This window comes from Larimichthys crocea, chromosome XV (assembly GCF_000972845.2).
Source record: "Larimichthys crocea isolate SSNF chromosome XV, L_crocea_2.0, whole genome shotgun sequence".
Taxonomy (NCBI): domain Eukaryota; kingdom Metazoa; phylum Chordata; class Actinopteri; family Sciaenidae; genus Larimichthys; species Larimichthys crocea.
Window position 1 is genome coordinate 24,018,788 of NC_040025.1, and position 105,573 is coordinate 24,124,360.

Sequence of the window (105,573 nt, forward strand, 5' to 3'; positions counted from 1 at the left end):
GACACAGTCGTAACACCCCCTCAGAGACAAAAACAACCTCAACAGAGGGCAAGCTCTGCTGAAAATGATGGGGTACCAGACACTGACGATGAGGATGAATGAACAGGAGGTTATTGGTTGAGAACACCTGTAGTCAGGAGGGAAAATGATCAATCTGGACGTGGCAGTCAAACAGCCTCAGAGGGAGGGCAAAGGTCGGTGTCCAAGCAGTTTCCTCCTGCAACAGTGCCTGTTCAGGCTCCAAGGGAATCAACTGGGATCCACAGAGAACATTCAGAGACATTATCAAGAAGAGGAACCGAACCTATGGATGCATACTTAACGGATGGACGAGAGATACCTGAAAGAGACAATATACACATGGATGAGACAAACTTACCGAAAGGAGAGCACAAACAAAACATCCCTGTAAAAGGAGGAGAAGTAGAATTGGTGGGTGATGAATCAGAGACAAATGAACAACATGATGTTGTATGCCCACCTCAGCCTGAAGAGGATGACCAAAATGATCAGGTTGAACAAGTACAGGTGGAAAGACCAAGTGCTCCCCTTCGAAGGACTTTGCCTGCAGAAGATGAACACAGAGAGGTCAGGAGGTCAGCCAGAGAGAGGAGACCAAGGCCAGTGTTCACTTATGAGTCACTGGGTCAGCCTTCAGTACAAACCCATGTAGACTCCGTCTCCCCACAGAACACCGCAGCCTCCCTGCCTTTCATGCAACACATGATCAGGCAGTTTATCTTACCTGCCCCTTACACGCCACACATGTACATGCCTTGCACATGCTACATGCCAGTCACAACACATGTTTATTAAGAGAAAAAAAAGAGGTTTTTTTTGGTTGTAACAAATGTCGGGAGCCATTTTTGTTTGTCGGGGTGGATGTGGTACCCACAAAATAAGTGTTTTTGTTGAGATATTATTGTTTCATTTCATTTCATCACTGAGAGTCACTTTTTAGTTTATTGCTATTGTATTATTTATTTTATTCCAGTCTGTCTGTCTAATTTAGAAGAAATGACATGCTGTTGCATGGAGTGGACACTGGGGCGGCTGTGGCTCACAGGCAGAGCGGGTCGTCCACTAATCAGATGATCGGCGGTTCGATCCCCCGGCTCCCCGGTCTGCATGTCGAAGTGTCCTTGGGCAAGATACTGAACCCCAAGTTGCTCCCGAAGGCTGTGCCATCGGTGTATGAATGCGTATGAATGCTTAAATCCTTAAACTGATGAGCAGTTGGCACCTTGCACGGTAGCCAATGCCATCAGTGTATGAATGTGTGTGAATGGGGTGAATGAGATATGTAGTGTAGAGCGCTTTGAGTGGTCGGAAGACTAGAAAGGCGCTATATAAGTACAGTCCATTTACACTGGGCGGCAGCACTTACTAGCAGCGTCACCGGGGGGGGGGTTCTTAGCGAAGCAGCGCGAAAGCGGGCTCATAATCCGGTTGAATGGAGAATGAGCAACAGTTGTCCTGCTTTGCTGATTTCTGTTTTATAATTCCAGGTTGGTTACTCACTTGTTCTGTGATTTCAGATGTTAATAAGCTAATATGAATCCCCGGTGATGTGTGGTCCGTAAGCTAAAAGCTCGTTAAGTGTGTAAATAAAGTAAAATGTTACAGTACATGATGATTGTAGTGGAGAAAATGGCGTCCGATGTCGTAGCCAAATGTTTACTTTCATTTGTTTCTTTCGGCTCCTGGGCATTTGTGAGTTATTACTGTATGAGTAAAATCAGTTGTGTGTGTGTGTAGTGCATGGCTCGAAATGTTGAAGCTAAAGCTAATGTACAGTTTAAGATCAGCTATGGCTGCGGCCTTGGTAAAGGGCACACACATAAATTGTAAACAGTGATATGGTTCAAGTTCATGGGTTAAGGCGGCAAGCTATGGGTTAGCTATGTTTATTATTATTTCAGTTTGTATTCATATAGTGTAAACGTGAGATAGGTTAACTGCAAGAGAGAATTATTCTGTTATATTAAGTGAGAACTTAATGTACTTAACGTACTTTATGTACAGTTATATAAAGAAAATACTTTTTGAATGGATGAAGAGGATGTGTGTAAGGGCTAAATGCATACATGATTGATGATAGACCGATGACATGATTAAAGGGAAAATGTTTATTTTTGGTTTAATACAAATTGTGATAAGTTGATTTTTTTTGGAAATATGTTTAAAATACACATTTAATGTGAATGTGACCTAAAATGTTTAATACTAGTGCTTTAATGCAGACAAAATAACGAATAATTCATGATTGCAGTGAAAAGGTTCAAATGAATGTGAGAATAAAAATAATCCGGTTGAATGGAGAATGAGCAACAGTTGTCCTGCTTTGCTGATTTCTGTTTTATAATTCCAGAAACCTCCAATCAGAGGGTTATATATATATCTGCCTGCGGGGACCAAGCCGGGACCCGCTACACTGACAAAGTCAGAGAAAATAATAGACCCACCGTGATCTGTTTGTGTGAGATCTATGCCCTCAAACTCTTCAGGAGTCACTTCAAGAAATGAAAAAGACATTCAATGTAGACAAAATGCTGGATACAACAACAACAACAACCCAAAAAGCACCAAAAATATCTTATAACACAGAAAAACATGTTAACATTACTGGCTAGTTTCTAAAATGTGTGTAGTAAAATATCGGCTTGAAGAAAGCTATTTGCAGAACGCTATATTAATAGCAATAATATAGTAGTACAGCAATGAACTCGTATCTTTCAAAAGTTACTCAAACTCGTCAGAAGTCACTTCATGAAATGAAAAAGACGATTGATGCAAAACAGGATTAAAAAAATGTTAAATCACTTACCGGGAAATAGGAATTGTTGGTCAGAAGGAGAAGTAGGAGGCTGAACCTCGGATGAAATGTTATTTTCTAAAATAAAATGAATACTATAGTTCACTTTTTGGTAGAAAGACAAAAAATAAAGTTAAAGAAGTAGTTAAAGTTGTCCTCATACGCGTCCAATGCCCGAACGGCATCGGCAAAACTTTCTTTTGTGTTCACTGACTGCTGTCTGACTGAACCAGCTCTAAGTTGCAGTTTTATACCCAGAAAACGAATGCTGAAGACAATTTATTAGTTTACGGTGTTTCAACCATTTGAGGTGTTAGCTTGCATCTCTACAACACCAGATGTTGGCTGAGGTTGTTTTCACAACTAAGTTTCCTGCCATTACTAGATTATTCTTACAATTGGGGGTCTTATCTGCGTGTGTGTGTGCGTGTTTGTGTGTGTGTGTGTATGTGGTGTGTGTGTGTGTGTGTGTGTGTGTGTGTGTGTGTGTGTGTGTGAGAGAGAGAGGAGTGTAAGATACACTTTTATACCCAGAAAACGAATGCCAGACACCCGTTTACGTTTATGACTTTATTTCAGCCATTTGAGGATTAGCCTTCCACCTCTCTAACCCAGGATGTCCGCTGAGGTTGTTTTCACATCTGTGTTCCGGTCATTTCCAGAATATTGTTACACTTACACAGTCTCATCAGCGTGTGTTTGTCGGCTGAGGTTGTTTCCACAACTGAGTTTCCTGCCATCCAGAACATTCCTTTTAACTTTAACTCTAAAACTCCATGACTTCATGAGAGAAATGAAGTGTTTTCCACACCTCCTTTCTCTCATTGCTTGTTTTTACAAATTTTATTATTAATTCTAAAACTCCATTTAATGCAATGTCATGCCATGTGTGTGTGTGAGTTTGTGTGCGTGCGTGCGTGTGTGGCTGCTATTGGCTGTCAGCACAGCCAATAGCAGTACAGGGGGGCGGGCTGGGGTTTTGCGCATGTGTACTACCCCCTTCAGCATAGCCAATAGCCATGCCGGGGTGGGCCGGGACCCCCCTTTCCGGGTCAAAGGTCAAAGTCGTAAAACTGTCAAAGCGGGGTCAACCAGAGTTTGACGAAAGGTGTGAAGTATATCTCTCTTAGATAGATAGATAGATAGATAGATAGATAGATAGATAGATAGATACACCCACAAGCAACCATTAACTTTTATTACGGATACAATTTTAAAACAAAACAAAGCAAAAGACACTTTTTACATCAATTATTATTTCCCTTCAGTCACACCAGCTCTGATCATTCCTAAGCATTTTGAGAGGAGTTGCATCAATTTCATTTTCCATGAAACATTCAGCCATTTTCAATGGCCAAAAGACACATAATCATATTCTGGATTATTCAATAATGAATTGACAATCAGAAGGACAATAAACACAGATGCAAATAATGATTAGAAAATTGCATTCTGCCAGTAGAAATGATACTGAGAACTTTTTTTTCATGAAGACTTAGTTCAGAATTCTTACATTGATGCAAGCCTGTCAGATCTTGGATGCAACTTTAATATTATTATTTATATAATAATTTAATATTGCTAATATTACCTTACTTTTCGGTTATATTTTTCATGCTATGACTTCTATGTTCAGCCTAATTTTTGTGACAAACAACATGACTAGAAAATTTGTTATGTGTGCTTTTCCCCACTGAATTAAAATGTAGGCTATTGGTGAGTTAATCTCAGTCATACCTGATTAATTATTGGAAATAAATTCTTGATTACCTATTCTGTCCTTTACTTTTCCAAGTAAATGAGAAAGGCAAATTAATAAATGACATTCTTAAAATGAATAAATGAAAAACAGTTTAATTGATATTCCACTAAGTGCAGAATATCTTTAAAAAAGCCATGATTTATCCATTCGTCATCTGTAACCTTTTGTCCTCAGGGTCATGGTGGGAGAAGGGACGGACTGGCAATCGGGCATACCGTGCATTTGCCCGGTGGTCCAAAAATGCCAGGGCCGATTTTTTTTCCCAGTCCGCCCATGGGTGGGACTGGTGCCTATCCCAGCTGACTTTGAGTGAGAGGCAGGGTATTACCTGACAAACAACCATTCACACTCACATACAGCCCTAAAGGCAATTTAGAGTCACAAATTAACCTGTTCAGGTTCGTGTCTTTGGAATGTGGGAGGAAGCCAGAGTACCTGGAGAGAACCCATGCAGACACAGGGAGAACATGCAAACTCCACACAGAAAGGAACCAGCATTCAAGCCAAAAACCTTCTTGTTGTGAGGCACAGTGCTGATCATTGAACCACGATGCGGCCCAAAACACAATTTATGAAAATTTTAAAAATGTATCTTATCATAACAACCCCAGTTTGATTGATATTCCTTGGTGTGGTCTCAATAATATCTCATAATCATTAGAAATAAATGAACCCTTTGGAAAAGCTTTTTGGGAAAGAAAGAAAGAAGAACTCTGTTTCATGGACTTTGGATTTTGCCAGCTCCCTGTCAGTTTGTTGTTTGTTTGGACTGTTTTCTGGTTTTGACCTGTGTCTTGCTGACCATTCAATAAGCCTTTTTGTATATTGACTTTGTCATTAAAACATTGTACTACACCAGTTCTCCCTCCAAGGCTAATCTCTTGTATTCCTGTTATCCTGCTATCGATGTCATCTTATGTGATGTTTGATAGGTGGGCATTTAATACATCCAAGTATTTTCTGAGGGGACCTGAGGGGTGTACTACAAAGCAAGTAAGACATAGCCACAAAACATAAAGCCCCAGTCAACATTCTTTGTTAAAACAGGTTTTCTTGTGATGCATTCTTTTCATTATGACATGTTGATATGTTGTATGTTTTGCCTAAAAAATAATTAGGCAACATTTTGCTGGCAGAAAATTGCTAATCAACTCAATGTACTCTCAATAAACTTTACAGCATATTTAATAATGAAGGATACACTTTAATAGACAAGTTTACTTAGTGGATAAAAAAAGTAATTTCTCATTTGCTCTCTGTCTCTTTCTTTACCATCCTCTTTGGTCTTTTCAACTCTGTCAATGTGTCTATAAAGGTTGCTGAGCCTGGTTACATTCTGTCACAACACTGACTCTATTTGCTGTCTGAAAACCTAGTGGTTGTGTTGGTCACTCGAACAGCATGCCTCTCCACTCCCAAATTCTGGAGGTAGTTTCTGATAAACCTCGCTCTGTGAGGGCATGCGTTGTCATCTTGGAGGATAGAGTTTGGTCCCAGACTGTGAAGATATAAGATTTCCACTTGTTTTTTTCAGAATTTCATCTCGATATCTCTCTGCATTAAAATTGCCTCCAATGATGGCAAGCCTTAATTTTCCAGTGAGGGAGATGGCACCCCACACCATCCAACCCGTTCTCACTCCCAACGCGTAAAACACAGACGATTTGTCACGCCCCTTGACGTCTGATATCGACGTAAAAGGTACCCTTCTACGTCTGTATGAAACGCTCTGGGTTGTCAATTGACTCCAGTATAATCCATTTGCGCTGGTAAGAGACGCTCAGAGCAGAGCTCCAGCCGTCCATTCACTCCAATAATAACCCGACCACAGCGATACATGACGCTGCAAGCTACAATCTGATTGGACAACCGAGAACCCTCTGCCTGGAACTGTTTTTCTCACTATGTTAAAGATTTCTTTTATTGATATCAACGTTTCTCAGCACAATCAGGCCAAAGTGTCACTGATAATTCAACAATAAGATAGCTTCATGTTGTGGCCCTCAGTATGTTTTTTTTCTCCTTCTAGCCTGAGAAATAAACTTTTATTCGTATGTTTTGGATGGCGGAAACGCCTACACTACCCATAAGGCTTGACCACCGACGATTTGTCACGCCCCTTCACCTCTGATACGCAAAAGGTACCTTCCCAGGTCTGTATAAAACGGAGCACGAGCACGAGCAGAAAATGAAGATGAAGATGAAGATGGTGATGGTGATGGTGAAGAAGAAATTGATTCTAGCGCAGGTATGTAAAAAAAAAGAGTACTTTGAGAAAGTGAAAGTGTATGTTTTAGAAAGAGATTACCTTGATTCACTAGTCTCACAAAGTAACAGTTTAAGGCATTTAAAAATGGCTACCGTCAGTGTGCTCGGTAGAGTAAGCTTACGACTGTACGTGGCTACTGTAGCATTAGCTCTTTAGTCCACCGATGATGGTGGATTAAAGAGTTGCACGTTGCTAATATTGTATGCCTTGGCGCAAATAGCATCGCAGGTGTGTAATGTTAAAAAGCAGTTTTCTACTTCTGCTAGCTCTGTACAAACCCATAATGCTATCGTTAATTGCTAACATTGTTGAACTGAGCGCAAACACTGAAAATCATTTGGATTGCTTTATTTATGTGTTTTATGTATTTCTTTGTGTCATTGAGTTCTATCAAAATCTCGCGCTTCAGGGTGCCAACAAACTCCTTCAGGATATGGAGGTAACATTATTATTTTTAAAAGTGATGTAGTTAAACACTACTTCAAGAGGGAACACTCTTGTCTAATTTATTGTAGAGAGTAAAAGTTGACTTTGGTACCCCCATTAGCACATTTCTACAGCATGTCCAACATATTACTTTTTTTCTGTGAAATTGGCTCCATTAACATTTGATGTTAATAACATTTACTGTTTAATATTTACTGTTTAACATAACTTACTATATCCCTTAAAATTCTGCTTAAAAGACTGATTGCTGAATGTAAGTGAGTGATAAGTTTTATGTACTATACTCATACTGTACTCTTAATGTTACTCTCACATAGAAATGGATCAGACTGATGGCAGCCTTGAAGCACTGCAGGCACGAATAGAGGAGCTTGTCGTCGTCATCATCAGAGTGCGAAAACAAAATCTTTACAGGCAAACTGGTACGTCAGTTTCTTAATATAGACAGTTTGATGTACAGCAGCTTTGTAAAACGAATAAAATCGGATCCTTGTTTGTTTTAAGCTGGATGTGATGCATGTTCCTGCAAACAAATTGAACAGTGTGGATTTTAGTCTAAACATACATTATATGACAAGTGTGCCCTTTTTTTATGATTATTTACAGATAGCAACAAGAGGCGACATAGAATTCGCAAGGTCATCTTGGATGAGAAATAACGCTTGGTGCTGCTGTCGACGATTACAACAAGCTGGCTGAACCGTCAAAGCAAATTATGTCCAGTGATGCCCTCATCCAGACCGACGTATGGCCCTGGCAGAACACAAGTAAACGTAAGCTCTTCATTTTTAAAACATTTCAAATGTATCCTGTTTAACCAAATACCCAGTATCTGAGCAGTAGGTGGAAGTTCTGATCTTGAATCATAATCTATGTTTTCCCTTCTGATGTTGATAAACTGTAGCTGCTGCAGACCCTAAGACAAAAAAAGAGGTCGTTGAGAAGGTGATGGCTGTGAGGCGCCTTTAAAGAGGAGGAGATGATCCTTTGCAGGGCCAGCCCAGGACAGGACAGCGCTGAAAGCACGAACTCTGGAGTTCTTTTTACAGCCTCTCTTGTTGGCATGTTGGAGGATGCAAAGAAGGGACTCCATTGCCTGCTCCTAAAAAAACAAACTGAACTGAAAGCTGAAATGCTAAAAGTCAAGGACTATTACCAGAGAATCCTCAGCCACCAACCACTCCTGGAAACAGACGAGGAGGAGGAGGAAAATTCAGAGGATGCTGCTGAGAGTGACTTCAGCACTTCTGATGAAGATTGAGAGTTTGTGTGTGTGTGTGTGTCACCATTGATATTATGACTGATAAAATAAAAAGTTAATCACTTCTCTGTTTAATGTGCTTTTTATAATGTCTGTTTTTAGACAGAGCTTGTTATCAACAGACCTTTTGAGAAGCAAAAATGAAATTTCCTGTGTGCAGTTTACGCTGGAGCTGTACTGTGTATATATTCATATACAGTAACAATTTTATTCATGGAAAGCTTTCTGGGCTGCTCAAAGGATCACAAAAGCACCATGCAGCACACTCACCATGTGAGTTTTGTTCAGTGTTTTATCGAAGAAATCATCAAAGTCGAATTGACATATTTGCTAGGGTGTGTTTTATTAAAAAGCATGCCGTCACACTGGTGAATTGACAGTCACAGAACATATCTAAGCCACCTCACGGTGACCCAATAACGACCCACCCGCACTATTAGGTTGAAGCAAAGCTTACCCCATTCTGACCTCCTCCTTTAGAGGTCGCCCAAAAAAGGCTTCCAAAGAAGCCTCCCAAAATGAACATGTCAAGCTGACCCCAAGGTCAAAGCCATATCCCCTGATAACTCATCAACGCTTTGAGGTAGGGGCCTGAAATCCACACCCGCGCATTGAGACAGCATGGTCGACCATGGTGTCGAGTTTCAGACCCGTGCGCCCTTCGGGAGGGTCAGAGGTCAGCCATTCTGTACTTAACGAGACCTAGTAGTTCAGGCTTAAAAACACCTGTTTGGTTTGTGAATAACTCATCAGCGCTTTGAGGCAGGAGGCTGAAATCTGAGTATGTGTATCAGGACGTAGGGTCTGATCAGGGTCCTGATCAGGTTTTCACCCCCGTACCCACTTTGGAAAGGTCAGAGTTCACCCGTTCTGGACACCTTTTTGGGAATAACTCAACAACGCTTTGAGGCAGGAGGCTGAAATTCGACTATGTCGTACGCCGTAGAGCCTTCTGCTGGGATCTTTTGGTTCCGTCACAATCCCATCACTGTAGAGCTAGTTAGCTTTCTAAAAGGCCTACAGAGTCGGGACTTTGGGAGCCTGACCCAGACCTCCATTTAGAATAGCACAGTGAGTTTCATGCAGTTCGGTGCATTTTTGTGGCAGCGACGAGGGCGCAAATTCGTGTAACGGCGTCCTTTCTCGGCCCCGCCCATTGAAAAGTACTGGGCCGACGGACTAACGTCTATCCGCTCGTCTCATGCCCCTGAACAACATACTAAAATTTCAGACCCATGCGACTTGTAGAAACACATGTCCTCCAAAACCTCCACGGAGGTCAGAGGGTATAAGACTGCATGATTCTGACAGGACCCCAATGCTCAAGAATCCAGACGGGGCAAAAAAAATTCTATTGGACTTGTGTTTTTTTTTCACCGGTTCATTATTCAGGGCCCCCGGGGGATCCTCTGTTCCGAATCTGGGGTCAAAGGCTGCCATGCGGCGGCCAAAAAGACACGTTTTTTTTAGTGAGTCCCCCAAATCAACCCTCTTCTTTTCCAGTCACTATCTCCTGATAACTCATGAAAGCTTTGAGGCAGGGGGCTGAAATTAGAGTATGCGTATAGGGACGTGGGCCACAATCACTGTGCCGAGGTTCGAACCCGTGGCCCCTTGGGAAGGGTCAGCTGTTCTGTACTCAATAAGGCCTACTAGTTAAGGCTTTAACACCTTTTTGGGATTAACTCATCAATGCTTTAAGGCAGGGGTCTGAAATTTGAGTATATGTATCGGGACGTGGGCCACAATCACTGTGCCGAGTTTCAGACCCGTGGCCCCTTGGGAAGGGTCAGAGGTCAGCCGTTCTGTACTCAATGAGGCCTACTAGTTAAGGCTTTAACACCTTTTTGGGATTAACTCATCAGCGCTTTGAGGCAGGGGTCTGAAATTTGAGTATACGTATCAGGAGCCATGCTGTATTGCCTTAAGGTAGGGTCTGAAATTTGAGTATATGTATCGGGACATGGGCCACAATCACTGTGCCGAGTTTCAGACCCGTGGCCCCTTGGGAAGGGTCAGAGGTCAGCCGTTCTGTACTCAATGAGGCCTACTAGTTAAGGCTTTAACACCTTTTTGGGATTAACTCATCAGCGCTTTGAGGCAGGGGTCTGAAATTTGAGTATACGTATCAGGAGGCATGCAGTATTGCCTTAAGGCAGGGTCTGAAATTTGAGTATATGTATCGGGACGTGGGCCACAATCACTGTGCCAAGTTTCGGACCCGTGGCCCCTTGGGAAGGGTCAGAGGTCAGCCGTTCTGTACTCAATGAGGCCTACTAGTTAAGGCTTTAACACCTTTTTGGGATTAACTCATCAGCGCTTTGAGGCAGGGGTCTGAAATTTGAGTATACGTATCAGGAGGCATGCTGTATTGCCAGGCCTAAACAAACCTTGTTTAACCTTAATCAAATTATTGTCACAGATATGAAACTATTGATCAAGCTAAACAAATGATCCATTCAAGCCTTCATCAGCACACAAGATGTTAAACTATTCAGATGATGTTATCTCTATGTTCCTCTATAATTTTTCTAAGATCAACATTTGATCAATAGACTTCCTAAACTGATATTTTACTACCCTACTTATACTGTGTACTTACACAGCCAAATATTTAATTGTCCTATTTTGATTCTATTATTTTTTTTCTGTGTGTGTGTGTATGTGTGTAATGAGAAGTAGACCACAAATGTGAGCTATCGAGAGCTGTGAACACATTACGTGAGATATTATTGATCTATTGGATTCATAGATGTTTTATGTACTTAAGCCAGTTACAGAGTGAAACAGAGACTGACACTGACTGAAATGTGTATTCAATATATATGCAGAAATATATATATATTGAACTTTTATGATGAACTTTAACTTTATTTCTATTGTGAATTTCAACATGTTGAACTTTGAACTGGGAACTTGTGGTGCCAACTCTGCAACCTGTGGTGGGCTGTTTTACAGATAAGCTTGCGCAGGTTCCCATGTGTCATCCCACACTTTGCCACTGTCAGGAAAAGAAAACAACAACAACACCAACACCAACAACACACACACACACACACAATATAGGTTAAAAGGATAAGTTAGGTTGTGACATATAAGAATATCTAGGTTGAATATCTTCTATATTCATGCCATGTGTGTTGCCTCAAAGGCATTTCTAGTGTTCATTGTAATGAATGCTTTAAGATAAGTCATTCATACGTGTTGTAGTTAAATAATAAGAGCAAAAGGGTTAAAAAAGTTTATTAAGAAGATTTTATTTTGATAGTCGCGTCACCGCTGACATCACTTCCTGACAGGTCAAGTGTGTTGGTTGATTTCCTGTTTATTTCTTTTCTCCTTGCACTGAGAGTGAGGCAGACATGCTCTGAAGCTATCCTAGCCATCCGCTGAGAAATATTGTACAGGCAACGCCGTAAGTGCATACATTTCAATACAATACATTGCAATATTTGTTGTATTTACAGTTTTCACCGAATGTCATTGAAGACTGCTGAGTAAACGGTCAACTCCACCACGGCTCATATTTTCATTGGACTCGGTTTAACTTGGTGTTGAAACAGAGTTGCTACACTCTGAGTGAGAACACTACACCATGCTTTATACAATTTCATTTTAATCCAAATTAGTCAAATCAAATCAAATTTTATTTGTATAGCCCAAATTCACAAAACACATTTTGCCTCGGAGGGCTTTACAATCTGTATAGGGAGTGACACCCTCTGTCCTTGGACCCTCGGTTCCAGTGAGGAAAAACTTGCCCACAAAAAACCTTTAACAGGGAAAAAAGGTGGAAGAAACCTCAGGAAGAGCCACAGAGGAGGGATCCCTCTCCCAGGACGGACAGACGTGCAATAGATGTCACGTGTACAGGACAGATCAACACAAACATATTGTACAATTACAATGACAATGAATTACAATGACTGATAAAATAACAATGAATTACAATGACTGATAAAATGACAATGAATCACAATGAATGATAAAATGATTACAGTAGCAGTGGAACCTGTGATAGAGATAGAGAGACACAGATGCGCAGCAGCAGCAAATCATAAACTAACTATAAACTGTAATGGAGATATGGTAGCAATAATGACAGTAGTAGTATGTGTAGTTGACGTCATGCAGGACCACAGCAGCAGCCACGATCCACAAGAACCTGCTGGACGAGAGAGCACAGAAACTCCAGGGAAGAAGTTTAGTTAGTGACATGCATTAATGAGACGTGTATGTTTATAGATGGAGAGAGAGAGAGGGAGAGAGAGAGAGAGAGAGAGAGAGAGAGAGAGATTAAGAAAGAAAGAAAGAAAGAAAGAAAGAAAGAAAGAAAGAAAGAAAGAAAGAAAGAAAGAAAGAAAGAAAGAAGGCAGTCTAGTCCTATAGCAGCATAACTACTACTCTTAAAGTTGTTGACCGTGTCTGCCTCCTGAACCCTGAATGGTAGTTTGTTCCACAGAAAAGAAGCTTGATAGCTGAAGGCTCTGGCTCCCAATCTACTTTAGTCCAAATACATGAATTCAAATTGATGTGATGTTTGACTATTTTCAACAATATAAACGTCTGTTTCCAGTCCAACACAGTGGTTACTCTCTACCATGTTGCGCAGGGCTTCCACTTCACTTTAACGTCTTCGTTTCCCTGAAAGACATGATATAACAATTAATTCAGAAAGACATACAAGTTGCATTGTAGTGGCTAAGTCCCATTTTCAGCCGCTACTGCTACTGGTGCTAATTTGTTGATAGTTAGACGTGTGAACTGGAGAAACCGATGCCGAAACTTTGCTGACGTTAACTGAAATTCCATTTATTGCACACTTTGCTATTTTCCATGAGCTTTACAAATAAAAAGTGTCATTTTAAACAAAAACCACCTACATCCTCCAAGTCCACAGTCAAAAACTTTTTGCCCACAAATTAGACGCACCTGTGGCTGATGATCTGCACTAAATAACATATGGTTGGCCTCGGCCTATACCATACCACCTCCTAGCGTTCAGAAGGGATAAAATACAAAATAAATACAACATAATATATGGCTCCTACACGCCGGCCCCTAATTGCGTATGGCAGAAGACAGAGCAATTTTCAACAAATATTTAAAAGGAGCCACAAAATGCAAGACAAAAACAACAAACAAAATAAAACAAACTCGTAACATTCATAAACATAGGCAATAATACCTTTTTGATTGCATTAGCAATCCTCAACACGTGAATTTGAACTTAATCCTCAATCTGTAGCTTCACATAAGAGGCAGATTTTTGTTACAGGTCTTTCGATTACACTTGTTTTAGTCTTGAGACAAACAGACCGTACCAGACCCCTCCTATCGGGAAAGGTTTTCGCTATTCTTCCAAGCAACCAGGATCCTGGTAGTGCTGTAGAATCCACGACTACAACAACATCTCCAGGCATGAAACTTCTTTTTTCCTTTGTCCATCTTTGTCGTTCTTGTAACAGTGGCAGATACTCAGCAATCCATCTTTTCCAGAAGAGATTTGCAATAGATTGAACTTATTTCCATCTTCTTTTTGTATATAGATCTTTCTTTTCAAAAAGTCCTGGTGGCAGAAATGGTTTACCTTTCATCAGAAGCAGGTGATTTGGGGTCAGTGCCTCGAGGTCATTTGAATCTTCAGACAGTGTTGTGATAGGTCGATCATTCAATATTGCTTCAATTTCACAGCACGGTTTGAAACTCTTCATCATCCAAACTTTGTTGACGTAGGACTGAGCTCAAAATCTTTCTGACCATCCGTATGATGCGCTCCCAAGCGCCCCCATGATGTGAACCAGCCGGTGGGTTAAAGCTCCACTTTATTCCCCTTTGTGACAAAGATTTTTCAATGTGGTGCTGGTTTAGAGAAGCTAAGGCTTCTCTTAGCTCTCTTTCGGCTCCCACAAAGTTTGTCCCATTAACCGACCTCATATGAGAAACTTGTCCTCTTCGACAGATGAATCTTCGCAAAGCGTTGATGCATGAGTTTGTGTCGAGAGAGTAAGCGACCTCCAGGTGCACAGCTCTACTTGCCATACAAGTGAAGATTACTCCATATCGCTTCACAATGCTACGTCCTCTTTTCACATCGACTGGGCCGAAGTAATCTACACCTACATTAGTGAATGGAGGGAGATCAGGAATGATTCTCTCGATCGGCAAGTCTGCCATTTTCTGTTGTTCAGTCTTTCCTCTGTACCGCCTGCAAAATCTGCACTTTGCGATGATCTTTCTTACTGCAGCATTGGCATTTGTGATCCAATATTTTTTCCTTACAGAAGAAAGCACATGATTTCTTCCCCCGTGGCCAAGCTGTTCATGAAAATAACGAAGAATAAGGCTTGAGATGTGTTGGTCTTTAGATTAGATGAGAGGATGTTTTCTGTCCTCTGGCATTGCGGCCCTATTCAGCCGTCCTCCTACTCTTAAAAGTCCAGCTTCCAAAATTGGATCTAGTTTGTAGATGGTGCTGCCCTTCGTTATTTCTGATTTCCCAGATGCAGCAAATTCATTTGCGAATCTCTCTCGCTGGCAAAAGGAAATTATTGAAGTCTCAGCCTCCAAGAGATCATCCAGCAACAAGTTCTGATTTCCAAGCGAAGCTCTAAAGGCTCGCATTTCTTTATCAAATGATGACGATTCATCAACATGAGTATTTCTAAGCTGCAACTGTTTTCTTTTCTCACTCAGTTTTAACAGCATTGCTTTCAATTTGAGGATCCATGCCACTGCAACCTTTAGCTTCTGCCAGTCAGAAAAATAAGCTATCAGTTGGTTTGTTGCATCCAAGGTACTGACAATAGTTCTATTTACCATGAGGTTTCGTTTAACCTCTGGATCATCGGGGGTGACACTGAAATCCACAGGAAATGCTGGCCACTTTTCTTCGGGCTCCCACAGGAACTTTGGGCTTTCTATCCATCTTTGCTTGAACAGATTTTCATCCTTCAGTCCTCTTGAAGCATCATCGGCAGGGTTTTGTGATGTAGGAACGTATCTCCACTGTGAAACATCTGAATGGTCTCTTATAGTAGATATTCTGTCAGCAATGAAGGTTTGGAACCTTTTGTCTTAATTTGTTACGTACTTCAGAACTGATGTGCTGTCAGTCCAAAATTTTCAAACTTTTCCAAGGGAAGCTGCAGCTCTGTTTGAAGCATTTTGTCAATTCTAACAGAAACAACTGCAGCTGTGAGTTCCAGACGAGGTATGGTAACAGGCTTTAGTGGAGCCACTCTGGCTTTACCAAACAAGAAAGCAACGTGAATGATTTTCTCAACATTCTGCATTCTGAGGTAAGTAACTGTACCATATCCATTCTCGCTAGCGTCGGAAAAATTATGCAATTGGGCACTCATGATCCTTCCAAATCCTTTGGGCTTGCTACATCTGTTGACCTTGAAACCTGCTACCTTTTCAAGATTTGCCAGCCACTTGATCCATTTCTGCTGGAAGGTCTGAGGCATCAGATCATCCCAATCACACTTTTTTCTGCATAACTCCTGCGACAACAGTTTAGCTGGGAGTATGACGGGTGCAATGAATCCCAGCGGATCATAGATGGAATTGATGACAGACAACATGCCGCGTTTGGTGTGGGGCTGCTCCTTGATTTTCAGTTTAAATTTGAAAGTATCTGTCTCTATGCACCAATGCAGACCTAAAGCTCTATCCACAGGTAACTTGTCTCTGTCCAGATCAAGCTCAAACAGGTTCTTTAATTTGTGTTCTTCTGGAATGCTTTGAAGCACTTCCTGACTGTTACTGATCCATTTTGTGGGATTGAAACCTCCTCTACTGCAAAGAGCTATGAGGTTCTCAACCATGATGATGGCATTCTCTTCAGAGGGCAGACTCTTTAGAACAGGGGTGCCCAACCTTTTTTTAACCAAGATCTACTTTTGATGTTGATGGCATGCCGAGATCTACCAAGTCAAGATCAAGGGCCGGGCAATAATTCAAACATGGAGCCGCAATCGCAGATGACACGTAGTTGAGTTTTTATTTGTACAGGAGGAGAATAGGCAGTATAAATGCACAAAAAATTAGCTGATCAACATGTCACAAATAGGTTGTCCAAAACAGAACTTCAGAGGCACATCGTCTCTCTCTCTCTCTCAACCACACACACACACACACACACACACACACACACACACACACACACACCTACAGAAAAGAACACTCCAAAAAGGAGGAAGGAGGAGAAGAGAAGTCCAATATTTCAAAATGAAAATTTCACTGGAGAGTGGCAATGGGAAACCAGCAGTTGGATTTAAATGAATCTGTAAAACAGATAAAATACTCCTCTAAGTGTATGGATATGATATGAATATGTCATTCAAGATACTACTACTACTACTACTACTAAAACTACTACTAATAATAATAATAATAATAATAGCATAATAATAACAATAATAATAATAATAATAAACACTTTTCTACCTTAGTGGGACTTCTGGCACTGGGAGGAGGCAGCTAGCTTCTCGTAATCCGGACAGTAGGAGTTGAGTGCCAGCCTTAAGCAGGCCGCGAGGTGGTCATCAGTCAGTGTGGTTCTGTACTTGGACTTGATTATTTTCATGTGTGAAAAGGCAGACTCACACAAATATGTTGATCCAAAAAGGGAAGTCATATTCAGTGCGCATTGTCTGAGGTTTGGATACTTCTCTTCCAGCAGCAGGTTCCAGAATTCGCCAGTTATCCCAGGTGTTGCTCTGCATTTGATCTCAATGTCATTTTGCAGTGTGAGAATTTCATTCTCGACAGCACTGGAGTCCAGGCTGAAGAGTGTGGCTACTTTGGGCGCAATGCAATCCACATCAACATTTTCACCAAATGGAAAGCACAGAAACTGAGCAACAGGCTCGATGGACGCAAAGTCAGTAAACCGGCGCTCAAACTCCAAAAGAATGTTTTGGATCTGTTGCTCATAACGAGCAAGTTCCACACTGTCTTTGCCCTCACGGCGGAGCTCAGCCTCCAAGTGTGGAAAGTTCCTGACGTCACACTGTTGCAACCTGCGTAACAGCAGGCGCAACTTCGTTTTAAAGGTGTTCACCGAACTGATCATGTTGGTGATGTGCTTTCCTTTCCCCTGCAGCTCGAGATTCAAGTCATTGATCTTATTGGTGACATCTGTGAGAAAAGCCAAATCAGCGAGCCACTGACCGTCCTCCAGCTGAGTATAAGCAGCAGCAGCATGGGTAGTTGTGTGCTTCAGGAACTCTTTAATTTCGGGCAAAAGTTCCAAAAATCTTTCGAGAAATTTGCCTCGGCTCAACCACCTGACGTCGGTGTGCAGCAGCAGATCGGTGTGGTCTGCACCTGCCTCCTCGAGCTGGGCACGGAATAAGCGCCTCTGTAAACTCCTGGCCCGAAAAGAGCACGCGATTTTTATAGCTATGTCCATGACGTCCTTCATGTTCAAAATCTTCCCGCACAGCCCTTGTTGGTGAATGATACAGTGATAGTTTAAAAAATCAGGGAAAGATTCCGACTGCTTGCACAAAGCAACGAACCCAGCAGTATGCCCAACCATAGATGGAGCCCCATCAGTTGTGATTGACGTAAGTTTGAAGAGAGGTAAATGCGACTTACTGACAAACTCCATAAACGTGTCAAAAACATCCGACCCTCTTGTGTGCCCTTTCAAAGGCGAAATTGTCAGAAGCTCTTCTTTTGCCGTCATGTCATGAAAAACCATCCGAATGAAAACACATAACTGCGCCACATCCACAGCATCAGTTGATTCGTCAAATTGCAGCGAAAAACAAAGACAGCTCCCAATGTCATTTCTAAGCTGTCGTTCAATGTCCTCTGACATGGTCTCGCACCGCCTTGTAATGGTGTTCCTGGATAGCTGGGTTTCTTGAACAGCCGACATGATCTCCTTCTTGTTCTTGAAGTCAGCAAAAAGTGCATCTGCGGCCTCTACAAAGGCTTCTTTGAAAACTTCGCCGTCTTTAAAACATTTCTTGTGCTTTGCCAGAACACGACTCACACGGTAAGACGCTATCGTGGCAGTTTTACTCTTTTTCCCGGGTTGCGTAAACACTGCCTGCTTTGCGGCTAGCTGTCTCCTCAGGTTGTTTACCTTTTCAGTTCGTATAGCTGAGTTCGCCGGGAAGTCTTTAGCATAGCTCTTGTGAACTGTCATGAAATGTCGCTCCAAATTTCCCTTCTTTGGAATGGCCACGGTAGCATTACAGATCAAACACACTGGCTTTGAATTCGAAAAAACAAAAAAGTAATCTTCTTCCCACTCAGGATGAAAGTGATAATTTTTAGATTTTTTGGTTTCCGCCATTATCTTCTCAGCTTCTTCGCGCTTTAGAGTCCCTAGTTACAACCTAGCAACTATGGCAAACCATACCCAGCATGCAACAGAATAGGATTCAGAATTATCTATATATTTAAGAATTACTTATATATTTCTTAATGTTATTAATATGAAAATATATTCTGGTCACTCATGAACGATGGTTTTATTAGTGTGCTGTGTGTGTGAACAAGTTTTTTTTTTTTTTTTTTTTTTTTTTTTTTTTTGTCATTCGCGATCGACTGAAACTCCGCCTGCGATCGACTGGTAGACCGCGATCGACTGGTTGGGCACCCCTGCTTTAGAAGGTCATCCATATAAAAGTTTCTCTTGACTGTGTCAATCACCTCTGCTGGAAAGCTGGTTTGGTTATCCTCAGAAGTCCTCCTCAGAGCAAAGCATGCACAGCTGGGTGAAGATACTGCCCCAAATAAATGGACGGTCATGCGATGTTCTACTAGACCATGTTCAAGTTTACCTTTAGGCCACCACAGGAATCTTAAAAGGTCCATGTGTTCATCCGCCACCTTTACTTGATGGAACATGGCTTGTATGTCTGCCATTGTTGCCACAGGATCCTGCCTGAACCGCATAAGAACTCCTACCAATGAGCTGGTCAGGTTAGGGCCCTGTAGAAGTTGACTGTTAAGTGAGACACCTTTAAATTCTGCTCCACAATCAAACACGACCCTTAATGTTTCCTTCCTTGGGTGGTGAACTCCATGGTGAGGTATATACCACACCCTACCCTCACGTGGTTCTAGCTGATGTTGTGGCACTGGTTCGGCATATCCTTTGCTAATGACGTCAGTAAGAAAGTTTGTGTACTCACTATGAAAATGTGCATCTTTCTGAAGTTTCCTTTTCAGACCGTGAATACGTAGCTTGGCTACACAGAGGTTGTTTGGCATGGTGACATTTTCTCTTTTGAAAGGTAAATTCACTTTATAATGACCTTTCTGAAGATGAACAGAGCTTTCCATGATTCCAATAAACCTTTTCTCATCTCTTGACATCTTCTCTTGGTCTTTAGGAGTCATTTCAGTCAGTCAGTTTTTATTTGTCAATTTCTTCACATGTACTTGACATACAAAGGAATCGAAATTACGTTTCTCACTTTCCTATGCGTTTACATAGACAACAACAACAGCAGTAAAGTGCAAGTGCACAAGACAAGACAAGACCTAAGCTAAGTTACTGTAAATAAATAAGTAAAGTGCAGTGGCTTAAGGCTACTGTTACCTAGTGTTGCTAAAACTAAACCAGGTATGACAAGACAAGATGACAAGACGAGATAAGACAAGACAACACTGAATGTGTGCATTTCAATGTGTGCATTTAGAGGTAGTTGTTGTAAAAGTGATGGCTAGTGCAATAAAAATATAAATATACAGCAGCTTGTGAGTGCAATTTTTCATATGCAGAGTCTCAGTTTAGGTAAGGTGGTGGTGGTGGGGGGGGGGGGGGGAGAGTCCAATGTCCCTACCTAGACTTCTCCTGCCAGCCTGGGGTTCCTTCTGGCTGGGGCTGAGGGGGAGGGTGCGGAGGGGGGGGGAGTTCAGCAGTCTCACGGGTGGGGAGGGGAGAGAGTTAAGCAGTCTCACGGCCTGGTGGACGAAGCTGTTCGTGAGTCTGGTGGTGCGGGAGCGGAGACTCCTGTACCTCTTCCTGGAGGGCAGGAGGCTGAACAGACTGTGTGCAGGGTGACTTGTATCCTTGACGATTGTGATGGCTTTGCGGGTGAGGCGAGTGGTGTAGAGGTCTTGCAGGGATGGGAGTGGTACACCAATTATCCTCTCAGCTGTTCTCACGATGCGTTGTAGAGCCTTCCTGTTGTATTCAGTGCAGCTCCCGCCCCACACGGTGATGCAGCTGGTGAGGATGCTTTCAATGGTTCCTCTGTAAAACGTGGTCATGATGGGTGGTTGAGCACTTGCCCGCTTCAGTTTGCGCAGGAAGTAGAGACGCTGATGTGCTTTCTTGGCCAGTGATGCAGTGTTGGTGGTCCAGGAGAGGTCATCACTGATGTGCACCCCCAGGAACTTGGTGCTGCTCACCCTCTCCACTGCAGCACCGTCGATGGTCAGTGGGGGGTGTTGGGTGTGGCCCTTCTGGAAGCTGACAACAATCTCTTTGGTCTTGCTGATGTTTAGCAGGAGGTTGTTGTCTTTGCACCATCTGGTCAGAAGCTCCACCTCTTTCCTGTAGTGGGTCTCGTCGCCGTTGGTGATGAGGCCCACCAGTGTCGTATCATCTGCAAACTTCACGAGGTGGTTGGAGCTGTGGGTTGGTGTGCAGTCATGTGTGAGCAGGGTGAAGAGGAGGGGACTGAGAACACAGCCTTGTGGGGCCCCTGTGCTCAGGGTGATGCTGCCTGAGATGTTGTTGCCAACACGCACCGCTTGGGGCCTCTGGCTGAGGAAATCCAGCAGCCAGTTGCAGAGGGAGGTGCTGAGGCCCAGTTTGTCCAGTTTGCAGATGAGTTGTTGTGGTATTATGGTGTTGAACGCTGAGCTGAAGTCTATGAACAGCATTCTCACATATGAGTCTTTCTTGTCCAGGTGGGTGAGCGCTGGGTGGAGGGCAGAGCAAATTGCATCGTCTGTGGATCGTTTTGCCCTGTATGCGAACTGGTACGGGTCCAGGCTGGGGGGCAGGGTGGATTTTATGTGTGACAGGACTAGTCGTTCAAAGCACTTCATGATAATGGGTGTCAGTGCCACAGGACGGTAGTCATTGAAGCAGGATGGGGATGATTTCTTTGGCACAGGTATGATGGTGGCAGTTTTGAAGCCTGATGGCACAGTGGCTTGCCTCAGGGAGGTATTAAAGATGTCTGTAAAAACATCTTTCAGCTCCTCTGCACAGTCTTTCAGCACCCTACCAGGGATGTTGTCTGGGCCCGCTGCTTTCCGGGTGTTGATGGCGGAGAGTGTCCTCTTCACGCTGGCAGCAGACAGGCACAGAGGCTGGTCGTGCGAAGGTGGTGGTGTTTTCTGTGGGCGAGTGGTGTTCTGTTCCTCAAAGCGTGCAAAGAATCTGTTTAAGTTGTTGAGCAGAGTGATGTCGCTCTCACAGCTTTGTGATGCAGGTTTGTAGTCTGTAATGGCCTGAATGCCCTGCCATAGGCTCTGTGCATTCTTGCTGTCCTTAAAGAGGGAAGTTATCTTGTTTGTGTACTCCTGTTTTGCTTTCCTGATGCCACTGGACAGGTTGGCTCGCGCTTTTCTCAGAGCTGATTCATCCCCAGCTTTGAAGGCCTTGTCTCGGGCCTTCAGCAGCCTATGGACGTCTCCTGTTAGCCATGGCTTCTGGTTGGCTCGGGTGGTGATGCTCTTGACGTGGGTCACGTCGTCGATGCACTTGGTGATGTAGGAGGTCACAGTGTCTGTGTATTCTTCAACATCTATGAGGCAGTTGTAGGTGGCTGCTTCCTTGAACATTTCCCAGTCCGTTGTCTCAAAGCAGTCCTGTAGGGCTGAGGTCGCCTCCTGTGGCCACACTCTTACTTCTTTCAGAACAGGTTTGATGGCTTTCACTCTCTGTCTGTATGCAGGCATTAGCATAATGGTGAGGTGATCAGAGGCGCCGATGTGGGGGAGGGGGGTGGCTTTGTATGCTCCTTTGTGCTGAGTGTAAACACAGTCCAAAGTGTTGTGTCCTCTTGTTGGAAAGTGGATTTGTTGATGAAATTTGGGAAGAACAGTTTTGAGATCAGCATGGTTGAAATCTCCAGCAAGGATGACGAAACCGTCTGGTTGTGCTGTTTGTTGTTCACTGATGGCCTGGTACAGTTCATTCAGCGCCGCACTTCTGTTGCTGTTGTTAGTTGGGGGGATATAAGTAGCAACCAGCAGGATCGAACTTATCTCCCTTGGCAAATAGAAAGGGCGACACTTCACGATCATGAACTCCGCCAGAGGTGAGCAGTGTTTGTATACCACAGTGACATCTCGGCACCACTCTTCGCGGATGTAAACACACACGCCGCCACCGTGCGTCTTCCCTCCTTCTACGAGAGCCCTGTCGGCTCTGTAGCAAGTTAGCTGCTCCAGTTGTATCGCGGAGTCGGGGATGTTGTTATTAAGCCATGTTTCAGTGAAAACTAGCACACAACAGTCACTCCCTTTTCGGTTTGCTGATCTCAGAAGTCGAATGTCATCCATTTTATATATTTCATTAAAATCGTGGTTGTATTGGTTGATTTCTTCAATTCTGTCAACAACAGTCCTGTTAACAATAACTGCAGGGCAGCCACTCAAACTCTGCTTGTCATTGTTTCCTTGCAGTGGACCATTAATCACCCACCCCAGTAAGGTTCTGACAGCATATGGTCCATCTCCATGGCTGTTAATCATCTCCCACGGTTCCATCAATTTGGAGGCATTGTTACCAATTAATAAGTCATCAGCTGCTATCCGAGGAATCTGAATATCCTTGAGATAAGGCCACTTAACCAATTCCTTATCACTGATAATGTTGTCTGTTGACACCGGCATCTCCTTTTGGGTAAACACATCAGGAAGCTCATAGAAGTGTTTGCCAGAAAATTCAGAGATTTCCAGGCCGTTAACAATACAGCTTGATACTTAACTAGTAGCCATGGTGCGCAGATTAATCTTAGCTCTTCGTCCTTCGATGTTCAACTTGTCTGCCAGTTTTTCAGAACAGAAGGTGCCTGTGCTTCCTGGGTCCAGAAAAGTGTATGTCTCAACCACCTTATTTCCCTTTGTGCACTTCACTTGTACAGGCAAGATAGGAAGAATGCCATTGCCAGCCCCTGTATGACCACAAGTTGAAGTGGTGGTGAAACTTTCAACTCTTTTCTTTGGCATTTCAGTATCCCCATCGATAACCCTTTCTTTTTTTTCAATATGCAAAATGTTGGGATGACTTTGGTTGCAACGTCTGCAAGTAATGCGCCTGTCGCACTTCTTGCATAAATACCCTGTGCACAAGCAACCGAAACAAAGACCTTTTTCCTTTAGAAAGTTTAGCTTTTCCCTGTGCTCCTTTTTTCCCAGTTGTGGACACTGCTCAAATGCATGACCACGAAAACAATATAGACAGGTATTAGGACTTGTCTTTGTACAGGAGAAAACTTCCTTCTGAACTTTATCAGTGGGAGCATCCGTTTTAAATTCATCAGTGATTGACACATGAGTTGCGAAACTATTTCTTTTGAACTGTGATTTCGTTTGAGGCTTGCCTTTGGTTCCTCCTTTAACAAGCGGAGTATCCTGTATGTCGCCAAAGACTGGGTCTGAAGCTATTCTGACTTGATGCTCAATGAACTTGACAATGTCAGTGAAGCAAGCTCTTCGATCCTAGCGGTCCAAAATGTCACATGCTCTTGCTCTCCATTTTTCTCTTTTATATGGGAGTTTCTGAATCAGTTTTCATACTTGCTGGCATGTTTAGCTCTTCCAAGTATTGTAGTTCCTCCATAGCGTTGGAACATTCGCGCAGGTAAAGTGCATATGCTTGTAGTCCTTTAATGTCCTCAGATTTTACATTTGGCCATCCAGTGATTTTTTCCATATAAGCTGCTGTTATCTTTAATCCATTTCCGAAATGCTCTTTAAGCAACTGCTTAGCAACGGCATAACCTCTATCTGGAGTTAAATGAAGGCAGCTGCGTACCAGATCCCGTGGCTGCCCCCTGCTCGAGATAATACAGACAGTCTCCTCTACTGTTAGTCTTTGCTTCCACACAATATTCGAACGCCCTTATAAATGGTTTGAAGTGCAGAGGATCTCCATCAAAAATAGGAATTTCCCTGCGGGGTAGAAACTGAGAACTTTGCATTTGAACAAGGAGTGTTTTATTTTGTCGCTGCAGCAAACTGTAGAGGTTTCCTGGTGTTTGATTATTACCTTGAGAAGGTAAAGAGATTTGGAACATTTCTGGCCTCGTTTGCCTCTCCGGAGGATCTAAAGTTGACTGGTGCACTGAATGTTCATGCTGAGGCATATGCTGTTGCCTGGACTGCTTGTGCTGAAGCTCATATTTATTGCCATGTAGAGTAAGAGATATAGGCCTGTCTTTAAGTTGAGATCCCTTTTTAAAATAAGACTCCATTCCATCAGATTGTCCATCTGAAACACTGTCGCTGGTCTGCAGCACTGCTAGCTTAGCAGTAGAGGCTGCAATTTCAGTGTCCAGCTCAAGCTGCTCCTTTTTCCTCCTTAAAATCTCTGTCTGCTCCTTTAAAGCATGCTTGTCCTTTAAAGCAACAGCACGAGCCATTAGTGTGGCCTTTCCTGCTTCTGCTTTGATGCGTGCAGATGAAGTATGAGATTACCACTCTTTGAGCTTTTGTGACTTGACCGTTTACTGGGTGTGTTTGATTCGACATTTGAAATGCTGTCGTGAGGCTCAACACAAATCTCCCCTTTATCATTGCCACCGGCCTCGTCAGCAGAGCAACTTTGAGTTTTAGACAACCACTTACTCACATCAGCAATAAAATCATTCACATTCAACATTTTTGCTTTATACCATGTTTCATGTTTTGTTGCTTCATCTTCAGGTAATAATCCTGTAACGATGAGCTCGCCGTTACCCCCATATGCATGCACATATTGTAAGAAGGACGCATAGGAGATGTGTAGAAAGAACATTTATTGGATAATCATATTCAGGTGTGCATTTCCAGCGGGGGCGGAGACACATGGCACGAGACGCGGGGCCAGTCCGCCTCGTAGTCCGCTTGCTAACCGCCGCTGCTCAACCGCCTGAACACACAAAACACAGACACACAGACTAAATACACGAGTATGAAGACTCGTTAAAAGTATATTGTGGATTGAGCTAGGGCGTAACAACGCAAAGGTAAACTTACCACAACCTGCTGCTCTGTCTTCACATGGGGTCACGTCAAAACAGGTCCCCGGGGAACGTGGCCCTTATGTATGGTTCTGGAGGACAGCAGTAAGTGGGAAGTGGGAGTAGGGGAGTTTGTGTGGGGTTATGTAAATAGGTTCATGTTCATATATTCATGTGTATGTATTTGTTGGTGTTTATTAATGGTATATGGGTTTGTAAATAGGTGTTTATATTGTATATATTGTATTTAGGTATTTATGTAAATATTTATGGTTTATTAATATATGTGTAAATATGTAAAAACACCTATCAATGGTTTGAACTAATTAGTCATGTGATTAAGGGGAAATGGATAAAAGGGACGGAGAGATGTTTGTTGGGGTAGCGAGTTGTGGAGTGTGTATTGGAAGGAGATTGGAGTATTGGATTGTGAGGATTATTATCATTATTATCATTATTGTTGTAAAGTGTTTGAGTTTTATGTGTGGAATAAACACACATACATTACCACCTGGAGAATCATTCTGTGTTTTGCCTCCGGACCGCTCGGGCAAGTTGACAAATCCCAATAAAGTCAAGGCAAGGCAATGTGCTTGTTCACACACAACCTTATACTTGCAAAATGTACATTTCACCTCATTTACACAAGTTTTATCACACATCAAGTTAACAATTGTTTCTTTTAATGTAGACAATTTATTCAGTTTAGTTTTTCTTTCTTTTTGAAAATTGTCTACCTTTTCCATAAATGCTTTGGGTGTAAAATGTCTAATGTGCTTTTTCACAGCGTCCGTTTCTCGCTCTTTTGCATGCGCATCAAGTTGAGTCTCGTTCACCGACAGTTTATCGTTAATAAGTGAGCCACAAGGTTGCGCAATTTCCTCTTCCATTTGATGACGTCAGTGGTAAATAAACACACTGAGCATTAGTTTACAGTACGTCTTAACGTGCGCGGTTAGTCTAAGACGGTCGCGACCAATGCATTGGATAAACTGGAAGCATATACAAAACATTTGCAGTTTACAGTTTCGTATAGTGCTGGGAAGCTGTTACCATCCAGTAGCTGATGGTTATGCGGCATTTATGGATGCCACCCGCTTAAAACTTAACAAAAGAAGGAGAAGACATCGATGTCAGGGCCATAGACATATATACGTAGACGCCGCATTGAGCACTGAATCGTACATCGACGTTGCCGCCATTTTGGATGTGGCAAAGTAGAGCGCAGCCCTGAAGTTGCAGAGTGGCAACAAATGGAAAAAGCTGTGCAAGAGTATTCTTTACCAAGGTTTTTAACTTGGAAACACACACACAGCGCCGGTCCTGGCCACATTTGCGCCCTGGGCGAACCCCCCCCCCCCCCGAGGCGAACATTTTCTCGTGCGCCCCTGGATGCGTGCGCCCCTGGATGCGTGCGCCCCCATCGGTCTGTCCGACGCCCCCCTCTGCCTTGTCAACACCCCGCTCCCGGGGCGCCCGCTCCGCTAACTTAATGAGCGGATTCGAAAATTACCGAGGTTTTTTGCTTTTTCGGGCGTTCGTGCGCCCCCCACGGAGAATGCGCCCTGGGCGGCCGCCCACATTGCCCATAGCTAGGACCGGCCCTGGCTGTATAGACATATATGTTCATCAATGCCCCCCGTGTATATATGTTCATCAATGTGCACCCCCCTCCATGTGTATTTTTGATATATTCACACTGTTTATACTGCTATATCTACACTGTGAATCTTTTTATTTTTGTCATATTTATACTGTTTATATTTGCTATATTTTCTTTTAGATCTGTTTAAACTTGTGTATATATATATTTTATATTTCATGTTTAGTGAAACATCAGGGATACAGCAGGGATATATATATATATATATATATTCTATATATATGATATATATAATATATATATATTATATATATATATTATATATATAGTGTGTGTGTGTGTGTGTGTGTGTGTGGTGTGTGTTCATCAATGTGAATATAAAAACGATTAATTAAAATCAGTTAAATGTAAACGCTAGTGTTCTTTATTCAGAAACCCTCATGTCACATCTACATTTCAGGATCTGGTTATTATAGACACAGATTAAATGTAAATATAAATATTTCATATTTTCATCACAGTACAGTATACAGTGTTACCACATTAGTAGCTGTAAACACTCAGCATTAGAAAATACATATGTTGGTTTGGTGCTTAATAAGGAGTAAACATTTATAATCATCACTTTAAAGTTACATACGCTGTTTTTGGTGCTGTTTGTTTCCCAGATTATTAGTGTGTGTGTGAATGGGTGTATAAGAGACATTAACTTAAAGCCATTTGTAGAAAGGCGTTTATGAAGTTCAGTCCATTTCCTTTTATTACTTAGGCAAGGCAAGGCAAGGCAAGGCAAGTTTATTTGTATGCACAATTCGTACACAAGGCAATTCATGTGCTTTACAAAGGCAAGGAAAACATGACATTAAGACAAGCAATAGCAATAGAAATAAAAAAATTAAAAAAGAGAGAAATTTGAATTAAAAACATCAGAATGTCATTTAAAATCATTAAAATAGCAAATTGAAAACAATTTAAACAATAAACGATCACTGGATTATGATTAAAAATTCTTTAAAAGTTCTTTAAAGAGCTCAGCCATAAGCCAGTGAAAATAGAAAGTTTTTAACCTGGATTTAAAAGTGCTAAGAGTTGGGGCTGATTTCAGTCCTGCTGGTAGTTTGTTCCAGTTGTGAGCAGCTAACTGCTAAATGCTGCTTCACCGTGTCTGGTTTTGAACTCTGTGCTCCACTACTGACCTGAGTCAGTGATACTCAGAGCCCTACGGGTCTATATTCTACTAGCATGTCATTTATATTGTGGGCCTAAACCATTCAGTGATTTGAAACTAGTAGCAGAACTTTAAAATCTTTCTGTGGCTACTGGGAGCCAGTGTAAGACTTAAGAACTGGAGTGATGTGTTCTGATCTCTTTGTTCTGGTCAAAACTCGAGCTGCTGCGTTCTGAATGAGCTGCAGCTGTTTGATACTTTTTTGGGGGAGTCCAGTCAAAGACCATTACAGTAGTCAAGTCTACTGGAGATGAAAGCATGGATCAGCTTCTCCTGACTGTTTGGGACATAAAGCCCTTAACTCGGATATGTTCTCTAAGTTGGTAGAAGGCTGTTTTGGTGACTGATTTTATGTGACTGTTGAAGGTCAGTCTGGTCTATCAACACGCCAAGGTTTCGGACTTGGTCTTTAGTTTCTAGAGACAGTAATCAAGGTGTTTACTGACGCAACCCTCTTCTCTTTATTGCCAAAAACAATTACCTCAGTTTTTTCTTGATTAACTGAAGAAAATTTTGGTTCATCAATTTTGACTGCTCTAGACAGTACACAATGACTATGGACTGCAGTCATCTGGGGACAGCGCAAGATATATCTGGTGTCATCTGCAACTATGATAGTTGACATTAGAATTCGCAGAATTTGACCAAAGGCAGCATATATGGCTGAACAAAAGGTCCAGATGACCCTGAGGAACCCACTGTCATAGCCACTCGATCTGATGTTACTTCCAATGGCACAAAAATAATCCGCTCCTCCAAGTAGGACCTGAACCATTCTGGACTGTTCCACGGAGTCCTGCCCATGTTTCCAACCTGTTCAGCAGTGTGCTGTGATCCACAGTGTCAAACGCAGCACTGAGATCCAGCAGGACCAGAACTGATACTTTGCCTGAGTCAGTGTTCAACCTTATGTCATTTAACACTCTAATAAGAGCTGTCTCTGTACTGTGGTGAGCTCGAAAACCTGATTGAAATTTGTCAAAAAGTCCACTGGAGTTCAAGTAATTACTGAGTTGATTAAAAACCACTTTCTCAACAATCTTGGCTATAAAAGGAAGATTTGGGACAGGTCTGTAGTTGGTTAACTTGAAAGTATCCAGCGTTCGCTTTTTTAAGAGTGGCTTGATGGCAGCTACTTTTGGGTTTAGGAAACGTGCCTGATTGAAGGGAGCAATTTATATTTGCTGCAGATCTGTTTGACAGATTTTACAATAGCTTTAAAAAGTCAGATGGCATTGTGTCAAGACAGCATGTCGATGATTTAAGATGCTGAACTGTTTCTTCTAGTTTTTTGATCAACTGTATTAAATTCTGACATCACAGTTGATTCATTCCTAGCGGTTTTAGGGATTGCGTCACTTTATCATTTTGTAGATTTGTGTTGATATTTAACCTTATGATTTGATTTTTTCATCGAAAAAGTGAGCAAATTCATTGCATTTTTCTTTTGAAGAGAGTTCTGAAACTATCTCTTTTGGGGGGTTTGTAAGCTTATCAAATATAGCAAACAGAGTGCGAGTGTTGTTGATGTTTTTATTAATCATTTTAGAGAAGTGTTGCTGTCTAGCCTTGATTAACTCATGGTTGAAATTACTGAGACTTTGTTTGTAGAGGTCGTGGTGAATTTGGAGTTTAGTTTTTCTCCCATTTACGCTCTGCTTTCCGGCATTCTGTTTTCAATGCCTTTACCATCATAGTGTTCCTCCTGGTGATCTCTGTCTACTCAAGGTCATCTTAGTTTTAATAGGTGCAACAGCTCCATGACATTTGAGATTTTCCAGTTGAAATTATCCAGGAGTTCATCAAACTGTCTCTGCACTCACAGTTGGTGACATTGCTATAGCCTCCATAAACTTAGCACTAGTATTCTCGTTTATGTACCTTTTCTAACAGACACAGAGGTTATCTGATGTTTGAATTATCTGTAAGTCAAAGAACACACAGAAATGATCAGAAAGAGCCAAGTCCTTAACAACAACAGAAGAAATGTCAACACCTTTAGAGATAACCAGATCTGAGTGTGTCCCCGAGTGTGTGTGGGCCCTTTGACGTGTTGGACAAGGCCAAAGGTGTCAGTAGAGAACAGAAGTCTTTGCATTAGTATCCATGTTGTTGTCTATGTGAATGTTAAAATCCCCAGTTACGATAAAAAAGTTGTAGTCAGTGCAGATAACTGACACCGATCAGCAAACTCATCAATAAATTTTCCTGAGTACCTTGGTGGTCTATAAATGATTAGAAAAAGGACTTTTGGATCACCCTTCATTAAAACAGAGATATTCAAAAGAACTAAAATCACCAAATGTAGTGTCCTTGCACTGAAATACTGATTTGAAAATGGCAGCAACACCCCCGCCCTTCTTGCCATTTCGACTCTTACTCATAAAACTGTAATTTGTTGGCGCGCCTCATTAAGAATGGTAGCACAACTACATTCAGTCAGCCATGTTTCACTAAGAAGTAAAAAGTCTAGATATAGGTCATAATCATGTCATTTACTATCAGTGGTTTGTTGGCTAGTGATCTGATATTGAGTAGGGCTATCCTTGTGTGGAAACACTGGTAAGTTTCGTGGTTGACATGCTATACTCAGTAGATTGGCAGATTTAAATGAACCCTTTTTATTTCTCATCAGTTTAACCACTTTTCTGTTACCTGTAATCACAGGGATTGAGAAGGGTATCTGAACTCCATAGGGCCCTGACTTTTCCTGGTGAAGATTATTTATAGTAGTATTGCAGCCTGGACCCGGCACATATCAGTCAGACTCACAGATATGATGATTCAAAGGAGGTGGGGGGGCTCTGTGACTTTTAGTCGAGGGTTGTTTCCGAGGTGGAATAGGTGGGGCTGGACGGTGTGGTAGCTTAAGGGGAGAAAATAGGGGATTTTGGCGTGGTGTTAATTGGATTCCCATATTGACAAGACTCTTCATCCTGTCGGTGAAATCCAGAAGTGGGGAGTCGTCCAGACTGAATGGAGACTGAACTTAGGCGGACGCGTTAACGTAACGCAGCAACGGAACAACCTGCTCAATGAGGCGTCTATGTATATATGTCTATGTATATATGTCTATGTATATGTCTATGTATATATGTCTATGTATATGTCTATGTATATATGTCTATGGTCAGGGCAACACCACCACCCGCAGGAGCGGGAGGTAGCTAAGTCCAGAAGATGGCGGTAATGCAACAGCTAGAATTCCAACTGCCATAGAAACTGAAAGACGAAGAAGAAGAAGCAGAAACACTACCGAAAGCTAGCTATAAGGACGAGTTGCTAACCGTTTTATGAGACTTGACAAAACATACGAGTGAAAAGTAACCTTAGAGGAGAGCCCAGGTTACCGCTGCCAGCGGGTCATGCAGCTCTCCACAAGGTAATGAGCCGTAAAGCCTCGGGGTCTCGGCTCAGCGGCGCCCACAAACTGCAGCCACACTGGAATGACTGGCAGCCCAGGTTGGTGTTCTGCTCCGAGGAGGTTCGTTTAAATAAACCAGGGAGTCTTTGGGCCTGCACTGTGCTGCTTTAATTAGTTGTGGCCACATCGGGGGGGGGGGGGCTTTATGTCCCTTTAACTATGACGTGAAATGTTTCTAATACTTTAAATACTTCTAAACCATGATATTGCCATAGCATGTCACGCAGTATACACAAAGCCAAAGCCCGTCTTATCAGTCCACTGTCCCGCCGCGCAGACTGAGCCCGGCGCTAACGCTAGCTCAGGTTAGCTCAGTTTGTTGTCAGCTAACTCTGTTACCGCTAATGGCTAATTGACAGCAATCGATACAGAACACGTTAGCAAAACGACAATAGCCCCATGGCTTGCAGTGATACATTGTGTGTGATTTATTTATTTATTTTTTTGACCTGACGTTAAACACAAGCTAACACATCCTCAGAGAGCTGTGTTAGGTTAGCAGGTTAGCAGGTTAGCATTACCACGATACTGTTCGCGCTGGCTAACGATAGCCAGCTAGCATGGAGAAGACGCCATCCTGCTGTAACGATACGTTATCAACTTCCAAAAGAACGCGTGTGTGTGTGTTCTTTATTTTTTATTTTAAACCTAAACCTGAATGACAGTGTTCGTACTCTACTTTTGGAGCTGATAATGAATACCCGCATAAGTGGACACAGCCGTTGTAGCCGTTCTGAAGCGACAGACTGAGTTAGCATCACATGTGTTAACGTACCTCACTTTCATGAAGTCATGATCTGTAACGGCAGGTGTGAAGTTCCTCTTCAGGGGAACTGCGCTAGCCGATCAGGGCCCATTGAAGGGCGTCACTGTGTGCCAGTTAGTGTATGGAAACTGAATGAACTGTATCATTGAATTTCCATAACTAATTTCTCTACCTTGACCCACAATATAAACAGAATGACCTTAAGGTGGTCCCTGCATCTATATGAACTCTTAAACCCCTGTATCAAAGTCTAGTAATAATACATTTTTAGTACTGAGTTGACCCTGTGCTGCATAATTCAAAATAAACTGGAGTGTCATTTAACTGTCACACATTATCACAAACTAAATTGGGGGTGCGTGGTGGGCCCTATGCTGGGTTCATTGGTCTCCGTCCAAACTGTTCATCTGACCATCCAGCAGTTCACGTGTCAATCTTAAGCAATATTACAACTAATTGATACTTGACTGGCAGCTATTTTAGTTCTCATGTGTGAGTGTGTCCAGTCCAAAGGAGGCGGGCACACAGAAAGATCCCAGGCATGAAACAAACCTAGCTTTGTTAACAGACAGACAATGATGTGATCTGACATGGATCTCCAACCAAAATAACTTCATCACATTTAGTGAGCTGCAGTAACATTTACACACAGGATGAGAAAGGACTGTCTTAGCAGTCGAGGCATCAGTCTGCTGATCCAGGACAACAACAACAAAAATCTCTTGTCATTCTACAGACCTTGAATACATAACATAAGAAGAAATCCTATCCATAATGGCAGTGTTTCAGTGCGCTGTGTGTTATGGTTGAGGTCATGCGCTTGCTCTTGATCATGTATTTTTCATGATCAAGTATTATTGTGTCTTTTGAGGGAAAGACGTTCAACCACTGAAGTTATTTGTGCTACCACTGATTTTACAGACTGCAATACAAATAGTTTTCTTACTATTTCTTTAGCACTTTTGTTCATTCTTCCTGTTAGTTCTAATGACTTCTGTAGTTTCGAAACATGACAAGCAACAGAAATTAGCACCCAGACAGTCTGGGCAACATCTGGACTATGGTCAACACACATACATACATACACACACACACACACACACACACACACACACGGCTCATCTAATATGTCCTCAGTGTATGAAAGTGTTTGGTATTTTTGGATTTTATAATCTCTGAAGGTTCAGCATGTTTTTAGAGTGCTAACACTGATTAGTTGAAGACAATAACTCGGCTCGCTCTCTTTCATTTCAAAAGCACTGCCTAGTGTTTGAGGATATTTCCCACTGCTGTAGACAGGTTGTTAGTTTATTTTATTTAATCAGGCAAGACATTAAAAACAAATTGTGATGGCGGCCTGTGGGGATGTAACGATACACTCAACTCACGACTCGATTCGAGTCACAATTTTTGGTTCACGATACGATTTTTTTTCACGATTTTTTTTAAATCAAAATGAGCTACAGACAAATTCTGACCAAATAAAATTATCTTTTTATTTATAGGAAAAAAATCTCTCTTTACAGAAACTCTCAAACAGTTTGTGTTCTTATTAGGGCTGCCAGCATGCAGCTGATCTGACCATTACCTTTCAGCTTGAAGTATAAGCTAACTGAAAATAAAAACAATTAAGATGATAGCTCATTAACCGGTCGCGGCGCACCGCCGCGGAGGAAATGCGCCCGGCGGGGGCCAGCCAGTGTCGGAGAGAGGTCCCACGAGGGGATCCTCCTGCACCGTGCGGCCGTTCCTGACCCGAGTTTAATCCCCTGTGCAGACTGCGCGGAAGTTGCGGTGATTGGTTAAAATTGCAACACCGCCCTGAATTCACGGGGATTGACTGAAGTTGCGTTGAAGTTGCAAATCGCAACATCGTGAATTCCTGGAGAGTCTGTGTTATGGTATCATTTACGGTACAGTCAGGCCTGACGCCGATTACCACTATTGCGCATGTGTGTAGGGGGGTGTGTGTGTGTGTGTGTGTGTGACACAGAAAGGCAGACGCGGCAGTGGAAGCTGCAGCCACAACATAACCTATTTCTAATTTTTTTAAAAAGACGAAAAAGAACATATCCTACTTCTCTCGCATTCGCCAAGAATCGCGATTAATTTTTTCTGTCAACCGATGCGAGTCGTCACGCATTTGTACCGATTTTTAATCGTGTCACGATGCATCGTTACATCCCTAGCGGCCTGGCAAAGTTACAGCACAGCAGAAGTCACTGATTCTTAGACAAAAGTACAAAGATTTTCAGTCGCTTCTTCTTCTGCAGGCTGAATCCTGGAACAAGCTTACAACATTTTGCAGTTACTTTGTCAAATTTAATAAGCTGCAGCACACATTTTATTTTCTTGCAAATCATTTAGCTTAACTGCCTCTTTTTACTGCATCCTGTGACTATTGAATCCATTCTGAATTGAGCCACAAAGAATCATCATCAAATTTAGATTGTCAAAGATCCTACTTCTTTAAGTTGTGGAGTAAAATATTCACAAACACCAAATGCAGTGTCTCTCTACTTACTCCAGTTACAAGATGTGTCTGTTTCTGTGTATCCACATATTCAGAGTTGACAGTGTGTCATCCAGCCAGGACGGAGTGAAGTCCAGAGAGCTTGGTTCAGCAGTGTTGTACGACGTGTTGCCCTCCAGCTGCCCTGACCAGCCAGTGGTACCCAGTGATGCCTACGCTGCTGCAGATACACACCAGGAAGAGGGTGAGGCTTCAAACAGGATTTTCATATGAAATGTGTTTGTTACACTGTACACGAAAGAGATTCTGTGTTTGTCTGTTTGTTTAAATCCCTAGTTGCTCCTCTTATACAGAGATGATGGTAACATTAGCAAGCCTGATGAGCTTTCACCAGATATCTTGTATATTTGGTTTACTGCAACAATCTGATCCAAACGGATCCTCTGCACTTCATCATAAATAAATGACATGAAACCTTGTCTATATATTTAGTTTTATTTCATGATTTTAACTAAAATGTGTGTATATGTTCTGTGTGTAGCATGAAGGGGCTACAACATACATTTCACTGTGCAGCCTGTGCTGTAAAATGACAAATAAATGAACCATGATGACTTAATTAACAGCTTGACTATGCTAGTACTAACCCTCCCCCATAGAGAGAACCTCTTGTAGTAGAGCTGCTAGCCGAGCTGCATCACTGGTACCACAGGAACTCTGAGGGCCACACAGGTGTTTCTACAAAACTCTGTTTGTTATTCCAGCAGAGAACTGAAGAGTCTGACTTCTCATGGTTGTTAAGCTCTGACTACCAGCTCTGTATTTCTGTGCTAGCCATGCTACACAAAGCGGGGATCAGTCAATGACCCCTGACCCGTCACATTTTTTTTTTTTTTTGTTGCTTGTCCAGTTTGTGTTAATTAAATCAATTTATGAGGATTTACTGTTATTTACTGCAGGGAAGAGAGGTGATCAGATTATTGTTAAGGTTGTAGGTTTATTTTCCCGGGCAAAAACATTTTCTATAAACTGATCTAACATGAAATCTCAATTTGGCTCATTCAGTGTTTCCTGGTTTATTAAATTAATTTGACTTTCTTTGTGCATGAGAGATGAAATTTTTGTACTTTTTAAGAAGGCAGAACAAGGTGCATGTATTTATTGGTAAGCAACATTAGTGGTTGAATAAGAACTGTTATGTCTTATGTTATATCATTAGATGCAGTTTTTAAAAATTTTTTAAATTTTATTTTGTAACATGAAAATCCCAAAAATTCAGACCTGTATGAATCAAATATTGCTCTTTGTGGTGTCAGACATGCTACTGTGTGTCTTTGCTAAAATCCTCCCAGGTCTGTGTTCCTCAGGTGGATATGAAGCTGGTCATGGTGTCTGGGATAATACATTTGGTTGGAAGCCGGTGGGGCAAGAGTTGAGGCCCAATGACGTGACAACGGATTTGACTCCTTTTCAGCATGGAAACCGTGCTTTAGCTTCAAAGGACATGAAGAAATCGCAGGGTAAGCTCTGACAAACAATATACTAAGGTATGATTTAGTGAAAACAGCAATGGCTGCAGTGTTCATAGGATTTAACTAGAAAAGCTTATCTACTCTCGCATATGCAGGCTGTCCTTACTGACAGACTGCAGTCATTTGTCATCTTGGGGTTGGGCTGTAGCTCTTCTCTTCCTTCACAACATGTACCAAAAAGGTCCTTAAACCTCACGGTGGACTTTGTTTCATATCTCAGCTTGCCATGTTGGCAAACCACCAGGCTGCCATGTTCTTGGAAGGTCTTGGTTGTGTACTCCTAACCACTCGGTTACAGTCCTGGAAGTTACGGCAACAACCCCATTTGAGCTTCTACAAGATGTGGGACAAAGGCTTTTATTGATAGTTTCAGTGAAGCTGGTGAGAAGATTGGTGAGAAAGTAGGAGAGGTTTGTACGCCAGCCTGGCGTTTCAACCTAACCTAAGCCAGGTTCAAGTCTACTGCCTTGATTTTTTTGTATTTCTATTAAGAACTGTTCTATAGGAGAAGCGTTTAAGAGTTTCCCCCATGAGTCTTGTGCGTTGTCAGAAATGTTCTAAACTGCAGGTATCAAAAGAAATCTCTCCTGGGAAGACCATAACCATTTCTCAACTGTTCAAATGTTCTTAAATTGAATAACTGGTGCAGATAAACCAGGCAATACTTTGACGACCTTCTGAAAAAACACTGGTACCACACAATTGTCCCAGTCAAGTTTTTTTTAGCTCAATCAGAAAGTGTGTTCAGTCACCTGACTTTTGTTCCCAATATGTCGGCACATCTGTCAGGTATGAATTGTTCTGATAGGCAGTCCCCGTTACAAACATTGAACAAACATGCAGCAGTTGATGAGGACAGTGTTTGGTTTTCTTCCTGATGTGGTGCTGTCCTTGCAGACAGAGGGATGGCACACTCAGATGAGTCTCGGCTGGCCAACCTCCTGCGCAGAGTCTCCAGGGAAGATGATCGCGATCGCAGGCTTGCCACCCTCAAACTGCTGAAGGAATTCATCAGCCACAGCGAGAGCAAAGTGGTAATTCAGATTGTTTCTTCATTATGTTTCAGCATGTAAATGTCACACATTATAATTATTATGATTTATTTCCAGTGATTCTGGACGAACAATATTGATCATAGTAATGGAATATAGGGAGGTATATGGAGGGTAGGGAGGGGGGGATATCGACGAGAGAGTAGATATAGATTATATGTATATGTTAGATATCTGAGAGATAGGCTTGAGAGACGAGGGAAGATCATATATATATATTCTATAATATATAATAGATACTTATATATATTATATATATTATATTATAATTGTATATATGTTAATATAAAAATGTATATATATATTAATATATGTATATGTGTGGTGGTTTTTTTTTATATAAATCTATATATATAATATCTCTTATATATATATATATTATATATATATATCTTATTATTGTATGTTCTATATGTATGTATACCTATCTGTATGTCTTATATCATATATATATATATAATATGTGTATATATATATATATATTATATATTATGTCTATATATGTATGTGTCTATATATGTATGCTATATATCTCTATGTATATGTATATATTATTGTCTATGTATGTGATCATATATATGTATATCTATATGTATGTGTCTTATATATTCTATTCTTATGTCTGTGTATAAGAGGTAGATGTATGGTGGGATATTGAGAGATGTAGAGGGCGAGTATCTAGTATGTTAGAGATATATAGAGGATATGTATCGATTATAGATATGTCGAACGTGCATTATCTGATATGTATGGCTCCATCGATGGATTGTATAGATATAGGTAGGTGTAGACTATATCTATATATTATGATGAGGGAGATATATAGGAGGGATAGAGACGATTGGTTGTGTATTATATATAGACTAAGATTATATATGTACATCTATGTAGGTATAGCTAACTGTATATGTGTAGAGGTATCGATATCGCCATATATATTCTATCTATTAGATAGTCTCCTGTCTATATACTGAGTATATATCTATGTATGTATTAATATATATGTATTAGGTTAGATAGATAGAGGTGATCTGCTGGATGTGTATAGAGAGAGGGAGAGCGAGAGGGAGGGGGGAGTCGATATGCTATATGAGTATGTATGGGTAGAGAGGATGGGAGAGGGAGGGGTATATATAGATGGATAGGGAGATATAGAGGGATGGCTGTATCGCGAGAATATGTTAGAGGTATAGATATCAGATGGATTAGAACATAGAGATAGATGGAGTAGAGATAGAGTAGAGGGAGAGAGTGATATTATAGGGCTCTAGATAGATGGATAGAGCGGATATAGCGGATAGGTAGAGAGAGAGGGAGATCGATCAGACTGTAGAGATGATCGATGGGATATATAGACTATAGATAGTGTCTAGGTGAGATAGATGTAGGGAAGATATAGAGTATATATTATCGATCGATAGGTTCTAGCTGTAGATATCGGTATGTATATCGAGAGGGGCTTAGAGATATATATATATGTATATGTCTAATATGTATTAATATATATGTATATGTGTTATTATTATATATATTAAGATATTATATATGTTTATATATGTATGTAGTCTATATTATTATATGTATATGTGTCTTATATATATATTAGAGCTTATATAATGGATTTATAATGTACGATATATATATCGTATCTGTGTCTATATATATAAGATATATATATATATAATATATATATAGATAGTATATGATAGTAGTATTCTTATATATGTATAATGGTTATTTATGTATATATATGTTATGTATATAGATATGCTATATGTGTATATATATATATAAATATACTATATTCTATATATATATCTATATCTATCTACATATATACCTAGATATAAATCTATATATATATAACTATACTATACTATACATATATAATATATATATTATATTATATATTGGTATATATATATATATGTTATATATATATATTATATCTATGTATATATGTATATATATATATTATATGTATATGTGTATAATATCTATATATATATATATATGTATGATGGGTATTACTTCTGTTTAGCCCTGTGGACTTGACACAGACATGCCCAGTGAGGTTTCACAGTTACAGGGGATATGCTTTGTATCACAGGCATAACTATACAAACAGTTGGTGACAGTTACCTTAGCAACTGTAAATGTTACATAGAAATGCTTCATGATAACATTCCAGATGAAGTCATTGTACTTGAACAGACTGTGTTTGATGCTGGTTCAACTTGTTGTCAAGTTGTGCTGTCCCTAAGATGAGTGGAGGTGGACAGTGTTTCCCAGATGTCAACCTGTTAATGTTAAAATTCTAGCTGGATTTGTTGCTGTATGTCAAGAGGCAGAGTGTCAGTGGCTCAGATGGTAGGATTGTATCCGGTTGAAGTGTCCTTGAGCAAGATGGTGAGCCCCAAATAGTTTGTGTGTTTGTTCCACATCCCAGCCAGCCTGGGCCTGGTCACTTACAGTCTGCATTCAGAACCATCTGATGATTTAGCAGTCTGGGCTTGAGCACCACACTCTGGATAGCTGGATATTGGACTTGTACAGATGGTTCATATTGGCGGTCACACCTACTCGACTCCTTGAGCATCAAAGCCCCCCAGGGCTGTGCTCAGCCCCCTCCTGTTAATGCTGTATACCTGCAATGACAACAACATGGAGAGAACTTTATTGTGAACTAGGGATGTAACAGTATGGAAAATTTGATATCTCGATTATAGTGACCAAATTATCACGGTAAACAATATTTTTAATTGCTGTACAAATGTCCAAAAAACACATGCATTGAAATAATTTCATAATTTTTTTCTTCTTATATAGAAACATTAGAAGCCAAAATTTTAAAAAATCAAAATTAAACTTTCACATTAAAGGGGCAAATTATTGGCACAGAAAGTTTACTTTAAATGAACAAAATATGTAAACAAAATTTGTTTACATATTGTTTGTGTCTGTGAGTGAGAGGAGTGCCTGTATGAGAAAATGAGTGTTCATGTCATGTTTACATTATTTTACATCGCCTTACATTGTGTCGGCTCCGCTCAGTGGAGTAGCTCCTGTCTCAAAACAAAACGTTGTTGAGATTAATTTATACAAACAGTAATTTTTATCGTGTAAAGTTTTACAGCGATTTACCATAATACCGGTAACTGCTACATCCCTATTGCGAAGTTTGTCGACAACACCATCATCACCAGCTGGATTACAGCCAATGATCGGGATTCATATATCCGTAATATGATTCATGTACATAAGCTTTTTAAAAGCAGAATTAATGGCTTGTAGTTGTTGTATTTGATCATATTGTGTTGTAGCTAATGAAGTGATGCAAAGACCATCAGACTCTCTGTGAGGCTGGTCTCTACTCCAGCCAGCTTCACTACTTGTTTGTTATGAAGTGTCAGAGCTTTTCACAGTTTGGTCTTGTCTGAGTTGTTGTTTCATTTCTAATGAAATGTGTGCTAACAAACACATCACTGTGTGTTTCTCTCACACAGACCCTGGTCAAACAGTTGGACACCATCCTCAGCACCTTGAATGACATTTTGAATGAGAGGTAAGTGGAAGTTGTGTGCTCGACATGCACAGGTGGGAACATGTCAGTCTCACTAGGCCAAAAGTCCAAGTGTGTCATTTATGAAACGGTGCGTAGAATCCACACCAAGTCTTGAGTGTACAAAAAGCCCAAAATGGTGTGCACCCAAAATTTACAGTAGTAGCACCTCAAAAGTTCCCGTTCAAGCTGAAAGCCAGCTGAATGGCAGCTGACTTCCAGCCAACTGCCTGCCGAGTTCCATGGCCAGAGTGACCCCCCTCCTTCTCCTGGGCGTGTCTATTTTTTACTGTAACTCCACTCCACTCCATTCATGTAATTACAGGGTATGACCAGGAGAGGGCGCTTCTCTCACAGAACTTTTTTACAGTTGTTCTACCTGGAGATGACGTAGCTTACACACCTCATTAGCATTCTCATTGCTCAACCTTTCGTTTTTTGCTTACAGTAATGGACTTTTTGGTCTCCCAGTGTCACAGATCACAGAGCAGAAAATACAGCTGGTTTGACTACTGCATACTATACAGTAGCCTTATGATTTGAGCGTGTTCATGAATTGAAATTAAATTTAAGGTGTTTATATCTAACATGTCACCATTTACCAAATCAACAACATCTAGGCTGTTCTGTCTTTACTAGTGGTGGGCCGTTATCGGCGTTAACGTGCTGCGTTAACGTGAGACTCTTATCGGGTGATAAAAAACAATATCACCATTAATCTATTTACAAAGCTGTTCCAGCCTCTCAGGTCGCTTTTTTACTTTTTGACTTTTTTCTCTTTTGTTTGTTTTTGTTTTCTTCACTGTAACTCTGTGGAGTCCTGGTCTCTCTAGCAATTTAGAGAGTTTTGTGCTTTTGTCGTGTTTTTCTCGTGGTTTTTCTTGGTGTTGTTTTTTAAATGCCGCTTCCACCTGGACAGCTGCCTTTTGTTTACTCAGGGGAACAGCTGATCGCCCTAATGCCGGCCGGCATTGGCGCAATCAGCTGTTCGATTGGCGCGATTAATCTATGGCCACCACTAGTATAATTACTGGAGCGTCTCTTCTCTTGTGCTCGCGCACTCGCTCTCGCTCATCTGCATGTAAACAACAAACTAACCCTTAAAAAAGTTACAAAAAACGGTTTGGACGTCACGGGGCTGCCAGGCCTGTGTGTCAGACCTGCCGATACAAGCGAGAGGTTTTTTTTTAATTAACAGTTTATTTGGAGGGGAGGGCTCGTTGTTGTTGTGCGCGAGATAGAGCTGCAGAGACGAGCGTTTTGGAAGCCCTTTGTTATGCAGGTATTTACTGTAGTGCACGCTTTAGACCAGGTAAACCATACAAACACCTCATTAGCATTCTCATTGTTTGCACTTGATGAGCTTTTTGGTCTCCCAGTGTCACAAATCACAGAGTGGAAATTGCAGCTGGTTTGAGTACTGTATACTATACAGTAGCCTTGTGATTTGAGTGTACTCATGAACATGAATGACTCCTTTTCATTTTCGTCCATTCCATAGGCTAAATGGCGTAAATGGAAATTGTAGTGACCCGGAACAATGAAGCTACGAAGCAACTGGTTTTGCTGGACTTTATTACTAATCTGGAACACAAGCTACTGTGGGCCGTAGCCAACACCAAAAAAACAATAAAAACAGGAAAGCACAGCAGCATATAACATTAACACATTAGCTCTCTCCCGGCTCTCTTCTACACACACACCTGAACACCCCCCCCATGGGTCCTCAGCCAATCCCAGGTGGCTACTTCGTGCTCCTCAACGCCATGGCAACTGCCATGACTGACAGGCTTCACAGCCTCTAACAACGCCACCCCCCCAGGCGTCACCCTATACACTGCAGCCTAACTTAGTTGAACACAACTCAACAGCCACAGTGTATACACAGTCCGTTACAATATGTATGAAATAAGTGAAGTATGTTTGGTTTTAATAAAGTTTGCAGTATATATGTTATGTTTTTATTCTACATGGACACCACTGTTTATTTTCCACTATGCCCCCCTCCATTATAATAATACACGGCACAGCTTTTTAAAGTCCAGAGAGAAGTCTGTTGCAAAAGTCCACGGTGACTCTCCTTTGCCAAAACGTCTGTATGTCCTCGACGAGCTCCTGTTTTGTGCCTGGCTTAGCCTCCTTGCGAATAAAGTCTTTCATGGAATGCCTAAATATATGTTTGATGGTTTCGTAAGCTTATACTGCAAACTTTATTAAAACCAAAAATACTTGACTTATTTCATACTTGATTCGCCCGTAATTCTTTCCATTTACGCTTTACGCCATTTAGCCTATGGTCACTGTTTACCAAATCAACAACATCTAGGCTATGTTACGGATGTTACGAGCGGAGTTTTCTTTAATAACAAGTTTATGTTGGCATGTTGTTGTTGTGCGTGACAGAGTTGCAGATACGAGCGGCTGCCGTGCTGCCTCAGTGTTATCTTATCGCAACTTTTTTTTTTTCCCATCAACTGATCCGCTCACCCGCTCACCCCAGCGTATCTGTTCAAATGTGTCTTTAGACAGTCTACGGTGAGAGCGGAACATCACTGCTCCTCCCCGTGGACAAATGAGGCATTGCAGCTGGTTTTCACACAGACTGCTTAGGGGCCTTTCAAGTCGGGGCCTCACTGACGACGTCATCGCGGGGGATTACATTACGGTCACGGACCAGCGAAGGACCGTTTAAGGACCAGTGAAGGACCAGTCACGGCCCTGTCACGGAAACACGGGAACTTTTAAGTTGCTACATCTGTAGAATACTGCCTGCACACCTGTATTTCCTTTTTTTTTAAAATTCACAGTCCACCTGTTTGGAGGTTTAGTTAGACTTTAATAAATCTCACATTGAGAACAAGATCTCAGTCTAATTACTATCAATATCAGCAGCCTAATAACATGGATGTGCATACTGTGAGTGAAAAAGGTAAATGCTCTGAAGTTGTAACAGAGATGCATCTTTCCAAGACATGACAACATGTTCCTCAAAAGCATGACATGACTCCCATATTGAACACCCTGTTATTGCAACAATGATGTCCCACATGCCGTGTGTTCTCTGACACGTGGTCCCCTTGCGTGTGTAGCAGTAAGCTGCTGTGGGAGTTGCGTCAGGATGCGGCAGCCTGTCTGGGTCTCCTCTGCACAGTGCTCAGCTACGAGGCTGAGCGGATCTTCAAGTGGCTCTTTCTCAAGTTAACTTCGAGCAGCCGTGATGAGGTGAAGCTGTTGTACCTGGCGGCAGCACAGCGTGCTTTGGAGGCTGCTGGAGAAAGGAAGGCCTTCTCTCACGTCATGCAGGTAACCCCTCATAGAGGCTTCAGTTAATGTTCTGGGAACAAAGCCCAGTCCACAGCTACACAGAAATGAAGTGGATACATATTAAAGATAAACCTTAGACTCAACTTAGACTTTCATGTCTGTTTCCATAGACAGAGATGTCACAACAACAGCCTTGTATGTAGTAAGTTGTGTTGAGTGTTTTTTGTGTTTCAGCTGGTGATGAGCAACCTGCAGTCAATTCTGGAGAATGTGGACACACCAGAGCTGCTCTGCCAAAGTGTCAAGTGCATTCTTCAGGTGGCACGCTGCTACCCACATGTCTTCAGTACCAACTTCAGGGTGAGTGTTCTTGCTGTGATTGGTCTTTTAACCTCTCAAACTCTGACACCTAAAGGCAGTATTCAGACCAACTCAGGCGTTGCAGGGATTAGCTGCCATGCCACGGTGTGTTTTATTTATTTATATATTTTTATATATTGTTTGTGATGAACATTACCACCCGGGAAACAATAAGAAAATAAGAAAACAACTTTATTTTCCCGATTTGTCGGATTTCATCTGAATCGCCTTTTAGGGGGTTGATCTGAGCTTACACACTGGGCAGGTGAGTTCAAATCCACCAACCAGCCTCTGCACCACTGTGCCGGCTTTAATGATTTGTATCTTTGCATATGTTGACAAATGGATTAAAGTTCTCTGAACTCTAAATGACGCAAGTCCGTCGAAACAACAGAGGCCACTTATGAGACCAATGTAGATCGGAGGAGAAAAAAGTGTTGCCTGATGGTTGATTTTATTTAAAAAAAAATTTTTTTAATTGACAGATTGTCACTCTGTAGAGCCAGTAGGATTGTTCACAGCCTGTGTGCGTGTGACCATTGACAGTATAATGATCCACACTAGGGTTGGATCTAAACACAGCGCTAAAGTTAAACTGCTTAGCTAGCAGGGACCGCCATGGTCCACCTGTCACACTGACGTTATCAATTCGTTTTTTTACTGCGTCACAGAGCTGTGATGTCATAGACAGAGTCTCTCCTGTTGTTGCTACATGTGTGAAATAACTATAGTGTGGACTTATCTGGAGTATATTTGTGTAACCGGCTTCATTCAGAGTCTCTCCCTCCCCTCTGGCACTGAGTTACTATGGTTATGGGGATGCCCTTGAATCATTCTCAATAAGTTTTTAGTATGATTGTACAAAACTATGAATGTAGCCTGATTGTACCTCAATGCTGAAATCTTGTATTATAACATATAGAACAAATCTGAAGCCTCAGAGCTTCCCTTTTGATTATTAACAGTATGTAGTGATGGCAGAAAGGTGAGAGCTCATCATCACACTGAAACTTGTCACAAGGCTGCAAATGTTTGACTTAATGTTATTAGTCCTGGTGCTGTTTGATATGATTAGAGGCTCACTTGAAACATTATAAATAATAATTAATGATGATGATGATGATGATAAGTGGAAAAATAATGTACTGAAAAGTTCTGTAGATGGTTAATTATTTGAAAGAGTAAAACTTGAGACAAGCTTGCCAAAAAAGTGTCACTTTGATTTCATAGATTTTAAAAATTACATTAAAGACAAATGGTGTCAATAGAACAGCTGTTCAAAACATCAGTACCTGTAAAACATGGTTGGTCAAGTATTTATTTACCGTATTTTTCCTGCTATAAGGTGCACCGGATTATAAGGCGCAATAAGCGAAACAAAACGTGTAATTCACAATAACTCAACGTTGTTCAGTTGTAGGCGAACACAAAAATACAAAACCGTTCAGTTGTAACACAAAAATACAAAACAATGCATTCATTTTTTTTTCAGCTTATTCCACTTCCACAAATCCTTCAAATTCTTCATCTTCAGTGTCTGAGTTAAACAGGTGGGTGATTTCGGCATCAGGCATGCCTGGATCCCTTTCGTCATTATCCGAGTCAGTCTTGTTGCTGTCACCGGTGCTGTTCAGTGATGATTCCAGCCTTCGTAAAAGCTCGGACGACACTTGAGACTGATACCTTAGCCCAGGCATCTACGATCCATTGGCAGATAGTGGCGTAACTCCCTGTCTTTGTGAATGTGTGTTCGCCTTCTGTCATCCAACGCTCCCATGCAGCTCGCATTTTAACTTTGAATGACCTGTTGACACCAATGTCTAGCGGGTTTTGACAGTATCGGTGAGATGGGCAAGCATGGAGTCGTAGATCAAGGGAAGGGACAGAGATTTGTGGAAAAAGCCATCCGGTCTCTTGACGTAAACTTCTCAGCCACTCAGTCTTCCTCTTGACCATGGGTGGTAGTTTCTGGCCATTAGACTGGCAAGCGAGAATTACAGTGAAGGATGACTTCTCATTCCCTGTGGTGCGTATAGACACCGTACTGGCCCCCGTTTTCTCGATAGTGCGGTTCACGGGGATGTCAAAGGTGAAAGGGACCTCGTCCATGTTGGTGATGTGTTATGGTCGGATCTTCATTTCAGTGATCTTGTTTTTGCAGTAGGTGCGGAAAATGGCCAGCTTTTCTTCGTAATCCTTTGGCAGTTGCTGCGACATGGTGGTTCTCGTGTGGATGGAGAGATTACACCTTTTCATAAAACGAAAGCACCAAGAAGGACTTCCTTGAAAGTTGTTGATCTTCATGTCACAAGACTGTAGAGCCGCTTCTACCTGCTGTTCTCTGTTCAATAACCCACTGTTCAATTTTGTCCTTTAACTGTGGCCATCTCGCTTTGTTCCCTCAGAAACTCTTTTTGGTCTTCTTTACTTGACGCAGGTCATCTTCTTGCTTCCTCCACTTCCGTACCATTGATTCATTAATGTTGAATTCTCTCGCAGCTGCTCTATTCCATGTTCTAATGGGTCACTGATAGCCTTGAGTTTGAAATTCGCTTCATAAGCATGTCTCTTAACAGGTGGCATTTGGGGTCCTTATACATGTACACCACAGTATTACCGGTATGTTGAAGCACAGTAGGTCTATCTGTAGGCTGTACGTATTACTCTGCCATGCTCCTGACATTAGCCGTAATGTGTACCACATAAAATCGGTTCGAGGTTAGTAAACACAACCAGAATTAATACATAAGGCGCACTGGTTATAAGGCGCTCTGTTGATTTTGAAGAAAATTTAATGATTTAAAATGTGCCTTATAGCCCGAAAAAAACGGTAAACGTGTTAGCTGCATCAGAGAACATGGTTATGTGTGGAGTGGGGCTGAAATCTGATGCATTATTTATTTATTTTTTTTTTTAGCAGGTGTGACATAACATAACCTGTAACATACTTTACAAATTACAAATGGGGAATATGACTTGGCTATAGCTTGAAAAAACATTTCAGTCAAAAGCTTTTTTGTGTGTGTGTGTGTGTGTGTGTGCGCTTATATTCATGACAATCAACTCTATTCAAAAAATGTCACAGTTCATCAAAAAATGTACAATCATAAATGTACATGGTATTCAATCCTACACAGTGGAGCGGCAGCAGCAACTAAAGCTACTGTCGAGCAAGTTTCAACCAGAGGAGACTGAGGCTGTAGCAGTGCAGTCTGGTCTTTAGATGAAGTTCTGTCTTCATGCTTTTCTGAAGAAGCTAAAACAACAGAGACTAAGGTCTTCATCATTGGAGAGGGAACGTCCTTCATCAGAAGACCTCAAAGCTGCTGCATCTTCAGGTCGAGCTCCATCAGAAGACCAATCAGAACTCTCTGTCCCAGGTGACAATAGCAAGTCCTTCATCAGTAGACCAGTCTGATGGCTCGGTGTCACAGGAGACCTTAAGAAGTTCTCCCTCAGACCAGGCAGATGGATCTCCTTGACAAGTTGACCCTGTGGTGGCTGCAGAGGTGTTCATCTGGTCTGCTGACTCCTCCATTGGGCAGGAACTCATCAGAGCTCAGGAGGTGGCCAGACTGGATCAAGTACAAAAGTCAATCAGTGAAGCCATCTGTACATCCAAGTCCTCATGAGATATTTACTACCAGACACAGTCACTGCTGTCAGGGTGCTCAGTCAGGTGGGACACGGTGATGAAACTGTGCTGCAGAGCGTGATGGGGAGAGATTCTCTGATCCCCAACAGGATGCAGCAGCAGTTTCAGGAGGTCTATAAACACTGTCCTGCCCTTAAACTCCTCAGCATTCTCTTTCGTATAGACCTGCATGTGGAAACAGATTAAGTTCAGTTGGTCAGCCCCTACTTCTCTGACACTGATGAATGACAGCATCTCATTCAGTCTTAACTTATACAACACAGCAGAGAGTACCTACATTAACCAGGTCATCCAGAGAGCTGGGCAGGTCAGGATCACTTTTCTCTGTATCAAATCATGGGCATTTGCGTATTCGTCTGGTGTCTGAAGGAACACTATGTATGAAAACGACTTTAAAAGAATTCAAATAAAATGATTTAAACAACTCAAATAAGGAATATGGCTATTCTACCATCAGCCTCCATGTTGGACCATTAGCAGCTTCCTTCCTTCTGGCTGAACAAGTGCTCGGCATATTTCCCAGCTCAGAGCAGGTGGTTCTCCAGTTGACCCAGAACCTCAACTATGCGCTTCACCTGCAAGAATAAATCACATCAGTTGACAGTCTGCATAAAGTTGGCATTGCCTGTGAACACTTGTAAGGTAGCTGACCTACCATCTGATATTCACAGACTAAGGGGTAGAGGTAATCAGCGAGGTAGAGGTAGGCCAGGACGCAGCCAACTCCCCACACATCAATAGACTCAACAAAGGGCAGACCGAGAGCAACCTCTGGAGCCTTGAACAGGGAAGACAAGAAGATGAGAAATCTGTTGGCAAGCTTTAAGGAGAAGGTGAACAATGTGGATATTTAGAAAAATTACTCAAACTCTGCTAGATTAACAGATGAAGATATCTGTATCCTGCTGGCTGGACATCAGCAATTGAAATGGCTTCACCGAAGTCGATTAGTTTTACCCTGAAGGGCTGGTCCTGCTGGTTGACTAACATAATGTTGTCAGGTTTAATGTCAGTATGCAGGACACCAAGACCCTTGAGGGCATCCAAAACGACTAACATCTGCAAGGGCAAAACAAGAAGGGACAAGTTTGGGATTAAATGTTGTGTAATGGTTAGGGTAGGGGTTCATTTATAAGTATGAGAACAATAGTTGGTTCTATTTTTTTAATGATGCATACCTGCTGTGCAATTGGTCGCACCTCTTTCACAGACAGTGGTTTCCCACTTTGTTCTTGGAGCAGATCATAGAGACTCCCATCCAGCATCTCAAATTCTAGACAGGTCTGTCCCATATGATCAAACCGCTCAAAGAACTTCACTATGTTGGTCTGGTCTTGATTCAGGACACTGATGTGTTCTAACATGGACACCTGGAGAGAAGACAGGAGACATGAAACAGTTCAAAGTACTTACTGTGATGGAGGTTAGAGAAAATGTAAATGGACTGTATTTATATAGCGCCTTTCTAGTCTTCCAACCACTCAAAGCGCTTTTACAGTACATATCTCATTCACCCATTCATACACTGATGGCATTGGCTGCCATGCAAGGTGCCAATTGCTCATCAGTTTGAGGAGCTAACCATTGACACATATTCACATACTGATGGCACAGCCTTCAGGAGCAATTTGGGGTTCAGTATCTTGCCCAAGGACACTTCGACATGCAGACTGGAGGAGTCGGGGATCGAACCGCCGATCATCTGATTAGTGGATGACCCGCTTTACCTGCTGTAGGGAATGTAATTGTATGTCATAATAGAATAATAAAATCAAAAAGAGTCCAAAGTTATACCTCTTTGTCCTTGACATCATAAAAGTCTTTGAGGATCTTTACAGCAACTCTCTTCTGTCTCCAGCCTTTGGCACTTGGCAACTCTACCAAAGCAGCCTTCACCAATAAACTCCAGAACAGAGTAGCTGGAAGTGCTGCTGAATAGAACTTCACCTGCCTCAACCTCAGTTGCTGGTAGAGTGACTGGCTGTGAGGAAAGACGGTGAACATGGAGAGGAAATATGTAAAGTTCAGTTGTTCTGTCTGTGAGGGTCATTCAGTCCACACATGAACAAACACACACCAGCAGACCATGTGTTAATGGATGTATCAAACACTGCTGATATTCTCACCTTTTCAGTTAATGAATTTAAAATGCTTATTTTCCAAAATGTTGAACCCTAAAGTTACAGTAATGGTCTGAGTGTTGTGTTCCCATGAGGCCATTATTAGAAAGGTTAGTACCAGGTGACTTGGATAAAGGTTTGGGATGACATACAGTATAATAAATGTCACAGGTTGGATAAGACAAACCCATGTTGCCAGTTTGTTACTATAAAACTCTAAAAAAGGTCTGTATTTTTCTGTTACCGAATAGCTTAATATTTAATCCAAAAATGTTTTACAGTGTTTGAAAGTCTTCCTCTCCCACTTCCTGTACACAAACCAGCCTACTGGCTCTGGAGAACAAACGATTACCCTAACCAACACTGGCCTCAAGTTATAATGATGTATTATAAACCTCCTTGTACAGCATGTGAGAGTTGCTCTGTGTTGTATTAAATTTAAGGAGTAGCTTTAGGCAAAGCATTCAGCACTATGTTCAGTTTTTGGTGTTGAGTCTTCCTACCTGATGCTCCAGAGGCATCTGATGTTTGGCACCTGGGCCACAGGGACATTTTTCAAGGTCAGATGTTCACAGGTTTAGTATTTCAAGGGTTGAGAAGGGCCTTTAAACTTGGAAGTTTTCCAATTCAGAAAGTGTAACCGTCTCCAAACAACTCTCATTTCAAAGGTGTCTTTCTCCCAGGGTGGAATGACCACAGTCTAGCACAACACTTAGTGATATTGATGCTGTTGTCATGTCAGGATTGAATCATGCCCAGAATTGTTGTTTTTTTTTCAAATATTTGTTTGTGTTCCACTTGAACAAATCAAATCCAATATGTTCATCATTCCAAATCTTGGGTATTGATTTACATAATTTAGATCTTTTGTCAGAGTTTGAGCTAACTATTTCCACTTATTCCCAGTCTTTATGCTTCAAGTTAAGCTACGCTACCCATGTCCTGTCCATTATTTGAAAGAGGAAGATGTGGGACAGGCTTTGCAAAGAAAATGTCTCAATTGATTTCTATAGATTAAAAATTAAATTGAAAAGAGAAATGAAATAAAGATGTGAATAGAACAGCTGTTCAGATCATCCTCCTGTAAAACACTGTTCAAATATTTAAAGTTGATAGCTGCATTAGAGAACATGGTTATGTGTGGAGTGGTGCATTGTGTTATTTCTTTAGCATGTGTCAAGTAATGTAACCTGTACAATGTTTCACAAATTGCAAATGGGGAAGATGACTTGGCTGAAGCTTTTTTTGCTTTAATTCATTTAAATGCCAACTCCACGTCTTCTTTGTTGTGGAGAAATTGCTGAAATCAGTGGCACTGGGTCAGAGGGAAGAAAGTGTTCAGGAGCCTCTAAAGTCTTATACTCTGTAATATTTATTGAAGCTTCATCAAGGAGAATCAGTCACACTCACATACAATCAGATATGCATATGACTCAGTGTTAATTTTGTCACTCATTTTTCAATTTATTCTTAGTCTTGTTTCAAAGTTCATTCTTAGTCTTAGTCACTTTTAGTCTTTCACAAATCATTTACTTTAGTTGACTTAAATTCTCAAAATTTTAGTCTAGTTTTAGTCAAACGTGAACAAAGGGTATTTTAGTCCAGTTTTTGTCAAAACATTTTAGTCTTCATTTTTTTTGTTTAATAATTCCAGTTCACTTGTGTTCCACAGCTAACACATTGATTAAATGTCTTGATTGAATTGAATTAATTCATCTTCAATGCAACTTTGCTAAGTGTCTTGTCTGTTGTTTCAATACACACTTAATATGCACTTGATCTCATTTTTTAATCTACTAATAGCAGGTACACCCTGTTATGACATGTTCTGTCATCTTCTACATGCAATTGTTAAATTTCAATATAAATAAATTGATTTTATGCCAGTTGCATCTACTAAAATGTTCAAATTAAGATGAGTCCATCACTATTAGTGCAAATGGAGAGGCTAGACTCATTCTTGACTGTAATGCCATATGCGCACATTTTAATAACGTCGGGCTGCAAACGGGTTCGGGCTCTACAAAGCTGTCAATCAAAACGGGCTGGACTCGGGTCAAATTCTATCGGGCCCGAGCCGGGTCGGGCCTGACTTCAAGGCCCGTTTCATGCTTTAGATTGCGCTGTCCGTACGCCGTGTTTCTCTTGTATGCTGTTTGTTTTCAAGCCACAGGTGTGAGAGCAGCAAGAGGATCTCAAACATGTGGCCGTGACGTTGCCTACAGTAAAAGAAGTGCTGGCACAAACACATGACAGCAGGACTGGATATTGCTTTTTTTCTTGTATAGTAGACGAAAACAAAGAGGACGTTTTTGTTCTTGCATGACATTTTCGTCTCGTTTTTATTCGTCAACAAAAACGCACATTGGCACATTGTGTCGTCTTGTCATCATCTTGTCTTCATCAAGGAAAAAAGGCTCGTTGACGAACATATTTCGTCTCATCTGACGAAATTAACACTGGTATGACTCTGTCTCTATTTTGCCCAGCTCATGCTGGTGGTCAGACTTTAAACTCAAACAGATAACACCATAAATACTAGATGTCCAGAAATGGTCAAAGGGAATGTATTTACCCATGTTAGTGTTACTGTCAGCACATTGTAGTCTGGAGACACTGTTGTCTGTTCATGTTAATGGTATTGATATGATTTAGTCCTGTCACTGTCTATGACCTCAATGCCTATGTGACCCTGTGTAGCTAAAGAATAGAAAATTCCATAACATTCTTGATGCTTGCTCTTTTTCCACAGGACACAGTGGACATCTTGGTGGGCTGGCACATCGACCACACACAGAAGCAGTCAGTCACTCAGCAAGTTTCAGGTCAGTTGGATTTCTTATTGGTACTTATTTTCAAACTTTTATTTGTCGTTCAGATTTCAAACTTTTCTGCTGGTTCGAATTAATCAATACAGCTCTGTACACAGGCTGTGAAATGACTTATAGGTGCAATGTCAATGCGACATGTAGAGGCTGGGGTGAAGGGTGAGAGAGTGTCAGAGGGGGCTTTGGGCCTTGTTGATAAGGCTAGCAGATGGAAAAAAAAAAACTGGGGTCTTGGTCCTGATGGACCTCAGGGGTGGGACGGATCAGCCACAATCTTTGTGGCTGGAGCTACGGCAGATTGCAGCCAGTCGCCTCTCAGAAGACTGAATAACACACTGCAGTCTGCTTTTGACGGTCCATCTCCACTGTCTTTAGAGCATTGAGCTCTAAGTTGTTCTGGCTGCACCATGTCACCAGATGGTCAGTCTCCCACCTGTAGGCAGACTCTGCACTGTAAGAGATGAGTCAGATGAGACTGGTGTCATCCGCCAGCTTCAGAGCTTGATGGACTGATGACTGGAGGTGCAGCTGTTTGTGTACAGAGAAGAGCAGAGGAGAAAGAACGCAATCCTGGGGGACATCTGGTGCTGATGGACAGGGAGCTGGAAACATGTTTCCCCAGCTTCATGTGCTGCTTCCTCTCAGACAGGAAGTCTGTGATATACCTGCAGGTGGAGTCAGGCACGCTTAGCTAGGAGAGCTTGTCCTGTAGCAGAGCTGGGATGATGGTGTTGAAGGAAGAGCTGAAATCCACAAACAGGATCCTGGTGCAGGTTCCAGGGTAGTCCAGGTGCTGGGTTAGGGTTGTTATAGAATTTTCTATGATGTTTGACAAATTACAAATGGGTTATTTATTTATTTTTCTTTAATCCATGCTGTCTGCATTTAGGCTGGTTACAAAGTCTGGAGCAGTTCTGGGTGGCAGACCTGACCTTCTCTACCACCCTGCTGGGACAGTTCTTGGAGGACATGGAGGCGTATGCAGAGGTGAAGTTTTATACTATGAAGGCCACACGGAGTGTTTCTCCAGCTTCTCCTGTTACAAACCATGACAACAAATTGTACAATTGTTAAAAAAAAAAAACGCAGTATTTTTCATACTATTTGAATTGAAGCAAATCTACAGTTTTCATTTGTGGCAGAGGAAAGACTTAATTATTTGAACTAGATTTCTTGAAGTACCATGTGTTTGTCCTCTTCAGTATATTCTGCAACATAGAACTGATGATTGTTTTTGTCTAAGATGTTACTGAGTCTTTGTTCTGTTTAGGATCTGAACCATGTGGTGTCAGGTGAAGTGCTGGATGAAGACATCCCCCCTCCCTCAGTGTCACTGCCCAAGCTGGCAGCTCTGCTGAGGGTTTTTAGTACAGTGGTCCGCAGCATTGGAGAGAGGTTCAACCCCTTCAGAGGACCACCCATTACAGAGGTCTACGTCACCGATGTAAGAGAAACACTGAGGAGAACCTGACTGTTGGCTGAGTAGTGTTAATATTCTAAAAGATACAATGAATAGCAGATCTAGTCAACTCATTAAGGATAGCAGTATGAGAAGAGGTCGTTGAAGAGATGTGGTGGGAGGACATGTCAGACATGGAAGTCTGTCTCTCTCTCTATCTCTCTCTCTGTAGATGGATGGATGGATGGATGGATGGATGGATGGATGGATGGATGGATAGATAGATATCTCTAGAGAGAGAGACACACACACTACCAGTCAAAAGTTTGGACACACCTTCTCATTTAATGTTTTTTCTTTGTTTTCATGACTATTTACATTGTAGATTCTCACTGAAGACATCACAGCTATGAATGAACACATATGGAATAATGTAGTGAACATAAAAGTGTGAAATTACTTCAACTAGATTCTTCAAAATAGCCACCCTTTGCTTTGATTACTGCTTGGCACACTCTTGGCATTCTCACGATGAGCTTCATGATGTAGTCACCTGAAATGGTTTTCCAACAGTCTTGAAATAGTTCCCAGAGATGTTGAGCACTTGTTGGTCCTTTTGCCTTCACTCTGCGGTCCATATCATCCGAAACCATCTCGATTGGGTTTAGGTCAGGTCACTGTGGAGGCCAGGTCATCTGTTGCAGCACTTCATCACTCTCCTTCTTGGTCAAATAGCCCGTACACAGCCTGGAGGTGTGTTTGGGATCATTGTCCTGTTGAAAAATAAATGATGGTCCAACTAAATGCAAACTGGACGGGATGGCATGTCGCTACGGGATGCTGTGGTAGCCATGCTGGTTCAGTGTGCCTTCAGTTTTGAATAAATCCCCAACAGTGTCACCAGCAAAGCACCCCCCACACTATCACGCCTCCTCTTCCATGCTTCACGGCGGGAACCATGCATGTAGAGAGCATCCGTTCACCTTTTCTGCGTTGCACAAGGACACAGTGGGTGGAACCAAAGATCTCAAATTTGGACTCCTCAGAGCAAAGCACTTTTCCATTGGTCTAATGTCCATTCCTTGTGCTTCTTAGCCCAAACAAATCTCTTCTGCTTGTTGCATTTCCTTAGCAGTGGTTTCTTAGCAGGTTTCCCAACCCCATTAAGAAGGCAAGATATTCCACAAATTAACCCTGACAAGGCATACCTCTGAAGTGAAGACCATTTTAGATGACTACATAATGAAGCTCATTGCAAGAATGCCAAGCAGTAATCAAAGCAAAGGGTGGCTATTATGAATAATCTAAAATATAAGACATGTTTTGAGTAATTTCACACTTTTTTGTCCACTACATAATTCCATGTGTTAATTCATAGCTTTGATGTCCTCAGTGAGAATCTGCAATGTAAATAGTCATGAAAATAAAGAAAAACCATTAAATGAGAAGGTGTGTCCAAACTTTTGACTGGTAGAGGATGGATGGATGGATGGATGGATGGATAGATGGATAGATAGATAGATATCTAAAAAAAAACGCCTACGTGTCTTCTTTGCTGTAAACAAATGATTACATGAGAAAACAATGATTACAAGAGAGTTTCCCTGCTGCCACTTTGACCATTGTAGTATGGAATGTACTCAACTAGGACACCCTTTTTTGTCTTTTTCTCAGGTTCTGAACCGGGTTCTGGCCTGTGTGACCACGGCAAAGCAGGTTCAGTTTTCCGAGGCAGTTCTCACAGCAGGAAATGAGTGTGTGGGTGTGTTGCTGGCCAGTGTGGAGCCCTGTGGTCAGCTGATGGAGGCTGTCCTAGCCTATGGTCTGGACCAGCTGGACTGCTGCCGGGCCTGTGGCTCCGACTACAATCTGGCAGTGCTCAGCCTTCTCACTCTGGTACAGTAACTTTTTTTTCCCGCACTTTGCTCTAAACCACAGTGTTCATCTTCATCAACTGATGGTGGCACAGCCAACCAAATCTTCTTCCAGTTACTCACTCTTAAGCGTGATATACAAAGTGTAATGGAGCATCTAGTTGTTTGCCCTGTCTTTGCTTAGAAGGACTCATACCTGCATTAACGTGTCCTGGTGATTCGATGTGGACAGCTCTCAGAATATCAGTTCACACTATGTCACCGCATGCATCTTCAGTGACCATCATCTCACTTTAGCACTCAATATGCAAATAAGCACGTACATAGTTTTTATTTACGAAGACGATGGAAGGTTTGGGGCAATTTCTTAAAATAAACATTATTTTGTTTTCATTCTAATCAGTTTCAATGGAGATACACAGAAAACAGTCCGTCACAGCAAGTAGATTCATATGTAATGGAACCCAGTTCACTACTCCAGCAAGTAGCTTGAGCCTTAGTAATGACCTACATTTCCAATAACCCAAAAACAAAATTTCTCTGCAGTCATGAAACTGTTTATTCTGTGGGTGCTACACACAAATGTCTAACAACTCCATAAACCCAGAATATTCATTAAAGAAAGCTGGAATTTGAATTCAGATGTATTTCTTTATTAAAGTTGACTTCCAGTGGACTATATTTCTTTACATATAATATATTTTCAGGATGTGACAGTGTGGAGATGGAGTAATATTTTTAGTGATGAGTCAGCTGTGCTGTCATGCTGATTTGAGCACATTGTGAATGTCTAGATGACCGATCAAATTGCTTGGTTGGACCTACTAGTTATATAATTGTGATCAGATCACCTGAGACGCATTTTAATGCAGGTGTAAACAAGGCCGTATTTATTTAATTGGATCAGCAGGACACGGATGTACAATTCCAGCTTTATTGCTCTTTTTTTCTTTCTCAACATGTTTTGACTCTACATTTGATTTCAGATAGTGGACCAGATCAACACAAAGCTTCCAGTGTCCTTTGTTGAGAAATTATTGGCACCGGACTCCCAGCTGCTGAAGCTGCGCTTTCATCGAGAGAAAGAGGTTTGTAGGTGTTTCTTTATTCATTTCAAACCTTATTATACTCTCTTACCCTTTCATCATAAATCCCACAACCATGGAATGAGAAGTGTGTGCTCTCATTTCAATGGTCAAGTGTGGATAAATGGTTAGCAGTTATTACAACAGTAGTTGTTACTCTGTTGGCTGCTACATGACTGTTGTAACAACCTCTGCTCTTCTGGAAAGACTTTTTATGGAAGAATGATCTTATCTTTATTCAAGAGCATGATTTCTCCTTCTCATGCTCAGATTTACTCTCCTCATGCTCACATTTTGTGCTCGCACTCAGATTTCTGCTGCTTTCTTTCAAAATGTGTGCTTGAACTCAAAAATCACATGCTTGTGCTCACATTTCTTTTTCTTGGACACAAACATTTTGCTCACACTCAAATATGTCCTGCGCGCTCAGATCTAAAGTCTACACTCTCAGATCTGAAGTCTGCACGCTCAGATCTATAGTCTACGCTCTCAGATCTGAAGTCTGCATGCTCAGATCTAAAGTCTACGCTCTCAGATCTGAAGTCTGCACGCTCAGATCTGAAGTCTACGCTCTCAGATCTGAAGTCTGCACGCTCAGATCTAAAGTCTACGCTCTCAGATCTAAAGTCTGCGCACTCAGATCTAAAGTCTGTGTGCTCAAATCTAATGTGCTCTCACTCAGAACAAGCACGTCCTCTCAGGTTGAAGTGTCTGCTCAGACTGAATGATGAATAAATCTCTGCGTGTAAAATGGTGTTTTACCAGCCAATAAGGAGACAGCTAGTCATGCTCTCAAACTGAAAATCTACGCTCTTAAATAAAGATAGGATAATTCTTCCATACTTTTCACCTGAGTTTGTGACGTGGCTGCAGGAACTTGCTCTGATTTAGCCACAAAAACAATGCTGAGGTCAGCCACTAAGGTTGGCTGATAAGGCCTGGAACTAGTTGTTATGGTTTATCACAAAATGTTGTTTGGGTTTGAGGTCAGTGCTGTGTGCACGCCATTCAACTTCTTCCTCCATATTGAGGGAAATGCACAGAAGCATTGTCACTGTTGATACATTACATGATTGTGGCAGCAGAAAGTGCTCATACTAAGAATATTATTGTGCTTTATACTGAAGCATTGAGATGTCCTAGACCAAACGTGCACTTTAAAGTCTAACAGAAGGATTAAACTGTTACTTAATACTTTAGGTTGGGTTAAATGTGAAAAAACAAACTGTGTCCACAGGTTATCTCAGCTGTTCATGGTGTGTACCAGGCCCTGCTGAGCTTGAAAAATATCCCAACACTGGAGGCAGCTTATAAAATGGTGTTGGGTGAGATGGCATGTGCTTTGTCCAGCCTGATGGAACCTCTTGAACCCAGTGATAAGGCCTCAGCACCTGGCGGCCCCTGCCCCAGCATACAGCACCCTGCTTTTGCCTCCCTCACCCTTCCCCAGGAAAAAGCCCAGTTCATCCTTATCTTCAACCTCAGCACCCTCACCACCATTGGCAACACCAAGAACTCTCTCATTGGGGTGAGTGCCACTGTGCTTTTCTATACTGCTGATCACCAAATAGCACACTGAATAAAAACTGAATGAATTAGTGGGAGCAATGAACATTCAAACTCACCTAGGTCTGGACTGAACATTTTTCAAGCTGCAGCCAAGTCATATTCCCCATTTTCAATTTGTGAAAGATGTTACAGGTAATGTTTCCTGACACGTGCTAAAAAAATAAGATAAGATTTCCAGCCCCACTGCTCTGATAACCATGTTGTCTAATGCAGACATCAAGTTTAAAAAACGACACAGTTCTACAGCAGGATGCTTTAAAGAGCTGTTCTGTTCACACTTTTAATCTTTTGCCAAGATTGTCTCAAGTTATAAATAATCAACCATCTACAGACCATCCATCTACATCTTCTTCTCATAATTATCATCAACATTATTGTTGTTATTATTATCATCATCATTATTATTATTATTATTATTAATAATAATAATAATAATAATAATAATAATAATAATAATAATAATAATTTTGTTATAATAATTTCCTGTGAGCCTCTTATCAGACAAACAGCACCAGGACTAAATAACACTACTAACCTCTGTCAAGTCTGAATGACGGAAATTGAGTAACGAGGCTGTTGTAGAAATGTAGAAAGTACAGATAATTGTGTGAAAATGTAAGGAGTAGAAGTAAAAAAATAACTCCAGTAGAAGTATAGAAGATGAAGAAGTATAGATACCCAAAACTTCTACTTAAGTAAGGTAACAAGGTATTTGTACTTGTACACCTTTGTCGTTGACTGAAACTGTTTCACACTCTGTTTTTTCTGTGTTCAGATGTGGGCGTTGTCTCCTACCGTCTTTGCTCTGCTCAGTCACAACCTGATGCTGGTTCACTCTGAGTTAGCAGTCTACTACCCTGCCATCCAGTATGCTGTGCTCTACACCCTGTACTCCCACTGCACAAGGTAATACACACCCCTGCACTGTGAGCAACAGCACTGCTGTCCACTATAGCATTCAGAATTTTCCACACCTAGTGGACAAAGTGGCCTTAATCTATGTCTGCCCTTTATCAATTCAAACTGTCCCTCAGTCTAAATTATGGCTGTAGAAAGTCCTCAAAACCTGTCAGCATTTTTCTCCTGGATTTTCTCCATGTTACAAAAAATATAACCACACACACCAAATTCTCTTTGTCAACCAAATATTTTTTTTCTGATTGTGTGTAATCAGAAGAACACATAATATCTAATCTAATAAAAACTGTGTCCTAAATTTAAAGAAGACATTTCTGTCTGTTAAAGTGATGATGATTTGGTGTCGTTCAGAGATATCTTTTATGTTTCATGTGGCTTTATTCAGACATGACAAAACATTTATGGAATGAGTTGCAAGTTTGTGCAATATTTGGCAAGAAAAGAGTTGGAGAGATGGATATGTGTCTTGTACTGCGTCCTGCGATCATTCCTTCTCCTTCCGGCTTTTCCCTTCAGGGGTCGCCACAGCGAATCAGTTGCCTCCATCTAACCCTGTCTTCTGCATCCTCTCCTCTCACACCAACTACCTTCATGTCCTCTTTCACTGCATCCATAAACCTCCTCTTTGGTCTTCCTCTAGGGCTCCTGTCTGGCAGTTCAAAACTCAGCATCCTTCTACCAATATATTCACTCTCTCCTCTGGACATGTCCGAACCATCTCAGTCTGGCCTCTCTGACTTTATCTCCAAAACCTCTAACATGTGCTGTCCCTCTGATGTACTCATTGCGTCCTGCGATCATTGAAATACATTATTATTCCAATTTTTTTAATAAACTATGAACACCACACCTGTGCTGTGCCACGTTGAAAAGGGGATCTGGACAGACTTTATGGAGTTACTCTGGTGATCAAACTTTTTTAATTCATATTTAATCTAAAGCACATTAGAATGGTAAATAGTGAGATATTTTCCATCACTGCTGTGTAATAATATTTAGTTTTTATTCATATTTGTCATAGGATAAGGATTGCTGTGACACGTAAATTGATGTAATCTCTGCATGTTACTCTCCCTGAAATGAATGAACTTGACTTCCTAGATTACTTATGACTAATGATACACAGTTAATAATCATTGAGAAATAAAAAAATTAAAATTTTAGTTTAATTTTAATTTGAACTACATCATTACTGTATATCATTTCATTCTTTGGAGATAAAGACTTTAAATCTCGCTGCTGCCTTGAAAGAAGCTTTTGAGTGTGCGTAGCAGTTGTACTGCGAGAGAGTTTGCAGAGCAGCACTTTGTTTATCTAAAATATGACACTTTAAAATCATGGCCAAGGTTTTTTTTTTTGTTTGTTTTTTTGTTTTTTACCTGCAGCAGTTCTTTGGGGAAATCCAGCAGTATTTTCATAATTCGTCCCAGCCAGGCAGCCATACATGTCAGTTTTTCAGGGTTTAATGAATCACAATCAAAGTGTGTTAATTCAGTGCGCCTCTCACTCTTCTTAACTAGCTTTGTGTCTCTTTTGTTTGTTTATCCAGACATGATCATTTCATCTCATCCAGCCTGTCGTCATCCTCTCCCTCCTTGTTTGATGGTGCTGTCATCAGCACTGTGACCACAGCAACAAAGAAACACTTCAGCACGCTGCTAAGCCTTCTGGGAGGTCTGTTGGTGAAGGAGCACCTCTACCCTGAGGCCAGGTAATATACAAGTTATTTTCTAGTCCATGAAGTCTAGGTAAGGTTGGATGATGTTAGATTTACAAAAATGACAAATGAATGTATGACAAAATATCTTTTTAGAGGAATTAAAATAATTAACCAGGCCACAAATGTTATACAAATGCTAATGAGATTTTGTGTTGGTGTGTCAGGAGGCTGCTGCTGACCTGGGCTCAGGAAATCTCTGTGCTGATGAAGAAGTCAGACACCTATAGCCCCCTCTTCTCCCTGCCCTCCTTCAACAAGTTCTGTAGGGGGCTATTGGCTAATGGTGAGCCCAACATGTTCAGCATGTCCAACTTGTGTTTTGTGCATGGATTGTCACAGATTTCCAGATCAGTAATGTTGCTGTTGAATGTTTTTCCTCTGGAAAGGTCTTAATGAAGATCAAGGTATCTGCCTTCAGACCTGCCACAGCCTACAGGTCCTCTCTTCATCTCTGTCCACTGAGCTGCTGCAAAGGTGAACATCAGAGTCTAGACCATCATCACTATTTAAAATGTGATCTGTATAGGAGTCATGTTTTCCTGTTGTACTGTACTTTGCTGCAGATATTGGGAAAATTATGACTGCTGCAGGCTCTCCTTTTAAGTTCAAATGTGTGTGTGTCTGTCTGTGTGTAGATGTGTGGATGTGTGCAGAGTTCAGCTGGTCCACTCAGCAGTGAGGGTGAGGCAGGCCTATGGCAAGCTGCTCAGGACAATCCCCCTTGATGTGGCTTTAAGGTAAGACTTGTTGTACTTGATTTCGTAACATGGAGACAAATCAAGAGACAAAACTAGAATTCTAGGACTGAACCTTTAATTCAATTGACTGAATTAATATTCAGATTGACGGAGGTAGAAAGTCAATTATTATCCCAATTTATATAAATAAATAAATAAATGTGTGTGATTTGTTTGTCCACAGTAACCACAGCCACCCAGAGATGAGGGAGATTTCCTTGGCCATCCGCCACCACATGAACCGAGCACCAAGTAGCACCTTCCATCCCCAGGACTTCAGCGACCTCATCAGCTTCATCTTATATGGAGTCCTGCACCGTGGAGGGTACCTGTCAGACACTCTGTCTTTCCACATGAAAAATGGCCCTGCTAGAGGGTGCTAGATTCTGATTGTTTCTGAATGCTACATTTTTAGAGTTTCTTACCTTTACAGCATTCAGAGTTTGAATGCTAACAGTATGAATGAAGCTTTGAGAAGCTCCAGCCCTGGTGATGGATTGTAGTTGGATTAGGGCTGCTCGATTATGGAAAAAATCAATATCACGATTATTTTGGTCAATATTGAAATCACGATTATTCAAACGATTAATTTTGAGTTTCACAATGCATTTATTCAGCATTTCTCTCTCTCTCTCAAAAAACACTTTGTTCTTGATTCTTTATGAAAAATATTCAAATTGAAAATAAATTTTGGCTACAAATATGCACTTTACAGCTGTTTTGCAATGTATAAAGCATTAAATCAATAAAATAAATATACTTTATGGAACATTAAATAAGGCATAGAAAAACATAAATGTATTCAAAATGAACTATGGATCCAGCTGCTCTGCAAATTCTCTATTTATAGAACAAAATAAATATAATAAGCATCAGTAAGCAATAAGCATCTTCTTGAAACCCTCACCCTCGACTGTATTAATGGGTTGCATATCTTTAGCTAAGAAATATCCAATGGCAGCTGTTAGGCCCCGTTTACATGTACAGAGAGACATTTCCCTTCATTTGTACCGATCTTTTACACGCAAACGGTGAATTCGCCTCTGAAAACGAATCGAGTTTTAGGCAGCAGATGCGCCAAAAGTGCGACCAATGTTTACCTTTCGCTATGATGATGATCATGGAAGCAAGCCGCCCATAGGCTTGGCGTAGTTATAATGGCGCTCGATGGCGTGGTTGCGATGCGGGTTGATGTAAACGAAAACTTTTTTGAAAACGATGCTATGTGCACGATATTATTTTGGAAAACGGAGGGATGGAAATATTCGTTTCTCACATACCCAGCTATGTGTAAACGTAGCCTAATGTCTTGTGCCTCTCCGAACTTGTCGGATAAGGAGTCGCATTAAACAACGTGTCTGTGATCGATGACTGAGTTTGCGTTGACGTCTTGCTGGTTGTGGCACTGGCTTTGTCTTTTTGTTTCTTTATTAATTCGTCGTGAGTGACTTTGTGCTTTTGTTTGAGATGGTTGAATAAATTTGTAGTGTTACCAAGAGGAGCAGCTATTACCTTGTAGCAAATCTTGCACATTATGTGCTGCTGCTTCTCGTCGGATTCTTCTCATTCGCTTTCAATCTCACTCACTGTTTTTGAACACCAAACGACACACCTCCTCACTCTTAAGCTGCGTGAGGGAGTATGGGCTGTCCTGTTAGTCAGCTGGGCCGCGTGAAAAGGAATGTATTGCGCATGCGCGTCTCTCAGAACTTGTGTAATGAAAAGTGGAAAATAAATCGTTTAAACTCGATTATATGATTTTTGAGATCGTTTGACAACAAAATCGAAATTGTGATCAAAATTTGATTAATTGCACAGCCCTAAGTTGGATAGATGGTGTTTGACCACATGAAAGTGCAGAACAGAGATTCTATGAAAACGCATGAATAATAACAGGTGTAAATTGACTATGACTTTCTAAGCCTCATAATTCTGTATTCACAGTAAGGATCCGTGGCTGGAGCGCCTGTACTACAGCTGCCAGCGGCTGGAGAAGCGAGATGGCCGAGGAGGTGCAGATGGCAGCAGGCCAGGTGTTTTGCCACGGGCGCTGTTGAAAACCGAGGCAGTGTTGTGGCAGTGGGCAGTGTGGGAGGCTGCACAGTTCACTGTACTGTCCAAACTCAGAACGCCGCTGGGCAGAGCTCAGGACACCTTCCAGACCATTGAAGGTAAACAGAGTAGATCCAGGTTTGGTTCACAGTGGTGATGACGTTTTTGTTTTCAAGCCTTTTTTGCACCTTGACTGCTTTTTGTATAGTGGCACACGTGTCAGGTACGTATTTTCTATGTGTAGTAGGCAATTACTAAACTGAAATGTTATTTAAATGTTCACAGATAATAGAGAGATGTTAGGAAACCATTAGAGAGAGAAAGATAGGGAATAACATTCCACAAATGTCCAAGTTTGTACATGAACAGAGATGTTCCAATTCATAGCTGGTACCTTAAGCTCTAGGCCACAAGTACCCAAGCTCATTCTAAACTCATTATTTTTCTACTGTATCCATGTTTCAGGTATGATCCGCAGCCTGGCTGCACACTGTCTGAACCCAGACCAGGATGTTGGAGCATGGGCTGGGGTTGGAGGTGATGGGGATGGTCACCACTCCAATCAGCTCCGCCTTGCTCTGCTGCTTCAGTATCTAGAGAACCTGGAGAAGCTCATGTACAATGCCTACGAAGGCTGTGCCAATGCTCTCACTGCCCCCCCAAAGGTGTGCAAAGAAAAGCTTCTGCTTCTACTGCTGGTTAAATTATGTGCTGAAACCAAGGACAACCAAACCACAGTTTAAATAGCAGCCGTTAAAATGACAACCACATACCTTTTAATAATAATGATCCGTCTCTTTATCTCAGGGCATCAGGACATTTTTCTACACCAACCGTCAGACATGCCAGGACTGGCTGACCAGGATCCGTCTAGCACTGATGAGGGTCGGTCTTCTCTCTGGCCAACCAGCAGTAACTATTCGCCATGGCTTTGACCTGCTGACAGAGATTAAGAACAGCAACACCCAGGTGAGTGCAAATCCACGGTTAGTGAAGCTTTCAGGTGAGTAACCTACACTCCTCTGTAGCTTTTATGTCAGAATCTGAATCAAGTTTCAAGTGTGCACGTTCTTAGTGTAACTTTAGTATGTGGTTATTTGAATATAGTACTAATGTAGTTAGATGATAGCATGGTTTGGTTTGCTTGTCAGGGTCCAGAGCTGGAGGTTCCTCTGACTTTGCTTGTGGAGGCTCTGTGTGAGCTGCATTGTCCTGAGGCAATCCATGGCCTGGCAGCCTGGAGCCACTTTACCACTGGCAGGAGTCTGGGCTGGCTGTCGTCAGTGGCTCTGCAGGCTGAGGGACGGTAAGTAATACTGCCTTAATCAGTTATCCTTACAACTCATTAACTAATCATCCGCCTCTGAGTGTCTGTGGTTCATGTATTTGGTTGTCCTCTAGGTTTGAAAAGGCAGCTCTGGAGTATCAAGATCAACTGTCTGCAGTTACAGGGATGGACTGCAGCGTCAAAAGCTTTGAATGCTGTCTGCTCAAATTCTCCAGCAACTCAAGCAGCCCCAAACACACCAGCAACGGTAACCAGCAAATATTTACATTTAATAAATTCTAGCTGCCATACATTAAAATATCCTATATTTGTACTTCAGTTATGTCTAAATTATAGGTCTGACTTTAGATTTTGATACAAAGATGAACTTTTGAGGATGAGAGATGTACGATTTGTAACTAATATTAATCTAAAATGTGGCAGAAACATGATGGTATCTATCATGGAGCTCTCATCTAATACCTGCATCCTATCAGTTAGTTTGAAGATGGATTAAAAGAAATTATATTCACGAATAATGCAGAGATGCTAGTTCTACATCCACGACAGAAAGTGAAGTCCTTCAAAAGAACCTGATTAAAGTAACATGTTGTTGATTGACAAAGTCGGTGGAGTCATCTAATCAAGCCATCTAACACTGTATTGAAGACCACTGTCACTGAAAACTTCAGTTCCTGGTATCTATTATCAGGTAGATGTGGGAGATCTTTTACAGTATGCTTTGGTGTATTACTGTGAAGACTGAACAGCAGTACTATGATCTCCAGTGCTGATCTGCTTTACAAAGTTTTTGTTTGTTCCTCTGAACAGGTGACAGCAGGAAGACTGTGCTGCTGAAGTCTAGTGAGTGCTCTCCTGAGGTCATCAACTTCCTGGCCAACAAAGCGTGTCAGTGTTATGTGGCACTCTGTGATTGGGCATCTGTTAAGGAGTGGCAGGCCACCGTCCATGGCCTCAAACAGAATTCCACCAATCCAGTCAGCATAAACCTTAGGACAGATTTCAACTACATCCAGGCTCTGAGCTGCTTCGAGGAGGGAGATCTGACAGAGTGTGGAACTCAGCTGGAGCTGCTGCCCGGAGAGGACTATAGCTTGCTCTCCAGCAGTAAGGACAAGCTGGGTGAGTGTGTCATCGGACAGAGTAGAACATCTTTAAAAAAATATTTTTTTCTTATGTTTTATAAGTCTTTTATTTCAATAAAAACACTCAAATGTCATTGTGTTTAAAAGAAATTCTATTCTAATTTTTAATGTGGTGAAATTCTGACCATCAGCAGCTACAGAACTGGGTTCTAGATAAGTTTGATCATGTATACATGATCAAGTTGTGCACGAGCAAGTGAAGTTCAGTTTTCTTCAAACTATTCAACCTCAATAATTGTGTCCGTGTGCATGGCAGATCTGAAGAGGCTTCTGCCTTCCATGAGTCCAGACCCAACTGAGCTGCAGAGAGCCATCGAGGTGCAGCTACTACGCAGTGCTGTTAGTGCCATGACGAAAGCCAATCAACAGCAGGAACAGAGGACCACAGCCAATCCAGAGTCAGTGTTATTGTGACCCTGTCATGGTTGTAGAGGTGTACTGAAAATGGAAACCAGTATCAGGTCATATAGGTCTCAGGTTTCCCTATGGGTTGGGTTATTATTAAACAGACTGAGCTATGGTTTTTGTTTTTGATGCAATGTCATGGAAATGTGGTGGTAATGGCTCACAATTTCAAAATCTGTCTCGCCTGGAAACACACTACATGTAATCATATGTATTACATATATTCACAGTTGTCTTATTAAGTCATGTGATGTTACAGTACATTGGTGCGATGCCTAAAACAGACTGGACGGATCTGCTTGGGTCCTCTTCGCCTGTCCACTCTCACTCAGTCTGATGCCCTGCCAACCCTGCCCATCCTGCAGCTCCACTGCACTGCCACCCTGGAGAACACACTCACTGGACAAGAAGTATGTACACTCCCACTTTCTATTGAACTGTATGTAATAATATCAATGGAATGTTTCTATGGCTTAATTTATTGATTTCTAAAAATGTTGGTTTGGACACCTGAGAATACTCAGGACACTAACACTGTTGACTGATGAAGGCTTATGTTTTATGTATTGTGTTCTCTGCAGGACTGTATGATTCCTCTGTGCAGTGAGGCTCTGACTTCTTGTAAGCAACAGGATGTCCAGCCTTTCCTTCAGGCCCTCAGATACACCATGTTCCAGAGACAGCTCCTGCACAAAGTCAAAGGTAATTATCATTGACAAGTTACAATACCTGAGCCTACAATACCTGAGAGTTTTGCACCCTTGTGACTACTTGCTTTTTTTTTTTTTAAAAGATGACATATTTGTAACGATGCATGATTAAAATAAACACCTCTACTTTTCGTGTCCAGGTTACTCTTCCTCCATCGATGGCCATCTAATGGAACTTTGTCTGACTGCTGTCAAATTTGCCCGGAAAAAAGGCAACATTGCCCTGGCGTCCCGCCTGCTCAGTCAATGCAGTGATGAGACGCAGGAGGAGGAGCAGCAGGACGAGCTGAGCCAGGCATTCAAGTGTCTCACCCTCGAGGGCACTCTTGGGGAAAAATGGGGACCAGAGCTGAAGATAGAAAAAGCCAAAGTCCTGAGAACTGCAGGTGAGGAACAGGAGAAAAAGCTGGTAACTTCCAACACCAGAGCAGCTTTAACACAACCACAGGAACAGACGTACTTACCACAATGTTGTGAAAGATAACTAACAATTTCATGGTGAATATGTCTCAGCTTACAGGGAATGAACCTGCATGCTTTAGCACACACCAAACGTAATGATGCACAACACTTGTTGAAATTTTCAAATGTCAGCAAACGGACATAAAGACTGATCCCGGCTGACACGTTTGCTGCCAGGTGTCTGTTTCTCTCTTATCTTCTGTAGTTACTTGCATAACTGCAGTTTTCTAAGTAACAAGTGTAAATGGAATGTCTACAGGGTGACCTCATCAGATGCTCATTTTGTAATCTTCCAGCCAGGATAGCCTGGAACCAAGCGTGTCAGTGTCAGAGTCAAGTTTCAAGTGTGCACGTTCTTAGTTTGTAACTTTAGTTAGTAAAGTCAGCCATATTAATAGTATATGGTTATTTGAATATAGTACTATGTCAGAGAGGGTGCACCACGTTAGCTGCAGCTATGGTGCCAAGCAGAGTTTATTCATTTTGAAGCTACTCTGTACATGTGTGTGCTATTGCTAACCTGGCTTAGCTAGTGTTGTGACCTCCAGGTGAGTTATTTGACGCATTAGCCAGGTAAAGCTAATGTTAGTTTAGCAAAGTGGGACGGGGTATTGCCACCTCAGTTTGGCTAGCTGCTGAATAGTATTGCTTCCTCACAATTCTGTCAGACTACTGTGCCAGGCTAGTATGAGTGGTAACTCTCAAATATCTGAGCAGATAGAACGCTGTTGCTGGACAGTTGGATAGAGAGAGTGTTAGGAGCTTCTGCTTGTAGCGAGAAGAGGTTTTTCAATGAATGATGGTTCTATTCTTTATACTGACACACTTGGTTTGAGCAAATCATGGCTGGCAGAATGCAGTGGGAGCTCTGGATGAGGTCACCCTTGTTGTGGAGAAGTCGCTGATCAATGGTGAGGGAAGAAAGTGTTCAGGAACCTCTGAAGTCTTAGTGTAATGTTAATTGAACCTTGGCCAAGGAGAAATAGAGACATGAGTCTGTCTCATAGTCTAAGCTATTCTATTCTATGCTGGTCAGGCTTTAAACTCCAGATAACACCACAAATGATATATGCCCAGAAATAGTCAGAATGTATTCACCCATGTTAGCTCAGATCAGGTTGTGTTCACCGTCAGCACATTCTAGTCTGGGGCCACTGTTGTTTAAATATGTTAATGGAATATCAGTGGCTGGCTATCTGTGATGTCCAGGAAGCCAGAATTCAGTTACTTCGATCCCGGTGACCAGGCCACACTGAGAGAAGCTGATGTCTGCCATCCTCAAGCAACCCAATCAGCTGCCCCACATACGAGACAGTGTCTGTTAAGATTTAGTGCTGTTACTGTCTATGACCTGAAGGCCCATGCCTGGCCCATGACTCTGTGTAACCCAAAAATAGAACATTTCATAACTGCACACAAAGCAAATGCTATGAAAGAGAACTATTGTATTAATGCAGAGCTAATGATGTTGCTCAGGACGTGGTCTTGAGTTTCCTATAAGCAGTGTCTCTGTCCAAAGGCCAGTCCATGACAGCCATGGAGATGCTGAGCAGGGCTGCTCTGTCCTACTGCCACATGGGGAAGAATGAAGGGGCTGCCTGCCGCTCACTGCTGACACTCTGCAAATGGCTGCTGGCTGACTGGAAGGACATGACCCCTCAGCTTAAACAGGCATGCTCACCTTTACTTTACTTTGGTCTGAATGTCAGTGTTTTGAAATGTAAGCCTGACGTTTGTATAATGTTATTTAGATGTTTATTACAATATTCTTGGAACCTTTTTTGTAAAAGTAACATAATGAATAAAAAGCTCAGCTTATTTTTTTTACACAGCACTATATAGCTGTCCCACATAAAAAGGTGTTTTGCTGATTGTAACATTAGCTTGTTTACAGTACATAAGTGTGCACTGAGCTGTGGTAGTATTAAGGACAAATGACCAGGATTCTAAGGACTGGTAATGTTTTGGTCCAGGTGGTAAAGAAGTCAGGAGCAGGGAACTCGTCCAATGCTGTTGGCAGCATGTCACCTCTAGGCCGAAATATCTCAGCTCTGCTGGAGCTTCCCCTTGAGGAACAGGGAATTCCCCACATCATTGCTGAGACTTCAGGTAACACTTACAACACAAGCTCACCTAGCTTAATCACACACATTGTGGAACTATCCATACAACTAGGGCTGCAGCTATCAAATATTTTGGTAATCGAGTATTCTGTCAGATATTCTATCGATTAATCGAATAATCGTATAAAATTATTATTATTACTTTCGCTTTGCTGCATTTGCTCTTTTTCGCTGTTTTTGGTCCTGGCGTCTGCCATTCTGAATATCAACACTGTCCACACACGTTACCACAAGCCTGCTTCCGTCGCTTTGCAGGGGACGCATAACCTGTAATGTAAGCACGTTGTATCACACTAAAAAGAATCCGTGTGAAACATGAGCTTTAAATTTAATTAAACAAGGTTTCGAGGCAGAGGAAATTCCACGACCATTTTTTGTAATCGAGGTACTCCAGGAATCGTTGCAGCCCTACATACAACACAAGTTAAAATATTTATATCTCTAGACAAATCCATGTCCATGTGCATTCATAAGCATCTAAACCACCAATGGCTTTAAGTCTAGCTCTATTTAAATCTTGGTGCTCTTCCCTGTGCAGTGAATGTGGGCGTTGGAGAGCCAGACTTCGTGTTGGGTCAACTCTACCAGCTCTCCACCAGCCTGGCTCCAGAGATGGCAAAGTCCTGGGCAGCCCTGGCCAGCTGGGCTTACCGCTGGGGCAGGAAGGTAGTGGATAATGCCAGGTGAGTGAAACCATTGGAATACATGTATAGTTCACTTGGGCTTGTGACAGTGTGGTAGGCACAGTAACCCAGTATTTATATCACTGTATTGTTTTTATTTATTACAATGGCATCATATCGCAGTATTTCAGAAATCAAAGGGAAACTCTGCACAAGTTGATAATGGAGTGTAGGCCTACATGTGTTGGGGTAGAGCAGCCTGTGGGTTAATAATAAATAAATGTGATTCAGACTTGGAGAAGTAATCTCAAGATCAGCATCTTTATTTGGCAGAAAACACACATTTATGCTTTTTAATTTGAAAGAACAGATTACCATAATAATATCACGTCTGATTTATTTTTTTTCTCTCCAGTCAAGGGGAGGGACTGCCTCTGCTTCCTGGGGAGAAGAATGAGATAGAAGAGCTGTTGCCAGCAACCACCAGTGAAGAAGACAAGGACACCATCTTCAGCATTCTCGGACAGGCCATGTGTCGACCTACTGGCATACAGGTTGGTCAGGATTCTGGCCTCAATCAAGGGGTCTCAAGCAGGGCCCTTGCTCCTACAGGCTAAATGGTCAGACAATAGCCAATGGGTTCCGAGATTGGTCATTATTAGTGACATGATAGTAGATGCAACAGAAACAGTTCACCATCTGGCAACCTTCTTAGTTTTGGCAAAAATGCCATACTCAGTCACCCTCGAAAACCTTTATAAAACACAATAATATTAGAATTAGTCTCACCGATTAGTATTTGTAGTGACACAGCAATGTTTAAGTGGCTAATCAACTAGTCGCACCCTCGACTTTCCTAAAAGACTAAAGCATTCAAAGGCACCTCCTGTTGTGTGATCTTTCCCAGGGTTTTTATGAACTGCTTGTTTCTGCAGACTGCACTGCAGACTGTTCTGATCCTCCTGTTCTGTTGTGTATCAGGATGAGGACATGGCTCTGCAGCAGGAAGACGATGAGGATGACATGGTGGATGTGATCTGGCGGCAGCTCACTGCCTCGTGCCCCTGGCTGGGGGATGCCGGGCAGCCTGTTACAGATGGTCTGATCCGGGTTTGGAGACGGGTGGTGGACCGCATCTTTGGCCTCTACCGGGTTTCCTGCCAGGCCTATTTTACCTTCCTCAAGCTCAATGCCGGACAGGTGAGACTCAGTGACTGTGAAGCAGTGAGTGAGTGTAGCGTTGTGTTCAGTCCTTCATGCTAAGTCTCTGTTGTGTGTTTTTTAGGTCCCTATAGATGAGGATGACCCTAAACTCCTGCTGTCCTGTCACAACAGCAAACAGAGCAATGATGATGTGATCGTCATGGCAACCCTGCGTTTGCTCCGTCTGTTGGTGAAGCATGCTGGTGAACTGAGGGAAGGGCTCGAGCTGGGCTTAGCTTCCACTCCTACAGCACCTTGGAGGGGTATGTCATACTGCAACATATGAAATCTTTGACTTTTAACTTGAACTTGCTCAGCCACCTCTGAACTGGGTTGTTGGTTAGGGCAGGTTTGGTTAACAAATCAAAAAATGTTTATTAATATCAATAAAGTTATTAGCTGGAGTTAATAATAACCATGCACCACAACTGGAATCAGGGACCAATAACTGAACAGTAAAAAGGTCAGTTCAGTTCAGTCAAAGTGTCAATATTTAATAACTACTCTACATTTATAGAGTGAATCCATCACAACACTATGCTCAGATAATCTATTAAAATAGAAAACACTTTGAGCTCTTAACACCTTTGCCTCCTCATCACTGCTGTCTATATGCTTCTAATGTGTTGTCCTCCTCAGGTATCATCCCTCAGCTTTTTTCCCGTCTCAACCATCCAGAGGCGTACATCCGACAGAGCATATGCAGCTTGCTATGTCGAGTGGCCCAGGATTCCCCACATCTCATCCTCTACCCCGCCATTGTGGGTTCACTCTCCCTGGGAGGGGAGGCTCAGAATGCAGGTATTGTTTAGTTCTGCTGATGTGGCTCTGTGCAGCTTCTTAATGTGTTCTGAAAGTGTTTAATATGTCCCATTTGATTGAAAAATGATTTATTCTTCTTATCTTCACTGCAGATAGACACTCAGAAAGTCTGCTGTTAGTTTGGTTGCTGTTAACAAAGAAACAGATGACCAGCACTGGTCAAAACTAGATATAACATGATGTTACATTGTGGAGTAAAACTATGAATTTAGTAGCTCTAATAAAAAAAAGAAACATGAAGTAATACACTAAACATGTAAATACAGTAGATCTGTCCATTGACGGTGAAATGTGTTGACAGGGAGTAAATTGCCATCAGCTCTGCCCACCTTCTTGGGCAGCATGCAGGGGGAGGGCCTGGTGGAGGAGGAGGAGCAGCCGGACAGCAGCAGACAAGGAGGAGCACCAGAAGAGCTGGCAACCTTCTGCTCCAGTCAAGACCAAGCCATGATGCAGGACTGTTACAGCAAGATAGTAGAGAAGCTATCCTTTGCAAACCCCACCATGGTGCTTCAGGTAGGATGCTGCAGACAGCTACATGCTTTCATTGACAGTTTGTATTTGTCTCATGCTGGAAACACTCATGCTCTTACAGACTTTGGCAGGCACCCTGTTAGAGGCCTTTCCTTTGTAAAATGATGTAATGTCAGACAAAAATACAATACATAATACAAGAAAGTCTTAAATATGTTTAAAAACGAGCCATGAACATTCCCAAAGGGAAAGTGTAGACAGCCCAGAATATGTCTTTACTAACTGAAAACATAATGAGGTAGCTCACACAGTACTGATCCAGTCTAATCTGGATACAGCAAGAAACCATCTGTGTTGTTTTAAAGGCTACAGCCTACAGCCTTTAAAACAGATGTATTGCTGTAGTCCTAAGAAGCTGCTAACAGTCTTGTGTGCTGAGCAGGTCCAGCAGCTGGTGGGTGAGCTGCGCAGAGTGACCTTACTGTGGGATGAACTGTGGCTGGGCGTGCTACAACAGCAACACATGCACGTCCTGCGAAGGATCCAACAGCTGGAGGATGAGGTCAAGAGGGTGCAGAACAACAACACACTGCGCAGGTGAGGCTCACCTACATACTTAGCTGTGCTCCTTCCAGGACTTCTAGTTGATTCCACGCTAACAACTGCATTTAACCTGAGAGTCTATGTTCTCATTGATAAATGAAAAGGATCTTCCAGGGTCATGCCCCAGATTACATAACAGAAATGGTGACCCCTTGTGAGTCAGTCCACAGCCTTAGGTCCTAAGGTGCTATGGTCCTCCTTTTGGCTGTTCCAAAGTCGAGGCTTAAATCAAAAGGTGACTGTGCTTTGGCCATCAGGACCCCTTGACTTTGGAACGCCCTGCCTGAGGAGATGAGGCTGGGTCAGTGAGCCTTAGAATTGCCCAGATTGCATTGGGTGCTTGGACCTGTCATACGTTTGTAAGTGGAGTTCTACTGTTTGTTGTGTTGCAGGGATGAAAAGATTGCCATAATGCGTGAGAAGCACTCTGCTCTGATGCGCCCCGTGGTTTTCGCCCTGGATCACGTGTACAGCATCACAGCAGCTCCAGCAGAGACTCCACATGAAACGTGGTTCCAGCAGACGTATGGTAATGCCATCATCTCTGCTCTGGAGCGATTGAGAAACCCCGCCAACCCTGCCAACCCTGCCAGCAGCTGGCTCCCCTTCAAACAGGTGTGTGCGCACGCGCATGTCCACATTAAATACGTATCCATTTAAATCTCTGTTGATTTTAGAGAGACCCATTTGCATGAATGATGTTTGTTAATAGTAATAGTTATATAAATGTGTGCTTTCTATACAATAAGTCATTTTGCTTGTTCATAAAAACGTCCAAGCTTGACCCCATGGTGTGTGTTGGTTAGATCATGATGAGCCTGCAGCAGCGTGCTCAGAAGCGAGCCAGCTATCTGCTTCATCTGGATGAGATCAGTCCTCGGCTGGTGTCTATGACCACAACAGAGATGGCCCTGCCAGGAGAGGTGTCTGCATCAGATGCTGTCACCATACAGAGTGTAGGCAACACCATCACCATCCTGCCCACCAAGACCAAGCCAAAGAAGCTCTTCTTCTTGGGATCAGATGGACGCAATTACCCATACCTTTTTAAAGGTAGGAGACCAGCTTCTGGCAAAAATAACATTCAATCCTGATTATTAACAGCTGCATTGTATGCAGTTTTATTGCAGATAATAATTGAAGATAATACACTGTCAGTAGTAATGGAGTATGAATGATTAACATGTTGTCTCTCTTAGGTCTGGAGGATTTGCATTTGGATGAGCGCATCATGCAGTTTTTGTCCATTGTCAACACCATGTTTACTAAGATCAACCAGCAGGAGCGGCCTCACTTCCACGCCCGCCACTACTCTGTCACCCCGCTCGGAACCCGATCAGGACTCATCCAGTGGGTGGACGGAGCCACGCCATTGTTTGGCCTCTACAAGCGCTGGCAGCAGAGGGAGGCTGCACTGCAGACTCAGAAGGTAGTAAGTAGATCTTTAATGAGGTGAACAGCAAGAATACTGCACCAGGCCATTTTCTGATCACCTTTTCTGATGCAATATTCTGAGCTGTTGTAATTTAAACATGTTCTTTTGTCCTGACCAGGTCCAGGACTCTTTCCAGCAACAGCCAGTGCCTCCAGTACCCCGCCCTAGTGAGCTGTACTACAGCCGCATCGGGCCGGCTCTGAAGGCAGTAGGGCTCAGTCTGGATGTGACCCGCCGAGACTGGCCTCTCAGTGTCATGAAGGAGGTCCTGAAAGAGTTAATGGAGGCTACACCCTCCAATCTCCTTGCCAAGGAGCTGTGGTGTTCCTGCACCACACCCAGCGAGTGGTGGAGGGTCACTCAGGTAATCATGGCATTTTAAAAGTGAACAATGGGTTAGATTTATATTCTGATCTCCATTAATTTTACATTTGATAGTATCAGAAAATATAAAAAAACAGATCTACACTCTTTACAAATGTAAAGATAAATCTGAAAATGCAGTCATATATATGTGCTATCTTTTTCGAGGCACTTCTGTCTAATTTCTCACACATACCTCATGAAGTCAAACGTATGTTATGTTACACGAGCGTCTGCTACAACTGTTAGCTTGATATTTCTTTCCTTTTCTTCTGCAGTCCTACGCCAGATCCACTGCTGTCATGTCAATGGTGGGATACATCATTGGCCTTGGTGACCGTCACCTTGACAACGTGTTGATTGACATGACCACTGGAGAGGTGGTGCACATTGACTACAATGTATGCTTTGAAAAAGGTCAGTTTGAACTTCTGACTGCTACAGCTAGTCTCATTTGCTTCTGCTGATTAAATGGTAAATGGACTGTACTTATATAACACCTTTCTAGTCTTCCGACCACTCAATGTTCTTTTACACTACATATCTCATTCACCCATTCATACACTGATGGCAACCAACTGCTCATCAGTGTTTGGCATTTGGCAGAAATTTGGGGTTCAGTATCTTGCCCTTCGACATGCAGACTGGAGGGCATCGAACCGGGGATCGAACCACTGATCATCTGATTAGTGGATGACCCGCTCTACCTCCAGGCCACAGCCACCCACTATATGACTATGATAACAGTTTGCTCATTATAGAATATGCTACATTCATAAAAGTTAACCACTAGCAGTTGGGCTGCTCTTGTGTTTATGAATGTGTCTATGAATAACACTGTGTTTGTGTCTGTAGGGAAGAGTCTGCGGGTGCCAGAGAAGGTCCCATTCAGGATGACCCACAACATTGAGACAGCCCTGGGAGTCACTGGGGTGGAGGGAATCTTCAGACTGTCCTGTGAACAGGTTGCTGTCTTATTACACACTAACATAGCCTCATCACACTCCCACTGAATTGTGTGTATACAGTATATATTCACAATTCAGGACTTTGCAAAACCATGTATACACCTGTGCAAAGTGTAATAAAGACATGCAGAAGTGCACGGTCTGTTCTTAATCTCTAATAAAATGATTGCTGTGTGTTGCTGAAGTCAGATGTGTCATTTCAGGTGGTTCAGATGATGCGGCGGGGCAGAGAGACCCTTTTGACCCTGCTGGAGGCCTTCGTCTATGATCCTCTGGTCGACTGGACTGCTGGGGGAGAGGTGGGCTTCGCTGGAGCAGTGTATGGAGGAGGAGGTCAACAGGCTGACAGCAAGCAGAGCAAGAGGGAGATGGAGAGAGACATCACGCGCTCTCTGTTCTCCTCCAGGGTGGCTGAGATTAAGGTGAGGTCATGACAGGAGTTGATTGCTACATGGCTCAATGGACCATCTCAGCAGAGCTGAAAAACACTTTCTAATATTCTGCATTTGTTTTCTGTAAATATCTAAATTATGATTAGAGCAGGTCTTAACTGTTGTCTTTATAATGTTCTAATAATATGAATAATGAATTACGACAGTGAAAAGGAGAAACTCTGAGCTTGAGTTCCACCTAGAGATGTAAAATAAATGTCAGTGACACTGGTAACAGTAATAACATTAATTAAAGCTGCAAGCAGCGATGGTCGGGCCCTCGCAGATATGCGCACGTTAAAATGTGTGCACGTCGAAATGTGCATAATATCGTTCTTTATAATATTGGTCTTAATAACCACAAGAAGTTTCAGACAGCTGTCATTGACTCAGATCTGGCCTTCAGGAGTCACATAAAATCAGTCACCAAAACAGCCTTCTACAATCGGCGTCGACTTTGACGCACCGTCACGGCCACGCCCTCTGATAAGAAGTTGTGATTTTGATAACTTTTCATTGTCAACGCCTTGAGAACACACACGGCAAGTTTCAAGCACATCGGCTGAAATCCCTAGGAGGAGTTCGTTCAAATGCGACCCCTGGAAATGAGGCAAAAACGGGAAAAGGCCAAATCTGAGCAAAATTGGACGCCGTACGCTTTACTGTAGCCCGGGGCACCAAGAGACTTTTTTGTGCGTCTGGGCATGTTACATACTCCCACCGAGTTTCGTGCACGTGGGCGAAACCGTGGCGAGGGGCACCGCCAAAAACGTGCACCTAGGTGGCGCTGTGGAGGCGTATGCGCGCGTGCATGTGTGAGACCTCCAAAATATGTAATTTTACGCGGGGTAGGCAAATTTTCGTGAGTTTTTGGGGGGATATGGGCTGTGGAAAATGCGATTTACTCTTAAACGCCGTTCAGCGTTCGAAATACAATAGGGCCTCGCTGTGCTAGGGCCCTAATTATATTAATTGTAGCAACAAATCTGGGTGCAGTAGGTGGTTTTCAATCATAGATCAAAACAGAGGAAGTGCAGTCTCGTCTGGGACCTTGTTTGGTACAGATTGTCTGGTCATTTGTGGAGTTTACAGATCCAGTCTTAAACCAATGTTACTGCACTAACTATATTTAGATGATGTGTTTCAGGGCTGTTTGGGGCCAGGTTACAATGAATGCCTACTTTTTTAGTTAAGAGCATGAGTGGACACAAGAAGGCAGTAAGGTGTAGATTGGTGGGTCCAGGTTAGGGCAAGGCTCTGATTAAATGATGGGAAATGAAACTTTCAGCTACCTCAACATGAAGGAACCAGTGATTTATTAAAGCAAGAGTGTAACTGTATACTTTGTGGACTGTGCAGGTGAATTGGTTTAAGAACCGCGACGAGATGCTGGCAGTGCTGCCACAAGTGGAAGAAGCCGTGGAGGAGTACATGGTCCTGCAGGAGCTGCTCTGCCAGGGAGAGAAACTACAAGCTAAACTTCAGGAGGAGATGGCCTTCCTGGAGGGCGCCGAGAACCATCCAGACCATCTCATCCTCACCCTCGAACAAAGGTCTGAGACAGCATTATATATGTATAATATTATTTACTCTTTCTATATGTATGTATGTGTGTGTGTGTATGTGTGTATGTGTGTATGTATGTATGTATGTATGTATGTATGTATGTATGTATGTAATATTATTTACTCAAATTCTATGTGTGTGTGTGTGTGTGTGCGCACACACACACACACACACACACACACACAAATAGATACATACATACATACATACATACATACATACATACATACATACTACATGCAACAATAAGTAACAGCACAGCTGTGAAAGCTTACTCATCCAGCCCTCCTCGTCACAGGTACTCTGAACACACCCAGCTGCAGTCGCGACAGCGGACAGTGCAGGAGGCCATTCAGAGCAAGCTGGCTGACCTCGACCAGTGGATCTCCCAGTACCAGGCAGCATTCTCTAACCTGGAGGCCACCCAGCTGGCCAGCCTGCTGCAGGATATCAGCAGCCCCATAGATCTGGGTTAGTCTCACTGGAATCATGCAAGCACAATGAATGGATTGACTAGTTAAAAAAAAAAAAAACACTCAATTTTTTTAGCATTTCTTGGGTTTTGTGTAAAATTCGGTTAAAATTTTTTGCCACATTTCTGGATCTGATGTCTTTAATCAGCTAGTTAAGTTTTGGGTTAAGTTTATTTAAATAGGGAAGAGATTTTAGCTTTTCATCAGATCAACTTTCATTTGTGTTTAGTTTTATAACGCCAGCATGCAGTGTAAAATGTCATCTATAAACAAGTGTAGTATTTTCTTCTAGTTTCTCTGAGCTGGGTTACATTTTCTTCTTGCTTGTCTGATTCTTTCAGGTCCTCCGAGCTATGTGCCAGCTACAGCCTTCCTGCAGAACGCAGGCCAGGCCCACCTGATTAGCCAGTGTGAGAGTCTGGAGGCAGAGGTGAGCTCCTTGCTGCAGCAGCGCCGTGGGGCCCTCCATGGCTGCCTGGAGCAGCTGCACAGCTATGCTACAGTGGCTCTGCTGTACCCACGTGGTACCCTGCTGCTTCATCGCGCCCACCAGTGGAAGGCCTGGTTGGAGGAACTGTTGAGAGACATGACAGTGGAGCGTTGCCAGCATATCTACAGACAGTAAGAAACTACAGCAGGCTTTCCTTTCCAGTGTCATCCAGACTATTTGAAGTCCTCATTTCGTGGTCAATTGACTGGACAGTGTGGTTCATCTTCACATGATTGTATGTCTCAGGAGCAGTGGGCCAGTGAAGTTCTGGGGCTTAGCCCTGAATCTTTGGATGAGTCTGGGGTGATGTCAGTCGATAAATATTGCAATATGAATATACCGTGTGTATATGTGCTGTGTTGTACCTGCTTGTCTCATTCTCTCCTAAAGATATTGCTAAATGCCACTGAATCCTACACATGGGTCCTTTTTAAAGGCTCTGTATGCTCTCATGACTTGTCACTAAGCAATAAGTGCTCTTCTTTGTTGGAGCTGTTGACCAGTGTCCTGGTTATTCAGAATAATCCACAGACCACACTGTGAACATACTGGTTTAATATTTTTGTTTATCATGATGTTACACTTACCTGTATCTCATCATACCCTCAGTTGAGCTTTGTTTCCCCTCTTTTTCCAGATATGAGGTGCTGTTTGCTCCCCAGCCTCCTGCAGCTTCCTGCCAGTTCTTGTCCAGTGTGGAGCTGACTTTGCAGCACCAAGTGGCTGACACAAATGATCGTGTGATGCACCAAGCAGAGCGACTGAAGGCTGAGGGCACAACTGCAGCAGCCTGTGAGGAGCAGCTGCAGGAGATTGAGCACTGCATCACAGTCTTCCTTCGGGAGAACGGAGAGCCAGGCTCCCTCAGCCTGGCTGGAATCATCACCTCTGCCCTGTGCACACTCTGCAGGTTGCACACATATCTTTCATTCCATGTTTCACTGTGCTGTTTGTTTGAAAGGTGCAGGTGAACAGAATCTCACTGTGTTTTTATTCTGCAGGCGGAACCTGGTGATGGAGGGTGCGGCTGCCAGTGCTGGAGAGCAGCTGGTAGACCTGACATCTCGGGATGGGGCGTGGTTTCTGGAGGAGCTCTGCAGCATGATTGGAAATGTCAGTGCTTTGGCAACACTGCTGCAGCGCTGTCCACTCATGCCCCATGATCTGGAGCTCCCTGCACCCTCAGCTACCACCCAGGCTGTGTACCTGGCCAACGCTGTGTACACCTGCTTGCAGGTAGATGCAGAGAAGCTTGGTACAATTTTCTGTAAAGTTTGTGACATTAAAATATGTACTAATCTTTTGCATCTCCCTGTTCACTGTAGGAACTGAACAACAACTTCCGTCAGATCATTTTTCCAGAGGCTCTGCGCTGTATGGTAAAAGGAGAGCCCACCCTGGAGTCTATGTTGGCAGAGTTGGAGCAGCTGGTGGAGCAGAGTTCTGATGGTCTCGGCCTGCAAGGTTTGGCAGACAGTTTGCAAGCTACGACAGGCCTGGACCATGATGGGCACAACCACTGCCTCCACATCACCAGGTAAGTAGCTAATGTGGCTGATTGCAAGCCTGCAAATGCTTCAAGTCCAAAGGAAAGTGCGGTGAATGAAAACGGTTCTGTCCTCAGGATGCTGCGTGCTCAGTACTCTGAGCTCATCCAGCCTCGCAGCATGGATGGACCAGGCCAGGACACACCAAAGATGTCTGCCGGTCAAATGTTGTTGGTGGCCTTTGATGGCATGTTCACCCAGCTAGAGACGGCATTTGGACAGCTCACAGAGAAGGTAGGGTCGATGTTTTCTTTCAGATATGATGAGTGTTGTGTGTTCTGTTAATAATGTCCTTCGCTGCGTCAGGTGCTGTCAATTAATATTTGGATTTCTATGGATTTCTGTCCTCCTACATCCAATCTAAATTTGAATGTAAGCTCTTATTCTATGGAAAACCTCAAACCTAGAGGTCTTCATGAGACCCTCAGCACATGAATGCGGTCCTCAACAGGCCAGTAGAAAACATTGAATGGTTGTATGTCTCTGGTTTCTCTCTCTTCATCATCCTCAGCTGAGTTCTCTGGAGGTACCATCAGCCTGGAGGAAGGTGGATGTTCTGAGGGAGGCTCGGGCCACACAGCTCCATTTCTTTGACAGCCTGAATCAGCGGCAGTTGATGGAGGAGGTCTTCTTCCTCAAGAGACTGCAGACCATCAGGGATTTCTTCAGGCTGTGCTCCTCATTTGCCCAGACTCTGTCTGGTAAAACTCCACACTGCACTGTTTATCAGACCAGTTCTAAACCTGTAGTGATTGGCCCATCACAGTCACATGAATACCACTCTTCAGCTGAACATTCTACGTCTTAGGCTGTGAAATGTTTATCGCTATATATACAAATGTTTCCCAGGCAGAAAAAATGTTCTTGGCCAGTCATGTCTGGGCTCATAGTAGTAATTATGTAAGAATTTTCAGCCCACTGCCTGATGAGTGTGTGACATATTTTCTATGTTCAGGTACCTGTCCTCCAGCTGAGGACCTTCTGCCTACAAATGGACCAGTTAGTTTGGGGAAGCCGCTGTACCGGCGGCCCAGTGCAACAGGATCAGGTGTGACAGTGGTCAGCGAGGAAAAGATGACTCGCCCCATCAAGGCCTTTACAGCAGAGTTTGTACGACAGATGCTGATGGGTCTGCCCAGCCAAGCCCTCGGTCTGGCCCTCTGCAGCACCTTGTCTGGTCTCGGCCTGGACGTTGTTGCCCAGGTGGAGGCAAAAGACTTTGGTGCAGAGAGCAAGGTACTGTGTGTTTTATTGATTGATTTGAAATATTCTGTAACATTGTCAGTGTGTTCCAGTGTGTCAGAGAATATTATATTCTGTAATGAGAGCATCCTAAATCTGTTTTTATTAGTGTATCTGAAAATTAGAATGAGTCTTCACCATGTTGAACTGCTAGTTTCAGTAGCACAGTAGCAGAACAGACAAACCAAACACTGACTCTAGATATGACCTTTTGCCAGTTTGTGGGTGAGGCGATGGGGTTGCAATCAACAACTACACTGCTAGATGCCCTTAGACTGCACACTGGTCCTTAAAGATGGGTTCTATCTAGTTAACTGACATTTTTCAAAAGGTTCGCTAAGTGTCATTGAAGCGTACCACATGTGCTGTCTGCTCCGGCTCTGCAGGTGTCTCTTGATGAACTCTGTAAGAAGGCTGTGGAGCAAAGCCTGGCGTCAGGCCGGGTCTCCCAGCTGCTGCTGAACAGAGCCACAGTGCTGGCCTCCTCCTACGACACAGCCTGGAAGAAAGTTGACCTTCTCAGAAGGTTGGATGCCAACCTGGAGGCCGCCAAGGCCAGTCTGCAGAGGAGCCAGCTGCACATTGCCATGTTTCAGGTACACACTGAAGTGTGTGTGGATGCTTCTGAGAAAGCTGCCTTGATCTACTGACCATTAATTGAAGACAATCAAAGAAGTCAAGTTCAATTTTACCAACACTGAACATATTTTTCAGCTGGTATTGGCTGGATTCTAATGTTGTATTTTATTATCATTTTTATTTCTGCTTTCATGGACAAACATGAAATTTCCACCTGTCACACAAAATGTTTGATTCAGATGTACTGTAGAGAACCAGCAGCACATTATAGATTTCGTCAGCGGTTCGTATTGATTGAATGCTGTCAGTGCTTGTTCTTCTGTATAACACTGTGTGTTTTTCCACCAACAGTGGCAGAATGAGGACATTCTGGGTCCCAGCAATCAGCCTCTGAGTGTCAGCATTCCTCCTCGCTCTGTCATCCTCAGCAACATGAAGAAGAAGCTCTACAAGCTGAGTCAGGACGAGGGCGCCATCGTCGCCATTCAGGTCAGTTCACATGACATACACATCCAAACTGGAGGTGTGGCAAATCAGAGTTCTGATTGTTTTATTTGGACATTTTGTTGTATCAGATTAAATCGTTACTCAGATTGGTGATGAATTATAATTTCAGGTTAGTATGTGCATGTGTATAATGAAATGTGTTTTATTGTTATTTATTCAGTTCACTGTTCATCAATAATATATTTCATAATGTGAAGGTCTGCACACTTTTCCACACTGGCAAAAAAAATTTTTTTTATTTTTTTAACTTTTTTTTTTTATATTAATGAAGAACACAACACAAACATTCCTTGACAACATCACAAATTATGTATGATAGTGCTTAAGACAGGGAACAAAACAAACAACAACAACAACAGCAACAAAACAAAAAAAGGATAAAAGACACTGGGGCCCAGAAAAACTGAGTAATACAAGTGGGTGAAAAATATTAAGTAAATACGTAGACAGTTAAGGCATTCCAGCATACTGTGGGGTCCTCCTCAGTTAGCGAAGTAACTTGTTATAGGTAGCCACCTCCTCATGAAAACATCCGACCTTCATTGTAATTTAGCGGTTAAAGTTAAAGTCCATTCCATACACCTCCCTCAGCTTCTGTTTCCATTGTGTCACTGTAGGTGGCTGTGGATTCATCCATTTTATTGTCACCATTTTCCTAGCAGTCATCAGGAGTATATGTAGCAAGTTTTTTCTGATCTCTAGTATACATGCCTTCAGGAGTTAAATCGAAAAGAAACAGGCTTGGGGCGAATAATATATTAATTCCTAGAACATTATCTATCTCGCTCTTTACCCCTTTCCGACACTGGCAAAATTTTGATGTGGATGAATGTAATCCTCTTTATTTTGTTGTTAGTAGTTATTAGACTGAAAAACTTGTGACTGCTCGTGTCCTCAGGAGAAGCTGGCATCGCTAGAGGCGAGCATCGAGCAGCGCCTTAAATGGGCTGGTGGAGCCAATCCAGCACTGGCCCCAGTCCTGCAGGACTTTGAGATGACTATCAGGGAGAGACGGGCCATGGTGGCCAGAGAAAACCAGCGCACCAGCCAGGTAACACCACTGCTTTAATCATGGCCAAGGGCCTGTTACAAAACCTGAGTGACTCGACCTTCTTCCGGCCAGCTGCAGATCTTGGTAACCAAGTTTCCCCGCTGCCTTCCTTGCAGGTCACCTTCCTGTGCTCCACCATCCTGAACTTTGAAGGCCTTCGTACCCGATCCCCTGAGGCCCTCAACATGGATGCAGCACTGTTTGAGCTGCTGAAGCGCTGCCAGCAAACCTGTTCCTATGCTGCTCAGTTTAGCAGCACGGTGTCTCCACTGGAGCTCCAATTATTGCACAGACTGGTGGGTTTGATCTCTAACCTCTCTTTCTATTCCTGTCAAAAATATGAGGTAAAAAATAAAATGGAGGTTTTATGACTACAGATCGTTTTTCAGAGATGGAGTCGACTAGTCTGTATGCAGGAATGGTGAAGTTCTTGGAAACATGCAAAATGATATTTAGTAAAGCAGAAAGTTTGAGCACTACACTGTGACATTTCACTGTGTAGGATAATTGTGCCATAGGCTGATGTGACAATAGAGAAAACAAAGTGGTGCCAAACCACTTGGCAGGAATGTCATGAATGTTTGTGAGACAAGCAGAACAGGGACAGCTCAGTAAAAACTGCTCCATAGTGCTTCAGGTACCTCAAAACTCTTTGTTGGTTACGACAGAGTCCAGTGCTGGACCTACCTATCGGCACTCCTGATTGGCTGAGCTGTGCCCAGAGGCAGCTGGAGGAGGAGCTGAGTGTTGAGCGGAGGACTCAGGAGGAGCGGGAGCAGCAGCTGGAGTCCTGTGGAGAGACACTGCAGCTCCTGGTCGACTCCATTAAGACCATCCTGTCCAACCACAACCGCCAACTGGCTGACGTTAAGCACCTACTGAGAGCCATGGCCAAGGTACACTCAGGGGCGCACACACACACAGTTTTGAAAGTGTGCAAAGGTAAGAGGTTTGAATACTTTGAGTCAGTCAGATGCTGTGTGGTACAGAGAACACTTTATTCACACACATGCACACACTGATGGCAAAGGCTGCCATGCAAAGTGGCAGCTGCTCATCATGCATTCTTCTTCACAGCATACAGATGTCGGATACACACTGGTCTGTTTGAGTCATCGTCTGTAACTCTGTCATACAGGATGAGGAGGCGGCGTTGGCAGACGGTGAAGAGGTGGAATACGAGGGCAGCGTGCAACACTTCCTGTTGGAGTACAAAGCGTGGCAGGACAACATCCAGCTGGTTTTATTCACTGTGGTCCAGGCCAGCGGGCAGCCGCGCAACCAGGAGCAGCTTGAAGTGCTGGAGGAGATTCCTGCCACCCTGAAGGAGCTGCACTCCCAGAGCCAGAGGTACACACACACACACACACACACACACACACACACACCCCTATAAACACATGCTCACACACACAGAGTCCATTTCCCTGTTTAAATCCTGTGTTCATGTCCTGTGTTCATCACTACAGTGTGTATAATGGCCTGGTGAGCTTTGCCTCCCCACTGGTGACGGACAGAGACAGTGAATGTGCCAGTCCTGTTTCTGCAGCACAGACGAGCTTTGCAGCAGGTACACACTCACAGAAACACACACACTTTCCTTGAAAGGTGGCTGTAAAAAAAAAAAAAAAACTTGTTTCAGAACAGTGTTTAGTTTCAGAGGATTGCAGTGCTGTGCTGGAGTGACAGTCACTCGTGAGTACGGAGAGCACAAACTGCCAAAAAAAGAGAGCGAATGGTTTAATTTCTCATCATCCTTTTGGGCATGGCAACAATGTGTTGATCCAACCAACACATGAAATATTTGAAACTTCCGGTTGTCATGAAAACCAAAGGGGCCAGGGACTAAATACTTTGTAATAATGGTAATTTATTGTTCAAACACACACTGTGGCTCCAACAAGGTGTGTGTTTGTGTATGAGTTTGTCTTCTGAATTGAATCATATTTCAGTTTCCTCTTACACTCTTCATCATGTGCTTTGACTTCAGCTGTGAGATGCAGTGGGGTGAAGACCCAGCCAGACTCCATGTCCCAGAATGCACGTAAGGCTCTGCCACGTAACCTGGGAACCCCCACTGATACTCCACCCAGCACTCTGCTGATGAACAGCAAAGGCCTCAACCCAAGTCCAAAGAGGGCTGTACGAGACCCGAAAACAGGACGAGGTACCATTCTTCACTTATTCTATCTTTACATGTACACTAGCCTCAGGATACACACATACATTTTGACTTAATAGTTAATTAATGTGTCACCTGGATTTTCACACAATGAACAGGTTATGGTGATACATTTCTGGTCAGGTTAGATTAGAGATGTTTGGGTTACAGGACAGACCTTTACTCCAAACCTTTACTCCACCCAGAGTTCCAGAGATCTGAAACTGGATTTCAGCCCTGAGTGAATAAAGAACAGAATGAATGAACACTGCTCTGCTCTGCTTGTGTGTCTGTGTGTGTGTGTGTGTGTCTGTGTGTGTGTGTGTGTGTGTGTTGCAGCTGTCCAGGAGAGGAACTCGTATGCGGTCAGTGTGTGGAAGAGAGTCAAAGCTAAGTTGGAGGGCAGAGACATCGATCCCAACAGGAGGGTGAGCGTCACAGAGCAGGTAACCCTGGAGACAGCCTGGCTCTAACAGCAGGTTTAAACCTGATCAGTCTAAAGAGCACGCACTGTTTCACACATTCACAGGTCAGTCGTGGTAATGGTGTGAAATGGATTCTAAACGTGTTCTGTGTTGTTGTAGGTGGACTTTGTCATCAAGGAGGCCACTAACATGGATAACCTGGCCCAGCTGTATGAGGGCTGGACTGCTTGGGTGTGAACGCTATGCTGCTTCATGTCTTTGGTCCAGAAAAGGCTTGATCCACCAGAGTCCAGCGGGTCTGGGGTGTCGGAACAGCAGCACCAGGCCACACTGGGGGGAGGAAATGGGAAGCGGATGCTTAGTCCGCCCTCCCAAACTCCTGGGCACCCAAAATGGGGCAGTGACCTCGTAGCACCGCTGCAACCACACTCCCCCAACCATCGGCGATCGGGCTAACACAATGCTTAGTGGGCCTGTGGCCCCACCTTCCTTTCTGGGGTTTGACCAGGCAAAGCAGCGCCGACTGGGGGAGGGGGGGAGGAGGGCAATGGCCTCCTCACCCTCGACTTGGAAATACCTTCCCCCCTCACCTGCATAGCTCACAATCAAGTTTTACCCATAAACATCTCTTCATCCTATTAAGCCAATCAAACTCCACCTGATGGCAGGATGAAGCAGGAAGTAAGCGGTTTCCCTCTGAAGCACACAGCTGACATGCTGTGGGTGGGACTTCACCAGGGCTAAAGCTCAGATGATGGGGCATTTACATGGCCACACTTGTTTTTCTCTAATCTTTTCCTCAGTGGTGTTGTGATTCTGATTGGACAGTGGGTCCCATGGTTGGGCAGGAATGACAAGAATGACGGTTGGACAGGATTCTTGCAGCCACGTGGACACCCACCTGAAACGAAAAGAAATGAAAGTGGAAAACAATCAAACTTTGCTTTGATTAATCAGCAGTGAAGACTTAGACGCTTTGTCGCTCAAGTGTTGTCAAATTTCCCAGAATTCCCAGAAGATTTAGTGGAGTTGTTTTCTCAGGAAGGTTCTTTGTGCTTCTGTGGATAAACTCAAACATCCTCTTATGTGACAGTTTTGGATGGCTTATTTGTGAGATGGGACACGTAAAGGTGAAGTCACTGAGACGAAGGAGAACCTCCGTCTGATTCTTTTTCTTCGGCGTGCATCTTTTGTCTGTGTTGTGCTTTGTAACTATCTTCAGTCCTTTAGACAGAACTGTGGATCTCTGCCTTTTTTGACTTGCCTGTCCGAAGCTGTTGCTTGCCACATACGTATTCACTTCCCATCCCTAATGCTTGCATTTTATAAACCTTGACCTTCTAGTTTTACATTTTTAGTGGGAGAAGTTATGTTTTTGGTGATGGTGCAAAATGTTCATTCTTAATGCTTTTAATTTTTTGTTGGATGCCAAATAAACATGGAACTGAGAAGTGGAGAGGGTTTTATTTCCAATCTTTAGATTTATTGTTCCATCTATCCAGAAACACACACACTGGACACACAGGCAGCCTGATATGTCACTGAAGTTATCCTGCATCATTACCACAAATTCAAGTGATCCATGTGACAGTGGCTCAAACCAAAGCTTTGCTCTAGTTTACAATGAAGCAACATCTTCATCACTGCTGATCACAGGTTACTCAGTGTAGACACAGTTCTCCTCAGATTGCTTTCACATGCAGAATTATATATAGAGGCCACAAAGAGGTAAAAGTGATTCATCACAATATTTATCTTTGCATTGAGGAAAAACCTGATCAGACAACACTTCTGGAAAACATCAAATAGAATCTGACAAATCTCCATGTATGTACAGAGTGTAGCATGGATCATCCATCCATTAATGTACCACCAGGCTTTACCCTGCTTATACCATGGTCACTTGACAAGGGGAAAAAAAACATTTTCATGCAATCAAAACCAAAGTTTTTCACAAGCCACAACTTTCTCTGATAAATGAGGGTTTGTTTAATGTCTGGAACAGTCATTACCCTCCAATAAGGTTCTTATGCAATGGAAACGTTAGATACAGCTTGGCAACAGAAGCTCACAGAGCTTTCAGTTATGAGCCAGAAAGCTAACATGAAAAACACTGTACAGCTGACAAACAGTAAATGCAGCCAAGTCTCCAAGTCAGTATCAAGATTTTTACTGACAAATAATCGGACATGTGTAACTTCTGTTCAAGTAATGAGTTGAATAGTGAAAGGGATGTGAGATGATGCTTATATGAAGTATCAGTAAGTTCAGAGGGGCAGTGAACTTCTTGTTACAGTCCTGTAGTGTTCAGAGGACGAGGCACTGAAGGATTACACATTCATTTATTTCAGTGCAGTGAACAGACTTAATCACACACTATTTGGCAGGTTTCCAATATCTGGAATTATTACAAGGCTTTGTTGAACACTCAAATTGGATTGATCCGTTACAGCATGTATGCAGCTGCTGTGGTGTGTAGTTCTGTTCATAGACTGCAGAATCAAATCTAATTTTATTTGTATAGCCCAAAGTCACAAAGTACATTTGCCTCAGAGGGCTTTACAATCTGTACAGGGAGTGACACCCTCTGTCCTTAGACCCTCGGTTCCAGTGAGGAAAAACTTGCCCACAAAAAACCTTTAACAGGGAAAAAAGGTGGAAGAAACCTCAGGAAGAGCCACAGAGGAGGGATCCCTCTCCCAGGACAGACAGACGTGCAATGAGCTCTTTTAGATATGATGGTGCCTGACCATGAAGAGCTTTATAAGAAGAAAAATTTAAAATTCTATTCTAGATTTAATAGGTAGCCAATGCAAGGAAGCCAAAATGGGAGAGATGTGATCTCTGATCTTGGTTCCTGTCAGAACACGTGCAGCAGCATTCTGAATTAACTGCAAAGTCCTAAGAGACTTATTAGAGCAGCCTGATAACAAAGAGTTACAATAGTCCAGCCTTGAAGTAATAAATGTGTGGACTAGTTTTTCTGCATCCGCTTGAGAGACAATGCGTGATTTTAGCGATGTTACGTAAGTGGAAGAATGCAGTCCTCGAAATTTGTTTTATGTGGACGTTAAAGGACAAATCCTGATCAAAGACAACTACAAGATTCTTTACAGTGGAGCTGGAGGCCAGGGTGATTCCATCTAAAGTAACTAAGTCTCTAGAAAGAGAGTTTCTGAGGTGTTTGGGTCCAATTACAAGAACTTCAGTTTTGTCTGAATTTAACATCAGAAAACCACAGCAAACCTGATCGCTGTACATGATCCTGGACTTAAGGACACGGCTTCCTTCATCATGATTAAGACTTTCCACTGCATGAATACATCAGTGATTATCAACACACACTAACCTGAGGACTCAAAGTCCACAGACAGCAAGCACTGTCTTATAACCTAGTTAACAGTGTAAACACACACCATGGTTGTCATATCCATAATGTCCACAGACCTCTGGGTTTGTTCTGCCTTCATTACTCCTCTTTATCATGTGTAAACTGAACAGAAGTCAAGATGTTAGGGGCTGATGAAGCCTCCAACAGGTTAATGATTACCTCACCTCTGTTTATCACAGTTGGTTAGCTGTGTGTCAGTGACAGTGAGTGAGTGTGAGATCAGTGTGTTGGTGTTCCAGTGGACAGCCATGTCACAGCTGTGTGTGTGTGTGTCCGACTTTGAGGAGGCAGCCAGGAAAGTTCTCCCGAAAGCTGTGTATGACTACTACCGCTCAGGAGCTGATGAGCAAAACACACTGGCTGACAACGTCACTGCTTTCAACAGGTACAACACACACACACACACACACACACACACACACACACACAGAGAGAGCTCTGAGCACAAACCTCTGCCTGCCCTATGCATAAGAGGCCCCACCAGACAAAGTATTCATTTAGAATGCGATGATTTTAAATGACACCACTCTTTCCCATTGTGATTATTCTTGTGTTCATGTTAGAATTTGTGTCACATGAATTTGTGCAGCATGAATGAACAGAAAAGTATTTTGGTATGTACCTTTACCTGGCGCAACATAGGAGTGTTTGCACTGCAGGTGTTTGACAGGCTCAGTGTTCCCATAGTGTCCACACACAGCGTGAAGAGCAAAAACTATTACCTTTACACTCATGGAGTCATTCCAAGTGCACAGAATGAAATCAAAGTCATTCCAAAAAAGTATTAGTATTATTATTACTATGTAGTATTCATATTCATGTTGCATAGTTAGAACAGCTGCAGAGAGAAGAAAAGAAAAGAAACAGTATTAATGAATCTTATATGGGAAAGAACCTTTTTGTGCCGACATCCAGAAAATCACATTTCTGAAGTCAGCCTCATGCACAAAGATAAATATGTGCAGCCACTTTAATGCTCCATGACTCTAAAATAAATGACAGGCTGCATGTCCTGTCTGCATATGAAACTGCTCCTGTACTGTGCTGTCTGACCTGGCCACTTTGAGCCATCTAAATATGTTAATGTCTTACACCTTAAATCAGTCTTTACCTGAGCCTCATAGAAATGACTGTAATTACTGTTATATGGTGCAGAGTTATACATGACCTCTTCTCCACAGCTACAGTCTGAATGTAACATGTTTGTATAATGTTGTATAAATGTTTAAAGACAGACTTTGTGACCTGATTTCAATTTACCTTTCTCACATACACAAAAGGGGAAAATGCCATATGTCTTCAGTTCTTCAGCTCTTTGCTTAGTGTCAGGGATTTTGTAAGTTGTATGTTACTGTTTAATAAGGGCACTAGACGACAGTAGTAAACATATGACTTTCATATCTGTAATACTGTCTGCATGTTGTCTTTTTCTCCCAGCTTCGGATGGCTGATCACAGTGTCTCCTTTTATATCTCTAGTCTGTCCAATATGATTACATTTGTATTTTATTTGTGATGAATGTAAAATTGATCTGAGCATCTTCCACACAATGTCTCCTGCTCATCAGTAACAGTCCTGAGACTGAAAGCCTAATCACTGGGTAGATGCTCAGCTGGAAATGTGTGTTACCAACTGAAGAGAAAATATAAAAGCCGTGTGTGTGTGTGTGTGTGTGTGTGTGTGTGTGTGTGTGTGTGTGTGTGTGTGTGTGTGTGTGTGTGTGTGTGTGTGTGTGTGTGTGTGTGTGTGTAGATGGTCTCTTGTCCCCCGGGTGTTGAGGGATGTGTCCACAGTGGATCTGTCTGCCTCTGTGCTCGGACAGAAGCTCAGCATGCCTCTGTGTGTTGCAGCTACAGCGATGCAGAGGATGGCTCATCCTGAGGGAGAGACGGCTACAGCGAGAGGTACAAGAGTTTCTCTGAGCTTGAGATCACTGCAGGAGTTCAGAGTTTGTCAGGTTTATGGTCATGGCTCACCTTTTAACACCTGTGATCTGTGATGTTGTATCCAGCATGCCAAGCAGTGGGAACAGGGATGATGCTGAGCTCTTGGGCTACCTCCACTATAGAGGAAGTGATGTCAGCAATGACATCAGTGGGCCCTGGAGGTGTCCTGTGGATGCAGCTTTATATCTATAAAGACAGGGACCTCACACTATCATTGGTCCGCCGAGCAGAGGAGGCGGGCTATAAGGCCATCTTTGTTACCGTGGATACACCATACCTGGGGAGGAGATGGGATGACATGCGCAATCGCTTCAAACTGCCCCCACATCTGAGGTAGGAACCAAACAACAGCAAGAGTAATGAATCACTTCATTACAGACCAACTCTTCACTGTGTGTGTGTGTGTGTGTGTGTGTGTGTGTGTGTGTGTGTGTGTGTGTGTGTGTGTGTGTGTGTCCAGCATGTCTAACTTCTCAACAGCCTCACTGGCTTTCTCTGAGGGGAACTATGGCAATGACAGCGGTTTGGCTGTTTATGTTGCCAAAGCGATCGACCCCACTCTCTGCTGGGACAACATCACGTGGCTGAAGAAACAAACACGACTACCTGTGATTCTGAAGGGAGTACTGAATGGTACACACACACACACACACACACACACACACACACACACACACACACAGTGTGTTCTTAGTAGATATGAATGATTCTCCAAAAAGTAAAATAAACCCCACGCACCTCCTGATGTCTGTCTGTCAGGACACTATCACTGCTTCTGAAGGAGTGTGAGATGTGGATAAAAAATAATCTGCAATTGGCTCAGACCCAAGGCTCAACAAATATTTTACTTTCTCTCACACTGACTGCCTGAGAGTGACTAGTAGAAAGTTTGAAATACTTATTAACAACACACCCTGATAGCACGTGTCTGACTTTGTCCGGTTCATTTTGTGTGTGTGTGTGTGTGGTCAGGTGAGGATGCTGTCCAGGCTGTGAATTATGGTGTTGATGGCATCTTGGTGTCCAATCACGGAGCTCGACAACTGGATGGAGTTCCTGCCACAGTGTGTATTTATTTATTTTATGTGTGCGTGTGTGTATGCATGTGAGTTTTTTTTTTTTTCACAGAGAAAATCCACTCTTCTGTCCACTTGACCCCTCAACAAAAAAAAACTTTGAAGACAATATGACATACACTCCATCCAGCTCCTAACAGGCCACAACACTAAACACAGTGTCTCTATTCTTTCTGTCCACTGTTTGCATAATCACATTTCTGAATGACTTTTATGATGGAATATCAGCTACACTTGATTAAACTGCCATAATCGTGACGTGTTTACAATGAACACAGCTGCTAGCATCAAATTATTATTATTATTAACAAGATAAATATGAGACATGGAGACATGATTGTAAACTCATAATCTGATCCAGTAATAATGTGTTTGCTGATGGTTACTAACAGGTCAGTGCCCGGAGACTGCTGCTGTGGCTCAATAAATTATGAACTGTTGATAAGATAATCATAGAACATTTTCAATGTACCTTATGTGACAATATAAATATTATATATATATATATTAATATATATGTAAAGTGTGTATGTGTGTGTGTGTGTGTAGCTGGATGTGCTGGAGGAGGTAGTGAGGGCGGTACAGGGTCGCTGTGATGTCTACATTGATGGAGGAGTGAGGCGGGGGACAGACGTCCTGAAGGCTTTAGCTCTGGGAGCAAAGGCTGTGTTCATTGGCCGACCGGTGCTGTGGGGCCTCGCCTGTCAGGTAACACAGCGCACTCATCTACAGTCTCATTAGCCTTAATTAGCAGAAGTACTAGTCCCAACCCCAACCTTGTTTTCTGTATTTGTCCATGTGCAGGAGTAAAACCGAACACATCTGATTCTCTTTTTGGAAATTCAGTTCCATCTGATCTGAAAGTCATCACTCATTTCTATGGAATAAAATATTTACTGATGATGTTTCAAAAAGTTTTTTAATAAAAACCTATTTTCAACACTAGCACTAACATAGTAACACTACATTCAAGTGACACAGAACTAAACAAACATATTATGTGACATGTGTGTGTCAGGGCGAAGAGGGGGTCATTGAGCTTCTGGAACTTCTAAAAGAGGAGTTGCGACTGGCTATGGCCCTGTCAGGTAACACACACACACACAGAGAGAGAGAGACAGAGTTGGCATCTACTTTGTGAAAAGAGAACCCTTTTTTCTCAGAGCAGTGTGTGTGTGTGTGTGTGTGTGTGTGTGTGTGTGTGTGTAGGTTGTCGTTCTGTATCAGAGGTCAGCAGGTCCCTGGTCAGGAGAGCAGCGTTTACCTCCAGGATGTGAGAGAAGAAACTGTTGTTCCATCACATTCTTGGAAACATCATTTTGTGAAATGGGTTTGTTATTTTTGGTATTGAGATTTCTTCAAATGTTCTGCTGAAAATTCTTCATCATCAATTCTAATAATAATAACAATAGGAATGAGGTGTAAAATGATGGACGACATGGCACTGATTAAAGGGGCTCCACTGATGAAGATCAGATATGGAAATAAAATGACTGAAGTGACATTACTGTGATTTTTAAACTAATGAAAGACCTATTGAGTTATGGGAAATGATCTGCAATGAAAGACGCATATAAAATGAAGATATCCTGGTCTGTGCTGTGTTCATTTGACCTTTCTAATCTTGTTCCTTAAGTTTATAAAAGTACAGTATGGAAGGCTTTGACTTTCACCTTTCACCAAAGATTCACCACTGTTGTTTCACAATAACCCGTCACCTTCTTTTTTTTTTTGGAACAGCAGTTCAAACTTCAGCCAATAAGAATCAGTACAGTGCATTTCCTTCTGTTACTCTCATCCACCGGCTATATGACTGTGTGGCAGTTAGATTGTGGCAATGGCATAAATTGCAAATGTGTTTGGCAAACCTGTGTGAACCACTAAAGAACAATATAACTGAAATGGTGAGAGGCAGTCAACTTACACTTGACTCATTCAGTTTAATTCAGTTTTATTTATATAGCACCAAATCATAACAGACATTAAATTATGACTCATGAGACTTTATTATTTCAGTTTATATTGTGATTAGTCAAGATTTCACAATCTGTACAATATCTAACATCACTCTCTCAGGATGGACAGACATGGTATAGAAAGTAAACTAGTACAAAGCAGACCAACAAAATCACAACATGTAATTAATGATCACAGCATTTCTGATACATGTAGATTATAAATGTAAATGTATCTTTAGAGTATGAATATCCCAGAATACATTTCTGGCTAATGAGATGACTAAAATTCAATCATTCAAAAAATCATCAAAATCATTCAGAATTACTAACTAATCTATACAAATGTACATGAGTTCAGGAGGGGTAAACACTGCTGAGGAATGCAGCACTACATGTGAAGTCAAAAGTCAAACTTGAGAGTAAAAACGCTAGGTTCTATCTAAGCCATATTTAATGTGTTGATTGGGATGCAACAGGATATGCTGAGGATGACGGGAAGGGAGAATTACAGTCAACAAGCTTAGTCTTAGTTTGTCAGAGATAAAGGAAAGAGGGAGGGGAGAAAATACTAAACTGAAGAAGTGGCTTCATGAAGGAGTTCAGGTAACAAGGAGCAACATTCACTGATTACTTTCATCTCCATATGCCACCTGATCACCAAATCTTCTCAAATTCCTCCAGCCGGTCATGAAGAAAATGAGTATCATTCACAATAAAATTTCTTTTTACAAAACAAGAGAATGGGTTTCTTTGCAGAAAGGACACAGCAGGACAGAAGGTCAATCAATCAGATTTTATTTGTATAGCCCAAAGTCACAAAGTCCATTTGCCTCAGAGGGCTTTACAATCTGTACAGGGAGTGACACCCTCTGTCCTTAGACCCTCGGTTCCAGTGAGGAAAAACTTGCCCACAAAAAACCTTTAACAGGGAAAAAAGGTGGAAGAAACCTCAGGAAGAGCCACAGAGGAGAGATCCCTCTCCCAGGACTGACAGACGTGCAATGGATGTCACGTGTACAGGACAAATCAACACAAACATATTGTACAATTACAATGACTGACAAAATGACAATGAAACACAATGAATGATAAAATGACAATGAATTACAATGACTGATAAAATGACAATGAATCATAATGAATGATAAAATGACAATGAATTACAATGAATGATAAAATGATTACAGTAGCAGTGGAACCTGTGATAGCGAGTAGGTCTATTACTAAGTTCAAGTCTCCCCCTAGAATGAGACAATGAGTATCCAAGTTGGGAATTTTTGAAAAGAGAGAGGTTATGAAATTTGGGTTGTCCCAATTAGGGGCATAAACATTAACTAGTATAACTAAAGTTTGATATAATGTGCCACTCACTATAATGTAACGCCCATGGGGATCAGATATGATCTGGTCAGGGGAGAACTGAATTTGTTTGTTGATAAGGATAGCAGCACCCCTGGATCTGCTATTGAAGGCTGAATGAAATATTTGCTTAACCCATGGTTTGCGCATTCTGCAATGATCATTTATACGCAAGTGGGTCTCCTGAAGAAAAGCTATGTAAGTGTTAAGACCCTTAAGGTGTGAAATATCTTTGGATCGCTTTATTGGGCCCCCAAGTCCACGGACGTTCCAACTCACAAACCGAATACCAGACCCACTCAGCCCTCTCTGGGAAATATTCGGGTTAGCCATTAATTATTTGAGATTGGTAAATATTAATAGGAATAGTAGAAAATAAATGAGCATCTTGGTTGCGAACCAAATAAGCATTATGGTAGCATTCAGATGAACTTCAAAAAAGAAACACAAAGAACTTCCCAGAAGATAAAGAAAAAACACACGTTTCTCCAAAAACACATTGGCCAGTGTTTGAACCGTAAGCTAACAAATGGGTTACTTCCTAAGCTCGTCACAACAGAACAAGACGAGTTGCAGGACTGAACTACACACAACCGGTTTACCATGCAGTGAGTTCTGCTTCCTGATGAACTAAAATATACGCCATATAAAAAAGTTATTAAAACAGTTATTAATGAAAACAACCTTAAGTAAAACTTTAGGGTAGAAAAAAAAGGGAGGACCAGTATCAGTACCATACTTAACATGTAATCTTCCAGCTGAAATGTGCAGGCAAAGATAAACAGAGAGAAAAAATAATTTTAAAAAATAGATTAAAAAAAATAAAATAAATAAATTCAGGCCATATACTGGTGATTTCAGTCATAAAAGTAAAGATGTTTAGCCTAACACTCACATGTCAGGGAGCTATAGTAAATTTTCTTGAATAGATGAAAGTTTTATATATAAACAAAACAAAACAAAAACTTGCATGAAATAAAGTAAAACAAGTCACAGCTGGCCATGCCACTTAGACACTGTTCACATTCGACTGGAGATGGAATAGCGTAATATGTGATAAAAGATAAAAATAATAGAGGTAACGTAATGGTCCCAAAATAAAAGAGAGAAGTTAGGTGTGTGGAGAAGAGGCTGCTTCGTCCACTGGACCAGATCTGAGGCACCCTTTCGAGTGAGGTCGGTCAAGGGGCTTTTTAGCTCCGCGAAGTTGGGGATAAATCACCGGTAATAACCGGCCAGCCCCAAAAACCGCCGCACCTCTTTTTTGGTCTTGGGCCTTGGGCAGGCTGCAATCGCTGCTGTCTTATCTACCTGTGGACTCGCCACACTCTTTGCAAAGATGGTGCGCAGCTGCACTGCCTCGGGATATTGTGTTGCGTAATCCACAAGAACTAACACAAAGCGATATCCAAGTGCGCTCCGTTGAAATGGCCCGATGAGGTCCATCCCAATACGTTCAAATGGGACCTCAATTAATGGGAATGGGCACAAAGGCGCTCTCGGGATGGCCGGTTGGTTAACCAACTGGCACTCAGGCCAAGACGCACACCAGCAGCGCACATCTGCCTAAATGCTAGGCCAATAGAATCAGGCCATTACACGGTTCAGTGTCTTTTCACACCCCATATGTCCAGCCATCGGGTTATAATGAGCCACCTGGAAGACTATTTCCCGGCGGCCTTTTGGTACCAGCAACTGGGTAATTATCTCACCTGTCTGAGTGTCACGGCTCACTCTGTATAATCTGTCCCTTCGTTCGTTTTCTTCCGCTTATCCTCTTCATGTTTTTCATTTGATGCTTTAGTGATCTCTCCCGATTTTTAGTGCGCAGCCACATCAATACAATATTCCATCCAATAGGATTAACGGACATGTAACCCCACCATCACCAACTTAAATACTGAATCATCTCGCTGAAAACAATGAAGACCATGATGTGTGTGTGATTGTGTTGTGTTTTCAGGTCCTTAGTCTGGACTCTCCTGGTTCTCCTCCACTTAGTTTGTTTCCATGTAGTAGAAGAACAGAACATTTAGCGTACATTGGCGAGCATGAAATAATAATTGTACGTGACAGAGTTTGAGTGTAACGAGTGGCTGGATTTACATATACATATATATGAACTGTGTGTGTGTGTGTGTCCAGTGTGTGTGTCTGTGTGCAGTGTGTTGTGTGTGTGTGTGTGTGTGTGTGTGTGTGTGTGTGTGTGTGTGTGAGAGACTGTCAGTTCCTTAAACATCCACACGAGAAGGTTGTGTGTTGCTTAGCAACCGTTCCACCATTTTGGAATTGTCATCATATGACATCATGATCACATGACTAACTGCAAGCAGACCAGGTGCAGGGGGCACAACAGTATGCACTTCTCAACTCTGTCAGGCCTACTTACAGGCAGAACACCTGAAGTGAATGACGGGACTTTATTAAACCAAATAATTATTATTATTATTATTTATTTTATTAGTATTTTACTGTTAAAAGTAGTACACGTTTTATACAGCAGGGCAATGTATATTTCTGGAGAAAACCAGTAAAATTACATTTTTTTCCTAATTAACTATTATAAAATAATAATACTCCCAAGGCATCACCTTTGTGTCCATGTTTATTTATATCATGTGTTTTCATCCTTTTTTGAAATCCATACAAATCAAATACAAACTTTTCAAAAATCAAATATGGTGATCATTAAACATATTTTACTTAATACTAGCCCGTACGCATGTTGATTAGATACACATGTGCGTTTCAGGTGTCAAAATTACATTCTATTAACAGACGTCCAGATGAGGTTCAAATGTGGACGTCATATTAACGTCTAAAACAGGTCCAATAATGACGTCTAAATCTTGATCTATTTTGTACGTCAAATTAACGTCTAGATGTAGTCCTTAACAGACGTCCAGATGAGGTTCAAAGTGGACGTCATATTTACGTCTAAAACAGGTCCAATAATGACTCTAAATCTTGGATCTATTTGTACGTCAAATTAACGTCTAGATGTAGTCCTTAACAGACGTCCAGATGAGGTACAAACGTGGACATCATATTTACGTCTAAAACAGGTCCAATAATGACGTCTAAATCTTGGATCTATTTTGCATGTTCTGATGACGTCTAAATGTAGTCCTTAACAGACGTCCAGGTGAGGTACAAATGTGGACGTCATATTAACGTCTAAAACAGGTCCAATAATGACGTTTAAATCTTGGATCTATTTTGCATGTTCTGATGACGTCTAAATGTAGTCCTTAACAGACGTCCAGATGAGGTTCAAATGTGGACGTCATATTACGTCTAAAAACAGGTCCAATAATGACTTTAAATCTTGGATCTATTTTGTACGTCAATTAACGTCTAGATGTAGTCCTTAACAGACGTCCAGATGAGGTACAAAACGTGGACGTCATATTTACGTCTAAAACAGGTCCAATAATGACGTCTAAATCTTGGATCTATTTTGCATGTTCTGATGACGTCTAAATGTAGTCCTTAACAGACGTCCAGATGAGGTACAAACGTGGACGTCAAATTTACGTCTAAAACAGGTCCAATAATGACGTCTAATCTTGGATCTATTTTTGTACGTCAAATAACGTCTAGATGTGGTCTTCAAATGACGTCCAGATGAGGTTCAAATGTGGACGTCATATTAACGTCTAAAACAGGTCCAATAAGACGTCTAAATCTTGGATCTATTTTGTACGTCAAATTAACGTCTAGATGTGGTCTCAGATGACGTCCAAATTCGTAACGTCGCTACGACGTCTAAAAAAGGTCCAATATGACGTCAAATATCTGGACCTATTTTGCACGTCGTACCGACGTTAGGTGTGGTCTCCGATGGACCGACCCAATACTGACATGATCTGCACGTCTCTCCGACGTCCGATGTTTGGTGGGACCTCAGGCGATGTGGACTCGGCTGCATGCAGTCTATAGTTCACCAGAACTGATTCGACCTGGGGCTTTGATAGAGGCAGGATGGTGGATATTAGGTGCGTGCATGGTGTAGCAAACCCATTTGTATAATGTAATGATTTGTGTTGAACATGTTAATTTCTATTTTATAAATTTGCCTGTTTTGAACATAATTTTCGTTCTGTTTTTATATAGTGACATTATGTTGAAGGGCACCTTTTTCTATTTCCGGTGTTGTGTTGCTACGAGACGAACAAGCCAGCGGTAAAAAACGGTAAACGTTTACAGTGAAAAAAGAAAAATAAGGAAACCAAGTGTGTGTTTTAGCACCCCCGGAGGGTATGCTACACATGGGGATATTCACAGATACCCTGTAGTACCAGTGGAAATTCGGTTTAAAGGGAAAAAGCATAGTGGAATGGCTGCTTCGGGTACTGATTGGCCAGAGTTTGATACAGTAAGCTAGTGGTGCGATGATACTCTACGCTTTGCCTTCGACCAAGTGATAAAAATTGATGGTCACATGGTGCGCCCTGTCACATGTTAGTAGTGTGGATATGTTAACATATCCACACTTTTCATTACGCAGGGACAATTATACCCTCCTGGAGCTGCCACCTACCGCGGTGGAGGGTTGCGTGTTCAATGATCCTAGAGCTATGTTGTCGGGGGCTTTATGCCCCGGTAGGGTCACCCAAGGCAAACAGGTCCTAGGTGAGGGTCCAGACAAAGCGCAGCTCAACATCTCCTGATGAAAATGACAACGGATGGAACCAAGTTTCCCTTGCCCGGACGCGGGTCACGGGCCCCCCCCCTGGAGCCAGGCCTGGGGGTGGGGCTCGTTGGCGAGCGCCTGGTGGTCGGGTCCTTACCCATGGGGGGCCCGGCGGCACAGCCCGAAAAGGCGACATGGGCCCCCCTTCCCATAGGCCCCCACCCATGGGAGGGTCTCAGGGGGGAGAAGGTGGCGAAGAGAATGGGCGGCAGTCGGAGGCGGGGACCCTGGCGGTCCGCCCACCCGGTTGCAGAAGCTGGCTCTGGGGACGTGGAATGTCACCTCTCTGGCGGGGAGGAGCCTGAGCTGCTGCACGAGGTTGAGAGGTACCGGCTAGATATAGTCGGGCTCGCCTCGACGCACAGCGTGGGTTCCGGAACCAGTTTCCTTGAGAGGGCTGGATGCTCTACCACTCTGGAGTTGCCCCCGCGAGAGGCCGCAGAGCGGGTGGGACTGCTTGTTTCCCCCCGGCTCGGCGCCTGTACGTTGGGGTTCACCCCGGTGGAGACGAGAGGGTAGCCTCCCTTCGCCTTGGGTGGGGGGACGGGTCCTGACTGTCTCTGTGCTTATGCACCGAATGGCAGTTCAGAGACCACCCTTTTTGGAGTCTTTGGAGGGGGTGCTGGGAGAGCGCTCCCTCTGGGACTCCCTCGTCCTCCTGGGGGACTTCAATGCTCACGTGGGCGGCGACAGTGAGACCTGGAGGGGCGTGATTGGGAGGAACGGCCCCCTGATCTGAACCCGAGTGGTGTTCTGTTATTGGACTTCTGTGCACGTCATGGATTGTCCATAACAAACACCATGTTCAAGCATAAGGGTGTCCATAGTGCACTTGGCACCAGGATGCCCTCGGCCGTGATTCGATGATCGACTTTGTGGTCGTGTCGTCGGACTTGCGGCCACTGTTTTGGACACTGCGGTGAAGAGAGGGGCGGAGCTGTCAACTGATCACCACCTGGTGGTGAGTTGGCTCCGATGGTGGGGGGATGGCAGTCAGACCTGGCAGGCCCAAACGTTCTGTGCGGGTTTGTTGGGAACGTCTGGCTGAATCTCCTGTCAGAAAGAGTTTCAACTCCCACCTCCGGGAGAGCTTCGCTCATGTCCCGGGGGAGGTGGGGGACATGAGTCCGAGTGGACCTTGTTCCGTTCCTCCATGTCGAGGCGGGCCGACCGGAGCTGTGGCCGTAAGGTGGTCGGTGCTGTCGTGGCGGTGGCCCCGAACCCGCTGGTGGACACCGGCGGTGAGGGATGCCGTCAAGCTGAAGAAGGAGCCTACAGAACCTTTTTGGCCTGTGGGAGTCCTGAAGCAGCTGACGGGTATCGGCATGCCAAGCGGAATGCGGCCTCGGCGTTGCGGAGGCAAAAACTCGGGCGTGGGGAGGAGTTCGGTGAGGCCATGGAGAGCGACTTTCGAACGGCTTCGAGGAGGTTCTGGACCACCATCCGGCGGCTCAGGCGGGGAAGCAGTGCACTATCAACACGTGTTCAGTGGGGACGGTGTGCTGCTGACCCGACTGGGGACGTCTTGGGTCGGTGGGAGGGAAACTTCGAAGACCTCCTCAATCCCACCAGCACGTCTTCCGTTGAGGAGGCAGAGTCTGGGGACCCCGTGGTGGTCTCGCCCATCCTGGGGCTGAGGTCGCTGAGGTAGTCAAAAAACTCCTCGGTGGGCAAGGCCCGGGGGGTGGATGAGGTCCCGCCGGAGTTCCTCAAGGCTCTGGATGTTGTGGGGCTGTCTTGGTTGACACGTCTCTGCAACATCGCGTGGACATCGGGGGCAAGTGCCTCTGGACGGCAGACGGGGTGGTGGTTCCCCTCTTCAAAAAGGGGGACCGGAGGATGTGCTCCAACTATAGGGGGATCACACTCCTCAGCCCTCCCGGGAAGGTCTTTTCGGGGGTCCTGGAGAGGAGGGTCCGCAAGATTGTCGAACCTCGGATCCAGGAGGAGCAGTGTGGTTTCGTCCTGGCCGTGGAACTGTGGACCAGCTCTATACCCTTAGCGCGGCCCTGGAGGGTGCATGGGAGTTCGCCCAACCAGTCTACATGTGTTGTGGACCTGGAGAAGGCGTTCGACCGTGTCCCTCGGGAGGTCCTGTGGGGGGTGCTCCGGGAGTATGGGGTTCCGGACCCATTGATACGGGCTACCGTTCCCTTTACTCTCGCGTGCCAGAGCTTGGTCCGCATTGGTCGGCAGTAAGTCGGACCTGTTCCCGTGGAGTTGGACTCCGCCAGGGCTGCCCTTTGTCACCGGTTCTGTTCATAACTTTTATGGACAGGATTTCTAGGCGCAGCCAGGCGTCGAGGGGCTGCGATTCGGTGGCCTTAGGATGGGGTCGCTGCTTTTTGCGGACGATCTAGTCTTGTTGGCTTCATCGGATCGTGACCTTCAGCTCTCTCTGGAGCGGTTTGCAGCCGAGTGTGAAGCGGCTGGGATGAGAATCAGCACCTCCAAATCCGAGGCCATGGTTCTCAGCCGGAAAAGGGTGGAGTGCAGTCTCCAGGTCGGGGATGAGATCCTGCCTCAAGTGGAGGAGTTCAAGTATCTCGGGTCTTGTTCACGAGTGAGGGAAGGATGGAAGGGAGATCGACCGGCGGATCGGTGCGGCTTCTGCAGTGATGCGGACTCTGCACCGGTCCGTCGTGGTGAAGAAGGAGCTGAGCCGAAAGGCGAAGCTCTCGATTTACCAGTCGATCTACGTTCCTACCCTCACCTATGGTCACGAGCTTTGGGTAGTGACCGAAAGAAATAAGATCGCGAATACAAGCGGCCGAAATGAGCTCCTTCGCAGGGTGGCTGGGCTCCCTTAGAGATAGGGTGAGAAGCTCGGCCATCCGCGAGGACTCGAGTAGAACCGCTGCTCCCCGCATCGAGAGGAACCAGTTGAGGTGGCTCGGGCATCTCGTGAGGATGCCCCTGGACGTCTCCCTGGTGAGATGTTCCGGGCACGTCCCTCCGGGAGGCGGCCCCGGGGAGACCCAGGACACGCTGGAGGGACTACGTCTCTCGGCTGGCCTGGGAACGCCTTGGGGTCCCCTGGGAGAGTTGGCAGAAGTGGCTGGGGAGAGGGAAGTCTGGGTCTCCCTGCTGAAGCTGCTGCCCCCGCGACCCGAACAT

At 42.8% G+C, this 105,573-nt stretch overlaps 4 protein-coding genes and 1 long non-coding RNA gene across 14 annotated transcripts; 3 read left to right on the forward strand and 2 right to left on the reverse strand.

The window, feature by feature from the left end:
• Nucleotides 1–6,857: 6,857 nt before the first annotated feature.
• On the forward strand, nt 6,858–8,569 carry LOC113747778 (uncharacterized). Its single transcript, XR_003463883.1, has 3 exons — nt 6,858–7,715; nt 7,900–8,066; nt 8,198–8,569. It is a non-coding gene; the product is annotated as an uncharacterized LOC113747778 (long non-coding RNA).
• A 7,853-nt stretch (nt 8,570–16,422) lies between these two features.
• Nucleotides 16,423–19,797, reverse strand: LOC109139334 (general transcription factor II-I repeat domain-containing protein 2A-like). The gene is made up of 3 exons (XM_027288698.1): nt 18,388–19,797; nt 17,009–18,334; nt 16,423–16,845 (listed from the first exon to the last, which is right to left on the reverse strand). The coding sequence occupies exons 1-2, from the start codon at nt 18,485–18,487 to the stop codon at nt 17,010–17,012; spliced, it is 1,425 nt and encodes a 474-aa protein (XP_027144499.1). The 5' UTR covers nt 18,488–19,797; the 3' UTR covers nt 16,423–16,845; nt 17,009.
• Nucleotides 19,798–31,695: 11,898 nt separating this feature from the next.
• smg1 (SMG1 nonsense mediated mRNA decay associated PI3K related kinase) lies at nt 31,696–89,481 on the forward strand. 7 transcript variants are annotated; one of them, XM_019270681.2, is made up of 64 exons: nt 31,702–32,028; nt 35,303–35,451; nt 36,560–36,727; nt 37,637–37,773; nt 41,298–41,356; nt 44,443–44,656; nt 44,852–44,977; nt 53,505–53,577; nt 54,470–54,567; nt 54,851–55,024; nt 56,654–56,875; nt 57,840–57,941; nt 59,176–59,466; nt 60,283–60,413; nt 61,975–62,136; nt 62,310–62,428; nt 62,532–62,619; nt 62,781–62,882; nt 63,067–63,207; nt 64,827–65,053; nt 65,400–65,599; nt 65,742–65,903; nt 66,086–66,240; nt 66,336–66,469; nt 67,033–67,344; nt 67,624–67,765; nt 68,032–68,182; nt 68,354–68,474; nt 68,623–68,868; nt 70,464–70,615; nt 70,918–71,053; nt 71,606–71,750; nt 72,106–72,244; nt 72,672–72,890; nt 72,976–73,156; nt 73,533–73,694; nt 74,017–74,231; nt 74,632–74,786; nt 75,185–75,407; nt 75,599–75,845; nt 75,992–76,224; nt 76,346–76,591; nt 76,869–77,007; nt 77,446–77,555; nt 77,762–77,980; nt 79,349–79,542; nt 79,854–80,026; nt 80,370–80,649; nt 81,156–81,428; nt 81,520–81,754; nt 81,844–82,055; nt 82,143–82,299; nt 82,577–82,766; nt 83,021–83,301; nt 83,694–83,903; nt 84,238–84,375; nt 85,292–85,444; nt 85,561–85,740; nt 86,113–86,340; nt 86,583–86,794; nt 86,914–87,014; nt 87,435–87,611; nt 87,945–88,051; nt 88,190–89,481. In XM_019270681.2, exons 1-64 carry the CDS (start codon nt 31,991–31,993, stop codon nt 88,265–88,267), a joined length of 10,944 nt encoding a protein of 3,647 aa, XP_019126226.1. In that variant the 5' UTR covers nt 31,702–31,990; the 3' UTR covers nt 88,268–89,481. The 7 variants fall into 7 exon arrangements, with proteins under 7 accessions (XP_027144498.1, XP_019126226.1, XP_019126223.1 ...); XM_019270678.2 differs by having other exon boundaries at nt 31,702–32,006; XM_019270679.2 differs by having other exon boundaries at nt 31,702–32,006; nt 44,446–44,656.
• On the reverse strand, nt 48,142–51,242 carry LOC109141198 (homeodomain-interacting protein kinase 1). 4 transcript variants are annotated; one of them, XM_027288701.1, is made up of 7 exons: nt 50,427–51,239; nt 49,811–50,002; nt 49,590–49,691; nt 49,288–49,410; nt 49,084–49,207; nt 48,910–49,006; nt 48,142–48,797 (listed from the first exon to the last, which is right to left on the reverse strand). In XM_027288701.1, exons 1-5 carry the CDS (start codon nt 50,634–50,636, stop codon nt 49,157–49,159), a joined length of 678 nt encoding a protein of 225 aa, XP_027144502.1. In that variant the 5' UTR covers nt 50,637–51,239; the 3' UTR covers nt 48,142–48,797; nt 48,910–49,006; nt 49,084–49,156. The 4 variants fall into 4 exon arrangements, with proteins under 4 accessions (XP_027144502.1, XP_027144501.1, XP_027144500.1 ...); XM_027288700.1 differs by having other exon boundaries at nt 48,142–48,995; XM_027288699.1 differs by having other exon boundaries at nt 48,142–49,006.
• Nucleotides 89,482–91,599: 2,118 nt separating the features above from the next.
• hao1 (hydroxyacid oxidase (glycolate oxidase) 1) lies at nt 91,600–96,033 on the forward strand. Its single transcript, XM_010754711.3, has 8 exons — nt 91,600–91,806; nt 93,174–93,325; nt 93,433–93,700; nt 93,828–94,000; nt 94,340–94,431; nt 94,993–95,151; nt 95,462–95,531; nt 95,653–96,033. Exons 1-8 carry the CDS (start codon nt 91,670–91,672, stop codon nt 95,718–95,720), a joined length of 1,119 nt encoding a protein of 372 aa, XP_010753013.1. The 5' UTR covers nt 91,600–91,669; the 3' UTR covers nt 95,721–96,033.
• The last annotated feature ends 9,540 nt before the right edge of the window (nt 96,034–105,573 follow it).

Excerpts from the sequence above, each read along its gene's own strand:
- LOC109139334 (XM_027288698.1), bottom strand. The coding sequence starts at position 18,487 with ATGCACTTTTTGCTGACTTCAAGAACAAGAAGGAGATCATGTCGGCTG. Across the intron at positions 18,335-18,387 it reads ACAAGGCGGTGCGAGACCAT|TTTCGCTGCAATTTGACGAA; the intron begins GTCAGAGGACAT and ends GCTGTCTTTGTT.
- smg1 (XM_019270678.2), top strand. The coding sequence starts at position 31,930 with ATGAGCCGTAAAGCCTCGGGGTCTCGGCTCAGCGGCGCCCACAAACTG. Across the intron at positions 74,232-74,631 it reads ACCCCACCATGGTGCTTCAG|GTCCAGCAGCTGGTGGGTGA; the intron begins GTAGGATGCTGC and ends TGTGCTGAGCAG. Across the intron at positions 79,543-79,853 it reads ATCCTCACCCTCGAACAAAG|GTACTCTGAACACACCCAGC; the intron begins GTCTGAGACAGC and ends TCCTCGTCACAG.
- LOC109141198 (XM_027288700.1), bottom strand. The coding sequence starts at position 50,636 with ATGTTCACCGTCTTTCCTCACAGCCAGTCACTCTACCAGCAACTGAGG. Across the intron at positions 49,692-49,810 it reads TGCGACCAATTGCACAGCAG|ATGTTAGTCGTTTTGGATGC; the intron begins GTATGCATCATT and ends TTGCCCTTGCAG. Across the intron at positions 49,411-49,589 it reads AGCAGGACCAGCCCTTCAGG|GCTCCAGAGGTTGCTCTCGG; the intron begins GTAAAACTAATC and ends TCCCTGTTCAAG.
- hao1 (XM_010754711.3), top strand. The coding sequence starts at position 91,670 with ATGTCACAGCTGTGTGTGTGTGTGTCCGACTTTGAGGAGGCAGCCAGG. Across the intron at positions 91,807-93,173 it reads AACGTCACTGCTTTCAACAG|ATGGTCTCTTGTCCCCCGGG; the intron begins GTACAACACACA and ends GTGTGTGTGTAG. Across the intron at positions 94,001-94,339 it reads TCTGAAGGGAGTACTGAATG|GTGAGGATGCTGTCCAGGCT; the intron begins GTACACACACAC and ends GTGTGTGGTCAG.